The sequence below is a fragment of the Amphiura filiformis genome, chromosome 15 (genome assembly GCF_039555335.1).
Source record: "Amphiura filiformis chromosome 15, Afil_fr2py, whole genome shotgun sequence".
Classification (NCBI taxonomy): Eukaryota; Metazoa; Echinodermata; class Ophiuroidea; order Amphilepidida; family Amphiuridae; genus Amphiura; species Amphiura filiformis.
The window spans coordinates 28,145,217-28,260,441 of record NC_092642.1 but is presented as its reverse complement, the minus strand read 5'-3'; the positions used below and the strand labels follow the sequence as shown (position 1 = coordinate 28,260,441).

Here is a 115,225-nt window from a genome sequence, read left to right as displayed (position 1 = left end):
CCTTAAAAAAAAACCTAGCACTGCCAGCCTACCCGATGACATGGACGACTTTGAAATGTGGTCCCTCATTCTGGACTACTTCAAAATGCTTCAGGAACCTCGTCAGTAAGAAACTGGACACTGTCAACACGCTTAATGATGTTCTAAGACTTATGCAGACCAGCAATAGGATCTTGGTTCTTACTGGAGCAGGGGTAAGTTATTTTGGTGCGAGCCAAAATTGAGGATGAGGACAACTAAGCTGAAAAAAACAACAACAACAAAAACATGCAAACACACAGGAAGAAAAATATGAACTTCTAACTCTTTTTGGATAAACCAGGGATTGAGTTTTGAAAATAACAGGCGTGCTATAAATTGCACTTCTGGAAATGTTAGGTAGGCTGTCAGGGCATATTATATTAAATTGCACGAGCGGTAAGATGTATAGGAATTGAGGTGTGCTATAAATTGCACTCGGACAGGCAATTTAAGGTTTGTGATGGTGTGCGATTGCACTTGCGCGCCTTAAAACTGAATAAACCACAAATTGGCGGATCATAACTGCAACTAAGTAATTTAACTTCAACTGTTGGATCACTTGAAAATGGTTGCTTGCTTGTGATTTTCTGGATTATCATTTACCTGGTTTATGTAGGACTATCCAATTATATCCAAATGGTACAACATTTAGCTTGTGAATTGAATTAACTGACTATCCTTGAAGTCACAATAATGATGATAATCATCACCTTTGCCAGTTTAATTTGATTCTTTGCATTCTTATGTCTTCTGCAGGTGTCGGTGTCATGTGGCATTCCTGATTTCCGGTCCCGGGATGGAATCTACGCCAGGTTAGCAGTGGACTTCCCAGATCTACCTGATCCATCAGCCATGTTTGATATCCATTATTTCAGAAGGATCCAAGACCATTCTTTAAATTTGCAAAGGTATGCTGAATGACATCCAGATAACCTAAAGCCACAATATTTCCGCTTTTCTAACTTGTAAATTCTGGGTGTTTTTTTTTCAATATTAATTTCCAGGCTTCGTTTTTTTGTGTGTAACCTATCATCTCCTTGTGATTTCTGAAAGATACAAGTAAGATATACAAGTAAGCCAAGTATTGATTGGTTGCAGGAAAGATGCCTTGATTGGTCTCAAATATGAGGTGCTGGAGGATGGCATCATCAGTAAATAGACCATTCCAGTGATTCCCCAAAACCATCCAAAAGTCATGCCTGTGCACATTCTTGTGTATGTTGGGAGAATATGCGGTGGTATTGAACACATTTTCTCAGTTAAATTTGGAGAGGCTTTCGGGGTATACCAAAAAGGTCTTCCTCTTTGGAAGACATGATCTTAATCTCCCACACAGGAAGTCTGAATTTTTTATGGGTGACTCCATTTCAAATCTACACTCCCTGTGTAGGAGATGAGGTCATGTCATCCATAGGGGGTTTATGTGTTGCACCTGGAATAGCCCATTGACAGTGACATAATTGCCTGTAAAATGTAGAGAGCCCCCAATCAGAAAAATTGTGAAGAGTTTAGACAAATATGTGGAGGGTCTAATTTTACTATGCCTATTGTGCTGTGCCTTTGAATGCTTGTGCAATGTGCACCCCATAATAATGATTCTTTACTTTATGGGTAGAAGCATTTGTATTGCCGTATTTTTAGTATGAATATATCTCTAATTATGAAATGTTGCACGTTTCTGTGTTGTGCATTAATAGTAGGGATGCCCACTGTCCATACAGTTTCCACTAGAACCATTTTTCATTTACTGTGTGCGTGCACTCACACACGTATTGTCTATGGAGAAACTGATCGATACAAGAAATCCCAGGCCTGTTGGCGTACATACTTGTTTTTGATCCAAATGTAGGCCTATATCAGGGTGTTTCAAGAAATTCCTGATTCCACCGGAAAAACATTAACCAAACTTTTTCCTGATTGGTCAGTAAATAGAGAGGACCTTCCTCCATGCAGAGATCAACTTTTTTAATGAAAAATTTAATGAGATGAGAACTACAACAGGTTGAAGTGACACCATTCCGTGCATCAGGTGTTCAAACGCAATTATTTCCGAATTTGGAGTGAATCAGACAAGCAAACTTACATAGTCATAAAATGTAACTATTTTTGAAGACAAAATGTACAGGATGTTAAGAAATTTAAGAATGTTTAAGCCTACCGCGGCCCATCTCAAATCATGCACTTCTCCCTACCATGTCCATTTCATATGCTAGCCATCATGGCTTCCATGCACACACAGTGTATTGCTCAATGTATTAAAGATAACCTTTGAGTTGGAGCAAATTTCTCAAAATTGGTAGTGATTAATATTACCAAACTTATGCCATGATGAAATACAATAATTTTTGAAGATAAAATGTGCTGACCGTAAAAGATTGAACAATGTTTAAGACTACCGCCATTCATTTGCAGGGTTTCAAATCCGACGCGAACCGGTGCGCGTGACGGTTCTCGCCGGGTTGCAACTGGGCGAACCAAAATTGGTTCGCGCACAAGCTTGGAAGTCCAAGATCACATTTTGTGTTATTTTTACCTTTTTTACTGCAACGGAAATGTGATTTAATAATCTCATTAATCCATGAATATAATTCTGAAATGTTGGGGAAAAAAGGCAAAGTTTTCATCATTTTAGCTGTCGATTACATGTACTATATTGTACGATCACGTACAGAGCGTGAAAGTTTCGCCCTGGCCTGTGTTTACAACCCACCATCCCATAATAATAGATATGACCTCGCTAGTAATAAAAGCGTCTATGTCATTGGTTAATCACTTTCATCTCACGTATTTCCACCAATCACGGCATCTCTTTCTTACGAAAGTGTCTAGTAAACATGAATAATTAATCGTCAAATGACGTCGTCATTTATTACACACGTGCTCACCCTTTACCCGATGTACAGAATAATACGTGGAATAAATTTAATTTAATTTAATTTGCATTTCATTTGAAAAGATCGTTTAAAATTGCGAATCATATGACAGTACATACAAAAGCTATTTTAAGCAATTTTCAGCGAACATTTATGGAAATTTGTAATAAATTTAGGTATGAATAAACGTAAATAGATATTAGGGGTATTGCGGTATATGGTATATTTTCATTATTTTGACATCTCTTCATCGCGTAGCTAGCAGTAGCAGATTGGGTCATCCGCGGCCTCAAATCACTCAAATTCTCCAAAAATAGAACTCATGCGGGTGTAAAACCTTTTAAACTGCACTATATTTAATACATGAATGTTATGTTGAGGTTCATTAATGCATGATAGGTAAGTCACAGCGATAGTCAAAGTTTAATAAGCTTCAAAAGAAAGTTGCTGAGCTTGCTGTGTGTAGTCAGTATTTTACTTTCGGTAAACTAAAATTACTTTAATTCAGGATTCAAAGTTGAAACAGCTGCTTTTAACAAAAAAAGATAATCAACTTGGTTTTGTTATTAATAATGTTATAGTAAGTTGCATACAAATTCCCACCTATTTATAGGGTATTATGATTTTACAGGGTTTTTTTCTCAATATTTTGCGGGAATCAAAAGCCTGGTTCTGATGAGAACCAAAGGTTCTCGCAAAAGCCATTTGCGAGAACCTAAACTGGTTCCCGCATTTGATTGCGAATTTGAACCCCTGATTTGAAATAATGCACTTATTGTTCATCTCCTCTATGGAGATATTTTCCATGGCGGCCATCTATGATCATGCTTGCGGTTTCACCAAACAAACCATGGGTTTTGAGGTCTTATATTTTTGTTGTATGTCAACAAAATCGATTAAATTTTCAGGATGATCTTATTTTCATGTTGTTATAAGCAAATATAATGTTCCAGATAACGCTAGTTAATAAATACATTAAGAAAAAGTACCTTAAAATTGCACTTTCTGTTAGTAATCCTTTTGGACTTTAACTTTTTAACATGTTCTAGCAGCCCTATATAAAACCGTAACACTCAAAAGGCCATATCTCTGGAATGAAACGTCCGATTAAGATTATTTAAACGCCAAAATATTTCTTTCATCAATTCCCAGCCAATAAGATAGGTCTGAATCAATTTAAAAGTACTTCAATTTTTAGTGGACATGCCTATTAATAGGTGAAAAATGTGTATTATTGTTCAGGAAATTGGACATGTTTCTAAAACTGACTGTTAATGCTCAGCATTACAGCATTCATACATTAATTTGTCTACTTTCTCTCTCAAATAAAATACCTATTTTAACCTGCACTTGTATCTTTTCTCTTTAGGAAATATATCCTGGTCAATTTCGACCGTCTACAAGTCACAAATTCATCTCTCTTCTGGAGCATCATGGCAAATTGCTACGTAATTATACTCAGAACATTGACACATTGGAACAGGTGGCGGGGATTAGCAGAGTTGTACAATGTCATGGTATGTAACAGAACAGATGTAACAAAAAATCAATTGTGAAGAGGTTTGTGTACATACGATATGAGGGATAAATTGGCATTGTTCAATTTTGGGAGCATGGTGGCTGAGCAGAACGGGCTCCTAGCAAGCCCAGGCGACACCATCATGTTATGCCCTTGAGTAAGGCACTTTATCTTAATCACTCCACTCCACCCATGTGTATAAACGGGTCTGGCATCCGTAAATGCTGGGAAGGTGACAGACTCCCTGTGGAGGAGGTGTTTTGATCCCCCCACAGCAACATTTCACAGTGGAGTCTGGCCTAATGGATAACGAAAGAGAGATGGTACTCCGTCCTGTAAAAAATGCAGGTTCAACTCCTTTGCCTTGGAATAAACAATAAGCAAGTTTTCCTCAATTTATCTGGTACTTCAGAAACATGGAGAAAGCTGTAACTTTTGTTTCAAAAACATGTGTTATACTGTTTTCCAAATCATTACAAGTAGGCAATATTTAGAATTTTATTTTATTCAGCAACTTGCCCAGTATCCAAACACAGTATTACCGAGATCCATGTAAACACCCTTTATAGCACACTTAGGTGCACAGCTATTTCAATGCTAATTTTCTTACAGGTGTTGAGTTTGTTGCTTATTTGTGCATATCACAATTTTACAATAATCTCAACTTTGGCCTGCATGGATCAGATTATGTGACATATTAATGTATGATTTATTTCATTGACAGGTTCATTTGCTACAGCCAAGTGCACCAATTGTGGTTACAAAGTAGATGCAGATGCTATCAGGGAGGATATATTCAACCAGGTAAACACAAAAATCCATGAAACAAACAGAGGCAGGGATTAAAAGAGTTCAGTTACTTACAATAACTGTTTGCCCGTAATGACAGGACATAAACACCATATAAACCATTTCCATGCATACCTTGCTGGCTGCAATTGGGTACAAACTCAATGCTTTGATACGTACTTGTTTATTTTTAGAGGTTTTCCTGAACTCTGATACTTTTCCATATCCTCCTGGTGTGCCTACAAAAACGTACCAAATAGTTGGTCAGCACTCAGCAGCTAACATTGTTCTTTGGGTGCCATTTTGCATGCATACTGTGAGCACTTTAAAACTAGTACTGAATTGGATAAAGACCAATAAGCCTATTGAATAATTAGAGGTTAATAACTGCGCATCGGTTATTTGGAGGGCATTGTGAAAAATCTAAACATTTTGCCTTTGGAACCGAGGAATATCCCAAGATTCCGAGGTCCAAAGCAAAATGTTTAGATTTTTCACAATGCCCGACATATTACCGATGCAAATGTATAATGTGTGACTGGCATGCACTCAGTCGGGACTGAATTGGTGTGCGCAGTAACAAAAACTGAAACATTTTCGCCTGTTATAAGCTGAACAAACTAAAATCATATGTCATTGTTAGACCAGTCTCTTTGTTTATTTATTAACATTGCAGTGACCTAATCTAAAGTCACTTAAGTTGATTCTTGATTTCGTTTACACAGGTTGTCCCTGCATGTCCAAAGTGTCCACAAGACACTGAAGTGCAGTCAGTTATGAAGCCAGAGATTGTGTTCTTTGGAGAAGGCCTTCCTAATGAGTTCTACCATTCATTGGAGGAAGATAAAGAACACACTGATCTCCTGATTGTCATTGGATCTTCTCTGAAAGTCAGACCAGTGGCGACTATTCCTAGTAAGTGAAACTATAGTTAAAATTTATATTGTGATTGTGACCATGATTGATTACTTAATGGATTTGTGATAGTGATGTATTTTGAAAAATGATGGAAACCACATATGCATATAAACTACATGCTCTTCAGAAACAATCAATTTCAAGGTCGACAGTTTCTTGCAAGAGCATGTTTGCAAGACGATTCGCAACAAAGAATCAAGTAGTTGAAGTTTGTGATAGTTCATAAGAATGTTTTTTGAAAAGTCACAGTAGATGTGTAAAAAGCAATACATGGATGAGATCTTAAACTGAAGCAATTCCGAGATTGCAGCCTCAGCATAAAATGTCTTATGGCTGTGGAGGTGATTTTCAAGAAATTTATATGGGAAAGCAGACAGCTATCCCTAATGTTTATTTTCTTTTTAAAATATCTTACAGGTTTGAATAATTAGTAAATATATTTGTTTTTTTTGTAATTGCATAGACATGGTGCCAGCACATATTCCCCAAATTCTCATCAACCGTGAGCCATTGCGCCACATGACCTTTGACATCGAGCTATTGGGTGCCGGAGACGTCATCATCAATGAGCTATGTCGTCGCCTTGGTGATGGCTGGAATCATATATGTCACAGTGATGCAGAGCTTCAAGAGACGTTGGAGATGCCAGAGAGTCCAGGGATGGTGGCAGAAAGACAAGCTAGGATTGAGTTTGAGAATGCACCTACACCACCTGTCCTTAACCAAGTAAGCATAGGAATTATGATGAGCAGGCCTGGAGAAAACAGATACATGTTTCATGTGACGATGTTTCATAAGGAGACAAACTATTCCTAATGTTTTTGTGTCTTTTTAAAGCCATAATGTACTTCTTACATATTTGGCTACTTATGAATATTTTCAATTTAAGTACATGCTCCAGGAGCATGTTTGACTTAGAATGCTCCAGGAGAATGTTTGACAAACATGCTCCTGGAGACCTGGAGCATGTTTCCAATTCAAACATGTTCCTGGAGACCTGGAGCATGTTTCCAATTCAAACATGTTCCTGGAGCATGTACTTAAATTGAAAATATTTGTACATGTAAGTAGTCAAATATGCTCCTGGAGCATGTACTTAAATTGAAAATATTTATAAGTCAAACATGCTTCTGTACCATATGGTGCCGGACCATAATAGTCTTGGACCATATTATCGGGCTAAAATCGCACAAAAGTGGTCACTATCCTTTGTTTTTGTTTGAGAATTGTTTATATATAAACTGTGCAGTAATTTCTGTAAGATATTGAAAAATACAGATCAATGAAGTTGTAATTTTTTTTCTATTTCAGGACTCAAGTTCCAATCCACCACCTGCTGACAGTGGAATGCATCTGGGAAAAGAAGTTCAAGATGCAGATGGTGTGTCCTCCAGCAGTGATGCCACACATAACAAGCAACAACCGGACAACGATACTAATGAAGCTGAGGCAGCAGGACTATCCACCAAAGATAAACATTGCACGTCTGACTCAGTGAAAAGTACTGAAGAGATAGTCAGCAATGCACAAGATATCTCATCTAAAAGTCAAAGTGATCAAGTTCCATCCAATAGTGAAACAAGTAGTAACAGTCAAAGAAACAACGAAACTACCAGTGGGGTCGGTTCTTCCACTGGAGGTGAAAAAGATAATAAACTTATGGAAAATAGAGATGTACCTAGCACTTCTTCAAGTATGCAACAGGAGAGACTGTTTGAAGCTAACAGTCATGCCACAGAACATGGTGATAAAAGTGACATCAAACAATCAAGATTGGAGAACGAAATGGTAGATTCACAACCTAATGCTGAAATTAAATGCGATTCAGCTGATGATAGTGAACAGGTGTCAAGATCTGACCCTGCTGTACCACACCACCCAGAAGTTGCACTATGTGGTGTTAGTGGAGATGCATCTAAAGTGGAATCAAGTGCGAGTGGAACATCTGGCGTCATGGGTGATAATGCAGGAGGGCAGGAGACAGCAGGGTCTTCCAATGAGGCATGTCAATCCCAAAATGCAGATCCAGCATCGGAGCATCCAGGGAAGAAGAAGAGGAGGAGAAGCAGTATTGGAACCTATCTTCTTCGTAAGTAATTAACCCCCTGAGTACTACCTGCTGATCAAACACTGCCTCTGATTGGTCAATTACATGATATCTTCACTTTAATCACTAATCAGAATGGAGCTTTGCAAATAATTCACCCCAATTATTTTTGTGTGGTGAAATTATGCTTACAATGTTGCTGATTGGGCCAATTGATAATGAAAACTTCTTTTTGGCCAATCGGCAGGTAGTTCTCATGGGGTTAAGATGAAATAGAATTATTATATTATTCTATGCCTTTTGCTAAAGGGGTGTGACTCAATCAACAACTTCATCCCCCATTTTTCTTCATTAAAAGTGAGATTTTGGTATCAGAAGAAAGCTCTTTTTTTCATGACCTCAGTAAACTTTACTACCTGAGAGATGTTTCATGATGTGAACAAAAACAAGGTGAACTGTGGTAACCACAACCAAAAGTATTAACTGTACATGTTTTTGCTTCTCATATAAAAGCCTCTGGAATAAACATGTAATTATAAGTAACAAAAATTCCAAAGGCATGGGTTTTTATTTCTTTCTAGGGGCAAGCACTACAACTAATGCACTGGAAATTTTATTTCAGCACAGACAACAGTTGTGAAGTTACAGTCAAAAATGAGTGAAAAACCAATATTTGCTCAATAAATCAATAACTACTTGCCTCGAGTTGCTGAATTTTCAGTGCAGTAGTTGTAGTCCTTGCCCCTATAATATACATATACATATCTTACTTGACATCAATACGCTATAATTTTTGAGAAAAATGCAAACATGGGCACAAAATTGGCCAGGGGTGTAGTACCCCCTTTAACTGAAATGTGTCATATCAAATTTGTTTTCATTCCAAGGACTCTCATTTAAAGTTGTGTGCTTCTGTTCATGAGCTTTCTGTGTCATTTTTCAATACTTGATTGACTATACAAGTTTCTGTTAACAGTTTAAACCAGGCAAAAATAGATTTTTGACACTTTGCTGGCAAAAACCGAACCCTGGACCATTTGGTCGTCAACTGTTTATTATCAATGTAAATTAACATATCTTAACTCTTTCTTTTCAGCTTCCTCTTTCCTGTTTGTTCCTCCAAGTCGTTACATTTTCCATGGAGCCGAGGTCTACCCACCATCCTCTCCAGAATGCTCAGATGACGAAGATGCAGAGGGGTATGTTCAACGTTTGGAGTCATCGGCTGATCCTCTGGGTCTAGCTCACACACATCCAGCTAATTTTGATTCGTCAGGGGATTTGTCAGATCCATTTGATCCTGATCAAGATAATCTTATCGGCAGACACCAACCAAATCACCCAGAACATGCTACTGCAATTTTGGGAGGGCAATCTTCAGGTGGGGTAAATGCGAGTAGTTCTGAGCAAGGTATTACTGACAGCACAAATTCGCTGCCAGCAGAGATGCATGTAGGGCTTGGTGATGAAGGGCATGTTGCACTGCCACCATTAGTTTTATCTGATGCTGTGGACGCTGTCCTTCCATCTGTGGACCACACAAATGTGGGACAATTAGCTGGACCAAATCTAAATGGACATCACTCTGTTCATCATGGGGTTGACCATTCACATGACATGCATGATTTTAATGTGGTCAGATACAAGCATGAAAGAGAGATGTTTGACAGTAACGATACTGCAGCAAAAGATACTTATGAGCATAGAAATGACACGTCTTTGCCAAATTTGATTAGTAGCGATGGATCACAGGCAATACAAAAGGAAGGAGGAGAAAACGTAAGCTTTGCCGAAACACCTTCAAGTATGCAAAATCTGTCAGTACAGAAATCGGTTATTTATCCAGGTTCTGAATCACATGACAGGTCAGGTGACCCATCACATGATCAGTTCCATCACAAGCCGTCCACCGGTAATGCATCTTTCATGTCAAATGGATCAACATATCACGGTGTTCCACCAGTAAGCACTCACAGTGATGTCACTCAAATACAGAATGATAGTACAAATAGTTAACACCTGTTGATTACTATATGAATTTGTTCAGTAAGTTGTATTCAGTAGGCTAAATGTTTTCAGTATGATCAAAGGTTGATAAACTGTAAATTTCAGGTTTGTTCCTATTTATAAGCATGCAAAGGTACATGTGGAAGTTTATCACAGAGCAAAGCGTGGTTATATAGAGTGTGTGTGTGAATTAGACTTGGCTCTTACCGTTTGATACTCAAAAATGTTGTTCAAAGTTTTGATTCACGCTCAATTATTTACAAGAACTGTTGTGCGAATCGATTTGCAAATTCAAGCTAGACTTGTGGCCCGTGTGGTAACACAAAGATGTGTTTTAACTTGTCATATGAAAGCACTAGAATCCATTTGATGTTCTCGTGACAGTGACATCATGATGCTCCAGTGGGCGCAATATAAAATTGTTTGCATTGAATCAAAGAACTGGCATGTTTACATGCGCAATCAAAGGTAGTGCATCACATGCAAAGTAACTGTGACAAAGTGCTGACATCACTGCATGGAGGAAGCCAAATGGACTGTATGTTGCATCTATTCCCCATAGTAGTCAAAACCTAAGGGCTGATTTGATTTGATTTGATTGGGCCGTATGCACAAAACAAGTTAGACCAGATCTGGTCTAACTACATGAGGTTAGACTTCGGAAGGGATCATTTTCCTTTCCTCCTAGCAAAGTCCAAAAGTTAAACTGCAGCCATCTAGTATTTTAGCTACATGTATAATGATGTATTTATCCCAAATAGGATCTAAAACAATATACTTTAAGTTATGTAAATACCAAAGAGTTCCTTATCCATTGGACTGATCTTCATAGTTAGACCAGGTCTAAAGTTAGACCTAGTTCAACTTGTTTTGTGCATACAACCGTAAAGAGATATACAGTCACTTGATTTCAACATCTAAAACAAGAGACCAACTTATCCATGTTTTGACAGAATACTGTAAAAGTCAATATTTTCGCGAGAAGATATTTTTGCGATTTTGAAGATTTTGTCAATTGCGTGAGAATTAAATTTCGCGGTTTTGATATTGACACAATAGAAACTTATGCAAAAGGTTATTTTCGCGAGTTTTTATTTTCGCGATTTTATGTCTACTCGCGAAATTCGCGAAAATAAAAAACCTCGCGAAAATTTCTACTTTTACAGTATATGTAAGTTGTGATTATAGAAGTCAGACCCTACTACTGAATTTGACTTCGACATATTTCTGTCATTATGTTATCTGTGTGAAATATGAGCACCCACGAATAATGGCATGTGTGCCGTTCATCCGTCATGCATTTAAATATAGGGCTGCCATCCATGATCTCACACAGGCAAAGTTCTCTTTGCTTGATATTCGGTGATGGGTGACCCGATCAACAGCCCACTTTTTCCTCAGAAAAAAGCTCATATTTTTCTCATAATCCCGGCGAAATTTTAGGCATAAAATATATTCTAATATCAAAACAGGTTGTGCAATTTACCTCAACACTTGGGAATTGCATTATTTTGGTACAAGCCTCAATGTGAGGTACAAAACACAGTAGGAATAATCTGACTACCTACCTTTAAATCTGCCAGGGTAAAGAAATGTCAATATTGAAACCTAGTTTCCTTTTGAGAATGTGTCACATATAAAAGACGATCTGATGTACTTTTATCAAGTGCAGTCAGTAATGCTAGTGTGTATTGTAGATTGTAATTGTATTTTACCTCAAAGGTCAACAAGCATGGGCAAGTCTAGCACCACACAGTTCCAATGTATTGCTGTGATATGGTTACTACTGAGTGACCACTCTCTCGCACTCTCAAATACTGTGACATCCCCGAGAAAGACCCCACTGCCAGTCTATAATAACAACTCATGATGCTGCACTCCGAATTACGGGGTTATTTGTAAAACCATTCATATTGAATCAATATTTATATGATTATGTGTATATATTTTGTATAAAAACTGTATTGTACCTCAAAAAGTTTCAGGCAAAACTTATTGAGGATGTGAATGTGAAGTTAGTTAGGATGCTCCTGTGGTGCAGAGGTGTATTTAATCCCTGACAATATGGTAGATTTACTGTAGGGCTGTACATGGAGCTACATTGTATACAGAATCAAGTTCTCCTAATTTCTTTGGTAAGTAAGTATTCAAAGAGAGTAATGTCCAGTGCTATAATCAAATTAAGTATTTCTTGGCCAAACCGGAACATGCGCGTTGCGTCCATGTAGTGTACTAAGCGGGTACGCAGTGTAAGGCGCGTGTATACTTTCTTCTGTACCGCGCTATATTCGCGTCTGTTTATGGCGGAGCCACTGGCGTTCACAGTGTTCCAGTTTGGCCAAGAAATACTTAATTTGATTATAGTGAACGGGAGATTCTGGGCTCAAAAATAAATTTGACTTTATTTTAGCTCTCACAGAGGAACCATGTGAAAACTTCTATAATTTGGTTCAGCTACAGGGCCGTCGCTAGAGGGGGGTATGGGGGTGTGACACCCCCCATACACAATTTTGTCGGCAAAATTTGACTGCTGTCGTCAAAACCATGTGACTGTCAGCAAATGTAGTCAAAGGTATGTGTGATTGTCGGCAAATTGTGAGAGCCATAAAAAAGATTAATGTGTTACGAAATTGTGGCGTTGTAACGTAATAGACCTACTGTTAATGGTATAGTAGTTACTAGTTACAAAAATTTATTTGAACAAAATTTTGATTCCTACCCCCCCCCCCCCTACTTTTTAGATTTCTGATCGCCGTCCTGGCTAAAAAAATGTTGGGTCAACAAATTACAAAAAAATTCCGGTGGCAAACCATACTGTACACCCCCCGAATCATATTGGTATAACGAAACCCCAGTTCAGCTCAAGTTGGGTAGTAACACAGGTGCGTATTTTGCTTGTGCTGAGTGTACTCGCATGTGTATAGAGGCGGATTGTTGACAGGCTTGCGGCACAACTGCAAAAAAGCAATGACGTCACTACCGAAATTAAGGCGCACCAAATTATAGGCAGGTGTGTTGAATTTAATCTTACTGGACAGAAATAAAGAGTAAGTATTTGTCACACAGTCTGATTCATTCAGACAAATGTTAAGAATTTGAATTTATGCAAAAAAAAGAAGCAAAAAACCAATGTGATTTCAACACTCTTAGAACCACATACATTTTTGTAGCCACTCAGATGAATATGCAGAGTGTATATTGTATTGCACTCGCATAAAGTTTTGTGAACTATGCCAGGTATTGTTAGACAAATACAAGAAGAGCTCAGTTTCCAAATTAGTGTGTGTATTTAACCCCATGGGTACTACCAGTTAAAACTTATCTGCCTACAACTATTTTGATTGGTTATGAAGAGGACTATGTTGTATATTTAGCCAATCAGGGATGTGGTACCAAAATATGTGAGAATAGTCTGGTGGACTGACTTGCTAAAAGATATATTGTGATCAGTGTTCGATTTTCATCTATTTTTTTGTGTAGCAAAAATTGCTACTCACTTTCAGATTTGAGTAGCAATTCCAAAATTTTGAGTAGCAGTTTGTTTTCACCATATTTTATCGATTTTTTGTATTTTCTTATCTTCTCACAGATTACTCAATCCCAGTACTCAATGCTTAAAAAATGTTATGCAACTGCAGTGTTGCAGACCGAATGTGGTTCAAAATTCGGCACCTAAACTTCCTAAGCTGATTATCGTGTGCCCTTTCTAAACGCAAATTTTCCTTCAGTAATCAAGAGGAGTCCTACATTTTTGAGTAGAGGAAACTCACTAATTTATTAGCTGAAGCATTAAAATAATGTGAGGAATCTATGAAATCCTAAAAATCTTGTATAATTTTGGAAGATTGTCACCAAGGACACACGATATTTCCATCTCACCACTGAACTATACACCATATAAACAGTGCTACTTCTATGACGTCATAAAATTAATATGCACGTTTTTAGTTATCTGGTAATACATTGTAACACAGTTTGTAACACAACACGTCATGGAAATAAATTTGCATACAAGGAGGATACTGTATTTAGTTTAATGGCGTAAACATCACGATTTAGGGACTTTTGAGTCATATTTTTGTGGATTATTTTCTTGGAAATAGAATTTATGGAAACATTTTTGACTTCGACAAATGGCAACTTGCAAATGATGGTATATCAGCGTGGTTCACGATCGCAAGTAGGCATTTTTCCCCAATTTTTGGGATCGCATTTTTGCTACTGGTCTGTGTAGTTGAGTAGCAGTTTGTAAAAAATGACTCGCATTTTGCGATGCGAATCCAGGTAAATCGAACACTGATTGTGATTGGTTACTCCGATGATAATCTCATGTAATTAACCAATCAGGGGCACTGTAAGAAAGGCAGTTGTGCACGCATGTGGTTAAGTGAACTTGTCACACTATCAATTTTATTCAGGAGATAGACAATGTGTGTAATTTTTCATAAATTTAGACAAAGTATTAGTTACTTTACAACACAATATTTGTATAAATAGTGAGGCAGTCTTATCCAATCAGGTCAAAGTGTGGATGCATCATGCAAAAGAAAGCATGTGCATTATTCTCCTGACTTTGCAACCAAGTATGCTGTAAAATATGTAAGGGTTTCAGTAATAGCATGCTTTGGATATTGGTCAAGTTGATGATAATAACTCAATTTTGCTATTAAAAACCTGATTGGATCAGATCATGTCACATTTCTTCGCTATTTTTTTAAAATTTTATTTCGGATAATGAGATTTTGTTTCATTGTTTTGTTATTAGCTTGCTTTAAAATCCTTCCAAGGAAATGCCATTAAATTAAAGCAAATAGTTTGATTTCAAGCAATGTGTTTATGTAGAATTACAATAAAAATGTATTTATATTTTTCTACCTCTTTTATTTTTACAGGGTTTTCACAATATTGTAAAATGAGATGTTGGCACTAGTTACTTAAATTTATCTCACTCTTGCATGTAAGAATACAATATAGTTTGGTTTCATCGGATTTGAGATAAAAAATTGTCAAGCTGTAAATCAGTTATCTTAAAGAGGGTGGACTGATTGTAACATGTTTTCTATTACATATTGAGACTCATCACCTAAACTTTCTTAATCCAAGTTGCCAGTTAAATTGCAACAGTGATTTGGATTCTGCAATCAAAATGTGTACCATAGAGGCTCATAGAACAGTATAATGACTATCAGGGTGGTGCCCCATCATACTATTTTGTTCATGCTGCTTAAAACAAAACATATTTCAGGTCTAAACTCTAAAGTTTGTTTCTAAGAGTTATGAGAAAAGTCTGAGCTTTCACCCGATACCAATGCTGTCAATCTGGTCACCCACCTTGAAGTGGTATGCAAATATTTAAATGCAACTGGAAATTGAGAAAAATGTTGCATCCTCATTGGCTGAAGATTTAAGAGTCATGAAGTAACCACATATCATTGGCTGATTAATACCATTTAAACCATTTACATGGGGATGGTAAAATTGCTGATAAAAGTGTAGGGTTGTTCAAATATGAAGGGCGTGGGTACCAGGACTGATGGACAGGGCATTGGGTCTGATTGAGGGAGCACCAGTCTCATTAAAACTAGAATCAGATTTAAAGGTTCTAGCAAAACCAGAATCATGACTATTGCCCAATTGAACCTATGATTTTGGTCTCTTCATTGGAATGTTTAAGCCAGAGTTATGACTACATAGATTAATAACACAGAGATGGTGCTCCAACAGGCAGCATATTAATTATTATGTGGGCTGGTAGCTAAAAATGCAAAGGCCCGCAGTACTGGCATGATTTGTTAGACACAGCGATAGAACAATCGGCCCTAATGTATATGCAAGAATTCTCATTGCGTTCAAAGCAGAGGGACTTTGCCCTTTAATCTATAGTCGACTCTGAGCCTTACTATAGGGAACAAACTAAGAAATTAATGAAGCCATATAACTATTGTTTTTGGCAAGGTTCTTCAGCGCTCTGCCAATTTGGCGCTGATTAGAGGAAAAATACAGAAATGGGGTTCTGATTGGCTAATTGAATTACGCCATCATCACATCGGCACCTCATTAGCTGATCAAGCTGGGTAGAATCGTGTGACCAGTCGCACACTGCCGAAGGACCTTGCCAAATATTATAGATTCACTGCTGTAAAGCCTCATTTATATTTTGCTTTGTTCCCTTACAAGGGTTTGGTTATCTTCATGTAATTTTTGTATTATTATAGTTTGAAAAACAAATTAGTAAATATAAGTTCAAACACTGCCAGAAACATGTACATAAAAAATGAATTTGAATGTGTGTAGTTACACCATTGTGTATTATTTTGCTATATAGAAAGTTTAGATCACTTCAAAAGTATGTGATTTAAACAGCAGGAGTCCATATATGCACAAAACAAGTTAGCTGTGGAGATTAGAATTAAGGGAGGGGGTCCTTTTACTTGTTTTCCTCCTTTGCTCCTAGCAAAGTACAAAAGTTACACTGCACCGATCTAAAAGCTACATGTTATTGCCCTGAACAGGATCTATAAATGTAGAATGAGGTATATAAACACCAAAAAGTACTCCGTATGACTAATCTCCATAGTTAGACAAGATCTAACCTGTTTTGTGCATATGGACCCAGGAGTTCAATATTTCATGATGCAATCAAGTTTTAAATCTTGCATGCAAAATTACAATCAACAATATATCTTCAGTTTTCACCAGAATGCTGTGTGTTTGATATAAACAGTTTTATTAGAGTCCCACATAATTTTGTGGATGATTGTAGGTTATGCTTTTACGACGGGAATTCGTGGGTTTTTAGCGGGTTGGCCGTCGGACAAGTTTAGAACTGTCAAGCTTTCGACAGGAGTAGCTCTGACTTCTTCAGGACATATCTCATTCTTAGGTATTAGACATGTCTCAGTCTTAGGTACTTTGTCTTGAAGAAGTCAGAGCTACTCTTGACGAAAGCTTGACAGTTATAAACTTGTCCGACGGTGAACCTGCTAAAAACCCACTAATTGTTTGTGGATGATGTCCAACATAACTTCACTGCCGCCTTGGTAGTGATTCAGATGTTATTGTACTCTGGCTTCTCTTGTTTCTTCAAGGGTTGGTGATAGGCAGAAATGGTTACGTATTGATCACCAGATGGGGGAGGATCAGATGCTGTGATCAGATATTGTGATCAAATAAGGTACAGAATTTGTCAATTGGAAGTATGATACCAAGATCCATCTCTTTTACTCACTTCACAATTTCACTTTCTGTTCTGACCAGCAATATCATGGATGATTTTTAGTGTGTTATATTTTGCCAAGTTGAGTTATTGTCACCACTACTTGACACCATAGAATGTATCGTCTAGAAAATTGTTAAATCAAACCATTCTGGGAATGTGGAGGAGAGGTGAGGCTGGTAAAAGAAGATTTAATCCCAAAAGCACTCCTGGAGAATACTAGGTGGGGGATGGATAGATCTGGAAAACAAGGTGTAATCCCAAAGGTACTCGGGGAGCACCATGGCCTAACCTAGCTCTTGTGCTCTTGGAGGGCGTATCTCTTGTGCACCAGGAGCGTTAACTCGGTTTCAGTTCCCCTTCATATCAGCTGCTTGTTGGTCTTCCATATGCTGATTTCAAGTTACATGTTGTCTTTTGTCACCAAGCTGGACAATCTGCAAGGTATGCATTTGCCAACCACCTTTTCTTTACTTCTTTAAAATGTATTCGTCTTTATGATAAGTGTTAAAGTGTTGATACAATGAAGGGTCAAGAATCTGTAATATAGTTCTGGATTAATTGCATGCATACATGAACAGTTGAAATTAGCTGTAAAGTGTAAACATATGAATGATGGCGTGTTTCTTGGTATTTGTTAGTCTGATGTTTCAGCAAACAGGAAAGATTAATGTAATATTAATGTAAAATATTTATTTGCAAATGTTTAAAATATATATTTTGTCAACACTTTGAAAAATAAGATGTTAAAATGTTTTGCAGTAACATTTAAAAATACTTTTAAAATGTTCTTGAAATTTGTGACCTGATCTGACCCAATAAGGCAGATGTCGGTAATAATAAAACTGAGATGAAAAGTGAGGATAAAAAACATAAGAAAATGGACATATGAAAGGTTCATAACTTTGTAACCAAGTATTCAAGAGACCTGGGGATTCATCATCAGTAAGTGTAGGTACTGAGCAAGTTAGTAATGGTTAGAAGCTCAATTTTCAATATTTCCGACTTTGGCCTGAGATCAGGTCACATTTTCTATTTCTAACCGTTTGCAAATGTTTTTGAAAACGTTTGATTTGTTGGGTATATAGGATAGCTATCCTGGATATAGAAGCTATCCTGGATATAGAAGCTGTATTTAGCAAGCATTGGGGAAAAGGGTTAATAGTTACAATATATCATATTGTATTCAAATTCAAAGCGTCAGTGTATTTAGCAAATTCTACAGTGTTCAATGTTTCCAATGGTTGATTTCACTAAATCAAGTTCATTTTCATTTCTGTTAGAAATTTAAAAGCAGGAGTAATCATACATGTTCTTAAAACATGCTCAGAAATAGTTAATTCCATTAACTCATTTGAAGTGAATTGGAGTAATATAAACAAGTATGTCATCAAATTTGTGTGTACCAAGGGTGAGAAGGTGACTAGTGGCTGTTGCACTTGCAGCTTATCACCAGTTCAACTAGTTAAAATTATCATCAACTTGGAATTTGAATTTAGAATTGCAGGAATAAATTGATTGTATGCAAGTTGAGATATTCAAAACAAGGCTGAAGTCAATAATCATTTTTGCTGTGTATCTTATAGCACACATGATATGCTGAAGTTGTAGTTCAAATTAGTAGGGATACTTTTTTTCTCAAAATTGAATGAAAAATTTGATGTTTCAGTTTAAGGAATATGATGGACTTCTCTGTAAGCCACATTGATCATCAGTTTTTTATTGCCTTGGTTGGTTTTTTTTTTGGTGCAACGACAGGTGAAATAGCAAGTAACGAAATCAGTAAAAGAAAAGAAAAAGGGGTTGTTGGTGTTGAATGACTTGAATCTTATTAACATACCACTATCCATGTTTGACTTGTTCATGCGACATTTGAAGTGCGAGGCCAAGTTAAAAAGCTCTCAATTGCTGATTATATTTGTGGGCCTAAGATGAACCCTTGAGGGATACCACAAATAACAGTAACAACATGTTCATGTTTGTATGATATTTATATTTTTATCCATGTATATTTATTTAATAAAGATAATCAAGAGAATACCAAAAACAAAGTAAATGATTTCATTTGTATGCATGAAACATGAATTTACCCGAGAGTGCATGACTAGGCCAACAGTAATTTGCATAAACCATTAAAACACACTTCTCAAACAAATCAAAGGATCAGATGTATTAGCATTTTCCAAAAACAACATCAACATTGGAAATCAGGTGAGTAATTTCATTCAGTAATGTTTAGGCAACAGACACACTACCAAGTACTGATGTCCTATGATGCTAAAAATACTTTGGTCAACACCATGAGGTCAGGGGATGTGCCGCAAATATAGGTATTTTGGTATATCAGTGACCCCTTTATAGGCCTTACTTTGTCTTTTCCCGACTTCGCTCTACTTTTCTATATAAAATCGCCCGGATCTGAGCAAGAGTTAATCAAATTATCGTAAGACTACCTCACCCTTTCTCACCCCCCCTCTCCTTTTCTCACCAAAAATGGGTACTTTCTTGACTTTGTGGGTTTCTAGTGGTGAATTGTATAATCGAGGGCTTGGAGCAAGAACTAGCTATGTCCACAATTACATGTTACTCATTTCGGCAACAAATGGATGGTTAATTCTGCCCTCCATAATAAATGCAAGTGACTTTGCGGTATGTGCATGGTCACTTAAACAGTTAGCATATAATTAGACACAAGTGACCATGTACATACCCTCAAAGTCACTTACATTATATTATAGAGGGCAGAATTGACCGTCCATTTGTTGCCAAAATTAGTAACATGTACCGTAATTGCGGACATAGCTAGTTCTTGCTTTAAGCCCTCTATTTATACATGCACCAACATGCTGAGATTTTTAATGGAAGAATTAAAAAAAATTTACATCCTTTTTTCAAACTGAAAATCTGTCCATCAATCAGATTCATAGACATAGTGTACAAAGCTGGCTTTTAAAATTCCTTGCTGGCCAAAAATGTGTTGGGAAAACAGCTTATTTGAACAATTTATACACTCTAATTTCCAGTACCCCCACCAGTGGGCCCCTGAACCCACCCGTTAATCAATCTAGCGGTGGCTTAGTAAAAATACAGGTTTCCAAAATAATTAATACAATAATATACTTCGATTCCCAAAGATACTGTAATAGTGGAAATTTTTCGCGGTACGTTAATTTTTTTGCGGTACATTAATTTTCGCGCACAACACAGCTACCGCAAAAATAAAAGCACATTAATAAGTTCTTTTAATGTATAGGTCTATCCTAGAAAATTACCACTTTTACAGTTAAGGGGTACTACACCCTGCCCAATTTTGTATTTTTTGCATTTTCTCAAAAATTATAGCGCATTGGTGACAAGTAAGATATGTATATTATAGGGGCAAGGACTACAACTACTGCACTGGAAATTTTATTTCAGTACAGACAACAGTTGTGGAGCAGTTGTGGAGTTACAGTAAAAAATTAGGGAAAAACAATATTTGATCAATAAATCAATAACTACTTGCTATAATATACATATCTTACTTGTCACCAATGTGCTATAAATTTTGAGAAAAATGCAAAAATAGGCACAAAATTGGCCAGGGGTTGTAGTACCCCCTTAAGTTACATGTACTAACCATTACCTTTCACTACCCAAGCCACCCATCTCCTTGCCCTGCACAAAATAGCATTGCACAAGCCAGTGATCTCCTTGCAATATAAACCGCTCAAAATAACGTAAGACACATTAGGCAGTCTACTTGTTTTACATTATTCGCATTTTATTACCACTTGTCCTACATATAATTTTATACACATTAGGTTTCACTGCCTGAACAGAATTGATCATGTCTCACTTCCTTTTTCATCAAAATTGACGGTAATAATTTACTCTTATAGTGAGGGATCAACATTTAACCACAAATTGCCTCAGGCAAAACTCACTTCATGGGATCTAAATATCACACAAGGTCATTTTTATGTAACGCATTGACCCATGGTGATCTGGTCAATTCATTGACAGATACTAACCTCAGGAGGGAATTCAATTTTTGATCAATTCTCTTCAGGTAGTGAAACGTAATGGTTAGTACATGTAACTTAATTTTGCTCCATATATTGCAGTATTACAAATGATTATGGTGTGTTATAAATGGAATGTATACTTGAATACAACAATGACACTAGTCCATTTTGGAAATTTGTCTTCATCATCACAAATTAAACCAAAGATGATGTTTCTTCAAAAAGAAACTACTAGAATATCATAATCTCCATAAACAAATTTCCAAAATATCAAAGTTAAAAACTTTTTATTTTGATACTGCTGATTAGATAACTAATATTAATGACATTGGTTTTTAATTTATGAAATAGCCTATACTACACTATTTACAATACTAAATATAATTGAAGGCCAATTTTTTGAGCGACAGATCACTGTTCTGTGTAAAACAGCTATTGCAATATTCGCACTAATAGGGGTTCTGTGTGAGTTATAATGCAGAAATTCCAACATTAACACCCGGAAAATCAAAAAAGAAATAGGGAGGTTTCCAAATTTGGGTGTCAAAATGGACAAAAATGTTACAAAAATAAGGAGCCTCCCTTTAAAATAGGGAGGGTTGGGTTTTCTGGTTCTGATATGGTCCACAAGCATATGTTTTCGGGCAAAACATATCCGACCGTGCTCACACTAAAAGGGTTTTTCTTTATTGTGAGTTCTCAAATGGGACGTGCATGAGGCTTCCAATTTGAGCAAAACATTTCTGACAGTACTCACACTCATAAGGTTTCTATTTGGTATGAGTTCTCACATGGTTTTGCAGACCTGTTTTCTGTGCAAAACATTTCTGGCAGTATTCACACTGATAGGGTTTCTCTTTGGTGTGAATTCTGTTATTGTCAGTAAGGACATGTTTATTTATAGCAAAACATTTCTGACAGTGCTCACACTGATAGGGTTTTGCTTTGGTGTGAATTCTAGTGTGACTTTTCAGATAGCTATTCCCTGCAAAATATTTCTGGCAATATTAACACTGATAGGGTTTCTGCTTAGTGTGCATCCTGATATGGACCACAAGGTTATGTTTAAGAGTAAAACATTTCTGGCAGGATTCACACTGAAAGGGTTTCTCTTTGGTATGAGTTCTGGTGTGTTCCACAAGGATACTTTTTCGGGCAAAATATTTCTGACATTGCTCACACTGAAAGGGTTTCTCTTTGGTGTGAATTCTCACATGTTCTTTCAGATGCGTTTTCTGTGTAAAACATTAATGGCAATATTCACACTCAAAGGGTTTCTCTTTGGTGTGAATTCTCACATGTTTTTTCAGATGCGTTTTCTGTGTAAAACAGTTATGGCAATATTCACACTCAAAGGGTTTCTCTTTGGTGTGAGTTCTGATGTGTACCACAAGGACACTTTTTTGGGCAAAACATTTCTCACATTGCTCACACTGATAGGGTTTCTCTTTGGTGTGAATTCTCATATGTCTTTTTAGACAGCTATTCCGTGCAAAACATTTCTGGCAATGCTTACACTGAAAAGGTTTCTCCTTCGTGTGAGTTCTAATATGGTTCACAAGGTTACCTTTTTCAGGAAAACATATCTGACAGTGCTCACACTGAAAGGGTTTCTCTTTGGTGTGAGTTCTGATGTGCTCCATAAGGATACTTTTTTGGGCAAAACATTTCTCACATTGCTCACACTGATAGGGTTTCTCTTTGGTGTGAATTTTCATGTGTCTTTTTAGACAGCTATTCCGTGCAAAACATTTCTGGCAATGCTTACACAGAAAAGGTTTCTCCTTAGTGTGAGTTCTAATATGGTTCACAAGGTTACCTTTTTCAGCAAAACATATCTGACAGTGCTCACACTGAAAGGGTTTCTCCTTGGTGTGAATTCTGATGTGTTTTTTCAAATTACTATTCTTTGTAAAACATTTCTGACAATACTCGCACTGATTGGGTTTCTCTTGAATATTTGAAAAGTTTTTACCAGGGTTTTTACTTTGGTACCATACCTTCCTGTGGCTATTCAAATATATTAGCAGCACTCCATTGTTTGACAAACTTTTCTGATAAAACACACCTTTGCCTCTATGGGCCCGCACATATTTAATCAGATGTTTGTTAACATGAGATTTCAATTTGTCCAAAGAATAATGATTGAGTCTACAGAATGCACAAGTAAATTGGTTTGAAAAGTTTTGTTGCCATATCTGCTGCTGTTTTCAACATGTAGTCATTCATATAATTAGATTTACTAAACGCAACAACATTCAAATATCTTTAAAAAAATTGTGTTACTGTGTGCACCTAAACGCACCATGGAAGTAAATTCTAGTCAAGAGGTCCTTAGTGGAGCAGCAGCAATAGAAGACCACTATCCTCACTGGCCTGGTTCTACTTGATTAGTTTCCAACTTGCAGATACCTGAAAAGTTACATACATGTAATGAATGCTTGGTGTTATATCTAAAATTGTATTCTTAAACCACATATTGTTGTATATCTGCAGGTACAATGCAGAGACTTTCATTACAAATATTTTGCCTACACCTCTCTACTGCTTTATTAAATATAGCAATTCGAATTTTTTGGTGTCCCCTTGGTGTCCACATTTACATGTGAAACCCCAAATCATCAAAATTCACAATATTTTGGGTATGTGTGTAGATATTTTTTATGCTAAAAGTTTCGAAATGTAAAGAGTTTGAAGATAAGCATCTAACACAAATAAAAATAGTTAACACAGTAAAGACAATTTATGAATTAAAATGCATGTCACAAATTGGACCCATCAAAAATGGAATATGCCATATATTGTCTTAATACGCCTAGCTAGGATTTTTTTTAAATAAATAAAAAAATTGACTGAATTGTACATGATGGCTTTACTCCATGGTTATGCTAATCTTGATCTGTGAGTATAAGTTAATCTGTGTAACAATACAGTTTGTGCATGAGAATCTCACAACACTGCGGCTGACAATGAGTAAGCACTCGATCCTGGTATAAAGCGAAATAAACAAGTCGTAGTCTAATTTTAAATAATTCTCATTTTATTACACTAGTTCTACATATAAATCTGCAATTTACAGTACATGTAACTTAATTTTACTCCATATTGTATCACAAAAAGGATTGTTATAAATGGAATACTAATAACAATGACCAAAGCCCTGACCCAAGTCCATTTTGGAAATTTGTCTTTGTCATCTCAAATGAAACCAAATATGATGTTTCGTCTAAAAGAATCTACTAGAATAGACAAATTTTCAAAATGAACTTATGCCATTGCTGTATTCAGATATTGAATTTTGAAATATCAAAGTAAATTTATTTATTTTGATAAGGCAAAAAAAAAAACCATTTGTCTCATGTCCCATAAAATCTCATGCGATATGGTTTTTTTTATTTCATATTTTATGATCAGGTGTTCAGGGGGTTACCCCTTGAAAACTCACCGGTTTTGGCCTGTTATGTTTGCTAATGGGGGGGACTTGAGACAAAACCTATTTTTTCTTTTGGCCTAATTGGATAACTAATATTAATAGCTATTAATGACATTGTATTAATCTATGTTGTAGTCTATCAAATATTTATTACACATTTTTTGTGGGTTTTTTTATACATTTTTTGTCTTGCTATGGTGGTTGTTCCCACCAAATTTCATGAACCTGCAACAATCTATGGCGATTTGATCCCAAAATGACCATGACATTTTTTGTCGTGCTTTGGTGGATGTTCCCACTGAATTTCATGAATCTACAACAATTTATAGCGATATGACCCCAAAATGACCTTGACATTTCAATCTTGCTACAGTAGTCATTCCCACCAAATTTCATGAACCTACAACAATCAATGGCGATTTGACCCTGGATGACCCCAAAATGACCTTGACCTTTTTTGGTCTTGCTACAGTTGTTGTTCCTACCAACTTTCGTGAACCTACATCAATCTCTGGTGATTTAACCCATGATGACCCAGAATGACCCCCAAATTCCCTCAATAGGGAAGTGGAATGTGCATGTAGGGTCCAAAAGTGGCTTTGCTGTGGGGCTCAATGGAAAAAATCACAAAAAATTATTTTTTGACAACAAAAACCAAGTGATGTTGACTTAAGTTGGTACTGGCATAATACTGGATTCATAAACTATCACAAAGTGCAATCTATGTTCCACCAAGTCGACACTCGTTAAAGCACAAAAGCAATTTGTGTGTAAATCAAGACCATCCAAAACAGCTTTCTTTGAAAGGTCATCTGGGGTCACATACAGTAGTGTACATTGTACATGTGCCTGTTGTCACAATTTCACACAAAATTTTGGGCAATTTGGTGACACTATTTTTGTCTGTAACTTCAAAAGTATATGTACTATATTGATTGACCCCTTATTGTTTAGGTAATTTGATTCTCTTTCAAATGAAAGAACTTTCAGCTTCAAAATTTTATGAATATCCCTATACCTCGATATTTTATGTCTTCCTACAGTGGTCATTACCCAATTTCATGAACCTATAACAATCAATGGCGATTTGACCCCAGATGACCCCAAAATGACCTTGACATTTTTAGTCTTGCTATGATGGTCGTTCCCACCAAATTTCTTTAAATCTGCAACAATCTGGTAATTTGACCCCAAAATTATTACCTTCACATTTGTCGTGCTTTGGTGATTGTTCCGACTGAATTTCATGAACCTGCAACCATTTATGGCAGTTTGCCCCCATATGATCCCAAAATGACCTTGACATTTTTTGTCTAGCTCAAGTGGTTGTTCTCACCAAATTTCATGAACCTACAACAATCTTTGGCGATTTGACCCCGGATGACCAAAATGACTTTTACATTTTTTGTCTTGCTATTAGCCACTTGCAGTTCGCCATTATGCACTATGTATGGGGAGAGCCTCGAACTGGCAGCATACATGAATGGGAATTGAACCAGTCATATAACATTCTGTGTAAGGTTACGTAATTCTTCCTTTCATGTATGCTGCAGTTCGAGGCTCTCCCCGCATATAGTGCATAATGGCGGAACCGTGCAAGTGGCGAATGATGGTCATTCCCACCAAATTTCATGAACCTACAACAATCCATGGTAATTTGACCCTGGATGACCCCGATTGACCCCAAATTGACCTTGACATTTCTGTCTTGCTAGTGGTTGTTCCCACCAGATTTCATGAACCTACAACAATCTTTGGTGATTTGACCCTGATTAGCCTATAGTCTATACCAGATAGTTATTAATATTATAACCTATTTACAATACTAATTATTCAATAACTGATTCCTATGCATAGAATTAGCGGATTTTGGGGCCAAAAGTCGGTTCATTTTTATTCAGGAAATGTGAGTGAAGCAAATGAACCAAGCTGCAAATTATTTGACAGATTTTGTTAATTTTTGTAAGGTCATTGATCTCATCCAATATTGGAATCACATTAAAGACTGCTTGAGGTGAAAAGCACATATCACATCTTTCTATATATGGAAATTAGTACAAGGTTCATTTAAATGTCATACATTATGTGCCTTTTAAATCAAGAACAAAGCACATATCAAACCAAAATATATACTAAGGATAATATAAAGAATACAATGGACATAACTGCTGTTTCAATGACTATTTGGAAACATTAACAGAGTGAGATACGGCCTGTCTGATTATGAGTATATGAAGAGCTCTGTTGCAAAACCCCTTACATCCACTTTTGGCTGAAATTGAGTTATAGACATGATATTATAGTGAGGGTAAAAATATACATTTTGGTGGTTGTTTGACCTTCATACTGTTACGAGTCGTACTTGACTCTAAGGCCAAAATCACCTTTTACCCGAACTCACACGAATGCACAACACAAATACACTGTTTGTTTAAGCTAACAAAATCTAAGTCTTTAATTGAAAACAGAGTATGATTGGTACATATCAGGAAAGTTGAAAAAGAAGGAGGAAGAACGGAATTATATCCTTGAGATAATCCCGTAGGTTATCCTGTCGCACCTATTCATAGTCCTTTATTCTCAAGTATTTACACATCTACTTGAAAGTAGCCTTTGATGTGATGTGCCTTGCCGACTACGGTTGATTAATTTTCACTCCAGAATTGAAACCATATCCAATGTTTCTATAGATAATTCCTTGAAAGTATGGCACGTGTGTGTTAAGAACCTGATGTTGCTCTGCAGGGATACCGCACGTGGATACTATAAGAAAGAAATGTAGTTTTTAAAGATTCCAAAAAATCCGCCCATTTTGGAATATATATTAATTATTTAGGAGAGTGTTTTAGGATTTTGTTAGAAACGGGATGATTTTTGATCATCTATATTTTATTGTTTTGATGTATTTTCCTGTCATTTCCTGCAAACCTAATAAAGATATTTTGATAATTGAAAATAGTCTGTATCATAAATCGTAGAGGTTGAAAGCGTAACCAAGCGTGCAAAATTATTATTTGCCATGGAACTTCGGTCATATTTTATTTGAAATAAACTGGATGTTAGGATCTGCATGCATGGTATGCATGGTATTGATGGTATACAGACACTGACCTTTCCCTAAAACCAGTAAGCAGCAACTTGTGTATCACACCCGTCATGGGTTCGAACCCTTTTGTTGTATTTTATTGTTAAACCTAAATAGCGTGATTGCTTTTGAATGAGCGGCAACACACATATTTTGTTTGAGGATAGCTGGATCTATCTCCTTCTTTTACATCTTCTCTGGTACATATAATAACAATATCGCATATACAATAAAATCACACAATGACAGTTTTACTATATCGGTACTTAACCAGCGGTCTTCTTGTTGGTGATTCTAGAGTTCTTGCAATGTTCTGGACGACTGATGTAATATATCCTTATTCACTTGTCCTGCGAAAATCAGCGAAATCCATTGTACACTTGCATCTATAAATCCTTGCGTATAAAATCCTCATACAAAAATGATGATGCTTCCTCCGATCTCCTTTGCGCTGCTATCTCCACAAATATATCTCCTTGCGCTGCTTTCTCCACAATTGTATCTCCTTGCGCTGCTTTCTCCAAAAATGGTGTTTCTTTCACCATTCTCTCTTTCTCCAGGGAACAGGTTTCTTTAACACAGCTCCGCTGTTTTTTGACAGATGCGTGGCCTTCACAAACCCAGCAAACTCCAGCAATTGACAGAAGAACTTTTAATCCTTTAATGAGGAAGAGCACTTTTGTGTGCTCGCTGTCTTCTTCGTTGCTGTATTAAAATTAGCTCAATTATTGGCTATTATATATATAAACTGGTTAAAATGTACTTCTTTTTTGAAGCACGAAGACCATCACACACATGTGGAGTTTCTCAATCTCCCATGGCATTCTGTAAAGTCCCAACAAAAGCCTTCAGCTTTTTATATCAGTACTCATGCAAAAAAAACCATCATCTATTAATATACCATTACTTCAATCACATTTTCACAACATTGCTGCAATCTTGGGATTTCCCAAGATTAATTATACACATTCACCTTTCACATTACATCACTTCCTGGGTTTTTTTTCTGACTATGGTGCAACATACTGAACTGGGGATTTCCAAGTTCCAAACATAGATCTGACTTTGTTTACAATAATTTAGGGGAATTCCAATATGACTTTCCACACCATTATCTTGCAATTACAAGGGGCTTTCCCATCTCATGAAATACTTTCAGCTTGTAAACAAAGTTAAATAATTAAATTAAATCAAATTACTCAGGGCACATCACAATACCACCTTCCCTTCCGGAGATATTGTATATTTCCCGTTTGAGGAAATTTCCGGAAATCTGAACTTAAAATGAATATAGAATTGTTTTGCTTTAATTTTTTTTATGTATAATAGTAACCTGGAATGTTCTTTACCTATTAAAACCAAAAGGAACTGTTTTTGGGTCACTGTGTTTTTAACAATAAAAAATAAGATCAAACTTGTTTTATTTTTTTGATACTGCTAATTAAATAACTAATATTAATGATATTAGTTTTATTAATCTATGTTAATAGTTATAGCCTATAACAAATAATTATAATACAAAATATTTAATAACTGATTTAAGTCCTATTGAGCAAATCAATTTCTGACAGATCACTGTTCTGTGTAAAACAGCTATTGCAATATTCGCACTAATAGGGGTTCTGTGTGAGTTCTGATATGGTCCACAAGCATTTCCGACAGTGCTCACACTAAAAGGGTTTTCTTAATTGTGAGTTCTCAAATGGGATGTGAGGCTTCCAATTTGAGCAAAACATTTCTGACAGTACTCACACTCATAGGGTTTCTCTTTGGTATGAGTTCTCACGTGGTTTTGCAGACCTGTTTTCCGTGCAAAGTATTTCTGGCAATATTCACACTGATAGGGTTTCTCCTTGGTGTGAATTCTGATATGGTCCACAAGGACATGTTTATGAGCAAAACACTTCTGACAGTACTCACACTGATAGGGTTTCTCTTTGGTGTGAATTCGCACGTGTTTTTTCAGATGCGTTTTCTGTGCAAAACAGTTATGGCAATATTCACACTGATAGGGTTTCTCCTTGGTGTGAATTCTGATATGGTTCACAAGGACATGTTTATGAGCAAAACATTTCTGACAGTACTCACACTGATAGGGTTTCTCTTTGGTGTGAATTCTCACGTGTTTTTTCAGATGCGTTTTCTGTGCAAAACAGTTATGGCAATATTCACACTGATAGGGTTTCTCTTTGGTGTGAATTCTGATATGGTTCTCAAGGACATGTTTTAGAGTAAAACATTTCTGACAATGCTCACACTGATAGGGTTTCTCTTTGATGTGAATTCTCACGTGTTTTTTTCAGATGCGTTTTCTGTGCAAAACAGTTATGGCAATATTCACACTGATAGGGTTTCTCTTTGGTGTGAATTCTGATATGGTTCTCAAGGACATGTTTTAGAGTAAAACATTTCTGACAGTACTCACACTGATATGGTTTCTCCTTGGTGTGAGTAGTTCTAATGTGGGCCACAAGCATTTCTTTTCGGTTAAAACATTTCTGACAGTGCTCACACTGAAAGGGTCTCTCCTTAGTGTGAATTTTGATGTGTCTTTTCAAATTACCATTTAATGTAAAACATTTCTGACAGTAATCACACTGATAGGGTTTCTCTTTAATGTACAAAAAGTTTTTACTTTGGTACCATATCTTCCTCTGGCTATTCAAATATCTTAGCAGCACTCCATTGTTTGACAAGCTTTTCTGATGAAACACATCACCTTTGCCTCTATGGGCCCGCACATATTTAATCAGATGTTTGTTAACATGAGGTTTCAATTTGTCCAAAGAATAATGATTGAGTCCACAGAATGGACAAGTAAATGGTTTGAAAAGTTTTGTTGCCATCTGCTGCTGTTTTCAACATGTAGTCATTCATATAATTAGATTTACTGAACGCAACAACATTCAAATATCATAAAGAAATTGTGTTACTGTGTGCACCTAAACCCACGATGGAAGACAATTCTAGTCAAGAGGTCGAGCAGCAGCAATGTAAGACCACTATCCTCACTGGCTGTCTTCGTCCTGGTTCTATTTGCAGATACCTGAAAAGTTACATACATGTAATGAATGCTTGGTGTTATATCTAAAATTGTATTCTTAAACCACATATGTGACTCCTCGCCACAACTGAGCCCGGATGTCGCCAATCATCATTTTTGAGATATTCAACCAAAATATTCTGCTTGAAATTAGCTTTAAAATGATGTATATCATGTCTATAGTACTTGACATTTAAGTAGTGAAAAATCAATAAAACAGTCAATAAATCCTTTCTTTCCTATTGTTTATTGTTAAGTTCGACGGAGCATATCTCAATAGTGGCACTGGCGACATCCGGGCTCAGTTGTGGCGAGGAGTCACATATTGTTGTATATCTGCAGGTACAATGCAGAGACTTTCATTATAAATATTTTCAGGGCTGTCAACTTTTTGGAATTGCTTGGCGTGAGAGAGAGGTGTACCCGGATTTGCCGACTCCAATGTTCATTTTGTACCATGATTATTTGAGCCACGGCGCTCGAGAATGTGAAAAGGGGGGGGGAGGTAGGAGCAATAAATTATTCATGACGATGCGTGAGATTTTCCTCATTTTCCAGCTTTTTGCGTGAGATTTACTACCTAGGCGTGAGATTATACTACCTTGGCGTGAGACCATGAAAAAGTGACCCAATGCGTGAGACTCACGACCAATGCGTGAGAATTGACAGCCCTGTATTTTGCCTACACCTCTCTACTGCTTTATTAAATATAGCAATTCAAATTTGTTGGTGTCCCCGTGTCCACATTTACATGTGAAACCCCAAAATCATCAAAATTCACAATATTTTGGGTATGTGTGTAGTTATTTTTTATGCCAAAAGTTTCGAAATGTAAAGAGTTTGAAGATAAGCTAACACAAATAAAAATAGTTAACACAGTAAAGACAATTTATGAATTAAAATGTATGTCACAAATTGGACCCATCAAAAATGGAATATGCCATATATTGTCTTAATACGCCTTGCTAGGATTTTTAAAAAAATAAAAAATTGACTTGAATTGTACATGATAGCTTTACTCCATGGTTATGCTAATCTTGATCTGTGAGTATAAGTTAATCTGTGTAACAATACAGTTTGTGCATGAGAATCTCACAACACTGCGGCTGACAATGAGTTAGCAGTCGATCCCGGTATAAAGCGAAATAAACAAGACGTAGTCTAATTTTAAATTATTCTCATTTTATTACACTATATAGTTCTACATATAAATCTGCAATTTAATACAGTACGTAACTTAATTTTACTCCATATTGTATCACAAAATATAATGGATTGTTATAAATGGAATACTAATAACAATGACCAAAGCCCTGACCCAAGTCCATTTTCGAAATTTGTCTTTGTCGTCTCAAATGAAACCAAATATGATGTTTCGTCTAAAAGAATCTACTACAATAGACAAATTTTCAAAATGAACTGATATGTCATTGCTGTATTCAGATATTGAATTTTGAAATATCAAAGTAAATTAATTTATTTTGATAAGGCAAAAAAAACAACAACATTTGTCTCATGTCCCATAAAATCTCATGCGATATGTGTTTTTTTATTTCATATTTATGATCAGGTGTTCAGGGGGTTACTCCTTGAAAACTCACCGGTTTTGGCCCATTATGTTTTGCTAATGGGGGACATGAGACGTCAAAACCTATTTTTTCTTTTGGCCTAATTGGATAACTAATATTAATAGCTATTAATGACTTTGGTTTTATTTATCTATGTTGTAGTCTAATATATATTACAATATATTACAAATATTTATTACACATTTTTTGGGGGTTTTTTTTATACATTTTTTGTCTTGCTATGGTGGTTGTTCCCACCAAATTTCATGAACCTGCAACAATCTATGGCAATTTGATCCCAAAATGACCATGACATTTTTTGTCGTGCTTTGGTGGATGTTCCCACTGAATTTCATGAATCCACAACAATTTATAGCGATATGACCCCAAAATGACCTTCACATTTCAATCTTGCTACAGTGGTCATTCCGACCAAATTTCATGAACCTACAACAATCAATGGCGATTTGACCCTGGATGACCCCAAAATGACCTTGACTTTTTTTTTGTCGTGCTACAGTTGTTGTTCCCACCAACTTTCATGAACCTACATCAATCTGTGGTGATTTAACCCATGATGACCCAGAATGACCCCAAAATGACCTTGATAGGCAGGCTCACATCACACACTATTGGTGACACTATTCGTCAATAGGAAAGTGGAATGTGCAAAGTGGCTTACTGTGGGGCTCAAAGGAAAAAATCACACAAAATTCGTTTTTGACAACAAAAACCTAAGTGATGTTGACTTAAGTTGGTACTGGCATAATACTGGATTCATAAACTATCACATAGTGCAATCTATGTTCCACCAAGTCGACACTCGTTAAAGCAAAAAAGCAATTTGTGTGTAAATCAAGACCATCCAAAACAGCTTTCTTAGAGTAAGGTCATCTGGGGTCACATACAGTAGTGTACATTGTACATGTGCCTGCTGTCACAATTTCACACACAAAATTTGGACACTATTTTTGTCTGTTAAACTTCTAAAGTATATGCACCATATTGATTGACCCCTTATTGTTTAGGTAATTTGATTCTCTTTCAAATGAAAGAACTTTCAGCTAAAAATATTGAACTTCAAAATTTTATGAATATCCCTAACCTTGATATTTTATGTCTTCCTACAGTGGTCATTCTTACCAAATTTCATGAACCTATATCAATGGCGATTTGACCGCAGATGACCCCAAAATGGTCTTGCTATGATGGTCGTTCCCACCAAATTTCTTTAAATCTGCAACAATCTATGGTGATTTGACCCCAAAATTACCTTCACATTTGTCATGCTTTGGTGATTGTTCCGACTGAATTTCATGAACCTGCAACAATTTATGGCAGTTTGCCCCCATATAATCCCAAAATGACCTTGACATTTTTTGTCTTGCTAGTGGTTGTTCTCACCAAATTTCATGAACCTACAAACAATCTTTGGCGATTTGACCCCAGATGACCAAAATGACCTTTACATTTTTTGTCTTATGATGGTCGTTCCCACCAACTTTCATGAACCTACAACAATCCATGGTAATTTGACCCTGGATGACCCCAATTGACCCCAAATTGACCTTGACATTTTTTGTCTTGCTAGTGGTTGTTCCCACCAAATTTCATGAACCTACAACAATCTTTGGTCATTTGACCCTGATTAGTCTATACCAGATAGTTATTAATATTATAACCTATTTACAATACTAATTAATTCAATAACTGATTCCATTCCTATGCCTAGAATTAGCCAATTTTGGGGCCAAAAGTCAATTAATTTTTATTCAGGAAACGTGAGTGAAGCAAATGAACCAAGCTGCAAATTATTTGACAGATTTTGTTTATTTTTATAAGGTCATTGATCTCATCCAATATTGGAATCACATTAAAGACCCAGACCAGAGCTCGAGGACCTAATATCACATTGATAAGGTTTCTCTTTCGTGTTGAGTTATGATGTGGTATGTGAGGCCAGATCTTTGAACAAAGCATTTCTGACAATATTCACACTGATAAGGTTTATCCTTGGTGTGAAGTTTGATATGGTTCGTAAGGGTCTTTTTTTGGGCAAAACATTTCTGACAGTGCTCACACTGGTATGGTTTTTCCTTGGTATGTGTTCGGATATGATCCACAAGGACATGTTTTTGGGTAAAACATTTCTGACAGTGCTCGCACTGATAAGGTTTCTCTTTGGTGTGAGTTCTAACATGTTTTTTCAGATCACTATTCCGTGCAAAACATTTCTGACAGTACTGGCACTGATATGGTTTCTCCTTGGTGTGAGTTCTGATGTGGTCCACAAGGGCATTCTTATGGGCAAAACATTTCCGACAGTGCTCACACTGTAAGGGGTTCTCTTTAGTGTGAGTTCTCATATGGTGCACAAGGACACTTTTGTGGGCAAAACATTTCTTACAGTCCTCACACTCAAAGGGTGTCTCCTTTGTGTGAGTTCCAATATGTCTTTTAAGACCACTTTTATGTGCAAAACATTTCTGGCAATATTCACACTGAAAGGTTTTCTTCTTGGTGTGTGTTCTGATATGACTCACAAGGCGATTTATATGGGAAAAACATTTCTGACAGTGCTCACACTGAAAGGGTTTCTCTTTAGTGTGAGTTCTGATATGGGATGCAAGGCCATATTTTTGAGCAAAACATTTCTGACAGTACTCACACTGATAAGGTTTATGTTTCTCATTGGTGTGCAGTTTTATGTGTCTCCTAAGGAAACCTTTTCGGGCAAAACATTCCTGACAGTACTCACACTGGAATGATTTTACCTTGGTGTGAGTTCCGATATGTCTTTTAAGAACACTTTTATGTGCAAAACATTTCTGACAGTGCTCACACTGAAAGGGTTTCTCTTTGGTGTGAGTTCTGATGTGGAGCACAAGGCAATTGCTTTGGGCAAAACATTTCTGACAATACTCACACTGATAAGGTTTCTCTTTCGTGTTGAGTTATGATGTGGTATGTGAGGCCAGATCTTTGAACAAAGCATTTCTGACAATATTCACACTGATAAGGTTTATCCTTGGTGTGAAGTTTGATATGGTTCGTAAGGGTCTTTTTTTGGGCAAAACATTTCTGACAGTGCTCACACTGGTATGGTTTTTCCTTGGTATGTGTTCGGATATGATCCACAAGGACATGTTTTGGGTAAAACATTTCTGACAGTGCTCGCACTGATAAGGTTTCTCTTTGGTGTGAGTTCTAACATGTTTTTTCAGATCACTATTCCGTGCAAAACATTTCTGACAGTACTGGCACTGATATGGTTTCTCCTTGGTGTGAGTTCTGATGTGGTCCACAAGGGCATTCTTATGGGCAAAACATTTCCGACAGTGCTCACACTGTAAGGGGTTCTCTTTAGTGTGAGTTCTCATATGGTGCACAAGGACACTTTTGTGGGCAAAACATTTCTTACAGTCCTCACACTCAAAGGGTGTCTCCTTTGTGTGAGTTCCAATATGTCTTTTAAGACCACTTTTATGTGCAAAACATTTCTGGCAATATTCACACTGAAAGGTTTTCTTCTTGGTGTGTGTTCTGATATGACTCACAAGGCGATTTATATGGGAAAAACATTTCTGACAGTGCTCACACTGAAAGGGTTTCTCTTTAGTGTGAGTTCTGATATGGGATGCAAGGCCATATTTTTGAGCAAAACATTTCTGACAGTACTCACACTGATAAGGTTTATGTTTCTCATTGATGTGCAGTTTTATGTGTCTCCTAAGGAAACCTTTTCGGGCAAAACATTCCTGACAGTACTCACACTGGAATGATTTTACCTTGGTGTGAGTTCCGATATGTCTTTTAAGAACACTTTTATGTGCAAAACATTTCTGACAGTGCTCACACTGAAAGGGTTTCTCTTTGGTGTGAGTTCTGATGTGGAGCACAAGGCAATTGCTTTGGGCAAAACATTTCTGACAATACTCACACTGATAAGGCTTCTCTTTCGTGTGAGTTCTGATGTGGTATGTGAGGCCTGATCTTTGAACAAAGCATTTCTGACAATATTCACACTGATAGCGTTTATCCTTGGTGTGAAGTTTGATATGGTTCGTAAGGGTCTTTCTTTGGGCAAAACATTTCTGACAGTGCTCACACTGGTATGGTTTTTCCTTGGTATGTGTTCGGATATGATCCACAAGGACATGTTTTTGGGTAAAACATTTCTGACAGTGCTCGCACTGATAGGGTTTCTCTTTGGTGTGAGTTCTAACATGTGTTTTCAAATCATTATTCTGTGTAAAACATTTCTGACAGTACTTGCACTGAAATGGTTTCTCTGTAATGTTTTTACTTTGGTACCATAGCATTCTGTGGCTGTTCAAATACCTTAGCAACACACCATTGTTTGACAAACTATTCTGATAAAACACACTTTTGTGCCTGTGGGCCCACACATATTTAATAAGATGTCTGTTAACATGGGTTTTAAAATTGTCCCAAGAACAATACTTGAGTCCACAATATGCACAAGAAAATGGTTTCAAAGGTTGCATTGCCATCTACTGTATTAGTAAAGTGAACTTTAGCTAGAATTCAAAAATGTAAATTAAATTATGTTAATTATACTGTATCGTAGTGTATGCATGCACCTCAAACCCACCATGGAAGTCAATTATAGCAAAGATGACATCCTTCTGTGAAGCAGCAGCAATACAATACACAACAATCCTCATTGACTTCTGTCTTATTCCTGGTTCTACTTTTGTTAGCTTAGATTCCAACGTACTGCAGATATCAGTGGATCAAAATATCTGAAATGTTACAACATTAATAAATGATTGGTGTGATTTTGATCGACTTCAATATGCCATTCTCATGCAAACAAGCGACAATGGGTGGGACAAGCGATTTTTGGCACACATTCTTGGGGTGCCTTTTAAATAAAACGCACTATAAAGGCTAAGGGAAAACTGTACGGAAACACTTAAATATGCAAATTTTCCTGCTCGCTGCACTCACAACATATATAGAGACCATTAAAGGTTTGCAAATTGGGAACCCAAAAATTTGGCATGTGCAAGGGGGGGGGGGCAAAGGTTTTTAGGCAGTCCGAGAAGGGGGGCAAGCGATTTTCGGCGGGCCAAGAGGGGGGGAAGCGATTATTGGCGAGCCATTGGGAAATTTTACCCCTCCCCGGGCTCATAATTATTACACGTACAGCCTGTAAATGTACCTCCCACATTGTCCACACCAGGTAGTAAACGAACCGTGAAATGCCCCGCCGGCTACTGAGAGTAGTAGCTAGTTTAATTAACAAAATAAGCTAAATTAGCGATTGGTATTTGGTATGTCATTGACTAAAAACTAATCGCTCTAGCTCAGGGATGTAATAAATTCAAGCTATGAATTGTCTTTCAAGATATCCAGGCAAAATCTAGTGCTATTAAAATGTCAGCCAATAAAGCTTTTATTTATACACTATATAGAATTGAATAGTGACAATGGTCTGAATCGATCCACATTCCTCAAACACATAAAGTTGCATTAAGATGAGACCACACTTGAAATCATTTCTGGTATTTAATCCCCCCAAACAGTTGGGTTTTTATTTTTACCCCAAATTTTTTTTTTTTTTAATTTATTTTTACCCAAATTTTATTTTGACCAACTGGCATTAAACCTTGCAACCTATATTTATTTCATCATTTATGACATGATCAAGGGAAATGAGTCGGATGTCGCTATATATTGATTTTGATATATTAACAAAGTTCTTTTATATTGTTTTCAGTGATTGCTAAATTGATGTAACTTAATTTACAAAGAATAGTTGTATCAACATGGGGTTTTAAGTCTCTGAAAGCTCTAAATGTTTTCTTCAAAGTTTAGAAACATGTCAAAAACTTATTTTTGATCAGGGTCGACATGTGACTCATTCCCCTTGATCATTATATCCAATCCTTGCATATATTATTTGTGTCTCGTATTGTCTTATACCTTGCTCGAATAAACCATAATTATATGCCGCCTTTCTTTATTATTTAAAATAAGAAAATTACTGAATTGTACATTAATGGCAATTAAGTCGCAATATTGCATTCTCTAAATTCAGTAAATTTCCATCGTCAACCGTGTAATTGAATGGGATTATTTTGAAATTTTAAAATGCTTGAAATATCACAAACAAATAGGCCTATGTTAATAAATAATATTAAAAGGGCATTTCGTGATCCACAGCCTCATCTCCCCACTTTTCCCAAAAAAAGTTGAGATTTTTATATTACTGGATACCTCTGGCTACATAATGTTTATGTACAAAATATATCTTGCAAATTAATTAGCCAAGATATTGTGAAATTTGAATTTCGTTCTGGTGCATCAGAACGAAATTACAACGCATTGTCTATGGAGCAGTGTAATACACATAATCATGCCTAACTTGCAAACGCAAAATCGGATTCAACTGAAATTTTGGGAATATGCTTTTTTCGTGGATATCTACAGAAAAATGTCATAAAAAGAGGATGCTAGGATCACGAAATACTCCTTTAATACAAGCTAAAACCGTTTGAGTTTGATAATGAACCCCACAAAACCGAGTATATAGAAAATGCCATACGGCCGGGCGGGTTCACAAGTTGCCAGCTCTATCATGCCACTCGCCGCCTGATTAATGGCTTTATAATGCATGGCTATGTTAATCTTGATCTGTGAGTTTGTTGGAATCTGTTTAACAATACAGCTATGTGTACATGAGAATCTCACAACACCCGGTAACAGCGAGGCGGTAAATACTGGTATAAAGTGAAATAAACAAGTCATGTTGAAGTCTAATTTTAATTATTCTCATTTTATGTACGTCATGTACGTCATGTACATATAAATCAGTAATTTAATATAGTAAGTACCTGTAACTATTTTTACTCCATTTTTAATCAGGTGTTTTAAATGCATAATGGATAAATAAATACTTGAATTGACAGCACTGACTGCCACTTTTCAAATCCATCTCACCCAATGACTCCCTTTTTGTTTTACTGAACTCCCTCTCACCCAATGATCCCCCTTTTTTTATTTTCCTGTCACCAATTCAATACATTTTTGATAATCTCTCACCTAAATGTGACACGATCTGGTCCATGGGGCCAAAGGCGGCAAATTTGAAACTGAGATAAAGGTCAAAATATGGAGCAAAAAACAGTAAAATACATAAGAAAATAGACATCAAAAAACTTCAGAACTTTAGAACCAAGCAAGCTAGACCTTTGGTGTTTTCAGTAAATGATAGCCTATTGTATGTATAATGTAATAATTACAGTAACTCAATTTTTAAAAATGCCTCCTTTGGCCCCCATGGATCAGATCATGTCACAAATGACCCCATTTTTCATTATTTTTTTCTTCACATTTGTCCAAAAAAAAAAATCAAATTTGGACAACTTTTCAAAAAACTTTCATCAATTTGGAAGACTTTTTGAAAAAAAAATATCAACTTTTATATTTTGACCTAAAAATTTGTCCCAGTCTCACCAAAAGACACCATCTTTTGGTAACATTTTAGTACAGGGTGATTTTTGTGTTAGCATCTAGTTTTCCTACATAAGTGGAACCAATGTTTTTTGGCATCCTTACACCTCAAATGATAAAACTAGAATTGGTTCCATTTTTTTCTATGGCCCCTATACTTCCCACAAGGTGTCGAAGGTCATAATGAGGCCAAAAGTTAATATCTGTTCAATTATGCTGTGATATACCTCAAATGGTTCCTCTCATTGCCAGGCAATTGTCACATTGCACTAGGTTGCTAAGTTCAGGAGTTACAGAGTAAACACCCGGGGGGCCACTCAAGTATGATAGTGTACGCATGCGTGACCAAATTTTCTTTAAACACCCCCTAAACGAGTTTTACCCTACCAGCAAATTTAGGCCCTTAATAAGGTAATTTAATATAAAATTTACCCCCTAATGAGTTTTTTGGCTAGTAAAAATGAAAAATGTACCCTTTTGGACTCGTAATTTACCAAAAATTTGAAAAGGTACCCTAAACAAGTTGTTCAGCTTCAGAAAACTACCCTTATTCTTGAAAATCAGCGTTTTTAGACCCTAAATGCGTCACTCAAGCGTAACTTGCCTTGCCTAAAAAAACACCCCCTTTTCCTTGTTTTTTTGGTCACGCATGCGTACAGACCATTTATGTGAGTGATCCCCCCGGGAGTAAACACGGTCAAATATCTCATACACAGAAGCCAAATAATTTTTGAAATCCACCGATTCAATCGAAATTTGAACTATTGGACTTTGGTTGCATAAACTCTGAAGGGGCACATGACGATACAAAAATGCACTTAAACTGTGAATTAAGTACATGTTTGAGATTTCTTATCTTGAGGGGAGTAATTTGAGACCAGTTTCGAAGAAATTGGACCATTTTAAAATTTTGACCTCTGTGTATGATATTTTTAACATCTGACATATTCGACCTTATAAATTAACTCCTGAACTAAGCACCGTAGAAAAATATGACAATTGATTTTTTTTTTATTCCATGTAATAAGAGGAACAATTTGAGATATGTTACAACATGATGGGACTACATTTAAGTTTTGCCCCTACTGTGTCCTTTGACCCCTTGTGGGATCCACAGGACATAGACAAAAAATGGAACCAATCAAATATTTATCATTTTATGTTTAAGGATGCCTTCTCATCGCCCTTTTTTGGTGTCTAGGTTCTCACCAAAAGACCCCTAGTTTTCCGCACATCCACATCACTTGCAAATTAAATGTGCATTTGTAAAGCAGGTTGCCAATTTTTTTGACTTAAAAAAATTGAAAAAAATTAATTCAAAACCACCCTAATTCAGATATTTTTTTATTCCAAAGAATCAAAACATCTTTACACATGGCATGTGAAAATTTCAAAGAAAAAATGTTGGTAAAATTATGGGAAAAAAACTGTTGAATTTGATCTGCACATTGAAGATGAATATGATATATCAGTAGATAAAATGACATTATAGAGTATTTTGATTGTATCCAAACGTTTTAGAAGCATTAGGAATGAAGTTAAACAGTAATTTAAGAAAGAAATTAACTAACATTTATCAAAATGGTAAAAAAATGACAAGATTGATTAAATTGGTGATTTTTTGAAAAATTCATGAGACTTAAATCAACATGATGTTGTTGTTTTTTGTAAGGTGGTGCAACACTTTCGCAGGCATTTGCCTTTTGCATCTCCTCCATCTTGTGTTTTTTAATCATTTTGGTGTTTATTAAGTATTCGTTGTATTTTGATGGAAATAAATTGAATTGAATTGAATGATTTAATCAAGCAACCCTATTGTTAGGTGCCTTTATATCAAGAGCAAAGCACATATCAAACCAAAAAAATGTGAAGGATATAAAGACATAATATGCCAAGTTAATTACCCAGGGGCACTCATGTATATTTGTAATTAAACATTTGCATGAATTGTGACTTTTATGTCGAAAATTTGTCAAACTAACCCTACACAAGGATTTTACTCAAATAAAAGTGAGGATCACCCTTAAAAAACAACTTTTCAAATAATATGTGTGTTTTGAGACTCTAATCGCAGATCCGTGTGGATTCCCGTTTTGCTTTTCAAAACCACCTTAAATCTGCACTTTCTTTCACCTGGATGCTTAATTTTTTATACATGAGTGCCCCCAGGTTAATTACAATGGATATAGCTGCTGTTTCAATTGATTTTTCAGATTGAAATGACCTGTCAGATTATGGGTACATAATATGAACATATAATCTAATTACAGCAGAAACTTGTCAACACAAAAAAAATTAACACTCAGTCCAAAGTCCAGCATATAACTTTGTATGACATGATAACACAAAATCCTCACTGAACAGTTTCATCTGTGTCCTACATTGTAACACACACTAAAATTCAAGGCCCTGACAATTTTGGGTGAACAAAGTTCCACTGTGTACTTGTAATTATCCCAGTGGTGGGGTACTCAGATTCCAAAAATGTGCACTAGACCATGCAGACTTTAAGGACTTAAAATGAGCCTTGGAGCTCATACTTGAAACTATGTTTCAGAGGAAAATTTAGCCGTAAGTCTCTGAGGATGACTCACATGCGTTCCAGAGGGTCTCTGGAATTGAAAAAAATCTTGGAGGCCCTGGATAGAGGGTCTTCAAAATGGAAAATAGCTTGAAAAGGGGGATCTTTGCCCTAGCAATTATTCAATGCATTACAACAAAGTTTCTGAAATGTATCCTTTACAAAACTTTTTACTTGTGACAGGAACTGTTGAATAGAAAATATAATAAACGGTTTGACAATTGATAATTAGTAACTGGGGTAAAATAATCATAATTACTAGGCGGTTACCCGTATTTGGTGGTTCTCGGCTGTCACGATTACCTGGCTGATGGTGATTGTACCCACTAAGTTTCATACCCATACAACAGTTTTTACTAATTTGACCTCAGATGACCCCTGGGTAACCTTGAACCACTAACCAAAACAAACTTGTTCCGTCTTAGGTCCAGATGCACCCACCCACCAAGTTGCATGCCCATATGACAATTTTTACTAACTTGACCTGAAATGACCCCTAGATGTTCTCTGGTGACCTTGATCCGCTAACCAAAACAAACTTGTTCTGTCTCGGGTCAAAACGCACCCACCTGTCAAGTTTGAGGAATGTGCGACCCCCAGTATCCAAGAAAACAGTTTTTACTAATTTGACCTCAGAATACCCTTGGATGACCTTGGGTAACCTTGACCCACTAACCAATACAAACTTGTTCTGTCTCGGGTCAAGATGCACCCACCCATCAAGTTTGAGGAACATGCGACCCCCAGTGTCCGAGAAAAAAGGCGGACAGACACACAGACATATAGACCATGCATATTATTATTATAGATAAGTCATTGTGATGTAAATTCAACCAAAGGACAATGATCTTTGAAAGAGTTGCATAATTGTGTCATCTGTTGTGAATTTGGCCTCAGTGCTCACACTTTCTTCTCTTTGATATGACATGTTTTATGTCTTAAAACACTACTCTGTCTGGTAAAACGTTTCTGACAGTGCTTGCATTTATATGGTTTGTCCTTAGAGTGAGTTCTGATGTGGCTCGCAAGGGTAAATTTATTGGCAAACCATTTCTGGCAGTACTCACATTGAATGGGTTTCTCTTTAGTGTGAGTTAGAGATATGGTATGTGAGACCAGATATTTGAACAAAGCACTTCTGACAATATTCACACTGATAGGGTTTTTCCTTGGTATGAGTCCTGATATGAACCACAAGGCCATTTTTACTTGCAAAACATTTCTGGCAGTACTCGCATTGAAAGAGGTCCTCTTTAGTGTGAGTTATAATATGAGATGTGAGGGAATACTTTTGAGCAAAACATTTCTGACAGTACTCACACTGATGGGGTTTCTCTTTGGTGTGAATTCTCACATGCTTTTGCAGATTTGTTTGGCTTGTAAAAAAGTTATGGCAATATTCACACTCGAAGGGTTTCTCTTTGGTGTGAGTTCTGATATGATCTACAAGGACACTTTTTTGGGCAAAGCATTTCTGACAGTACTCACACTGAAAGGGTTTCTCTTTGGTGTGAATTCTCATGTGTCTTTTCAGATAGCTATTCCATGCAAAACATTTTTGGCAATATTCACACTGATAGGATTTCTCCTTCGTGTGAATTCTGATATGGTCCACAAGGCCACCTTTATGACCAAAATATTTATGACAGTACTCGCACTGATATGGTTTCTCTTTGGTGTGAATTCTGATATGGACCATTAGGACATTTTTACGAGCAAAACATTTCCGACAGTACTCACACTGAAACGGGTTCTCTTTGGTGTGAATTCTGAAATGGTCCACAAGGACACTTTTTCGGGCAAAACATTTCTGACAGTGCTCACACTGAAAGGGGTACTCCTTGGTGTGAATTCTGATGTGTTTGTTCAAATGACCTTTCTGTGAAAAACATCTCAGACAGAACTCACATTGAAACGGCTTCTCTTTAATACATGTATCCAAGAAGTTTTTACTTTGGTACCATACCTTCCTGTGGCTATTCAAATATCTTAACAGCACACCATTGTTTGACAAGCTTTTTTGATAAAACACATTTTTGCCCCTATAGGCCTGCACATATTTAATCAGATGTTTGTCAACATGAGGTTTCAATTTGTCCAAAGAATAATGGCTGAGTCCACAGAATGCACAAGTAAATGGTTTGAAAAGTTTTCTTTCCATCTGCTATTATTTTAAATATGTAGTCAATAGTATAAATTAGATTTACTGACTGCAACAATATTTAAATGTCATAAAGATTACTGTGTGCACTTTAACCCACCATGGAAGTCAATTCTATAGTCAAGAGGTCCTTAGTGAAGCAGCAGCAATAGAAGACCACTATCCTCACTGGCGGTCTTAGTCCTAGTTCTACTTTATTATTTTCCAACTTCATACATCAGTGGATCGAAATACTGACCTGAAACGTTACATATATATAATTTATGCTTAGTCTTACATCGAAAAATTGTATTCTTAAACCATATTGTTTTATATCTGCAGGTGCAGAGAATTTCAGTACAAATATTTTGCCTACCCCCACCCCCTCCTCTATTATTTATAAAATGATCACTAGACATGATATATATATAAATTGAAAATTTACCAACAGTCGAAAGATTTTAACAATTTTAACTAGAATTAGGCATGTTTGTAATAAGCCAAATCAGCATTGGTAGTTTGCAATGCATTGTGGGAGTTTTTGCAATTTTGGGACACTTTGACCTATTGAGAAAATTCAGATTTTTTTTTTTTTATATACAAAATATAATTTAAAATGCTTTACTAGATTAAAAACAAACCCAAAAAAACTTGGTCATTGTGTAAATTAATTATTTGAATATTTTTAATGATAACATTATTATAATAATAAATTAATAATTACAGCAATTTCAAAAATTTGTCAAAGTGTCCTAAAACTGCTCTCAAAAACGGGAAGTTACAAAGGCGATTAGGCTTAGGGGATGGGGATTGTTTTAAGGCATTTATTACCCAAATTTTTATTGGTAACAATCTTCAGTAATTTCCAGCCTCCAGATCGACCCCTTTTTTATTTCAATTATTTTTACCAAGGCCTAGTGGTATCTCTGTTATTTCAGTTTTATGGACAGAAAACCTGCTTCACAGTTATTACTGATCGACTTATAATTACTATGGTTATTAATTTCATCATTTTTTTTCGATTGTCGCATACATTATTTGTGTCTCCCATTGTCCTGCGCCTAATTGCTAGGATAAAGCATAATTATATGCCACCTCCTTTTTTCATTATTTAAAATAAAAAATTGACTGAATTGTATAAATGGCTTTAACCATGCATCTTTATGCTAATTTAAACTGTGAGTAGGTTAGAATCTGTTTAACAAATAGTTTGTATGTGAGAATATCTCATATCTCAAAATTCCTAACAAATTTGATATTTGATATTTAACAGTCCTCAAAGTAAAATTTATGAATCTATTGATATGAGCTTAAAGTGTATGTAGCTGGGAGTAAAACCTGACGTCGTACTGATAATACATTTAAAAGGCCTAAAATTTTTTGGTCTTTAGGGGAAAATGTATATCTTCATTTCAAAAGTTTCATATGATCGTCTGCTTTTCCTCCCAGATACATACACCTTAAGTAAATATTAGATTTACAAATTGTACTTCAAGGACTATTAGGTATCAAAAATATCAGTTTTTAATAATTTGCCATAAAATTTGTATTATATCGCAAATTTCACACACAAAAATTACTTGATATCAGGACATTCTTAATATTCAGAATGTAATTCGACATGTCTGTGCTCTCATGTCCCACAAAAAATACTGTTCAATCACTGCTATCTGAGTCCTTAATGACATTGGTTTTATTAATCTATGTTGTAGTCTATACTAAATAATTGTTAACACACCATTTAAAATACAATGTACTAAATATCTAATAACTAATTGAAGTACAATGAATACAAAAAAAAGAAATAATAATACATAAAGAAGATTCTATATGACTCTTACATGCATCTCACATTGCATGTAGAATCAACTATTTGTTTGATAAAAGTCAGTTGATTTTTTTAGGAAATGTAAGCAAAGCAAATGCAACAATTTGCAAATTACAAAACTTTGGCCTTATGAACAGTGTGAGGAACCATTAAATGGAAAATATAATCAATGTTTTGACAATTAACGTAAAATAATCATATAATTGTAAGTCATGTGATGTTAATTCAACCAAAGGACAAAGATCTTCAAAAAGGAATAATTGTGAATAATTTAATTGGCGTCATCTGTTGTGAACTTGCAGATCATTATTTCAAACAAAACAGTCCCTCAGTGCTCACACTTTCTTCTCTTTGATATGACATGTTTCATGTCTTAATGCTCTGCATGCTAGCCATAGGCTTCAATATAAAAAGTCCAAGTTTTCAGATATTTTCTCAAAATATCAAAAGGCTTGTTTGTACTCATTTTAATGCATTATTCATGCTGATTCCAAATATGGTCATGAAAATTCTCATTTCTGAAATTATTGATTTTAAAAAAAAATTGAAACTTATCGTCTGCAGTCGACACCCGCGTGAAGAGAGTTAAAACACTCATCTTTCTGGTAATACACTCCTGACAGTGCTCGCATATGGTTTCTCCTTGGTTTGGGATCTGATGTAGCTCACAAGGTGAACTTTATGGGCACAACATTTCTGACAATATTCACGTAAGGTTTCTCTTTCGTGATATGGTATGCGAGTCCAATCTTTGAACAAAGCACTTCCGACAATATTCACACTGATAGGTGTGTTCTGATATGGACCACAAGACTATTTTTACGAATAAAACCTTTTTGGCAGTATTCACACTGAAAGGGTTCCTCTTTAGTGTGGGTTCTGATATGGAGTGTGAGGTTATGCTTTTGGGCAAAATATTTCTGACAGTACTGACACTGATAGCATTTCTCTTTCGTGTGAATTCGCAAATGGTTTTGCAGAATTGATGTCTGTGTAAAACATTTATGGCAATATTCACACTGAAAAGGTTTCTCTTTGGTGTGTGTTCTGATATGCCCCACAAGGGTACTTTTTTGGGCAAAACATTTCTGACAGTGCTCACACTGATAGGGTCTCTCCTTAGTGTGAATGCTCATATGTCTTTTCAGATAGCTATTCCATGCAAAGCATTTCTGACAATGCTTACACTGAAAAGGTTTCTCCTTCGTCATGTTCGTGTGAGTTCTGATATGGTCCAAAAGGCCACCTTTTTGAGCAAAACATTTCTGACAGTACTCACATTGAAAGGGTTTCTCTTTGGTGTGAATTCTGATATGGGCCATAAGGACACTTTTTCGGGCAAAACATCTCTGACAGTACTCACACTGAAAGGGTTTCTCTTTGGTGTGAGTTCTGATATGGTCCACAAGTACATGTCTTTGGGCATAATTTTTCTGACAGTACTTACATTGAAAGGGTCTCTCTTTGGTGTGAGTTCGGATATGGTTCACAAGGACACTTTTTTCGGAAAAACATTTCTGACAGTGCTCACACTGAAAGAGTCTCTCCTTAGTGTGAATTCTGATGTGTCTTGTCAAATTACTATTCCATTTAAAACATTTCTGACAGTAGTCACACTGATAGGGTTTCTCTTTATTGTTCACAGAGTTTTTACTTTGGTACCATACCTTCTTGTGGCTATTCAAATATCTTAGCAGCACACCATTGTTTGACAAACTTTTCTGATAAAACGCACCTTTGCCTCTATGGGCCCGCACATATTTAATCAGATGTTTGTTAACATGAGGTTTCAATTTGTCCAAAGAATAATGGCTGAGTCCACAGAATGCACAAATCAGTGGTTTAAAAAGTTTTGTTGCCATCGCTACTGTTTTCAACATGTAGTGATTCATATAGTGAACTTCATATGAATGAAACAACAGTCAACTAAGGGAAACAATCACGTTACTGTATGCACCTAAACCCACCATTGAAGTCAATTCTAGTAAAGTAGTCCTTTAGGGTGGAGCAGCAGCAATAGAGGAACACAATCCGCACTGGCTTTAGTCTTAGCCCTGGTTCAAATTTTAGTTTCCAATCCCAGATATTATCACACTGCATCAAAATATCTGAAAAGTTACAACATGAATGATTGGCGTTAAGGGGGCCGTCTTTCGTTTTCTTTGAAAGGTGGTGGGTCATGAATATTTCAGTGACCCATGCTGGCGTATTTTGGGGGGCTTTGGGCGCCAGTGGCCAGCCCCTGGGGGCAAAGTGGGGGCAGCCAAAACGAAGGGCGGCGGAAGAAGAAGGCGGCAAAAAGAAGGGCGGCAAAAAAAAATTAGTCAAGAAAAAAGGGCGGAAAATTTTGAAAAAGTAGGTAAAATTGTACTATACTATGCTTTTAGGGCGCTAGCACCTAAAATCTTCACTTTTTCAAACCACCGAAAAAAAAATTGGGTTAACCTATTCGGGCTGTTGAGGAAGGGGTGCCAAAATTTAATTTTCTTCAGCGCCCCGGGGTAGGGGTGGCCACGGTATGCCACTGGTGACCGGAGTCGAATTTTTATGACCCCCCCATCGCAAATTTTTTTACGACCCAGGATAGCAACAATTTTCAACACAAGATAAGGTGCCCCCTTTCCACCCACAGACTCCAGACACATTATTCATTGTTTAAACCAATTAAGGTGTGGAGCCCACAAATACTTGATTGTAAGCATACAGAAAGTGGGCAGAGGGTGGGTAAATTGCGATCCCAAGTATAAAGAACGTGCACGGAGTGTGCACAAATTTTGCATTATTTAACTTAAGATGGTATTCACATTTTAACAATAATTTAAAGAATGTGCACGTAGCGCACAATATTTTTGAGTCACCAGCCTTTAACCCTAATTTTTTTTACACCAAAAAATGGGGGGTGGTTACAAAATTATTAATTTTGTAACCACCCCCATTTTTGGTGTAAAAACAATTAGGGTCTGTGCAATAATTATGAGCCCCCTGGGGAGTAAAATTTCCAAATGGCTCGCATAAAATCGCTTCCCCCCTCTTGGCCTGCCAAAAATTGCTTGCCCCCCTTCTTGGCCTGCCAAAATTCTTTGCCCCCCCCCCTTTGCACATGCCAAATTTTTGGGATCCCAATTTACAAACCTTAAATGGTCTTGATAGCTGTTGCGAGCAGGTTTATTTGCATTTTTAACCTTTTTTTAAGTACGTTTTATTGAAAAAGCGCCCCATGAATGTGTGCCAAAAATCCCTTGCCCTACCCCCTCTCGGCTTGCCAAAAATGGCTTGCCCCCCTTTTTGGCTCGCCAAAAATTTCTCCCTACCCAAAAAAACAAATTACCTCCCCAGGGCTCATAATTATTGCACAGCCCTTATGACCCCTATTGTTAGTATAAAAATTTTATGACCCCCAGTATATTCATGACCCACCCCTTTCCGGAGAAAATGACGGCCCCTATATTCTATTCTCAAACCACATGTTGTTTTATATCTGAAAGGGGCAGACAGAGATTTGTTGTACAAAAATATTTTCCTTTAATTGCCACTGAATGATCGACTAAATGATTCTACAATAACACATATTTATTGAGTGTAATTCCTATAACCAGCTTTTTGAAACCATGAGGGCACACAACTATACAAGTACAATGACCCAAGAATTATATAAATCTTAGAAAGGGTGTCCTCCAAATTATTTTGCAAGCTGACACATGTGTCTTCTAAGATCACTTTTCTGTGCAAAACATTTCTGGCAGTTCACTGATAGGGTTTCTCTTTGGTGTGAATTCTGATATGGGTTATGGGGTTATGCTTTTGAGCAAAACATTTCTGACAGCACTCACACAGTTAGGGTTTATGTTTGGTGTGAAGTCTAATGTGTTTTGTAAGGTTGTTTTTTTGGTTAAAACATTTTTGACAGTACTCGCACTGGAAGGGTTTCTCCTTGGTGTGAATTCTGATATGGACCACAAGGAAACCTTTTTGGGCAAAACATTTCTGACAGTACTCACACTTAAAGGGTTTCTCTTTGGTGTGAGTTCTGATATGGTTCACAAGGGTACATTTTCGGGCAAAACATTTCTGACAGTGCTCACACTCAAAGGGTTTCTCTTTGGTGTGAGTTCTGATATGGGTCACAAGGGTACGTTTTCGGGCAAAATATTTCTGACAGTGCTCACACTGAAAGGGTTTCTCCTTAGTGTGAATTCTGATGTGTCTTTTCCAAGTACTATTCCATTTAAAACATTTCTGACAGTACTCGCACTGATAGGGTTTCTCTTTAATGTTCACAGTGTTTTTACTTTGGTACCATAACTTCTTGTGGCTATTCAAATATCTTAGCAGCACACCATTGTCTGACAAACTTTTCTGATAAAACACACCTTTGCCTCTATGGGCCCGCACATATTTAATCAGATGTTTGTTAACATGAGGTTTCAATTTGTCCAAAGAATAATGATTGACTCCACAGAATGCACAAGTAAATGGTTTGAAAAGTTTTGTTGCCATCTGCTACTGTTTTCAACATGTAGTCATATAGTGAACTTCAGATGAATGAAACAACATTCAACTAAGGGAAACAATCATATACAATTACTGTATGCACCTAAACCCACCATTGAAGTCAATTCTGATAAGTGGTCCTTAGTGGAGTAGCAGCAATAGAGGAAGACAATCCGCACTGGCTTTAGTCTTGGCCCTGGTTCAAATTTTAGTTCCAATTCCAGATATTATCACACTGCATCAAAATATCTGAAAAGTTACAACATGATTACATGAATGATTGGCGTTATGAGGGCTGTCATTTTCTTCGGAAGGGGGTGGGTCATGAATATGTCGGTGACCAGAGTCAATTTTTTATGAACCCCATCGCAAATTTTTTACGACCAGGGGTAACAAAAATTTTCAACGCTCCCTTTCCACCCACACAGATTCAAGCCACATTTATATTCATTGTTGGAACCAATTAAAGGGGCATTTCGTGATCCACAGCCTCATCCCCCACTTTTCTCAAAAAAAGTTGAGATTTTTATATCACTGGAAACCTCTGGCTACATAATGTTTATGTACAAAATATTTCTTGCAGATTAATTCGCTTTTGCAAAGATATCGTGAAATTTGAATTACGCTCTGGTGCACCAGAACGAAATTATAACGCATTGTCTATGGAGCAGTGTAATACACATAATCATGCATAACTCGCAAAGCATAAAATCGGAATCAACTGAAATTTTGGGAATAGGCTTTTTCATGGATATGTACTGAAAAATGTCATAAGAAGAGGATGCTAGGATCACGAAATCCTCCTTTAAGGTGTGGAGCCCACAAAAACTTGATGACACATTATTCATTGTTGGAACCAATTAAGGTGTGCAGTACAGTACACAAAAACTTGATTGTAAGCATACAGAAAGCGGGGGAGGGTAGAAAAATTGTGATCGCAAGTATAAAGAACGTGCCTGGAGCGTGCAAAGATTTTGCATTATATAACTATAAAAGATTGTGTACACATTTTGACAATAATTTAAAGAATGCGCACGTAGCACAACATTTTTGAGTCACCAGCCTTAAATAATTTTATTACCCCCCCCCCCCCCCCCACTTTTGGTGTAAAAAGATTAGGGGCTGTGCAATAATTATGAGCCCCCAGGGGAGTAAAATGTTCAAACGGCTCACCAAATAAGGCTTGCACCACCCCCCCCCCTTGGCCCACCAAAAATTATTCGCCCCCTTGCACAAGCCAAATTTTTGTGATCCCAATTTACAAACATTAAATGGTGTTGATACATGTTGCGAGCGCAGTGAGCAGGAAAATTGGCATATTTAAGTATTTTTGTACTGTTTTCCTTGAAGCCTTTTTAGCGCATTTTATTAAAAAAGCGCCCCAAGAATGTGTGCCAAAAATCGCTTCCCCCTCCTCCTCTCGGCGTGCCCCCCCTTTTGGAATGCCAAAAATTTCTTTCCAATTTTACCCTCTCCCAAGGCTCATATTTATTGCACAGCCCCTTATGACCCCCTATTTTTAGTATAAAAATTCTATAACCCCCAGTATATTCATGACCCACTCCTTTCCGAAGAATATGACAGCCCCATAGTCTAAAATTCTATTCTGAAACCACATGTTGTTTTATATCTGAAAGGGGCAGTCAGAGATTTGTTGTACAAAAAATATTTTCCTTTAAAGGCCCATTCAGTGATTTGCTCATCCGGACGATCGTAAAAAATCATCAAAATTCAGATTTTGGTACCTTTGTAATTGGCATAGATGTGCTAACATAGCCTGCTAGTGGTTCGGTCGAAAGCCGTGTATTTTAGACAAAATAAAGCATTTGCATGATTCTGGACTTTTGATACTGACAGTACAAAAAGTCCGACTCGAGATCGAAAAGAAGCTCACTCTCCACGTACCAACACGCGTTATGTTGTTTCTACTACTTATTACATCAGTAGCTACTATTTTAAACAAAATACACAATTTTAACTGTTTTTCATATTTGAATTGACCGTTAGTTTGCCTCGGTGATCTTTAATTGCTTATTTTGTTTTCTACTACAAAATTGTAGCTTAAAAGCGTCTGTTTTAAATCAATTTAGACTCTACTTCCCCGTGTTAGAAACACTGGACTAGGAAGTTTTTCCAGTCGATTAGTTGGCGCACTGTACTGAAAATCTCGATTTTCTCAGAGTTGAAGTAGAAAACCTTTCTAAAACTTCTGTTTTTGACTAATTTGTCGATGTATTCAGGGGAAAAGTGGTTTAATGAAATTCTGTAGACTTATTCTTTATTTCTAAGCAACTCTGACAAATTTCCATTTTTTTAAATGTTCCTGTGAAATCACTGAAAGGGCCTTTAATTACCACTGAATGATCGACTAAAATGAATGATCGACTAAAATGATTCTACAATAGCACATATTTATTGAGCGTAATTCCTATAAACAACTTTATGAAACCAACAGCCCAAGAATTACATAAATTTTAGAAAGGGTGTCCTCCAAATTATTTTGCAAGCTGACACACTCCCCGAATTAATTTACAGAATTGTGTGATTAACACTTTTTTATGCAAATCATTTTATTAAGTTAAAGGTATAAAAAAACTTAAAAACTTACAACTGTCAATATGAGATTAGGGTGGCAGTATGGGGGGAGGGGGAATTGTGATAATGTGATAAAACAAGCGGATATTTAATTCAGGTCATCACTTATTGTCCATGAAATGATGTTTATTCAATTCTAAGAAATGCAATACAACTAAGATTTGAATTTTGAACTCTTTTAAACGTCAAATTTTGGTAAAAAATGGGCGGGAGGAGGGGGTTCGAGATGCAAGGTGTTTTGTGGCAAAATTCCGTTTTATAGTAGAGAGAATCACATTTTGTATGTTTTTAATAAATTTGTTATCTTTTAAGACTATAGTTTGAGAAAAAAATTGAGGATAGTTCTGTGTTACAGATTCTATGCTTTGTGTCAAAATGTGTTAAGTCCATGCCAGAAATTCCGTTTTGTGTCAAAACGTGTTATGCTATTTTAAAAACAAATTAATTCATTTAAAAAAATCTAAAGTCTCTAGATTTTAACTTAACATGTTTTAATGGTCCTATATATGTCACCTTCACTTAACTGTAATTTTATGGAAATCAAACTTTTTTTCATTGCCATAAAGAAAATTCCTGATTTTCTTCAAAGTGAATCTTGTGGACTTATTAAAACACGGTTTGGAAATAAGCTCTTCAATTATCAACCCTAAACTAGCCAAAGTATACAATTGAAATACATACATATCAACTCATTATACAGGGTTACCTTCTATATTCATGTTATACAGGGTGGAATAAAATAGATATGGATAAAACGTGGGTTACTTTAGCCAAATTGGTCACGCTGGGAGATTCCACGTTTGTTGATAGAAAGACAGCTTAGGCTAATAGAAATTGGCACTCCATTCGTGGTGGATAATATTAATAATAAAGTTTAAAACATGTAGGCCTAGCCTATGTCCGGCACTTAGGCAGGGTGATTCTTTGTTAGATTATTTTATTTGATCCTATTTGTGACCCGATTTGTGACCTCTTTCCTTTTCTCACAAGTCTGAAACATCGAGTCGTAGTACCGTCCATGCAAACTTGGATAGGCCTACACGTTGACGCAAATTCAAGAAAGTAGAAAACTTGGAAGTATGACTACATGTATATCCCATGATTATATCTGCCTCTGTATTTTGCAAACTAAAACAAGAATAGGGCCTACTCTATTAAATAAATACGAGAATGAGACTAGGCCTGTCACTGAATTAAGTTAGATGCCAAGTCAAGACACTGAAACTGATATCGTAAAAGTCACACCGGCGCTTGCACAAAGTTATAAATGAATGCCGTACAATGGTTATACTCATCACATGTATATCGCCATGGTCGGGGCACGTATGTAGGGCTATTTGCATGCTTGTCATGGGTCGACCTGGCTAAAAATCCTGGCGTTTGTGGGCCGAATGTGGCAACCCAAAATTTACGGTCCACCTGGGAGAAACCGATTTACAATAACTTAGGTGGTCTATCGTGTGCGATACGCTATTTTTGGTCGACCTGGGATTTTTTTCTCCCAGCTTGACCCAAAACGTGTTACTTTAATGCATTGACTATTACCAACTTGCAGTAATCAATTGGAAGTAAACCATATTTATTTGGTTAGAGAATATGGGGACTTTGTTGACTGTGCCCACTAAGTTTACTTCCACTGACTTTGGAAGAAACCAAAATCACAGCTGTTTGGTAATCTACGAATACAGGGTGTCCCAAAGTATTTTTTTTTTTTTTTTACTATTCAAACATTTTGCACCTACATGTAACCCATACAGAAAAAGTATATGTAGATTCCTCATCAAATTTCCTTTCAGAAAATCTATTGACTATGGTAGGATAATTAAAATTTTACGGTAACTTTTAGATTTGAAAGATATCCACATTACTTACTACAGTGTTTAATATGACAACGGGTAGTTTTGTATGGAAAAGTTTGTATTTTCTAGACTAAACCAACCATAAATGATTAAAAACAATTAGTAGAATTGTTTAGCTGTAAGGTCATGAGTCTTTTTGATGCTAAATAGAGTCAAAATCCAATTTCCAGCCTTTACAGAAGCAGGTTATGCACTAAAAATATCAATCCCATAGAGTTTGTGTGTACCACATCCCCTACCTCCACATCCCGCACCTCCGCCACCCTGAATTCTATGAAGCACAGTGTCAGTATTAAAAAGGCTAACAGAATTCTTTTTACAGGGTTGAAAGTGCATTTTATTTAGCAATAAAATGAGCCCACAAGCATGACAATAACTTCTTGCTTGGCAGAGATATCATCATTTAATTTGAGTCGAATTTGGGAAAATGTAACGTCTCCACCTTTTTTGAGTGGCGAGTTCAAGACGCACGACCCTATAGCAGTGGGTCTAGATCTTCCCTACCCAAACCAAATCCCTGAGTAAGTGATAACCCACATTCAGATGGCTAATAGGAGGGTAACCAGCCTAGGTAGTTCAAAGTATGTCTACATCAATTTTGATGTGTCTTTAATTGGTAAAACTGTGCAAATTAAAGATGCTTTACATTTGAAAGAAACTTTTATTTAGGCTTTACGTATAGAATGGGTCTTCCCTACCCATACCAAAGCCCTTGGATAGTGGCAGGGCATATTAAAGCCATATTATAACATTTTTATACAAAATAAATTAGTATTTCTTTGCCATAAAATGTTACCTTTTACTGTCACATATATCCCCTTTTAAATTTGACCCTAACAACTAAAGGCAAAGCAAAGAAAATTGAAATTTACAACCAGCTCCAATGTTGACAATATGTATAACTCGGCTTACTGTATTTTGCGAAACGAAACGAAACGAAATGAAACGAAACGAAACGAAACGAAACAGATTTTTAAGGTGTCCCTTAACTAGTTTATGATTTTTATGATTTGTTATTATTCATGTGTTTCAATGACCTAGATTAAATTATTAAGCATTTTAAAGTTAAATTTAATAAATTTACCTTATTCTGGTATTATAGTTGGCTCATCTTGCATTAAGTTTTTTTTTATGTTGTTGTTGTTGAGAAACGTGTGAACATAGATGAATGTGAAGAACTGTCCGCAGGAAATCTCATGAATTGCAAGAAACACAACCGTGGAATATAAACCTTGTACACTCTGACTGCAAAGGCCTACACTATGGTGCAATGAGCCCGTTTCGCATTTTTGTAAAATGCGAAACGGACGAATAACCTTTTAGCATTAAAACATTTTGGGTAATTTCTTTGCATAATATCATGTATCTTGACAACACACATTCATGTGATAAAGATCAAAGGTCACATCCCCATACTTTGGGTGCAATGAGCCCCAAACCACTTTTTGATATGAAATCATATATATCTCATTAGGCAATAAAAAATATTTTTTAATCATTGATAGCTCAGGAAGTTGACCTTGACAAGAAATGTATGCATGCAAAATTTGAACTTGCTAGTGTTCATACTTTGGGTGCAATGAGCCCGTTTCGCATTTTTGTAAAATTCGAAACGGACGAATAACTTTTTACATGAAAATATTTTTGGGTATTTTTTTGCATAATATCATGTATCTTGACAACATGCATTCCCTTGGTAAAGATCAAAGGTCATATCCCCATACTTTGAGTGCAATGAGCCCCAAACCACTTTTTTAATATGAAATCATATATCTCATTAGTCAATGAGAATATATTTTAAAATTATTTTTAGCTGAAGAAGTTGACCTTGACAAGAAATGTATGCATGCAAAATTTAAACTTGCTAGTATTTATACTTTGGGTGCAGTGAGCCGTTTAGCATTTTTGTAAAATGCGAAACGGACGAATAACTTTTTACATGAAAATATTTTGGGTAATTTTTTTGCATAATATCATGTATCTTGACAACATGCATTCCCTTGGTAAAGATCAAAGGTCATATCCCCATACTTTGAGTGCAATGAGCCTCAAACCACTTTTTAATATGAAATCATATATCTCATTGGTCAATGAAAAATAATTTTTAAATTATTTATAGCTGAAGAAGTTGACATTGACAAGAAATGTATGCATGCAAAATTTGAACTTGCTAGTGTTCATACTTTGGGTGCAATGAGCCTGTTTCGCATTTTACAAAAATGCGAAACTTTTTTTTTTTCATTATTTCGGGCAATTTCTTTGCATAATATCATGTATCTTGACAACACACACTCCTTTGGTAAAGATCAAAGGTCATATCCCCATACTTTGGGTGCAATGAGCCCCAAACCACTTTTTTAATATGAAATCATATATCTCATTGGCCAATGAAAAATTATTTTAAATTATTTATAGCTAAAGAAGTTGGCATTGACAAGAAATGTATGCATGCAAAATTTGAACTTGCTAGTGTTCATACTTTGGGTGCAATGAGCCGCGTTCGCATTTGTGTAAAATGCAAGCAGACTAATAACTCTTTACATGAAAATATTTTGGGTAATTGTTTTGCATAATATCATGTATCTTGACAACATGCATTCCCTTGGTAAAGATCAAAGGTCATATCCCCATACTTTGAGTGCAATGAGCCTCAAACCACTTTTTAATATGAAATCATATTATCTCATTAGTCAATGAGAATATATTTTAAAATTATTTTTAGCTGAAGAAGTTGACCTTGACAAGAAATGTATGCATGCAAAATTTAAACTTGCTAGTATTTATACTTTGGGTGCAGTGAGCCCGTTTCGCATTTTTGTAAAATGTGAAACTGACGAATAACTTTTTACATGAAAATATTTTGGGCAATTTCTTTGCATAATATCATGTATCTTGACAACACACATTCATGTGATAAAGATCAAATGTCACATCCCCATACTTTGGGTGCAATGAGCCCCAAACCACTTTTTTAATATGAAATCATATATCTCATTAGACAATAAAAAATATTTTTTAATCATTGATAGCTCAAGAAGTTGACCTTGACAAGAAATGTATGCATGCAAAATTTGAACATTTGAAATTTTACAAAAATGTGAAACGGGCTCATTGCACCCAAAGTATAAAGACCAGCAAGTTCAAATTTTGCATGCATACATTTCTTGTCAAGGTCAACTTCTTGAGCTATCAATGATTAAAAAAAATTTTCTATTGTCTAATGAGATATATGATTTCATATTAAAAAGTGGTTTGGGGCTCATTGCACCCAAAGTATAAACACTAGCAAGTTCAAATTTTGCATGCATACATTTCTTGTCAAGGTCAACTTCATTAGCTATCAATAATTTTAAAATTATTTTTCATTGGTTAATGAGATATATGATTTCATATTAAAAAAGTGGTTTGGGGCTCATTGCACCCAAAGTATGGGGATGTGACCTTTGATCTTTATCTCATGAATGCATGTTGTCAAGATACACGATATTATGCAAAGAAATTACCCAAAATATATTAATGTAAAAGTTATTCGTCTGTTTAGCATTTTACAAAAATGCGAAACAGGCTCATTGCACCCAAAGTATAAACACCAGCAAGTTCAAATTTTGCATGCATACATTTCTTGTCAAGGTCAACTTCATTAGCTATCAATAATTTTAGAATTATTTTTCATTGGTTAATGAGATATATGATTTCATATTAAAAAGTGGTTTGGGGCTCATTGCACCCAAAGTATGGGGATGTGACCTTTGATCTTTATCACATGAATGCATGTTGTCAAGATACACAATATTATGCAAAGAAATTACCCAAAATATATTAATGTAAAAAGTTATTTGTCCGCTTCAAGCATTTTACAAAAAGTGCGAAACGGGCTCATTGCACCCAAAGTATAAACACCAGCAAGTTCAAATTTTGCATGCATACATTTCTTGTCAATGTCAACTTCTTGAGCTATCAATGATTAAAAAATAATTTTCTATTGTCTAATGAGATATATGATTTCATATTAAAAAGTGGTTTGGGGATCATTGCACCCAAAGTATAAACACTAGCAAGTTCAAATTTTGCATGCATACATTTCTTGTCAAGGTCAACTTCATTAGCTATCAATAATTTTAAAATTATTTTTCATTGGTTAATGAGATATATGATTTCATATTAAAAAGTGGTTTGGGGCTCATTGCACCCAAAGTATGGGGATGTGACCTTTGATCTTTATCACATGAATGCATGTTGTCAAGATACACGATATTATGCAAAGAAATTACCCAAAATATATTAATGTAAAAGTTATTGTCCGCTTCGCATTTTACAAAAATGCTAAACGGGCTCATTGCACCCAAAGTATAAACACCAGCAAGTTCAAATTTTGCATGCATACATTTCTTGTCAATGTCAACTTCTTGAGCTATCAATGATTAAAAAATAATTTTCTATTGTCTAATGAGATATATGATTTCATATTAAAAAGTGGTTTGGGGCTCATTGCACCCAAAGTATAAACACTAGCAAGTTCAAATTTTGCATGCATACATTTCTTGTCAAGGTCAACTTCATTAGCTATCAATAATTTTAAAATTATTTTTCATTGGTTAATGAGATATATGATTTCATATAAAAAAAAGTGGTTTGGGGCTCATTGCACCCAAAGTATGGGGATGTGACCTTTGATCTTTATCACATGAATGCATGTTGTCAAGATACACGATATTATTCAAAGAATTTACCCAAAATATATTAATGTAAAAAGTTATTCGTCCGTTTCGCATTTTACAAAAATGCGAAACGGGCTCATTGCACCCAAAGTATAAACACCAGCAAGTTCAAATTTTGCATGCATACATTTCTTGTCAAGGTCAACTTCTTGAGCTATCAATGATTTAATAAATAATTTTCTATTGTCTAATGAGATATATGATTTCATATTAAAATGTGGTTTGGGGCTCATTGCACCCAAAGTATAAACACTAGCAAGTTCAAATTTTGCATGCATACATTTCTTGTCAAGGTCAACTTCATTAGCTATCAATAATTTTAAAATTATTTTTCATTGGTTAATGAGATATATGATTTCATATTAAAAAGTGGTTTGGGGCTCATTGCACCCAAAGTATGGGGATGTGACCTTTGATCTTTATGACATGAATGCATGTTGTCAAGATACACGATATTATGCAAAGAAATTACCCAAAATATATTAATGTAAAAAGTTATTAAATCCGTTTCGCATTTTACAAAAATGCGAAACGCAGAATCATTGCACCCAAAGTATAAACACCAGCAAGTTCAAATTTTGCATGCATACATTTCTTGTCAAGGTCAACTTCTTGAGCTATCAATGATTAAAAAATAATTTTCTATTGTCTAATGAGATATATGATTTCATATTAAAAAGTGGTTTGGGGCTCATTGCACCCAAAGTATAAACACTAGCAAGTTCAAATTTTGCATGCATACATTTCTTGTCAAGGTCAACTTCATTAGCTATCAATAATTTTAAAATTATTTTTCATTGGTTAATGAGATATATAATTTCATATTAAAAAGTGGTTTGGGGCTCATTGCACCCAAAGTATGGGGATGTGACCTTTGATCTTTATCACATGAATGCATGTTGTCAAGATACACGATATTATGCAAAGAAATTACCCAAAATATATTATTGTAAAAAGTTATTCGTCCGTTTCGCATTTTACAAAAATGCGAAACAGGCTCATTGCACCCAAAGTATAAACACCAGCAAGTTCAAATTTTGCATGCATACATTTCTTGTCAAGGTCAACTTCTTGAGCTATCAATGATTAAAAAACAATTTTCTATTGTCTAATGAGATATATGATTTCATATTAAAAAGTGGTTTGGGGCTCATTGCACCCAAAGTATAAACACTAGCAAGTTCAAATTGTGCATGCATACATTTCTTGTCAAGGTCAACTTCATTAGCTATCAATAATTTTAAAATTATTTTTCATTGGTTAATGAGATATATGATTTCATATTAAAAAGTGGTTTGGGGCTCATTGCACCCAAAGTATGGGGATGTGACCTTTGATCTTTATCACATGAATGCATGTTGTCAAGATACACGATATTATGCAAAGAAATTACCCAAAATATATTATTGTAAAAGTTATTAAATCCGTTTAGCATTTTACAAAAATGCTAAACGGCTCATTGCACCCAAAGTATAAACACCAGCAAGTTCAAATTTTGCATGCATACATTTCTTGTCAAGGTCAACTTCTTGAGCTATCAATGATTAAAAAATAATTTTCTATTGTCTAATGAGATATATGATTTCATATTAAAATGTGGTTTGGGGCTCATTGCACCCAAAGTATAAACACTAGCAAGTTCAAATTTTGCATGCATACATTTCTTGTCAAGGTCAACTTCATTAGCTATCAATAATTTTAAAATTATTTTTCATTGGTTAATGAGATATATGATTTCATATTAAAAAGTGGTTTGGGGCTCATTGCACCCAAAGTATGGGGATGTGACCTTTGATCTTTATGACATGAATGCATGTTGTCAAGATACACGATATTATGCAAAGAAATTACCCAAAATATATTAATGTAAAAGTTATTAAATCCGTTTAGCATTTTACAAAAATGCGAAACGCAGAATCAATTGCACCCAAAGTATAAACACCAGCAAGTTCAAATTTTGCATGCATACATTTCTTGTCAAGGTCAACTTCTTGAGCTATCAATGATTAAAAAATAATTTTCTATTGTCTAATGAGATATATGATTTCATATTAAAAAGTGGTTTGGGGCTCATTGCACCCAAAGTATAAACACTAGCAAGTTCAAATTTTGCATGCATACATTTCTTGTCAAGGTCAACTTCATTAGCTATCAATAATTTTAAAATTATTTTCATTGGTTAATGAGATATATAATTTCATATTAAAAAGTGGTTTGGGGCTCATTGCACCCAAAGTATGGGGATGTGACCTTTGATCTGGGTCACTCCATATGAAATCAAGGAGTCGCCCCACCTGACCCCCCTCAGATTTGCTTTATATTTTAGTCATATGTTGTACCTGTAAAAATATTAAAAACCTGCAAATTTGAGGTCTGTATCTCTTACTGGATTTTCTGTGGCAGCCATTTAAAGTTGGAGTAGGGGGGTCTAAATTTGGACCCAAAAGTTGCCCTTCAAACAAATTTCATCTTTGGGAGGCTGTGCCTTCTTTATAAAAAAGAGAGAGAGGTCTGAAACTTTGTGTACACACTAACTGCATGCCCAATTTGTCAAAAAATAAAAAATAAAAAATTTCTGTAATTGCGTGTTGTGTCACGGGGTCATTAAATATGCAAGAAAAAATGTACTGTTTTGTAAACTGGCAAGTTTAGCCCCCCTAAATTCAAATTTTTTGTCAGATTAATAATCTTTTGTTGTCACTGATGCTATATATAGGATAAATACAATGCATAGCCAAAAAAATTGAGGTCACAACTCATTTACATTTGAACAGCGCCCTCACGAAGATGAAATTTATTGCAAATTCAACATTTTCAGGGGCCCAAAGTCGATGTGGTCCACCTTCAAAATTTATAAAACATCACTTTTATATAACTACTAGTCTTAAATTACAACTTTGCTAAGTCCCAGTAATTGTATAGGTTGACTTCATATAGAATGACAAGCCCAAAGTTGACCATTTTCTTATGATTGCATGTAGTGCAAATGTGCGAATCGGAAGGCTTGAAAGTCAAATTGGCCCCATATTGAAAATAAAATGGAAATAAAAGTAAATAGGACCAATAACTATGCATCTAGTCATTTATTTTTAATATTGTGGCCATTTTGACTTTTAAACCTTCCGAATTTGGCACATTTGCAGTACATGCAATCATAAGAAAATGGTCAACTTTGGGCTTGTCGTTTTATATGAAGTCAATCTATAAAATTACTGGGATTGAGCAAAGTTGCAATTTAAGACTAGTAGTCATATAAAAGTGATGTTTTATCAATTTTGAGAGTTGACCACATCGACTTTGGGCCCCCTGAAAATGGTGAATTTGCATTAATTTTCATCTTCGCGAGGGCGCTGTTGGAAATGTAAATAAATGGTCACCTCAATGTCTTGGATATGCATTGTATTTGTCCTATATATCGCATCAGTGACAACAAAAAACAATTAATCTGACAAAAATGTGAATTTAGGGGGCTAAACTTGCCAGTATACAAAACATTACATTTTTTTTGCATATTTAATGACCCTGTGACCATGGTGACACAACGTGGTGCAATTACAAACATTTTTTTTTTTTTACTTGTTGACAAATTGGACATGCAATTAGTGTGTAATTTGTATTAGGAAGGTACAGGCTCCCAAAGATGAAATGTATTCAAAGGGCAACTTTTGGGTCCAAATTTAGATCCCCTACTCCAACTGTAAATGGCTACCATAGAAAATCTGTATATATTGAAATTGAAATTGAAATTAAAGTAAATATGGCCAATAACTACTCATCTAATCATTTATTTTTAATATTGTGGCCAATTTGACTTTCAAGCCTTCCGAATTCGGCACATTTGCACTACATGCAATCATAAGAAAATGGTCAACTTTGGGCTTGTCATTTTATATGAAGTCAACCTAAACAATTACTGGGACTTAGCAAAGTTGTAATTTAAGACTAGTAGTTATATAAAAGTGATGTTTTATAAATTTTGAAGGTGGACCACATCGACTTTGGGCCCCCTGAAAATGTTGAATTTGCAATAAATTTCATCTTCGTGAGGGCGCTGTTCGAAATGTAAATGAGTTGTGACCTCAATTTCTTGGATATACATTGTATTTATCCTATATATAGCATCAGTGACAACAAAAAATAATTAATCTGACCAAAAATGTGAATTTAGGAGGGCTAAACTTGCCAGTTTACAAAACATTACATTTTTTCTTGCATATTTAATGACCCCGTGACACAACGCATAAATACAGAATTTTTTATTTTTTATTTTTTGACAAATTGGGCATGCAGTTAGTGTGTATACAAAGTTTCAGACCTCTCTTTCTTTTTATAAAGAAGGCACAGACTCCCAAAGATGAAATTTATTTAAAGGGCAACTTTTGGGTCCAAATTTAGACCCCCCTACTCCAACTTTAAATGGCTGCCACAGAAAATCTGTAAGAGCTACAGACCTCAAATTTGCAGGTTTTTAATATTGTTACAGGTACAACATCTGACTAAAATATTAAGCAAATCTGAGGGGGTCAGGTGGGGCGACTCCTTGATTTCATATGGAATGACCCATCTTTATCACATGAATGCATGTTGTCAAGATACACGATATTATGCAAAGAAATTACCCAAAATATATTATTGTAAAAAGTTATTAAATCTGTTTAGCATTTTACAAAATGCGAAACAGGCTCATTGCACCCAAAGTATAAACACCAGCAAGTTCAAATTTTGCATGCATACATTTCTTGTCAAGGTCAACTTCTTGAGCTATCAATGATTAAAAAAACAATTTTCTATTGTCTAATGAGATATATGATTTCATATTAAAAAGTGGTTTGGGGCTCATTGCACCCAAAGTATAAACACTAGCAAGTTCAAATTGTGCATGCATACATTTCTTGTCAAGGTCAACTTCATTAGCTATCAATAATTTTAAAATTATTTTTCATTGGTTAATGAGATATATGATTTCATATTAAAAAGTGGTTTGGGGCTCATTGCACCCAAAGTATGGGGATGTGACCTTTGATCTTTATCACATGAATGCATGTTGTCAAGATACACGATATTATGCAAAGAAATTACCCAAAATATATTAATTTATAAAGTTAATCATCCGTCTCGCACCTAACAAAACTGCCATACACGCTCATTGCACCCAAAGTATAAACACCAGCAAGTTCAAATTTTGCATGCATACATTTCTTGTCAAGGTCAACTTCTTTAGCTATCAATGATTTAAAAATAATTTTCTATTGTCTAATGAGATATATGATTTCATATTAAAAAGTGGTTTGGGGCTCATTGCACCCAAAGTATAAACACTAGCAAGTTCAAATTTTGCATGCATACATTTCTTGTCAAGGTCAACTTCATTAGCTATCAATAATTTTAAAATTATTTTTCATTGGTTAATGAGATATATAATTTCATATTAAAAAGTGGTTTGGGGCTCATTGCACCCAAAGTATGGGGATGTGACCTTTGATCTTTATCACATGAATGCATGTTGTCAAGATACACGATATTATGCAAAGAAATTACCCAAAATATATTATTGTAAAAAGTTATTAAATCCGTTTAGCATTTTACAAAAATGCTAAACAGGCTCATTGCACCAAAGTATAAACACCAGCAAGTTCAAATTTTGCATGCATACATTTCTTGTCAAGGTCAACTTCTTGAGCTATCAATGATTAAAAAACAATTTTCTATTGTCTAATGAGATATATGATTTCATATTAAAAAGTGGTTTGGGGCTCATTGCACCCAAAGTATAAACACTAGCAAGTTCAAATTGTGCATGCATACATTTCTTGTCAAGGTCAACTTCATTAGCTATCAATAATTTTAAAATTATTTTTCATTGGTTAATGAGATATATGATTTCATATTAAAAAGTGGTTTGGGGCTCATTGCACCCAAAGTATGGGGATGTGACCTTTGATCTTTATCACATGAATGCATGTTGTCAAGATACGATATTATGCAAAGAAATTACCCAAAATATATTATTGTAAAAGTTATTAAATCCGCTTTGCATTTTACAAAAATGCGAAACGGGCTCATTGCACCCAAAGTATAAACACCAGCAAGTTCAAATTTTGCATGCATACATTTCTTGTCAAGGTCAACTTCTTGAGCTATCAATGATTAAAAAATAATTTTCTATTGTCCCTAATGAGATATATGATTTCATATTAAAATGTGGTTTGGGGCTCATTGCACCCAAAGTATAAACACTAGCAAGTTCAAATTTTGCATGCATACATTTCTTGTCAAGGTCAACTTCATTAGCTATCAATAATTTTAAAATTATTTTTCATTGGTTAATGAGATATATGATTTCATATTAAAAAGTGGTTTGGGGCTCATTGCACCCAAAGTATGGGGATGTGACCTTTGATCTTTATGACATGAATGCATGTTGTCAAGATACACGATATTATGCAAAGAAATTACCCAAAATATATTAATGTAAAAAGTTATTCGTCCGTTTCGCATTTTACAAAAATGCGAAACGGGCTCATTGCACCAAAGTATAAACACCAGCAAGTTCAAATTTTGCATGCATACATTTCTTGTCAAGGTCAACTTCTTGAGCTATCAATGATTATAAAATAATTTTCTATTGTCTAATGAGATATATGATTTCATATTAAAAAGTGGTTTGGGGCTCATTGCACCCAAAGTATAAACACTAGCAAGTTCAAATTTTGCATGCATACATTTCTTGTCAAGGTCAACTTCATTAGCTATCAATAATTTTAAAATTATTTTTCATTGGTTAATGAGATATATAATTTCATATTAAAAAGTGGTTTGGGGCTCATTGCACCCAAAGTATGGGGATGTGACCTTTGATCTTTATCACATGAATGCATGTTGTCAAGATACACGATATTATGCAAAGAAATTACCCAAAATATATTATTGTAAAAGTTATTAAATCCGCTTCGCATTTTACAAAAATGCTAAACAGGCTCATTGCACCCAAAGTATAAACACCAGCAAGTTCAAATTTTGCATGCATACATTTCTTGTCAAGGTCAACTTCTTGAGCTATCAATGATTAAAAAAATAATTTTCTATTGTCTAATGAGATATATGATTTCATATTAAAAAGTGGTTTGGGGCTCATTGCACCCAAAGTATAAACACTAGCAAGTTCAAATTGTGCATGCATACATTTCTTGTCAAGGTCAACTTCATTAGCTATCAATAATTTTAAAATTATTTTTCATTGGTTAATGAGATATATGATTTCATATTAAAAAGTGGTTTGGGGCTCATTGCACCCAAAGTATGGGGATGTGACCTTTGATCTTTATCACATGAATGCATGTTGTCAAGATACACGATATTATGCAAAGAAAATACCTAAAATATATTTTTGTAAAGAGTTATTCGTCATATTCGCATTTTACAAAAATGCGAAACGGGCTCATTGCACCCAAAGTATAAACACCAGCAAGTTCAAATTTTGCATGCATACATTTCTTGTCAAGGTCAACTTCTTGAGCTATCAATGATTAAAAAACAATTTTCTATTGTCTAATGAGATATATGATTTCATATTAAAAAGTGGTTTGGGGCTCATTGCACCCAAAGTATAAACACCAGCAAGTTCAAATTTTGCATGCATACATTTCTTGTCAAGGTCAACTTCATTAGCTATCAAATAATTTTAAAATTATTTTTCATTGGTTAATGAGATATATGATTTCATATAAAAAAAGTGGTTTGGGGCTCATTGCACCCAAAGTATGGGGATGTGACCTTTGATCTTTATCACATGAATGCATGTTGTCAAGATACACGATATTATGCAAAGAAATTACCCAAAATATATTAATGTAAAAGTTATTAAATCCGTTTCGCATTTTACAAAAATGCTAAACGGGCTCATTGCACCCAAAGTATAAACACCAGCAAGTTCAAATTTTGCATGCATACATTTCTTGTCAAGGTCAACTTCTTGAGCTATCAATGATTAAAAAATAATTTTTATTGCCTAATGAGATATATGATTTCATATTAAAAAGTGGTTTGGGGCTCATTGCACCCAAAGTATGGGGATGTGACCTTTGATCTTTATCACATGAATGTGTGTTGTCAAGATACATGATATTATGCAAAGAAATTACCCAAAATATTTTAATGCAAAAAGTTATTCGTCCGTATCGCATTTTACAAAAATGCGAAACGGGCTCATTGCACCATAGTGTAGGCCATTGCAGTCAGAGTGTACAAGGTTTATATTCCGCAGTTGTGTTTCTTGCAATTCATGAGATTTTCCTGCAGATAGTTCTTCACATTCATCTATGTTCACACGTTTCTCAACAACAACAACAACAACAACATAAAAAAAACTTAATGCAAGATGAGCCAACTATAATACCAGGATAAGGTAAATTTATTAAATTTAACTTTAAAATGCTTAATAATTTAATCTAGGTCATTGAAACACATGAATAATAACAAATCATCAAAATCATAAACTAGTTAAGGGACACCTTAAAAATCTGTTTCGCTTTAGTTTCGTTTCATTTCGCTTTCATTTCATTTCGCTTTCGTTTCAAAAAATACAGTAAGTCAGATAACTCTTTCAATCGTGTTACAGTACGATTTGTTGTGTAGATCACCATCCTGCACGCCATGAATGTACTGTATTACGAACGGAAGTAGTCTTTTGCACAGAATGTTGGTTTAATAAAGTACAATATACTCTTGTAAAAAAATAATTACCAAAAATAATGAGGGCATCCTCCTCAAAAAATGTTATAATATGACTTTAAGGGTGACTAATAGACATGTAAGCAGGCTGGGTAGTCCAAAGTGGCAAGAGCTGGCAAGTTTGTCCCAGTTGAATTGCATGATCCCAAAAGTGCTGATTTTAAATGTTCATCTCAATTTCACCTGAAAATAATTATAATTGTGTTCCCATCAGGTGGCAATTATCTGTGACTCTTCCATACTCTGATATGCTCATTGTGGGTACAAGGAGTGTATGAAAACGCTAAAAGATTCACTTTAAATTATTAGCCATTCAGGTATTAATTTCAACTTTTAGATTTTATTGCAAAAACTGTACAGGTACAATCAACACTTAATATATATTTTCTCTCATGTTTAGTATGAGTACTGTACTGCCTTTCAAACGTCTATTTTGAGCATAATATTTACAATTCTAACACTGACAGGATTTCTAATCTGTTTTAAGTTCTATTGTGAATTTTAAAATCACAAGGTTGAACAAAAGAATTCCAATCAAAGGGCAGTGCAATAACAACAAGCTGGGAGATATTGTACAAGGCCACTTCTGATAAAGTTTAAGCCGCTTAAACATTGGTACCTTTGTAATGAATTCTAATTAATGTATCTTTTCAGATCACTATTCTGTGTAAACCAATCATGGCATTATTCACACTGATAGGCTTTCTGTGTGAGTTCTGATATGGTCCAGAAGGTGATGTTTTGGGGCAATATATTTCTGACAGTGCTCACACTAAAATGGTTTAAATTCTCTTTAGCATGAGTTCTCAAATGGGATGTGAGGCTACCCCTATGAGGAAAACATTTCTAACAGTACTCACTCATGGGGTTTCTCTTTGGTGTGAATTCTCACATGTTGTTGCAGATTTGTTCTCTGTGCAAAACATTTCTGGCAATATTCACACTGAAAGGGTTTCTCTTTGGTGTGAGTTCTGATATGGTCCACAAGGACACTTTTTCGGGCAAAACATTTCTCACAGTACTCGCACTGAAAGGGTTTCTCTTTAGTGTGAGTTTTCACGTGTCTTTTAAGGTCACTTTTTTGTGCAAAACATTTCTGGCAGTATTCACACTGGAAGGGTTTCTCCTTGGTATGAATTCTGATATGAGTAATGAGGTTATGCTTTTGAGCAAAACATTTCTGACAGTACTCACATTGATAGGGTTTAAGTTTGGTGTGAAGTCTATTGTGTGATATAAGGTTGGTTTTTCGGGCAAAACATTTCTGACAGTACTCACACTGGAAGGGTTTCTCCTTGGTATGAATTCTGATATGGGTTATGAGGTTATTCTTTTGAGCAAAACATTTCTGACAGTACTCACACTGATAGGACTTATGTTTGGTGTGAAGTCTAATGTGTGTTATAAGGTTGTTTTTTCGGTTAAAACATTTCTGACAGTACTCACACTGGAAGGGTTTCTCCTTCGTGTGAATTCTGATATGGCCCACAAGGAAACCTTTTTGGGCAAAACATTTCTGACAGTACTCACACTGAAAGGGTTTCTCTTTGGTGTGAGTCCTGATATGTTCCACCAAAATACTTTTTCGAGCAAAACATTTCTGACAGTACTCACACTGATAGGGTCTCTCCTTAGTGTGAATTTTGATGTGTCTTTTCAAATTACCATTTAGTGTAAAACATTTCTGACAGTAATCACACTGATAGGGTTTCTCTTTAATGTTCATAAAGCTTTTACTTTGGTACAATACCTTCCTCTGGCTATTCAAATATCTTAGCAGCACTCCATTGTTTGACAAACTTTTCTGATAAAACACACCTTTGCCTCTATGGGCCCGCACATATTTAATCAGATGTTTGTTAACATGAGGTTTCAATTTGTCCAACGAATAATGATTGAGTCCACAGAATGTACAAGTAAATGGTTTGAACAGTTTTGTTGCCATATTCTTCTGTTTTGAAACAACATTCAACTAAGGGAAACAATCATGTTACTGTATGCACCTAAACCCACCATCAAGTCAATTCTAGTAAAGTGGTCCTTAGTGTAGCAGCACCAATAGAGGAACACAATCCGCACTGGCTTTAGTCTTGGCCCTGGTTCTAATTTTAGTTTCCAATTCCAGATATTATCACACTGCATCAAAATATCTGAAAAGTTACAACATGAATGATTGGCGTTATAGTCTAAAATTCTATTCTCAAACCAAATGTTGTTTTATTAGGAACAGTCAAGAGGTTTGTTTTATATATATATATTTCATGATCCAGTTTAATCTCATCTCAATTTCACCCGAAAATGTTGTTCCCATCAGGTGGCAATCGACCTAGTTATACCTAGTTGTTGTTGGTACAGATTCACTTTAAATGATTAGCCATTCAGGTTTAAATTTCAAGTTTTAAATTTTATTGCAAAACTGTACAGGTTCTTCATCAATTTCAACCTTTCTCTTTCCAATAAATTAAATCCCATTCAGTGATCCCAGCTGAAGTGCCTTAAAATTAAAAATTGAAGGACAAGTACCGTACTGACGCGAGTATAGTCCCACCTTCGAGTAAAGTCCCACTCCCAAATTTTCGAAAAGTTTCAGAAATTAAAAAAAAAAGTTTTTTATTTTTTCGGCTTTGTAGTGTCCCTGGACCTAGACCTAAATGCTAGGATCATTCATGGTTGACCTAAAAATAAAAAATAAAAAAAAAATTTCAAGATGTTTTGTATTTTTAATATGAAAATTGATATTTTGTATTCATGTCATACTCTATTAATGATTTCAAAATGCATTTTGAATGCATTTAAATCATAAATTTTTTTTTTTTGAGTATAGTCCCACCCCCAATTTGGACAAATGTTCACCCAAAAACGGGGTGGGACTATACTCAGCCAGTACGGTAATTAAAATTGTTATTAGGTTTTTTCTTTAATGAAAAATTTGGAAAAAAAATGACAAAAACAGCAGTATTGACATATTTGGGACTTTAAGAGAAATTACAGATTTATGTAAATTGTTGTCTTTAATAAATGGTTTTCAGCTTCATAACCACTAATAAAGCTAGGTGCCAAAATCTGAATTTCAATGATTTTTTTATGATCCATCAGATGAGCAAACCACTGAATGGGCATTTAGTTTCTCTCAGTTTTGTAAGAGTCCTGTTCTGTCTTTTCATGTCTATTTTGAGCATATTTACTACATTTCTAAAATTGAAAAGGTTTCTAATTTGTTATCAGTTCTATTGTGAATTTTCAAATCACATGTTTGAACAAATTAAATTTCACCAGTCCTTAAAGGTTAATCATGATTTCTTCGTGGTGGTTCAACAGTGCAATAATTATGAGCCCTGGGGAGAATAACATTGGAGGACAATAATTTTTTGACAAGCCACGGCGGGAACAATTTTTGGCAGGTCAAAAGGGGATCAAGTCAATTGATTTTTGGCACACATTCTTGAGACACCTTTCAAACAAAATGCTCTAATTAGTCTTATAAAAGCACTACCCAAATATGCAACATTTCAACCTCGACTTTTCAAAACTGAGTTTCATCCCAAAAGTTTGCCATGAGTAAAATGGGAATGGAAGGAATTTTTTCAGACTGAGAGGGGAGCAAGCAATTTTTGGCATATGCCACTTGGAAATTTTGTCCCCTTTGCCAGGACAATTTCCAAGAGTATTCACACTGAAAGGTTTTTGCTTTGGTGTGAATTCTGATGTGATCCCGGGATGTGATTTAAAAAATATAACTCTCTCATCAAAGGTTTACAGGAAAAAGATTATAGCAGTGAGTATCAGTCTCATTCCCACTCTAAATGTGTTAAGCATGTATTATACGCGATATGGCATTAATGGCAATGCATAAAGCATTGGGACAAGGGGGAACAATCTAACGATAAATATAATCAACGGTTTGACCATGGTAAAATATTCATATCACAATATTCAACCAAGAAAATGACAATGAGCTATACAAGGTGTCCCAAAAAAAATTACCAGGTGCATGACTTTGGACACTCACGGAATGACATCGGAATCAAACAATTTAAAAAGTAGTATGTAGATTATTTATTGTTTATCTTATATGCAAATTGTATTTGATTAGGTTAATTGTATTTGATTATGTTAGGCGATAACATAATGCCTGCATCAATTCAGTTCATTCCAAGTTTGATCAACAGGCACTTTTTTCATACACCCTTTCCAGCAGTGGCATAGCCAAGGGGGGCAAGGGGCAGCTGTGTTAATTAATTTTTGATCATTTTCATCAAAGCCCCCCCCCCCCCTAAAAAAAATTGCCTTGCCTTCCCCCTCTTGAAAAAGTCCTGGCTACACCACTGCTTCCCATAGCCAGATTTACATATTTGAGGCCCTGGGCCAGTCCAAACATTAGGGCTACATCCTTTTTTTAAACGTTGTTGCATATGGTGCCTATATTTATCGACTTATGTCATAATTCATTCACATGGTAATTTTTTCTGGGACACCCTGTATAATAGTGGAATAATTTAGTGTGTGCTCTGTAGTTTTTGTCACATTATTCACACATATAGACGAATCCAACGAGCTAAGTCATGGTCAGGATTTGGTCGGCCATCTTTGGTTTCCCGCTAGCACCAACCTGGGGTTTTGAGCACCCGATTGTGCAAATAAAAGCCGCCTAACACCTGAAAGATGCAAAAGATGCAAAGACGAGGAGGGTTAATAGAATAATAATATACAATAGAGGTAATCCTGTCGCATCTATTCACACCTTTTGTTCATCCATTTGTACATCTATAAATAGATACGACAGGATTACCTGCAGAATTATCTCTATTGTATTATTCTATTAACCCTCCTCGACCTTCTCTAGGTGTAAGGCGGCTTTTATTTGCACAACTGTTGGAACTGTATTGTGTTGTAAACTTCTTTTGTCTACCTGTGTTTTCGCGGAAGGTGTAAAACGGGTGATGGAATGCAGTTTAAAATTTCCGCCAAGGCGAATCATTTCACATTTTGGATGCATTGTAGCCGACGGGGACCCAACTAAAGGCTGCTAGTCAGGTGTAGGAATGCGTGTATTTGGATTCGTCTATAGGGTTTCTACCTGGGTGTGAGTTCTGATATGGTCTGCAAGAGCATGATTTTGGTCAAAACATATCTGACAGGTGTGAATTCTAAAATGGTCCACAAGGACACTTTTGCAGACAAACCATTTTTGACAGTTCTCACACTGAAATGGTTTCTCTTTGGTGTGAGTTGTCATGTGTGGTAATTTGTGGTATTAAACCAGTTTTCTATGCAAAACATTTCTGGCAGTATTCACACTGATAGGGTTTCTGCATAGTGTGAGTTCTGGCCACAAAGCCATTTTTATAAGAAAAAGATTTCTGACAATGCTCATACAGACAGGGTTTCTCCTTGGTGTGAGTTCTGATAATGGATTATGAAGTTATGCTTTAGAGCAAAACGTTTTGACAGTACTTGCACTCATGTGATTTATGTTTGTTGTGAAGTCTAATGTGAGTCATAAGGATGGTTTTCCGGGCAAAACATTTATGACAGTACTCACACTGGAAAGGTTTAACTCCTTAATGTGTTTTCTGATATGGTTCACAAGGAAACCTTTTTTGGCAAAATATTTCTGACAATACTCGCACTGAACAGGTGTCCTCATGTGAGTTCCGATATGTGTTTTCAGAGTACTACTCTGGGTGAAAGACTTCTGACAGTACTCACACTGAAAGGGTTTCTCTTTGGTGTGAATTCTGATATGGTTCAGAAGGTAACGTTTTCGGGTAAAACATTTCTGGCAGTATTCACACTGAAAGGGTTCCTCTTTAGTGTGAGTTCTGATATGGAGTGTGAGGTTATGCTTTTGGGAAAACCATTTCTGACAGTACTCACACTGATAGGGTTTCTCTTTGGTGTGAATTCTCAAATGATTTTGCAGAATTGATTTCTGTGTAAAACAGTTATGGCAATATTCACACTGAAAGGGTTTCTCTTTGGTATGAGTTCTGATATGCGCCACAAGGATATTTTTTCGGGCAAAAGAAATCTGACATTGCTCACACTGAAAGGGTTTCTCCTTAGTGTGAATTCTGATGTGTCTTTTCAAATTATTTTTCCGTGTAAAACATTTCTGACAGTACTCGCACTGATAGGGTTTCTCTTTAATGTTCATAAAGTTTTTACTTTGGTACCATACCTTCTTGTGGCTATTCAAATATCTTAGCAGCACACCATTGTTTGACAAACTTTTCTGATAAAATACAGTTTTGCTTCTATGAGCCCGCACATATTTAATCAGATGATTGTTAAAATGAGGTTTCAATTTGTCCAATGAATAATGATTGAGTCCACAGAATGGACAAGAAAATGGTTTGAAAAGTTTTGTCGCCATCTGCTATTGTTTTCAACATGCAGTCATTCATATAGTGAACTTCAGATGAACGTAACAACAATCAAAAATGGAAACAAAATCATGTTACTGTACATGTATGCACCTAAACCCACCATTGAAGTCAATTCTAGTAAAACGCCCTTGGTGGAGCATCAGGATTAGAACATCACAATCCGCACTGGCTTCAGTCTTAGTCCTGGTTCTAATTTTAGTTTCCAATTGCAGATATTTTCACACAGCACCAAAATATCTGAAAAGTCAAAACATGAATGGTTTGTCATTATAGTCTAAAATTCTATTCTCAAACTCTTGCATATTGTTTTATGTGAAATTAGAGATTTTTCATTAAAAAAATATTTGCCAAACTGGTCCACTAATTGATCAACCAGCACAAACAGGTGCATTCTACAATAAATAGCACATGCGAAGTTATTGTGTGTTCCTGTAGCCAACTTTTTGAGACCATGAGGGCACAAAATTGCAAATGTGCAAATCATACTGTTGTTTGAAAAGCTCCAAAGTTTGCAAGCCGACACACTCCCAGAATTACTTCTGTGCTTTAAACACTGCAAATCATTTATTGGATTTCAACATTTTTTTCATTGCAAGCTTTGAGACCTACTATATTTATTTTGGCCTTATCATCTCGAGTCAGGTCTTGGTATTATCTTAAGGTGACAAGTTGTTTGCACTGAAACAAGCATGATTACCAAATTGGAACTAGAACTACAGTATCATGCGTTTCTGCTGGTTGAGTATATTTTCTTGTTTGTCCCTGAAGTTGGCAGTGTATCTGTTCCAACAGTACAATTTTATTAATTTTTGGTTTTATTTATAGTTTGTCTGCTCTGGTGCGGTGATTTTCATCAATAATTCCAGTGCACTTTCATATTTTTTACTTGATTGCTGTGCAAGATGCTTTAAATTTGAAAGAAAATTTTATTTGAGCTATTTACGTACAGCAAGATCTTCCCTTCCCAAACCAAATCCCTGGACTGGTGGTAACCCACATTCAGGGTGAACCTGGTCTGGGGATGACATTTTGTAAATTAATTTTGAAGAGCAGCAACGACACCACTTGCATTACATTCCAGATGTTAAATCTACATGCTATGAAAAAGTTTGGAAAAAAAAAGAATTTGGTGTTTTTTTTTATTTTGGAGAGATATTTCTATATGGAGAGAGTGCCCATTGAGGGTGCTATTACATGTACCTCCATTTCCGTAAAGTGTGATTTAAAAAAAATGACCAATGCTATTTTCCTGAAATTTTAAGAGTATGTGGTATGAACATGTAGAAATATAATGAAATGGTTGCCTTGCTCTTCTTCAATAAACTAAATATTCCTATACCCTGGGCCTATATACCACAATACTAGTGTAACCAGACTGGGTAGTGCAAGAGATGGCAAGTTTGTCTCAATTTCACATAAATATATTGTTACCATCAGGTGGCAATCTGCTCCTCTTCCATCCCCTCCAGAAAAATACAGCACTAATTTTTTTGGATAAAAAATATGACCCTGTTTTGCTAAATGAAACATAGTTAAACCCTGATCCTTTAGTTAGTCCGAAATGGCAATGAAAGTAAAATTTTAATGTTTGGTCAATTTTTGGAAATAAGGGCCAAAAACATGCATTTTAGGGTGTTTTTCAACCTTTTTCGTATTCTGTGACAATCAAGCCCAAAAACTTGAACAAAGACTAATTTCAAGTTATGCATTTTAATTTTTGGAAAACACATTTTCCAATCTTTTTCATAACCAATTAACAATTTAACAACATATAATATTAAAATTATGAGATAATGCACATATCAAATGCAACCCCGGCCCCGGGACTTGACATCATGTGACCGGGATTTGACAAAATGTGTCCTGGGGGGAGCCGGGTGTTAGCCGGGACTGGTATAAGAATCAACGTCGGCCAAAACCCCGGGAAATTGGGCTGGGACTTTACCCGGGCGAGAGCCGGGATTATGTTGCAGTAGGCCATGTATCTGCTATTTAACGGGGCTCTGAAGTTAGCATGTTTAACCATACCACACTGGCCTCTTATGCATGTGCAAACGAGAGCCTGCTATACGCTTATTTATGCCGAATGTATTAGTTTTTATTTTTTATGTTAATTTTAAGTTTTAACCACCCGCCGAGATTTTTTAATCACAAATCGTTGAAAGGATGTTTTAAATAATATCCAAAATGTCAGTCAAAATATTAATCAATGGTAATTTGATTTTAAACAAGATACAAGGTAGGCATATGTGACCATCCATCTCAAACCGTTCGTTAAGTCGGCAAATTGTATTTCGAGTTACAGTCCAAAATGTGTACAAAGCTTGTATTCATAATGTACCTGATAATTGTCCTACAAGTGTCTCATTTCAGTCCAGTCAAAATACCAATCTTTAATCCTATTGTTGAAGAGGATAATAAGCTTATACTTATAGTAAATAGCTTTAGTCTTTGTTTGCTTTGGCTAAATCCTGTTCAAGTGGTGAGTTAACCAACAATTAACAATGAGAGGACATTCCTGAACTTCGTTGACTTGGGGATGATTTGAATTGACCGCCAATTATGACCATTTGATATTTAATACCAGCAATGTAGAAAAAGAGATATATTGTAGCACCAAAATAATGTACCTTTTTACTGAAGTAGCAAAGTTTAACATTTCATGTACATATCCTTAAAACATTTGAATCCATGCTTTCTTCAAATGTTTTCAGCTTTGACAGCCAGTTGCCATGGCAATTGCCATGAGCATGAAAGTTAGTCTTAAAAACACAGTGGTCAATCTGTCATCCTAACCAGCTGGACTTCACTTGGGTCACCATACTATATGCCCTCTGGCAATTCCAGCCCTGAAACTCACTCCCCTGCCCAGCTGACCTCCAGAGCACCAGGAATGTGTTGACATGTAAAAGGTCAAACATCAGCAGGTGTCGAGGTATATAAGATCAAATTATGAAATCCAATATCAGAAAAAGAAACCAGTGAAACAAAATTAATTACCCTCGCTTTTCTCTAATCGAGGGTAATTTTGCTAAAGTTCTTTAAGGACCCGTCGACGAAATGACAAGCCATAACCCCGCTTCTGGATATTGTTTGAAGTCAAATGATATATCATTGTAAAGCTTATGATATATATTTTCTAAATTCGCAAGAAAACAAAATTGACCAGGGGCCGACTTTACAAGCGTTTCGATGTGGATGGTCACATATTTGGATGGGGTATGGGCCTTTATACAGAATAGCCTCATTATTATTGAAGTTGCATTTTGGATTGACATAAAAAAATTGTATATAGGCCTATAATATTAAAATATGTGCAAAGATCAGATATTCACCACTCCCGTATCCTGGACAGATGTAAATGTAGTGATCTGTTTCTTTCAAATCTTTGATGTTTTAATCATATAGACCTACATCTGTACATGTAGGCCCTATATCAATACGATATTCCTGGTTTATTCCCGCAATTTTCCGCCCCGCCATTCATGCTTCGTAATATTCAAAACAAGCATGCATATTATATATAGCCATGGCACACAGGTACACTAGGTATCCCCCTCTTGTCCCGTTCCCCATTGCCACTGTAAAGCATGAAAAATACGCGAAGTGACTAAGTTGGAAAGTCGGGTGACTGGGTCCAACATTGATATATGCAACGTAAAATACCTTCGACGGTGTGCCAAAATCACTGAAATGTATACCAAAACTGTGGCACGAGTCCTTGTACACCTTCAACTAGGAAGACCAACCCCCATGTCGCGTCACACTCCCTGCACCCTCCTGGCCACGGGTCTGGGATATCAAATCCGGGTATCAAATTCACCCAGCATGTCCAGAGCTCGACAGTCCATTGAAGATGTACCTGCCGCGGATTTTGAGTACGCCTGACAAGATTGCTGCGATATTAAAACCATTAGGATCAACAGGCCTATATCCGATGCTCAGGACCGGGAACTTGGGCCGAGGAATACCCTGGGTTTGCATCGGTTTGTATTGGATAATCGCCCCGGGAGGGCCGGGGAGTGGCTGAGAGTTTTGCCCGGGTGGGTCCAGGACTGGCCAGGTGTTTACCCGGGACTTGAACTTTTAACCCAAAAATCCACAGCCCACGACCCGGCCATTCCCGGGTCCCCAGGGGCCGGGATTGCATTTGATATGTGCATAACTCATAGCCTATACTCAAGATTTTGAATGCTTAGACTTGTGCCAAGTCTTACAATTTTATGAATACAATTGTAAGAAAACATGCAAAATTGCACGTTTTTGAACCATTTCCCCTCAAATTGCAAAAATATTAAAATTTGACTTTTATTGCCAGTTAGAACTAACTAAACGATTAGGATTTAGCTATGTTTCATTTGGCAAAACAGGATAATATTTTTTAATCCAAAATAATTAGCTAGTGCTGTATTTTTCTGGAATGGGGAGTATAGTTATGCTCATTGTGAGAACAAGGAGTGTGAGAAAACTCTACAAGATCTTTCAATAATTAGCCATTCAGGTTAAATTTCAAGTTTTAAATTTTATTGCAAAATTGTACAGGCACAGGCGCTATATAAATTCTGTGTATCTTCAATTTCCATCTTGCTATTTCCCATCAACAATTAAAAGGGCATTTCGTGATCCACAGCATCATCCCCTCACTTTTCTCAAAAAAAGTTGAATAATTTTATATCACTGGAAACCTCTGGCTACATAATGTTAAATGTACAAAAAAATTCTTGCAGATTAATTCGCTCAGCAAAGATATCATGAAATTTGAATTTATTTGGAATCAACTGAAATTTTGGGAATAAGTTTTTTCAAGGATATCTACTGAAAAATGTCATAAAAAGAGGATGCTAGGATCACAAAATGCTCCTTTAATATATAGTTCCTCTCAGTTTCATACGAGTCATGTTATACCTTTTCAGTTGATTTTGAGCATATTTACTACAATTCTAACACTGAAAGGGTTTCTAATTTGTTAAAAGTTCTATTGTGCATTTTCAAATCACTCGTTTGAACAAAAGAATTCCATCAGTCCTCACATGTTAGTCATGATTTCTCCTTGGTATATCTATGGGGCTGTGCAATAATTATGAGCCCCGGGGAGGGTAAAATTGGGGGACAATAATCTTTTAGTGAGCCAAGGGGGGAAATGTTTGGCAGGTCCAAAGTGTGGAGGGTGAGTTATTTTTGGCACACATTTTTGGGACACCTTTTACAAAACGCTTAAAATATTGGCTTAGAAAAACCGTAAGCAATTGTTCAAAAATGCAAAATATCCTCCTTGCTGCACTTGCATAATATACAGGGTGTCCCAAAACAAAAAATATGTTGGTATGTAAAGAAGCCTTTACCCATTAGCTTTAATAAACCGAAACAATTATTTCAATCGGCTCATAACTTTTGAAGATATGCCCTTTTAAAGAAATGTATCCGTTTTTCACTCTGGTTTGGCTACTTCAAAGAATGAAAAGTGCATATACCATACATGAATATAAAATATTCCTCGATGATAACTTTATAAAATAATAACAACTTTACTTTAGGGAATGGGCTTTACCGGTGGGCTTATGGGTTATGGATTTTGTTAAGTGTCATTAATTTGGGCGAAATTGATGCGGGATGGGACTTCTTTGCTATACTTGCAATTATGTTTTTCTCGGTTATTTTATGCCTTTTTGCTTTATTATGTTTCTTACTTTATTGTTTGTTTCTTTCTTTTTATTGACAACCTAAGTCATTTCTCTTTTTGGAATAAAAGGGCTGTTTAGTTTGTCTTTGGTTCTTTTGAAGTGTGTTTACTGTGCTGCTCTGCCCTCTACCTGGTTGCCTCCTTGACGAATAAAGGTTTCAGCCCTAGTCCTCATTGCACGAATTGCGTTGCGTACCAACCTTGTGCGCCGGATACTTGCGAATATAGCAATAATACGTTTGCAAAGATCTTGGATTTTGCCACAAATGAAGAAATCAAGTGGTGTGAGGTCTAGTGATCTTGCAGGCCACTCCACAGCATGACCCATCCCAACCACTCTTATGGTTCACAAGGCTATTTCTTTAAGCAAAACATTTCTGACAGTGCTCACACTGAAAGGGTCTTCTCTTTGGTGTGAATTCCGATATGGTTCAAAAGGGTGCTTTTTCGGGCAAACCATTTCTGACAGTGCTCACACTGAAAGGGTCTCTCTTTGGTGTGAGTTCCAATGTTTCTTTTCAGATCGTTATTCCGTAAAAAATATTTTTTGCAATGCTCACATTGATATTTTTTTTTCTTTGGTGTGAGTTCTGGTATGGTCCACAAGGACACTTTTTCGGGCAAAACATTTTTGACAGTACTCACACTGAAAGGGTTTCTCTTTGGTATGAATTCTGATATGGTCCACAAGTACATGTTTTCGGGCAAAATATTTCTGACAGTACTCACACTGAAAGGGTTTCTCTTTGGTGTGAATTCTGATATGGTTCTCAAGGACATGTTTTAGAGTAAAACATTTCTGACAGTGCTCACACTGATAGAGTCTCTCCTTAGTGTGAATTCTGATGTGTCTTTTCAAATTAGCATTCAGTGTAAAACATTTTTGACAGTACTCACACTGATAGGGTTTCTCTTTGGTGTGAATTCTGATATGGTTCACAAGGATACTTTTTCGGGCAAAACATTTCTGACAGTACTCACACTGATAGAGTCTCTCCTTAGTGTGAATTCTGATGTGTCTTTTCAAATTACCATTCAGTGTAAAACATTTCTGACAGTACTCACACTGATAGGGTTTCTCTTTAGTGTGAATTCTGATGTGTCTTTTCAAATTACCATTTAGAGTAAAACATTTCTGACAGTACTCACACTGATAAGGTTTCTCTTTGGTGTGAATTCTGATATGGTTCATAAGGAGACCTTTTTGGGCGAAAGATTTCTGACAATACTCACACTGATAGGGTTTCTCTTCAATGTTCATTAAGTTTTTACTTTGGTACCATACCTTCTTGTGGCTATTCAAATATCTTAGCAGCACACCATTGTCTGACAAGCTTTTCTGATAAAACACACCTTTGCCTCTATGGGCCCGCACATATCTATTCAGATGTTTGTTAACATGAGGTTTCAATTTGTCCAATGAATAATGATTGAGTCCACAAAATGGACAAGAAAATGGTTTGAAAAGTTTTGTCGCCATCTGCTTTTGTTTTCAACATGCAGTCATTCATATAGTGAACTTCAGATGAATGAAACAACATTCAACATATGGAAACAAAATCATGTTATTGTGTGCACCTAAACCCACCATTGAATTCAATTCTAGTAAAGAAGCCCTTGGTGGAGCAGTCAGCATAACACCACAATCCGCACTGGATTCAGTCTTAGTTCTGGTTTTAATTTTAGTTTCCCAATTGCAGATATTTTCACAGGGCGTCAGAATATCTGAAAAGTTAAAACATGAATGCTTGGTGTTAAATTGTATTCTCAAACCACATTGTTTTACATCTTGAAGGGATAATCATAAATGTTTTGAAACAATTTTGTCTAACTGCTCCACTAAATGATCAACCAGCATGAGCAGGTGCATTCTACAAAGCACGTTTATTGAGTGTTCCTGCAGCCAGCTTTTTTAGACCAGGGGCACAAGATTGGACTACGAGTATACATTTTACCAAGTTGGAATAGGAATTTGCTTCATTTTGCATATATATGCAAGTGATGACATTTCAGGTGTGGCTATTTTCAGAAAAGAGAAGAGGTTGCTTTATTCAACTTGAAGAGGTTAGGCAGATATGAAATGCTGGATAGTTTTTTGTTTATGTATAATATTTGCTGTAATCAACGAAATCTGGCGACTCATTTTCAGTCCAGATTGACGCCCAACATATTCAAATTGGTTAAATTTTGACGAAAATAGGATTTTTTTTTTTTGAATGAACACTTGTCCAATTGTTTCCCCGTATATTAACCAAATGGCATTCTTAGTCAGTGTGTGTGGTCTAGTTCGTAGACACATAATTTGATTGGACAATACAGGATTAGACCTCAATTTATCTCAATTTCACCAGAAAATATTTTTCCCATTATGCTCCTCTTCCATACCCTAGTTAACCCATTGTGGGTACAAATAGTGTGAGAAAACTTTAAATGATATAAAGCCATTCAGGTTTAAATTTCAAGTTTTAAACTTTATTGAAAAACTGTACAGGTTCCTCATCAATTTCCACCTTTCTTTCCAATCAACACCTAATATAGTTTCTCTCAGTCGTGTTATGCCTTTTTACACACTTGTAACTATTTTGAGCATACTATTTACTGCAATTCTAACATTGAAAGGTATGTATGCACAAACCAAGTTAGGTCAGTGTAACTATGGAGGTTAGACTTAGGGAGGGAACCCTTTAATCTTTTCTTTTCCTCCTTTACTCAAAGTCCAAACACTAAATTGCAGCAATCTAATATTAAGCTACATGTATTTGCCCTTAACAGTATCTACACAATATTATAGAAAAAGGGTATGCAAATACCAAACAGTTCATTTGCCATAAAACTAACTCCGTATTAGACCAGGTCTAAAGTAAAACCTGGTCTAACTTGTTTTGGACATACGACCAAAGGGTTTCTAATTTGGTATTTAAGTTTGCCTGTGAATTTTCAAATCGTTTGAACAAAATAAATTCCATCAATCCTCACGGGCTAGTCATGATATCTCCTTGGTATGTCCAAGTGCCTGGAGAGGGTAAATTGGGGGACAAGAATTGTTTTGGCAAGCCAAGGGGGAACATTGGCAGGTCAAAAGGGATCTAGTCAAGTGATTTCTGGCACACATTTTAAATAACACGCTTTAATATTAAGGCTTTGAAAAACAGTAAGCAAACGGTTCAGATATGCAAAATTTCCACCTTGCTGCACTCGCATGATAGGCCTATATGTAGACCATTTAAGGGGGTACTACACCCCTGCCCAATTTTGTGCCTATTTTTGCAATTTTCTCAAAAACTATAGCACATTGGTGACAAGTAAGATATGTATATTATAGGGGCAAGGACTACAACTACTGCATTGGAATTTTTATTTCAGCACAGAAAACAGTTGTGGACTTACAGTCAAAATGAGGGAAAACCAATATTTGATCAATAAATCAATAACTACTTGCCTTGAGTTGCTGAATTTTCAGTGCAGTAGTTGTAGTCCTTGCCCCTATAATATACATATCTTACTTGTCACCAATGTGCTATAATTTTGAGAAAATGCAAAATAGGCACAAAATTGGCCGGGGTGTAGTACCCTCTTAAGGTTTTGAAATTGAGTTTGATCCCAATAATGTGCCATGACATTTTGGCAGACTGAGAGGGAGCGAAGCAATTTTTGGCACACCATTAGAAAATTTTACCCTCCCTTCCCATAACTCATTTTCATTACACAGCCCCTAAAAAGACTATACTATTTCCAAAAGAATTCACACTGTAAGACTTTCTCCTTGGTGTGATGTCTTATGTGATTATAACCCAAAAACACTTCTAATTAAAATAAACCCTATTCATTGAAACTTGAAGATTGCTCTTCAGTGTGAGATATGACGTGACGTACAAGGCCACTTCTGACAGCAAATTATTTCTGAAATCATACTGATAATATTAAATCATAATATTAAAGTAGCTTACACACCAGTAGCATAGGTTTCTGTGGGTTACTCTTTGGTTATACTTCTAATATGGTAAAAGGCTATATAGCAAAACGTTTCTGATAATATTCACACTTTTTCTAGCTATGGTGAATTTTCACATGTTTTATAAGATTACTATTCCGTGCAAAATATTTCTGACAATACTCACACTGATACGGTTTAGGCTTCTCTTTGATGTGAGTTCGAATGTGCTTTACAAGGATACTTTTTCTGGCAAAACATTTCTGACAGTGCTCACACTAAAAGGGTCTTGTTTTTGGTGTGAGTTCTTATGTGTCTTTTCAGATCGCTATTCCGTAAAAAATGTTTTTTGCAAAGCTCACATTGATAGTTTTTCTCTTTGGTGTGAGTTCTGATATGGTCCACAAGGATACCTTTCCGGGCAAAACATTTCTGACAATACTCACACTGAAAGGGTTTCTCTTTGGTGTGAGTTCTGATGTGGTTCAAAAGGGTGCTTCTTCGGGCAAAACATTTCTGACAGTGCTCACACTGATAGGGTTTCTCATTGGTATGAAATCTCACATGTCTTTGAAACTCACTATTCTGTGCAAAACATTTTAGACAGTACTCACACTGATAGGATTTCTCTTTGGTGTGAGTTCTGATATGGTCCACAAGGATACCTTTCCGGGCAAAACATTTCTGACAATACTCACACTGAAAGGGTTTCTCTTTGGTGTGAGTTCTGATATGGTCCACAAGGACACCTCTTCGAGCAAAACATTTCTGACAGTGCTCACACTGATATGGTTTCTCTTTGGTGTGAGTTCTGATATGGAGTGTGAGGTTATACTTTTGAGCAAAACATTTCTGACAATACTCACACTGATAGGGTTTCTCATTGCTGTGAAATCTCATATGTCTTCGAAGCTCACTATTCTGTGCAAAACATCTTGTACAGGAGTCACACTGATAGGGTTTCTCTTTGGTGTGAATTCTGATATGGTCCACAAGGACACTTCTTTGGGCAAACCATTTCTGACAGTGCTCACACTGAAAGGGTTTCTCTTTGGTGTGAGTTCTAATGTGTCTTTTCAGATTATTATTCTGTGAAAAACATTTTTTGCAATGCTCACATTGATAGTTTTTCTCTTTGGTGTGAGTTCTCATATGGTTCACAAGGACGCTTCTTTGGGCAAACCATTTCTGACAGTGCTCACACTGAAAAGGTTTCTCTTTGGTGTGAGTTCTAATGTGTCTTTTCAGATCGCTATTCTGTGAAAAACATTTTTTGCAATGCTCACATTGATAGTTTTTCTCTTTGGTGTGAGTTCTGATATGGTTCACAAGGACATGTTTTAGAGTAAAACATCTCTGACAGTACTCACACTGATAGGGTTTCTCTTTGGTATGAGTTCTGATGTGATTTGCGAGGCTACTGTTATGAGCAAAATATTTCTGACAATACTCACACTGTGGTTTACATTTCTCTTTGGTAAAACTTCTAATATGTTTCACAAAGACACCTTTTTGGGCAAAACATTTTTGACAATAGTGGTAGGTTTTCTCTTTGATGTTTTTACACCAGTTCCATAGCTTCCTGTGGCTATTCAAATATCTTATTAGCCCCACATATTTTGACAAGCTTTTGTGACAAACCATGCGTCTATGAGTCTGCACATATTTAATCAGATGTCTGTTAACATGGGTTTTCAATGTGTCCAAAGCGTAATGGTTCATTCCACAAAATGTACAAGTAAATGGTTTCAAAAGTTTCACTGCCATCTGTTTCTATTTGTAATATGCATTAATATAGTTAACTTAAGAAAAACCAAACAATATTCAAAGGTGTAGATCAAGTTACTTTGTACATCAAACCCACCATGGAAGTTAATTCTTGCAAAGATGTCCTTGACTGGAGGCACAGCAATGCAAGACCACAATCCTCATTGACTTGTCTTAGCCACTGTCTTGATTCTACTTTTGCAACTGGTTTCCAATTGGATATATATCAGTGGATCAAACTATATCTGAAATATTTCAAGAGTAAAAGGGAAAAATAGTGATTTTCTGCACATTATACTCTTGCCTTTTACAGTTATAGGTTATAATGAATGTGTTTCCCATATTGATGCGTCTAATGCATGAGCCCCAAAGGCGGGGAGTGCATTTGACACATTTTAATGTGTCAAATTTTAAAACATCTCAGTACAAGTGCATTATTTTGTACAATTTCTTGAGCAAGAAGTGATGCACATTTATTAACTATTTCATACATGAGAAAAATATTTCATGATTTTTGCTTATTTATAATAAGATTGTCACTAAAGTGTTGGAAAATACTAGCAAATATAAAAGCATCAACCCGCAAGAAAAATGAACGCGTCCAAAAGTACATGTACTGTGAGTAGCATGCGGAGTGCGCGCACGTGCATTTAATCAATCAATGCATGTTTTCCATTTTTTAACTTGCTCTGATTTGTTATTGTTATCTAAGAGTGTATGAATTCTATTTAATGATTAAAAGTAAGATGTAATGATTGACGAAGAAAGCATAAAGAACTTTTAAGTTAAAAAAAAATTATAATTTTTTCACTAGCTACGCTCGCAAATTTGAACATTTTTGATCCAAAAAAACCTGTTTAGTTTTTTGTTTTCGCTTGGAAAGTGGACCTTTTGGCCTTTGATGATTTTTATTGGGGGGGGGGTACCCCTGAGTTAATATATGTATAATCAAACCCACCATGGAAGTTAATTCTAGCAAGAAGTCCACAGCAATGCTAGACCACAATCCTCACTAACTTGTCTCAGCCACTGTCCTGGTTCTACGTACTTTGCAACTGAATGGTTTCCACTGCCTATGCCAAATATCTGAAATGTTTCAACAATAATAAAAGAGACAAACAATTAGAAATGTTGAGTACAAAATAATATTGCCAACAGCTCCACAAAATGATCAACAGTACAGTCACTATCAATTTCATTACACATTGTAAGTAACACATTCTGCAACGTGCCCGGTCCTATGTTTAACATGGTTTCTGAATTCAAAAGCTTCATTTGCAAGAGAACATACCAATATTTAAGGTTATTTGCAATAATATGATCAGCTTGTCCAATTATTTGGGTTTTTTTTGTTACTGCGCGAGTCATTGAAGTCCCTACGTATGCCTGTGTAAATTCAAAAGTACACAGCATGAAATTGTTGTTGACTTGATTTACACATTTGAAGTACAAATATCAATTGGTTTAAAACAATGTGAGTATCGAATCAAGTAAATGGAGGATGCATCAGTTAAACATATTTGTTTTGCAAAATCTCTCGGGATGATGATCCAATTTCATCTCTGCAGCAGCCGAGAGGATATAGAATTATGACAGCATTCAAGCTTTGACTTTTTGACGAACAAAGCATAAAGAACTTCATTTTTTCACTAGCTACGCCGCAAATTTGGACATTTTTTGACCAAAAAAAAACCTGTTTTGTTTTTGCTCGGAAAGTGGACCTTTTTGGCCTTTGATATTTTTATTTGGTGGGTACCCCTGAGTTACTGTATGTATAATCAAACCCACCATGGAAGTTAATTCTAGCAAGAAGTCCACAGCAATGCTAGACCACAATCCTCACTAACTTGTCTCAGCCACTGTCCTGGTTCTACGTACTTTGCAACTGAATGGTTTCCACTGCGTATGCCAAATATCTGAAATGTTTCAACAATAATAAAAAGAGACAGATAATTAGAAATGTTGAGTACAAAATATGAAAATAATATTGCCTAACAGCTCCACAAATTGATCAACAGTACAGTCACTATAAATTTCATTACACATTGTAAGTAACACATTCTGCAACATGCCCGGTTAGTCTGCAACTTAGACTGAATCACTCGACCAATCTCGAACAAAATCGCCATGCGTAGCTTTTGAAAAATGAGTGGATTTGGCCTACTATCACAACAATTTTTGACACGAAGATATCTAGGGATGATGACGCTATGCTGAACTGACCAATCGAGTGCATGGATTTTCTTACTCGAGAACTCTAGCTTCGAATTTGCACACGATAGTTTCGCATTCAATGGTAGAGTGTCGGACAGTGGTGCATTTTTTTGCACCAGTGGTTATTTATTCTGTTAATGTTGAAATTTGGATGAAAGTTATTTTGATGTCGAGTCAACTGTATCTATAATCTTTTGAGAAAGATTGGTCTATTTTGGACAAAATTTTGCTGAAGTGTAATTTTAGCAACATTTTTGATGCAATCGCCTGTCGTGATCGGCTAGTGGGGATTATGCACTTTCAGTTTCCCACACGTTTGAATGGGAATTGGATTGTGCACTTTCCCAATCTTTGGTGAGCATATTTCTCCAATATTTTGAGAAGTTGACGTCAAATTTTCTATTCTATATTGTTTGGCAATAATGTCTTTTGCCAATAGTATGTTAAAAGTTGTAATTTTGTGTTTTTGATCGCAAACAACATAGGGTATTTTTATTCCCGATTCGAATTCTGAACCCTTCGCAAGGGTGCAGAATTCGACTGAACTTTGACGATAAATTTGCCTTTTTGGACACTAAAATGCATTCGATCCTTAATTTTGTTTCAACCGAGTCTTAAATTACTAAGCACAATAAGGTTCTGACTTGCGCAAATAGTTAAGTGTGCATTTCCCATTGATATCCAAAATGGCCTAAGCCAGTCCTAAGTAAAAGAGTCCAAGAGCAGAAATATTTGGTGTCAAACCACATTTGTGTAAATTTATTTGCGTAGCAAAATTAAACACAAATTTTCGGTCATAGACCTTTGTCAAGTGATGACCTTGACAAAGGTCTATGACCGAAAATTTGTGTTTAATTTTGCTACGCAAATAAATTGATACAAATGTGGTATGACACCAAATATTTCTGCTCTTTGACTCTTTTACTTATCATTATTGAAACCTTCGCAGCCACTATGTTTCTAAGCCAGTCCTAAATATACATAGGCCCCAGCTAAAAATGCAATTTTTTGNAGTAAAAAACAAGATCCAAAGTATTGAAAAGTGAGATTTCCCCCAGAAAATGGCATAAGAAGCTTTAAAAATCAAAAATCTGAAAAGAAAAAAGAAATACTGTAGCCTGCCCTCTGTTGTTCAGATTCGGTCAAGTTAGATGTCAACAGACCTGAAGTGCGAGGATGTGCAAATAAGTGACAAAAATTTGACCTTGAATTATGTTTTATAGTCAATATATTCCAATAATTCAATAAATATATAATGATATTTGGCCTACACTTGAACTCATTTGCAATGAAATGTCATTTTTTAGTAAAGCATGGCTTTTGCACCAATGTGTGGTTGCAATGCTGTTGAATTCTGCACTCTTTTCCGATGTTGAAGTTCATTTCATGGAATTCAACGAACTTTTATGACATAAAGCAACATTTTTTTAGTAAGTACACTGCTTGGGAACTTTCTTAAAAAGCTAGATTTTTGGTTAATAGCGAGAATCACGGCGTGAAAAGCGAGATCTTGTTTTTTGCCGGGCCTTATACGTGTAGGTATGCTAGGTGAATTCAAATTTGCCATCAAACTGCATCATTTTACATATCAAATTAAAGCCCTTGAGTAAAGAAAGCCAAAACTGAAAACATTTTTGTCATAGCACCAGTCCCGTAACAAAGTTACATCTTGTCAAAATTGACTTTCATCAAAAAGATTCTGCTAGCAAAATTCCCCAAAACAGCATCTAGGGGTGTTTCTAGATCTTAGTTTCATGGCGATAGCAGCTTTTTTTTAATGGAACTGCTGTCAAAATCTCTCTAAAATTCCATGTGCGAGTGGCTCATCCCCATAAAAAATCATTTATTTGGGTCAAGTGAAGGGAAAACATATTTATGTAGGTTTCCTTCACCGACCTGTTCTCGAAAAAAAATTCAAATTTCTATGTAAATATGCAATATGCATTGTGTTTGGGCCCCGGTCTAGGCGAATTTCGCTGACTAGCAAATGTGTTAACTAAGGTTTGCCTGGGATATCTAGGCTACATGTACATGTCATAGCATACATGTAGGTACGGCGTATGCAAGTGAGTCTATGATCGGCTGTGTTTACTTCTGAACTTCCATTGCTTTACACAATGTCATGCTTCAGCAAATCCGACTAGATTTTGAATGCAATGGTCTCTAGCCAGACATAGACCGTAAGGTACTAATTTCGAGGAGCATAACAAACACCAAATTGGTGTCGTATGACCTTTGACATGCATGCATTCTTTTGTGGAGAATTGACATGGTCTTTCAATTTGTGCAGAGTGTCCTTGGCAGACTTGACTATGCTTCAGTGGTCATGAAAGGATTCAATAGATAACCTCTTACCTCTGCCCCACTAATCCCCAGCTATTGTCTGAAATTGCTCCTGGGAAAATATATTATAACAACTCAGTCCCCAAAATGATAGTCATACAGCTCAACTTACCGTACTTTGCCTAACCAGACAGTCCATGCCAAAATTGTTACTACACCTTTACATTTCATCGAATCTCTTTTTGATGTCTGTCATTTTGAACATCATACTTGAAAGATGTATGCTATGTAGAAACTTTATTTTGCAATTTCATAATTTGCATATTATTAGCATATTTGCAAGAAAAAACATGAAAATCAATAAATACCTATATTTTTCACAATTTCAATATTTTATTAGAAATTAAGCATGTAGGCCGTTTGTTATGACTTGATGAATGAAACTGTTAGACAGATTTTGATATTTTTGCTTATTTTTCCTTTTTTGCCCCAAAATGTGTAAAAATCACAATTTTTTGGATGACCTATATTTTCTTTGAATATTTATCAAATTTCTTAATTTAGGTATAATACAGTGCAGCAAAAGATGTCAAAAAAATCTGTTAAAACAGATTTCCAATAAATTGTTCCATTTTCCATTTTGGGTTAAATACTCAATTTTCATGCGCGGGATATTTGAAACATAAAATGAAAACATGTCCATTGCACTTTTTCCTCGAGATGTACTATAATATCAAGGTTACGGATATATTATAATCCCTTCTTATCTTCACTGATCCATCAGATACCTATTGTTATGAATGATCAATGAAAAGGTTCAGAACTGGGCTACTAATGGTCTTGTCAAGTATCTATAGTTATTTTCATGACTGTGTCAACTCAAAAATCATGCAAGGTCGAATGTAGGAAAAGTATGATCAGTTGAGCTGTATAACGACCAAAAGATAAATGACTGACTATCATTGACAGGGTTCGCCTTAACTCATTTTTTTTGCATAGCAAAAATTGCTATGCAACATTTGATTTGTATAGCAATTCCCAAATTTTGCATAGCATTTTTTCAAGGCTGTAGTACCGCAGTACCAACATGTTTTTTACATCCATTATTAATGCAATGGTGTTACTTGAATGTTGATTGAGTCAATGTATATTATTGATAATGAGAATTTTAAGTTTAAAGGGGTACTACACCCCTGTGGTAAATTTGTCACTATTTTTGCAGTTTTCTTAACAAATAATAACATACTGGTAACAAAACTTATGTATATTATTGGGGCAAGGAATCCAATTACTACACTGAAATTTCAGTGATTCAAGACAAGCGGTTCAGTATATATGATCGGAAATGAGGTACATCCTAGCGGTACCTCTTTTCTTATCATAAATAACGTATCCGCTTGTCTTGGGTCACTGAAATTCCAGTGTAGTAATTGATTCCTTGCCCTATAATATACATAACTTTTGTTACCACTGTGTTATTAGTTTTTGAGAAAAAAAAAAAAATAGACACAAATTTATCGAGGGGTGTAGTACCCCCTTAAATGAGTTTTTAAACTATTAAAATATGGAATGTGAAATTAACTGCAAAAAATAAAAGAAGAAGAAAACCATAACAATAAACACAGAGTAGTACTGGTGTGTGGTGTTTTATTAAGTCGATCTGTTTTAATATTAGTGCACAAATAAAATTAAAAACAAAATATCAATCTGAAAATACCTTGAATAATGTGCTCTTATATAAGGCTGGCATTTTCGGTCGGGTAAAGGTACCCGCCGAGATTACATTACCGGGTAGGAAATACCCTCCCGGTACCAAATTAAAAAACAAACTTTTTAAGTTTTTTATTTTTCGGTTTTGTAGTGTCCCTGGACCTAGACCTAAATGCTAGGATCATTCATGGTTGACCTAAAAAATATAAAAAAAATTCAAGATATTTTGTTATTTTTAATATGAAAATTGATAATTTATATTCATGTCATAGTCTATTAATGATTTCAAAATGCATTCAAATTCATTACATTTTGAAATCATTAATAGACTATGACATGAATACAAATTATCAATTTTCATATAAAAAATAACAAAATATCTTGAAATTTTTTTTTTTTTTTTTTTAGGTCAACCATGAATGATCCTGGCATTTAGGTCTAGGTCCAGAGACACTACAAAACCGAAAAAAAAAAAAATTTAAAAAAAATTTAACATTTTTTTTTTTTTTTGCAATTTCAGGTACCGTTACCACTCCGAAAATTGCGGCGGGTACCCGGTACAAAATTACCCGAAAATGCCAGGCTTGCTCTTATACTGTAGGCCTATCGTCATACATGCCATGACATGCCAACCCAAAATTGTATTTAAAAAAAAAAAAATCAAAATTTTATCTTATTTGATTTTATTATGTTATTTTTTTTGTTTGGGGGGAGGGTTTAGGCCCCCTATTATATTTCTTTACAAGCCGACGTCAAACGTCGGCTTGTGCTGTCTCTTCTCAATTCTTTCTTACAAGCCGACGTCAAACGTCGGCTTGTGCTGTCTCTTTCCAATTCTTCTTTCTTCTTCTTTCTTCTGGCAACCGCAATCAACTGCATGTAGCTCCGCAAGGGATTGACAGATTTCAACCAAACTTGACCCAAAAGACCACTGGGCTAGGCCAAACCTTCCATTTGACTTTGACCTTGCTGTGACCTTTGACCTAGCTATAATGGTCAAAATGTGATTTCACAAAAATGCTACTCCTTCCACAAATTTCATGCGATGAGGACATGGTTATATCATGTGACTCAACTTTAGTCGGTGTCTATAGGGTGTGCTCAGATAAGGGGTCAAAGGTCATTAAGGGGTCATTTCGGTCAAAGTCTAAAAATATTCAAAAAATCACTGTCTTTACAAATTACATAGCAGAGAGTATCCATTAGCACACATGCATCGCTACTAGCCAGGGTCTTTAGGATGCCTACACTTTTGGGGTCAAAGGTCATTAAGGGGTTACTTCCGGTCAAAAACCAAAATTATCAAAAACGTTCAAAAAAATTTTATCTCAAAATGGCCATGTGTTTTGAACTGGTACACTGATAGCCTGGAGCCGTGACATTGGCGCAAGATTTTTATACGTTCTTGCCCATTTTAGTTCACATCATGATACCCTATATACATGTAGGTAAAATACATATCAAATTAAAGCTATTGATGAGCTCTTTAAATTGGTACCATAGGTTTGCACATACCATGTAAACTTCTAAAGTTAGGACTGTTAAAGTAAAAAAATGACAGGGTGGAGCCGTGGCTCCCACACATCAAAATTTAGAATGGGATTCTGCTAATTTACCAATAGCTTGTTACCTACCTGAAATGATTTAACTCAGCTAATTTAACTTTCATTTCATCATTGGCATGTGCATTATTAAAGACTAGGCGGTTACCCGTATTTGGCGGTTCTCGGCTGTCGCGATTACCTGGCTGATGGTGACTGTACTCACCAAGTTTTATGCCCATAGGACAGTTTTACTAATTTGACCTCCGATGACCCCTTGTGACCTCGAAATGACATTCCAAAATTTGGCTCTAAATGTTGACTGTACCCACCATGTTTCATGCCCATACAACAGTTTTTAGTAATTTGACCTTGGATAACCCCAAAATGACCGTCCAAAAACTCTAAAAGTTGACTGTACCCACCAAGTTTCATGCCCATACAACATTTTTTACTAATTTGACCTCAAATGACCCCTGGGTGACCCTGGATGACCCCAAAATGACCGTCCAAAAATTTGAATCTAAAAGTTGACTGTACCCACCAAGTTTCATGGCCATACGACAGTTTTTACTAATTTGACCTCATATGACCCCTGGATGACCTCGGGTGATCTTGGCCCACTAACCGAAACAAACTTGTTCTGTCTGAGGTCCAGATGCACCCACCCATCAAGTTTGAGGAATGTGCGACCCCTAGTCTCTGAGAAAATAGGCGGAAAACAGTTTTTACTAATTTGACCTCAGATGACCCCTGGGTGACCTTGACCCACTAACCAATAAAAACTTGTTCCGTCTTAGGTCAAGATGCACCTACCCACCAAGTTGCATGCCCATATGACAGTTTTTACTAATTTGACCCCTAGATGACCTCTGGTGACCTTGACCCACTAACCAATACAAACTTGTTCTGTCCCGGTCACGGCGCACCCACCCGTCAAGTTTGAGGAACGTGCGACCCCCAGTCTCAGAGAAAAACAGTTTTTACTAATTTGACCCCTGGATGACCTCGGGTGACCTTGACCCACTAACCAATACAAACTTGATCTGTATGGGGGCAACATACACCCACCCACCAAGTTTTCACGTTTGAGGAACGTGCGACCCCTAGTCTCTGAGAAAATAGGCGGAAAACAGTTTTTACTAATTTGACCTCAGATGACCCCTGGGTGACCTTGACCCACTAACCAATAAAAACTTGTTCCGTCTTAGGTCAAGATGCACCTACCCACCAAGTTGCATGCCCATATGACAGTTTTTACCAATTTGACCCCTAGATGACCTCTGGTGACCTTGACCCACTAACCAATACAAACTTGTTCTGTCACGGGTCACGACGCACCCACCCGTCAAGTTTGAGGAACGTGCGACCCCCAGTCTCAGAGAAAAACAGTTTTTACTAATTTGACCCCTGGATGACCTCGGGTGACCTTGACCCACTAACCAATACAAACTTGATCTGTATGGGGTCAACATGCACCCACCCACCAAGTTTGAGGAACGTGCGACCCCTAGTCTCCGAGAAAATAGGCGGACAGACACACAGATAGACAGACAGATAGACAGGCGACGCGGATTATTATATAGACTAGGCGGTTACCCGTATTTGGCGGTTCTCGGCTGTCGCGATTACCTGGCTGATGGTGACTGTACCCACCAAGTTTTATGCCCATAGGACAGTTTTTACTAATTTGACCTCAGATGACCCCTTGTGACCTCGAATTGACCTTCCAAAATTTGGCTCTAAATGTTGACTGTACCCACCACGTTTCATGCCCATACAACAGTTTTTAGTAATTTGACCTTGGATGACCCCAAAATGACCGTCCAAAAATTTGACTCTAAAAGTTGACTGTACCCACCAAGTTTCATGCCCATACGATAGTTTTTACTAATTTGACCTCGGATGACCCCTGGATGACTTCGGGTGATCTTGGCCCACTAACTGAAACAAACTTGTTCTGTCTGAGGTCCAGATGCACCCACCCACCAAGTTTGAGGAACGTGCAACCCCTAGTCTCCGAAAAAATAGGCGGAAAACAGTTTTTACTAATTTGACCTCAGATGACCCCTGGGTGACCTTGACCCACTAATCAATACAAACTTGTTCTGTCTTAGGTCAAGATGCACCTACCTACCAAGTTTCATGCCCATATGACAGTTTTTACTAATTTGACCCTAGATGACCTCTGGTGACCTTGACCCACTAACCAATACAAACTTGTTCTGTCCCGGGTCAAGACGCACCCACCCGTCAAGTTTGAGGAACGTCGACCCCAGTCTCCGAGAAAAACAGTTTTTACTAATTTGACCCCTGGATGACCTTGGGTGACCTTGACCCACTAACCAATATAAACTTGTTCTTCCTCATACCAAGCTGCACCCACCCACCAAGTTTGAGGAACGTGTGACCCCTAGTCTCCGAGAAAATAGGCGGACAGACAGACAGACAGAGGCACAGAGTCACAGAAGCACAGAGTCACAGACTACCAGTATTATTATATAGATAGGCGGTTACCCGTGTTTGGCGGTTCTCGGCTGTCGCGATTACCTGGCTGATGTTGACTGTACCCACCACATTTCATGCCCATATGACAGTTTTAGTAATTTGACCTTGGATGACCCCAAAATGACCTTCTAAAATTTGATTCTAAAAGTTGACTGTACCCACCAAGTTTCATGCGCATCGACATTTTTTACTAATTTGACCTCAGATGACCCCTGGGTGACCCCGGATGACCCCAAAATGACCTTCCAAAAATTTGACTATAAAAGTTGACTGTACCTACCAAGTTTCATGCCCATACGATAGTTTTACTAATTTGACCTCAGATGACCCTGGATGACCTCGGGTGATATTGGCCCACTAACTGAAACAAACTTGTTCTGTCTGAGGTCCAGATGCACCCACCCACCAAGTTTGAGGAACGTCGACCCTAGTCTCCGAGAAAATAGGCGGAAAACAGTTTTACTAATTTGACCTCAGATGACCCCTGGGTGACCTTGACCCACTAATCAATACAAACTTGTTCTGTCCTAGGTCAAGATGCACCTACCCACCAAGTTTCATGCCCATATGACAGTTTTTACTAATTTGACCCCTAGATGACCTCTGGTGACCTTGACCCACAAACCAATACAAACTTGTTCTGTCCCGGGTCAAGCCGCCCCCCCCCATCAAGTTTGAGGAACGTGCGACCCTCAGTCTCCGAGAAAACAGTTTTTACTAATTTGACCCCTGGATGACCTTGGGTGACCTTGACCCACTAAACAATATAAACTCGTTCTTCCTCATACCAAGCTGCACCCACCCACCAAGTTTGAGGAACGTGCGACCCCCAGTCTCCGAGAAAAGAGGCGGACAGACAGACAGACAAACAAACAGATGTACAAACAGATGTACAGATCTGGTGAATTATAGTAAGATAACTGTATAATTTAGGCCTATTATTAAAGTTTAGAAGTTGGAAGTTGATGGAGCCCTGGAGCAGAATTACGACTGTTGCCTTACAGAAAGGCAAAATGTTCATACCGCAAAATTGGTAAAATCATGTCGTATGTATTCTAGTTGGTGAAATTATTAATTAATACTTTTTATTATTATAAGTGCAATTGAAAAATACTTTTGCTTGTCCCTATAGTAAGTTAAAAGCAATTAAGTTTTAGAATTGTTTGGGCTGGAGCCTTAAATGCGAAGAAAAAGAAGGACAAAAGTGCTGAGCAAAATTTGCAATAAAAATCAAATCTGAACTGAACACTCTGGTAATTATTTTGGCAAAAATCACAACAGAGTGAATGTGACACTGACCTAGGCCTAGTTTACCATGTGTAAGATCAATAATGCCACCATCACAGGCTATGTGGGACCCTTTTGTTCCATCATATTTGGAACAGATACTGAAGAAGTTGATGATGACAATATGGGCATTTCTGAGGAATTGATAAAGAGACAATGATTCGCTTACAAACTTAATTTGGAAAAACTCTGTTGTAGCACTAAAGCCATCATCAGATAGTAACAGAGAATATTTTCTCTTTCATGTTACATCTGATGGTGTCATCACTCATCAAACTAACTGAAACTATCCATGTTTCAGAATATGGATACACCTAATTTCCCGGTGCACAAGTTATTGAAGGCTATTGGCTCTATACTAAAACCACCAGAGAAGATTGCTTTTATAAGAAACTTATGAAGGAAACCATAGTGCCCAAGGAAAGTGTTCTTTATGTAGGTGTGGATTTACAAGACAGAGGAAATTCACCAGAGTTGTACATGTACCTTCTGAAGTCCGTAGATGAATGCGAGATCATGTGTTCCATTTCCGTGTACATACCGGTACTAGATTCTCTCTTTAAACTGCCCCATTATTACAAAAGATTGTTAAATTTTCCTTTATCAATCAGTTAGAAAACATTGTACATGTGTTTTTGTGCAAAATTGTGTCTTGTAACATAAATTGTAATTATTTGTACATGCATTATCAATATCATTAAGAGTTTGAAAAAAATTTGTACATTTTTATGCGTTCCGACAAAATGTTCAGCGCCATGGAAAATCTATAGCAGGTAGCATAGTAAAAGTACACATTTTCTGAAAGCTCTAGCTCTATAGAGCTCAAATATAATGTTCTTTTTGATGTGGGGTATAAGATCAACAACAAAAAATCACACAAAATTCAGAAAAATTTTCATAAAAAATCTCACTTTCTTCTTGCAATATCTCCCTAACCATTAGCCCCCCATAAAAAACAATGTCATTTTTGGATTCCTTGTGAAATTTCCTTGCTGAATATGTATACTTTTCCTGTAGTAGCATACACAACCACTGAAATAATTAGTTTCAAATGAAAATTGGCGTATTTCTCGGAACAGAAAAAGTGAACTTTTCATGTCACACGAAAATCTACCAGTTCAAAACGTGTGGCCAAATGTAAACAGACTGGAGTAATATAACCATCATACATGAATCAGTGTTACCTGATGTATGCATGGTATTTTTTATTTTTGGGGTCAAGGGTCATTAAGGGGTCACTTCCTGTTTTTAGCTATATAACTTCAAGAATTTTTATCTCGACAACTGAACATGTTAGAATTTTTAATTAAAATTGGAACAATGCATTTTGTCGGTGTACATAAGGTTTTTTTTTTTCGAGGTCAAAGGTCATTAAGGGGGTCAAAAGGTCAAACAAAAATTTAAAAAAATCAAAATCCATGTTTAAGTTCCGATTAAGCTGAAATTCCCCAGGAATATTTCTTATGACATCCTAAGCACAATGCAAGAGCGGTTGACCCCATCCGTGACCCAGGGGTCAAGTTATAAGGGTCAAATTGCGGCTTGTATTCAGCGTCTGTTGACTCTAGTTAAGTTAGGCGGGCAGCCTAACTTATTTCTTTCTTGCCATTTCCTCTTTCTTTCTTCTTTCTTCTTTCTCACAATTTGCTACTACTTCCACATCCTTGATCAGATTTCGACCAAACTCAGTCACAAGCAGTATTGGGTAGCTGGCTACAAAAGTTATGCGTTGTTTAACGTCAGAGGTCATCCAAGGGGTCACAGGGGTCAAAAAAGGTCATTTTAACCAAAAATGCTCTGATTGAGCTGAAATTTAAATGCAATGGTCCTTATGACATTCTAAACATGCTTAAAATATTTTTAAAGTTATTTAAGGTCATTAAGGGGTCAAAGGTCAAATTTTTCAAAATGCTCCATTTGAGCTGAAATTCAAATGCAATGATCCTTATGACATTCTTAACATTTTAAAAATATTTTAAAATTCATTTAAGGTCATTAAGGGGCCATCAAGGGGTCAAAGGTCAAGTTTTTCAAAATGCTCCAATTGAGCTGAAATTTAAATGCAATGATCCTTATGACATTTTAAACATGTTTAAGATATTTTAAAAGTTATTTAAGGTCATTAAGGGGTCAAAGGTCAAGTTTTTCAAAATGCTCTAATTGCCCTGAAATTTAAATGCAATGATCCTTTTGACATTCTTAACATTTTAACAATAGTTTAAAATTCATTTAAGGTCATTAAGGGGTCATAAAGGGGTCAAAGGTCAAGTTTTAAAAAAAAACAGCTTTCCACGATCAAGGTATATTAAAAAGGCAATTAATGAAACAGTCTTACTAAAATTAATCCTATCCAGCACAGTATTGCTGCTTGATCAGATCGTCACAGTCATCCGCCTAACTTACCTCGTGCCCTTGCAAAGGGCACAGTTATCTAGTTACCTAGCCGGACACCGCTAGGTCTTAATGATGCTTCTCGGATCTTTCTTCTTTCTTCTTTCTTTCTGGCAACAAATTTCAAAATGCTTCTTCTCCTACATCTTACATCCTACAATGACGTCACTTGCACATATGCATCGGCTATATCCAGTGTCTATAGGATATTCACAAATTTGGGGTCAAAGGTCATTAAGGGGTCATTTCGGTATAAAACCAAATATCTTCAAAATGCTTCTTCACCTACATGTTACATCCTACAATGACGTCACTTGCACATATATATCGGCTATATCCAGTGCCTATAAATTATTCACAGAATTTGGGTCAAAGGTCATTAAGGGGTCATTTCCGTCTGAAAGCTAAAAATATTCAAAAAATCACTGTTTTTACAAATTACATAGCAGAGTGTTGTCATTAGCACACATGCATTGCTACCAACCAGGGTCTTTGGGGTGTCTACAGTTGTGGGGTCAAAGGTCATTAAGGGTCGCTTCGGTCAAAAACCAAAAATCATCAAATATGTTCATTTTTTTTATCTCAAAACGTAAACAGACCAGAGTTGCATAAACTTCATATATGCATTAGTGTTACCCGATGTGTACACAGTATTTTTATTTTTTTTGTCAAAGGTCATTTACACGTCATTTTCGGTTTTAAGCTAAATAACTTCAAGAATTTTTATCTCCATAACTAAGCATAGTGGATTTTTTTAATTTAAAATGTAACAATGCATTTTTGCGGTGTGTATGAGGTTTTTTTTATATTGGGGTCAAAGGTCATTAAGGAGGTCAAAACGTCAAATTTGCAAAAAAAGTGTAAAATTACGGAAAAGTAGCTGTATCTCAGCCTATGGAAGACGGATAAAGCCCCTACATGCTACAGTGATGCACCATTAATGGTGTGAGATGTCAATAATAGCCGGTCAAAGGTCAAACTTAAGTTAAGACTGGCATTTCCGGCCCCGGCTAGGTCCAGATCTGTAACCAGATCTAGTTTCTTCTTTCTTCTGGCAACCAATCGTGACATTTTGCGTGACTTGCCACGTTTCGCCCTAGCTCTCTTATGCTTCGACAGATTTCAACCATACTTGAGCCAAATGACCACTGGACTAGGCCAAACCTTCCATTTGACTTTGACCTTGCTATGACCTTTGACCTAGCTATAATGGTCAAAAAGGTGATTTCACAAAAAATGCTACTCCTTCCACAAATTTCATGCGATGAGGACATGGTTATATCGTGTGACTCGACTTTAGTCGGTGTCTATAGGGTGTGCTCAGATAAGGGGTCAAAGGTCATTAAGGGGTCATTTCCGGTCAAAGTCTAAAAAATATTCAAAAAATCAGTCTAAGTTACAAATTACATAGCAGAGAGTCACCATTAGCACACATGCATTACTACTAGCCAGGGTCTTTAGGATGCCTACAGTTTTGGGGTCAAAGGTCATTAAGGGGTTATTTCCGGTCAAAAACCAAAATTATCAAAAATGTTCAAAAAAATTATATCTCAAAATGTAAACAGACCAGAATAATATAACCAACATACATGAATTAGTGTTCCCTGATGTATGCATGGTATTTTTATTTTGGGGGTCAAATGTCATTAAGGGGTCACTTCCTGTTTTTAGCTGAATAAATTCAAGAATTTTTATCTCAAGAACTGAACATGCTAGAATTTTTTAATTAAAACTGGAACAATGCATTTTGTCGGTGTACATAAGGTTTTTTTCCATTGAGGTCAAAGGTTATTAAGGGGTCAAAAGGTCAATCAAAAATTTTAAAAATCAAAATCCATGTATAAGTTCGATTAAGCTGAAATTCACCAGGAATATTTCTTATGACATCCTAAGCACAATGCAAGAGCATTTGACCCCATCCGTAACCCAGGGGTCAAGTTATAGGGGTCAAATTGCGGCTTGTATTCAGCGTCTGTTGACTCTAGTTTTTTTTTCGTTCTTTTCTCCCTTTTCTTTCTTTTATTTAGGGGTTCATTCATATATTTTCATGACTAAGCGGTTGTTTATGCCCGAGGGCCGCTTGCGGCCCGAGGGCATAAAACAACTTCGCTTAGTCATGAAAATATATGAATGAACCCCGCTCATACATACCAGAACATTTTTTGATTCTTATTTCATCAAAATAATAACAAAAAGTTACTAAAATGCACGATTTTCCTGCACTTTTCCTACCCGGCGATCTAACATCCGGGACACCGGGCATAAACGCTGTTTATGCCCGGCTCTCGACTCAATCACGCAGCTGTTACATAGCGTGTATGTATGAACATTCTTTTCTCCCTTCTCTTCTTATTTTTATTTTTTATTTTCTTTTTGTCTTTTCTTTTTCTTCCTTCTTTTCTTTTCTTCTTTTTTTTTTCTCCTTTTTTAAAATCTATTTAGTTTATTTCAATCAAAATGTTTCAAATTCACCAGCTGCTGCCTGCTGGTCAATAATTAATTTAATATTTTACAAACACTGCCCTCTATGAATATGTCAACAAACATGGTCAAGACCTTTGACATGGTGGAAATACCAAGGTCGTGTTTGCTGTTAAAATTTCACTTCAAAAATCAGTAATACTGACACTGTGCAATATGTTAATTATTGAAGTGAATTAGGCCATAAATCAACATTTCAGGGGTTCAGTTGCTTCGAAAATGATGTAAATAATACAATTTGAGGCAGTTTTTGACGGGGCTTTTGAGCCTATGAAATCTAGATATTTCGTTACATCGCATTTTTATATGATGCATTTGTGCAATTGCAGCGCAAGTTTTGCAAACTGTGTCGCATTTTGCGATGCGACACAAGGTAAATCGAACCCTGATCATTGAGGACCGAGTTCCGCAGTCTAGTCTTAGAATGTGAAGCTATCGGTGAGCAAATTCGTGGCTAGAGCAGTCTCCAGCATGTCCACTTCTAGCTTCTCAATCTCATCATCATGATTATACTAAAATGCAGAAAACCTTTGACGAGCGCGACTACCGTGATGTAAAACTGATGTTGCAAATTCGGCGCTAACAACGCGTACAGCGCACAGTTCATTCATAAATTTCCACTCGGCAACAACAGATCGCCTCAGCAGCCAATCAGAGACAAGTGCGTGCAACGCAGTAAATACGCGATGTATCCTTACAATACGCGCTCGTCAAAGGTTTTCTGCATTTTAGTATAGGCCTATATCATGTTCTTGAATCTCGAGCAAGGATTTTCAAGAAAAAGTTTGTTCTGGACTGTGACTGGATTATTACTTTGGTCCATCAACATTTGACTGCCTCCACTTGTAATAGTATTCCTACAAAAGTAGCTTCAATAAACTTTAAACTTGTACTCTAGAACATGAGAAAAACTTCGCAAACAATAAACACACCAGCATGACTAGTCCGAATAATCAGACCCAGAACAAAATATTAATTTCTGACATGATCGTGTACTGGGTCTGAACTGTTTCCATATGAAATCTTGATGGCAAATTGGACAATAGAAGCACATGGTTCTATGTGACAGCTTTTTAATCCCTATTCATGTTAGGTGAATCACGCTATTGTGGACCATCCTTCATTTTTTTGTCCTTCTGATACTTGAGTGTTTGGACAAGCGGAACGGTTTTTTGTCTACCTCTCTGTTTGTAAACAAACCAGGAGGTCGAAATAGTCCTCCTCGCCGAATACGAAAGTCAGCGTAATAGTACGGCACTACAGCATGACCAGTGACCAGAAAATTTTGAGTACGGTAAAACATGAAAACGGGTAAGCTTACTCACCACCAGATTGAGATTACAGTCTAAAAATCACCACATCTCATCCAGATTATAGTAGAAATATAGTTTGGTTGTGCAGACTTTAAAAAAAAGTTCACTTTTTACATCTAAATCCAAATAATCATGCTATTTTACCACCGTATTCTGATTTCAATTTCTGATTTCGTCTCGATCCGTAAGCGGCCATTATCATTATTATAATATAAATGTATCCTCTTTTATTTGGAGCACCGCGCCATCCAAACGGCAGATGGATGGAGATTTTGGAGCTTTTTGGAGGGAGAAGGGAAAAAAGAGAAAGGAAAGGGGGAAAGGAAGGAAAAAAGAAAGAGGGGGAAAGGAAAGGGAAGAGAAGAAGAGGGAATGGGGAAAGAAAGGACCAAGAAGGAAGGAAAAGCAACAGAGAGGAAACGTGAATAAATAAAAGAGAGGGAAATGAAGACTCCGGGGAGGAAAACTTAAAGGAGTATTTCGTGATCCTAGCATCCTCTATTTATGTCATTTTTCATTAGATATCCACGAAAAAAACCTATTCCCAAAATTTCAGTTGATTCCGATTTTGCGTTCGCGAGTTATGCATGATTATGTGTATTACACTGCTCCATAGACAATGCGTTGTAATTTCGTTCTGGTGCACCAGAACGAAATTCAAATTTCACGATATCTTTGCTAAACGAATTAATCGGTAAGAAATATTTTGTACATAAACATTATGTAGCCAGAGGTTTCCAGTGATATAAAAATCTCAACTTTTTTGAGAAAAGTGGGGGATGAGGCTGTGGATCACGAAATGCCCTTAAGAGGTATAGGGGAAGGTAGGAAAAGGGGAACGAATGAGGGGGGGGAAGAAACAACATGCATGTTTATTTGTGGGGAAGCAATTCGTGCACAAATGGAATCGAAGGAGGTGTAAGATTGGGGAAGAAATTGAAGAATATGAAAAGGACAGAGAATTTAGTGATTTGAGGGGAAGTAATTTAAGTGAGTATAATTGAAGGGGGAAGGAATGAGAGAAAGGGGAAGAAACTGAACTTGGAGAAGACGGAAAGAGAATGAATAGAAACTAATAGCGTGTTTCTATTGAGTCCCCTGCATTTTACCGGTAAAACTGTTCGCCGTCAAATAGCGGCGAAAGGCGGATAACGGTCAGTTTCCATTGCACGTTGTTTACCGGTAAACACTCGATGAACAGCGTCAATTGACACACCTTTAAAGTTTGCCGGCGAAAGGTCGTGCACTGGGGTCAATCCCCGGGGCAATCGCAAAGCATTGTGGATTTTAATATTGTAGTATTTTCTTAATTGTTTGGCTAAAAATGAGGTAGCAAACATGAGAAAAGAAGACTGAAGAATAATGTTTTTTATTAGCGTTTTCATTCGTTCTCGTACATCAAAAGCTATCAAATTACGCCATTGGGAAATCCCCCTCAGTGATATCGACGTGAGTACTCAGTATTGTTGCGCGCAAAAAAAAATAGGTCTTAGAATTTAATCTTTCACAGTTTAATTTCAGTTAATTCTTTTTAGCGAATAGTAATTTAACATCAACAACATAATATTAAATTCATGAAATCTTTCTAATTTTCTGAAGCACACACCGCCGCGGATCCGAGTTGATTTCTATTTTTTTCGCATGCACAGCTGGATTCATCCGCTGATGTTGTTGTTGTTGTTTTATTTCATGGCTTTTACTAAGGTCATAAATCATAACTCATGTTAAATATTTAGCATAATATGTATAATGCAGGGATAATGCATTATGAATATTTCTTCCATTTACTTTATTTATAGCAAGTGAGTCAAATATTTGTATGTGATTAGGCCTAAGAAATTTTGCGAACGGAATGGTATAATCATGGTATAAACAAGCTAGCTCATTGATGATGCAGAGGTCAATTTCGCGACTCAACTTCCGTTTTCTTCCCTGTATGCGCATTCAATCGGAACGGAGTGAGTTTCTATTGACGTTTACCGGTAAGCGTCCCCGCTATTTTCCTTCCTCAAGAAGGAAAACGTTACCGGTAAAAACTCGCCCCTGTTTACCGGTAAATAGCGGGGAAGGTCAGTTTCTATTGAGCAGAAATAATCCCTTTACCGTCTTTTTACCGGTAAACGGTCCCAATAGAAACACGCCTTAAGAGAAGGGGAAGTAATTTAAAGGGAAGGAATGAGAGAAAGGGGAAGGAATTAATTGGAACACTAAATGAAGAGGAAAAGACAAGTAAGGGAAACTTAAGGAACAGAAGGGGAAGTAATTTAGGGGGAGTAATTTAAAGAAGGGGAAAGGAATGAGAGAAAGGGGAAGAAATTGAGAAGAAGGAAAAAGAAGAAGGAAATGGACCGGGGCGGGGAAATGGACCCGGAAATGGAACGAAGGGGAGCAAGGGGGAAAATAATTTTTAAAGAACATCAAAACTACATTTTTGGGGCGCCCGCTACGGCGGGGGCACCTTATTGTCACGACTTTGTGAAAAGCTTCTAATTTCACTCTTGCTAGATTTACTTCGCAATTGTTTATAAAAACACCAAATAAACCCAGACCTTTGACCTTTGTATGGCTTAACCAGTTTACCGCCTATTAGAACCCGATAGACGGTGACCAACACTATGCACTGAAAGCCAAACTAGAGTCAAGTGACTCTATAAGTGGAGTAAACTAGCACTGACTCTCCAAAGGAGTCACCTGATTATCACAGGAGAGTCAGTTGACTCTACCTGTGGGGTCAATTGACTCTACATTCAGAGCCGTCGACGGAGTCAAGAAATTTATGACTCTTCAAAGGAGTCAGACTCTGCAATTTCTTGGCTCTTGACACCATGGAATGTATATTCTCCCATTCCAAGGGAATGGTGGTCAAGCCGAATTTTCTCCATCGTGTCGTCTGACAATCGCCTATGGCGTGAAACTCAGAGTAAAGTCTCCTATTCCGATAGGTCTATACTTTGAATTTTTATCTTGATGTACATCTATGTGTATCATTATTTTGTCTTTTTTTTCGGACTTTGGAGTGACCCTGTAATGGAGTCAGGGTGACTCTATTAATGGAGTCTGGGTTACTCTGGGAGCAGAGTCCAGCCACTACGAGCTCTCTCTATCTATTGACTTCTTTATCTTGTAATTTAGTTTTAGTGTCTTTTTTTTAAGAGTTCGTATACTTTATGTGTATATTTTCACCCGTATAAACTATTTAACTCGAGGGCGCTTTTCCCGCTTTATTTAAAATAATTTTTAAGTTAGAGATAGTGGACTAATTTAAATTAGAAAGAGCGAACCTTATTGAAAATTAAAGATGTAGGCCTACAGTGGGCTTTATTTGAAATTAGGAATAGCGGGCGCTGTTTAAAATTAGAGATAGCGGGCCTTATTTGAAATTAGAGATAGCGGACCTTATTTAAAATTAGATATAGCGGACCTTATTTGAAATTAGAGATAGCGGACCTTTTTTAAAATTAGAGATAGCGGACCTTATTTAAGATTAGTGATAACGAACCTTAGGTATAGCGAACCCTAATCGAAATTAGTGATAACGAACCTTAGAGATAGCGAACCTTAATTAATTAGGGATAGCGAACCTTAAACAAAATTAGTGATAGCGAACCTTAGGTATAGCGGACCTTTATTGGAATTAGTGATAACGAACCATATAGATAGCGAACCTTATTCAAAATTAGTGATAGCGAACCTTATTTTAAATTAGTGATAGCGAACCTTATTTAAAGTGATTTAAATAAGTGATATCGAACCTTAGAAGTAGCGGACCTTTTTAGGTATAGCGAACCTTTTTCTATTAGAGATAGCGGGATTCTGATCTCCATAGACTTTACACGTTAGTGATAGCGAACCTTAGAGATAGCGAACCTTAGAGATAGCGGACCTTAGAGATAGCGGATGTCACCAAAGATACATGTACTTGCTAAGTTGCTAGTGGCTTTTGGGAACTTTACTGAGACACTTGTCGTGAGAATTCAACAAATGTTGGAAACAGCCCCCAACCCTATTGTGCCTATATGCAAGTAATGCCTAAAAAAAGGTCAACTCATTTTAACTGTTGATGATATTGCAAGAGCTTTGGAACAAGGGGATTCAGTGCATATGGCAGTTCTTGACTTCTCCTCATGAACGCCTACTGAATAAGCTTCATCATTATGGGATTAGAAACAACCTTTATCAATGGATCAGAAGTTTCTTAACAAATAGGATCCAGAGAGTTGCATGTGAGGGCAACTTTTCATCACCCAAAGAGGTCCTTTCTGGAGTACCACAGGGGACGGTGTTGGGGCTGTTGTTGTTTTTAACCTATATAAACGACCTCACGGACATGTTGAACAACCAAGTAAGGCTCTTCGCAGACGACTGCCTAGTGTACTCTACAGTGTCAGATGAAAGGGACATGAATTCTCTACAAGCTGATCTAAGATCTCTTGAAACATGACAGGAGACGTGGAAGATGAGCTTTAACCCTTCCAAATGCACGGTCATGGAAATTTCCTTGAAGAGAAACCCTCTACACAGAGACTATGTTTTCTGCGGGCAAGTTTTACATCAGCCAAACTCAAATCCTTACTTAGGGGTGCAGCTGGATAACAAGCTGAACTGGAGAGAACATTGTTGCAAACACAGCAACGTTAGTGCGTCCAGTCCTAGAGTACGCTGGTTGTGCATGGGATCCTTACAGAGCAGGGCTAATAAAGAAGCCGAAAGTGTGCAGAGAAAAGCTGCAAGATTTTGCACAGGGGATTACGAAAGAGAAAGTAGTGTCACTCAAATGCTGGAAGATCTCGGATGGGACACTCTAGCTGTCAGGAGGGAGAGAAATCGTTTAGCTATGTTTTACAAAATCCAAAATGAGTTGGTCGGAATCAACAAAGAAGCCTACTAGTACATTCAAACCTCTTCTGCTGCGGGTTTAAGAAGAAACCACCACCTACATGTTGAAATTCCATTCATTAAGAAGGATGTCTATTAAAAACTCATTTTCCCGAGAACTGGAAGAGCATGGAATCCCTCACTCAAACCACTATATCAGCCCCATCTTTAGATATTTTCAAGAAAAACCTCTAGCTTGCCGGTTACCAAATAGTTCTGCGGGTTTCGCCCTGCTGACTACAACTTCAGAAGGTTCAGTAGGTCAGTTTGCCAATTTTAAAACTGAACCTTTGTCTAATCAAATGCTTGTAACTTTACTTCTGGAGGTCACATTGCATTCAATGAGATGTCATAATGTGCAGAATAATATTAGATAGTGCATCTATTAATTTGAAATAATAAATTTACCGGCATATGGTTTAGTTTTAAAATTAGGACGGTATACGCTGCACTAAAATCGAACACGCACGATTATACTATACGCAGGTATACGGCCCCGATACGGCCTATTCGAATAGTGCCCTCTTATGTGACCCGGTACTATGAAATTAAGCTAAATTACCTTGCTCGATACGAGAGAATCGTTTTGTAACCAAACCTTTTCATATGTAAATTAATACAAGATACTATAACAATATAAATATTTACAGAGTGTTTTCAATTATTTTGATTTTCAGTTTCATCGCATTAAGATAGCGCAAATGGCAGCTGAAAAACTAAGCCTCACATCGAAGTAATCTGAACATCAAATTACAATGCAATGTGACGCGCAGTTTACTGGACCATCGAGATAAAAAAAATATACTTTTTTTATCTCGATGGCTGGAAGGGAGACTCATTAAACACAAATAAATTTAAACCGGAAATGGATTTTTGATCAACAATTACTTTATTTCACAAAATTCGTCTTTGCGTGACAGAATGTGCATGTAAAATTATTATGATATTCTAATATACAGCTTTTCCGTCCAATTTCGAACTTTGTTCATTCATAAAGTGTCGTCGAATACAAGAGTCACTCAGTCAGTATAACTAATATTATTTCAACATTTTGAATAAAGAATAACAAAATCAAAATTTGACGGAAATCGTACATTAAGGCTGACTTGTGACGTCATATGTGGATTGTTTTCATGGCATTTCTCAATGATTACATAAACACTGTACCTTTGTCTTTCAAACAACACATGTAAAGATTATATCACACAGATGATTACGTAACAGCATTAGCATAATATCAATGCGGGTCTAGAGTCACCTGCTGAAATTGAGTCGTTTTTGTTAAGGGAAATAAGAGGCTGAAATGAGATATTGTTGTATTTTTTATATTTTCTCGGGAATTAAAGTATGGAGAATGCTGCCTTTTGGAACAGTAATAGAACACAAACTACCAGTTCATTAAACCATGTCTGTTGGGCTGTAAAGGTTTTAGTTTATTTAAAATGCGTGGTCAAATATGTCTTATTTTTGACAAAAACAAGACTTTTCTTTCTATAAAAATCCTGATATTGCCAAAAATAGCAAACGTGGAAATTTAAGGTTTTTGCCAGTTCTGTTGACTAATCTCCAAACATTAAAACGGGAGTCTCCCTAGAAAATATTTGAATCCGTGATTAAAATATAACTGTTATTCTAATTGCTTGATCGCATCACATTTGTCACGAAGGAGCACAAGTCGACTGGAACATACTGCAGTTACTGTCCGTTAATCCTATACACAATACACAGTGCTCTCACCATTGACGCGCGACCTTTACAAATAGTGTATGTTGCATTTGCCTAGTTAACATCACTGTGTGAAAAATAACCAGCCAATATTTAAACTATTCTCCAAACTCCTAGCAAATATATTTCTCTAACATGACCTAAAATTACAGCTAGGTTAGATGTTCAGAAATAGTCGCACTTTCGTAGAATATGAGTGAGGACAAAGCATAGCTAGCTCATAGCTAGCCAACTCCCCGTGTTAATTGAATGGAGATTTGACCGAAAATATTGAGCTATATTGGTAACGGACCGCTCCGTTCTGAAGGATGCCACAAAAACCGGTACAAGCTACATTTAAACTATTCTATGAAATTCTAAAAAATATAGTTTTGTAACATGTCCTAAATTTTTAGCTAATTTAGGTGTTTGGAAATAGTCGCACTTTTGTGTTTTAGGAAGGATATGTAAACGACAGATAACACCAAAAATATGAAGAAATTATTTCCAAACCGATTTTCAAGAATGCTGGTTAACAAAAAGCAGGCCATTGTCTTATTTCGTGAACAAAGGTCCACATACCATTGTTTCCTTGCGTTTCCTTTATAATCAGTTACCCAACTGAAGCTGTATTATAGCACCTCATAGCGTTACCGCACATATAAAACAGACACAATGTGCACAACCAGAGAAGATCCGATTTAATCAGTTGAGCTGTTTCAATGAGTGTTAACTTGGTTTAATAGCTTTTAATGGGGGTTAAATAGTCCTGCAAAGGTCGAGATGAATTCTACTGTAGACATGACTGCATCATGATCGAGACCAACACTTATGCTAGCTTCAGGAGGGCGACAAACAAGATAATTAGCGGTCTCTAACACATTTAAAACAAAATAGTAACAGCTAATTTCTTGAAAATGACTCGGGACATAGGGTTGAGATTTAAAACTGAACCTTTGTCTAATCAAATGTTGTAACTTTACTTCTGGAGGTCACATTGCATTCAATGAGGTGTTATAATGTGCAGAATTAGATAGTGCATCTATTAAAAAAATAAATTTACCCACATATAGTTTAGTTTTAAAATTAGGACGGTATCCTCACCTCACCTCACCAGGCTGTGTTCGACCATTGTTGGACGTAGCCCTCTTCATGATTCTTCCACTGTTCTCTGTCTCTTGCATTTGTTGTCGATGTAGGTCCCATGTAGGCAGTAATGTTATCACGCCACCTCCTCTTCTGTCTTCCTCTAGCTCTTTAATTTCCCTGTTCTTGGTTGCCATTCTGTAAGCCGTTTAGTCCACCTGTTATCTTCCCTTCGTGCAAGGTGACCTGCCCATCTCCATTTCGCTTCTTTGAGTTTAACCATATCTTTGACTTGAGTTTGGCGTCTTCCTTTCCGTTGCTCATTGGGCTGTTTGTAGTTTCTGTTCCAGGTACTTGGTTGTTGTCCATGTTTCTGCCCCATATGTCATTGTTGGCAATACACATTGGTTAAACATTCTACTTCTCAGATACATTGGTAACTTCTTATTATATAGAATGTCCTTGAATCTTCCAAAGCAACTCCAACCTGCCTTTATTCTGATCAAAGCATCTTCCCTCGTGTTGTCCTCCATCTTCACTGTTTGGCCGAGATATTTATAACCATCCACCTTTTCGATAACACCGCCTTCAACTACAATGACATCCTCTGACTGGTGATTTGTCATATATTTTGTTTTGCCCTTGTGTATGTTCAGTCCAATCCTTTTACTTCCTTATATTCAGATCATTTAAATGGACCTCCATATCCTTTACTGATCTTGTCACCAAAGCTACATCATCTGCGAATCTCAGATCTGTTAGTTTCTCGCCGTCTATGTTGATCCCCCTCTCCTGTAGGTTCAGCTTTCTGAATATATCTCCATTGCTGTAGTGAATATTTTGGCGGATATTGTGTCTCCCTGTCTCACACCACGCTGAATTTGGATTGTTTTTGAGACATCGTTTTCAACATGTTCAATGTGGATTTTGGCTGTGGTATTTGTGTACCGGTATTATGTCCTCAAGAATTTGGACATAACCTTCATTGACTCCAACTTTACGTAGTGCTGTAAAGAGGTCCACTGAGTCAACGGCCTTCTCATAGTCTATATAGCCAATGCATAGCTTCAAATTATATTCATTTGCCTTCTCAATAAGTTGGTTGATGGCATGCAGATGGTCTACTGTTGAATGTCCACTTCTGAAGCCTGCCTGTTCTCTTGGTTGGTTTTCATCAAGAACTCCTTTTATTCTGTTCTGTATTATCCTTGTGAAAATTGTGTACACATGTGATAACAGTCTGATAGGTCTGTAGTTTTTATGTCTGTTTTTTACCCGCTTTCTTGTAAAGGAGAATCACTTTTGCATCATTCCAGCAAACAGGTATGCTTTTTTCATCCAATATTTGGTTATAGAGTCCAACTAAATGTTGAGTAACCCCCTCTCCTCCAATCTTGATTATATCACTAGTAATGTCATCTGTTCCTGGTGCTTTACTGTCTTTCATCTCCTTTACAGCCATTTCCACTTCTTTTTGTGTTATACTTGGGATGGCTAATATGTCTGGTGATATTGTATTTGGTTTTGCCTCATTTGATTTGGAACTACAGGTCTTGATAAAAGTCAGCTGCGCATACATTAAGTATCTCTTGTCTGTCATTTGTTAAGACACCGTCTTTTTGTCTTATTTGGTGCATTCTTGATTTCTTCCGGTTCAGCTTTGCAATATGCTGAGGTCCTCTTCCACTTTTGAGAATGGTTTCTTTTTGTTCTTTTCTCTTCTTTCTGCTCCTCTGTCTACGCTTTTTCCTCGCTGCGGTATACGCTGCACTAAAATCGAACACGCACGATTATACTCTACTATACGCAGGTATACAGCCTTTTCGAATAGTGCCCTCTTATGTGACCCGGTAGGCCCCTACTATGAAATTACCTTGCTCGATTTAAGCTATACGAAAGAATCGTAACCAAACCTTTTCATATGTAAATTAATACAAGATACTAAAAGAATATAAATATTTACAGATTGTTTTCAATTATTTTGATTTTCAGTTTCATCGCATGAAGATAGCGCAAATGGCAGCTGAAAAACTAAACCTCACATTGAAGTCATCTGAACATCAAATTACCATGCAATGTGACGCGCAAAGTATCGCAGTTTACTGGACCATCGAGATAAAAATAGATTTTTTTTTGTCTCGATGGCTGGAAGGAGACTCATTAAACACAAATAAATTAAAAACGGAAATGGATTTTTGATCAACAATTACTTTATTTCACAAAATTCGTCTTTGCGTGACAGAATGTGCATGTAAAATTATTATGATATTCTAATATACAGCTTTTCCGTCCAATTTCGAACTTTGTTCATTCATAAAGTGTTGTCGAATACAAGAGTCAGTCAGTATGTATAATGTACGATCTTATAATATGAAATTGGTTAATTTTTTTAAAACCTGTCTTAACTGGCACCTAAATGGAATCGGCCAAATTTGTTGTCTTTGTAGGTCAAATTATGATAATGTCCTCCCATAGAACTGCATTCTATGAAGCACAGTGTCAGTATTAAAAACGTTCAAGTATTTCTTTTTACAGGGTTGAAAGTGCATTTTATTTAGCAATAAAATGAGACCACAAGCATGACAATAACTTCTTGCTTGACAGAGATATCATCATTTGTTTTGAGTCGACTTTGGCAAAATGTAACGTCGCCACCTTTTTTTGGTGGCGAGCTCAAGACACACGACCATCTTGGTTATCTTAGTTAGCCTATTTGTATTATTACATGTATAATGTTAAATCCATAAAATTGTACTGGATTTTTAAATTCATATTAATTTCATGACCCCATTTATATGCTTGTCTCGGTTCGGTGGTGAATATTGAATATCGTATTGTGTTTTACAATAATTATTGACTAAAGCTCGCTGCAGACTCCAAGTGTTCTGCATCAAATCTGTAGTCTGTTGAGCCCTTTACCCCTCTGGCATCTGTCTGTATTGTATATTCTTTTTTGTGCTTGTGTCATTATTGTACTGTTTTATTTGCAACGAATGAAATGATTTGAATAAAAGCCCGTTTTCGGGCATGAATTACAACAACAAAAGTTTGACCTATCTGCAACTTATCCTTCCCGAGTAACAAGCAATAATTAAAATTGCAGACACCAGTAAAT

General features: G+C 36.3%; 4 protein-coding genes across 9 annotated transcripts; 1 reads left to right on the top strand and 3 right to left on the bottom strand.

Annotated features, from left to right (window-relative positions):
* Positions 1-18: 18 nt before the first annotated feature.
* Positions 19-13,619, top strand: LOC140171454 (uncharacterized). The gene is given in 10 exon segments (XM_072194722.1): positions 19-105; positions 107-194; positions 778-892; positions 895-929; positions 4,264-4,411; positions 5,138-5,217; positions 5,928-6,117; positions 6,584-6,846; positions 7,432-8,209; positions 9,264-13,619. Coding segments are annotated over 10 exon segments (2,682 nt in total). The 5' UTR covers positions 19-40; the 3' UTR covers positions 10,184-13,619.
* Positions 13,620-32,935: 19,316 nt separating this feature from the next.
* On the bottom strand, positions 32,936-104,654 carry LOC140171450 (uncharacterized). 6 transcript variants are annotated; one of them, XM_072194711.1, is made up of 10 exons: positions 104,458-104,654; positions 88,506-88,633; positions 87,676-87,803; positions 86,815-86,962; positions 82,608-82,744; positions 75,440-75,576; positions 70,964-71,100; positions 51,162-51,297; positions 48,525-48,665; positions 32,936-37,292 (listed from the first exon to the last, which is right to left on the bottom strand). In XM_072194711.1, exon 10 carries the CDS (start codon positions 37,038-37,040, stop codon positions 35,481-35,483), a length of 1,560 nt encoding a protein of 519 aa, XP_072050812.1. In that variant the 5' UTR covers positions 37,041-37,292; positions 48,525-48,665; positions 51,162-51,297; positions 70,964-71,100; positions 75,440-75,576; positions 82,608-82,744; positions 86,815-86,962; positions 87,676-87,803; positions 88,506-88,633; positions 104,458-104,654; the 3' UTR covers positions 32,936-35,480. The 6 variants fall into 6 exon arrangements, with proteins under 6 accessions (XP_072050812.1, XP_072050813.1, XP_072050815.1 ...); XM_072194712.1 differs by lacking the exon at positions 70,964-71,100; XM_072194714.1 differs by lacking the exon at positions 82,608-82,744.
* Positions 41,733-47,331, bottom strand: LOC140171451 (uncharacterized). Its single transcript, XM_072194718.1, has one exon. It carries the CDS (start codon positions 44,748-44,750, stop codon positions 43,674-43,676), a length of 1,077 nt encoding a protein of 358 aa, XP_072050819.1. The 5' UTR covers positions 44,751-47,331; the 3' UTR covers positions 41,733-43,673.
* On the bottom strand, positions 80,675-86,807 carry LOC140170840 (uncharacterized). Its single transcript, XM_072194054.1, has 3 exons — positions 85,226-86,807; positions 82,608-82,744; positions 80,675-82,511 (listed from the first exon to the last, which is right to left on the bottom strand). The coding sequence occupies exons 1-3, from the start codon at positions 86,715-86,717 to the stop codon at positions 81,576-81,578; spliced, it is 2,565 nt and encodes an 854-aa protein (XP_072050155.1). The 5' UTR covers positions 86,718-86,807; the 3' UTR covers positions 80,675-81,575.
* Positions 104,655-115,225: the final 10,571 nt, after the last annotated feature.

Excerpts from the sequence above, each read along its gene's own strand:
- LOC140171451 (XM_072194718.1), bottom strand. The coding sequence starts at position 44,750 with ATGGAAAGAAAACTTTTCAAACCATTTACTTGTGCATTCTGTGGACTC.
- LOC140171450 (XM_072194711.1), bottom strand. The coding sequence starts at position 37,040 with ATGGCAATGCAACCTTTGAAACCATTTTCTTGTGCATATTGTGGACTC.
- LOC140170840 (XM_072194054.1), bottom strand. The coding sequence starts at position 86,717 with ATGGCAGTGAAACTTTTGAAACCATTTACTTGTACATTTTGTGGAATG. Across the intron at positions 82,745-85,225 it reads AAACAAGACCCTTTTAGTGT|ATATTCTGACGCCCTGTGAA; the intron begins GAGCACTGTCAG and ends TTAACTTTTCAG. Across the intron at positions 82,512-82,607 it reads TACTAGAATTGAATTCAATG|AAACAAAAGCAGATGGCGAC; the intron begins GTGGGTTTAGGT and ends ACTGCATGTTGA.